The following is a 121,896-nucleotide window of genomic DNA, read 5'->3' on the forward strand; positions in this document are numbered from 1 at the left end:
TTGATGGAGCCGTCCCCAGCATCGGTCACCATGAACTGGCCCTGAGGGGCACAGGCCACCCCTAGGGGCCACCTCAGGCCCTCAGACACCAGGCAGATGGGTGCTCCGGCCCGAGGAAACAGTGTCACATGGCGCCGGTGCTCGTTGGCCACGATCACGCTGCCCTCGGCGTCAGTGCACAGGCCCGCCGGGGTGCCGAAAGCGTGCCCGGTCAGCGCCCCGAGGGAGCCCAGGGGCTGGCAGGCGCTGCCGAACAGCCACACATCCCCAGGCTCCCCGCTCAGGGCCAGGCCTCCATCGGCCCAGGGCCCACCCAGCAGGCGCCGTCCACAGCCTGCAGGCGCCCGGCGCACGGCTCCAGGGCAGGGCCCAGTGCGAGGCAGTGTACGGCCCTGGGCGCACGTAGTCTGTCACCAGGAGGCTGCTGGCCGCATCCACAGCCAGCCCCCGCTCAGAAGGGGCCCCCACTGTGGGCTCAGAAGGCGCCCACAGTGACCCAGCGGCCCTGGGGGGCGGCAGCAGTGTGCCAAAGCACGCGGACAGCCCCGTGGATGAGGTCGCTGACCACTACGAGCTTGGCAGCAATCACGGCCACATCCTCGGGCACGAAGGCCCCGGCCCCCGGCAGGCGGCAGGACACGCGGCAGACGTGTCGGCCCTCGAGGTCCAGCACGTGGACGCAGGACACAGCCCCCGCTGTCAGGAAGAGCAGGCTGTCCGGGGAGCAATGCAGGCCCGGGGGGTCCCCCTCTCGCCCCCGCGGGCACCGGGATCCGCCCAAGCAGCCGGGGCGCCAAGGGCCAGTGAGGGGCTCACACCCTCCCAGAAGGAGGACGCCCAGCAGGGTCTCCGGGTGGGTCCAGCGCGAAGGGCAGACCCTGGGGGGCAGCCTGCCAGCTGGTCAGGGGGCCCGGAGGCCAGGGGACACACGGCCGGGTGGTGACAGATCCCAGTCCCAGGTCCCCTGGGCGAGGTCCTGTGGCCCGACCCGGCGTGCGACTGCAAGAGAAATTATGGGCACTTTGGGGGGAGCGCTGGCCCCCTCACCCCCTGGCACCCCCCCTGCCCCCCGGCCCGCTCCCACCCGGCGGTGCTGCTGTCCTCTGGCTTCACCAGGAGGCCTCGGTCATGGGGGGGTGGGTGGGGCCTGAGTGCAGCCTGCAAGCCCAGCAAGTAGCGGGGGGGGGGGGGGGGGGGGGGGGGGTGCTAGGCCCCATTTCCCAGGCGCGGTCCTGGGAACATTCCTGGGACACACGGGACGTGGGACGTGTAGAGCTGGCTGTGGGTCCCGCTGTGAGGCCTGCGTGGGCTCGGGCCTTGGGAGGTCCCGAGGTGAAGGGTCCGGGGCGGGCCTGGGGGGCCCGGTGACACATGGGCCGCCTTTCTCAGGCTCACCTGCCCAGGGAGCCCTTCCTTCTTCCAGGCAAGGAAATGAGCCTTCCTGGGGGGCAGCCCCAGGCTCCGCCCTTTGCAACTTCCAGCCCCTGAGGGGTTGCATGGGGGGGTTCCTAGGCCCCCTGCCCCCCCCACTCAGAGGCAGGGGGCTGGGGTCTCCTACCTGGGGCTGGCCTCTGCGCTCCAGCAGCTGTAGCCTCTGTTGTTAGAAACCAGAGCCTGGGGGGGAGGGGCCGGGACCCGGTGGGAGGGGCGGGTGGCCGGGGACCCTCAGCTGCCCTCCCGGGGCTGCCCAGCGCTGCCGCATTCCCGCCTGGGGCCTTTGCACTGGCCTCTGGGACGTGATTCCCATGGCTCCCGCGAGGCCCCCACATCCTCCCAGACCCCAAAGCCCACCCCCAGCGAAGTAACTCCCACGCTGGTGGCCTGATCCCGCAGCTGTGCAACTGGGCCTGGTAGGGGCGCCGCAGAGGCGAGAAGCCGGTCCCTGGGACCCCACCCCCACCCCCACCCCCAGCACCCCAGTCAGCTGCTGCCCAGCCCCCGCTCGCCCCACCCCAGGGACTTGGCCTGTCACTGCCCCGCGGTGGGGAGCCGCCCGGTGCGATTAATGGGGCTGCCGTGGGTCCTGCTCCGACTGGCCTGGCCCGGCTGCTCCAGGGCGGGGAGCCGCATGCAGGCAGGAGCCGCCCTCCCTGGGGCCACTCATGGTGGGCACAGAGGTCTGGCCAGCTCCCGGCGACAGACGCGATTAGCAGCAGCACCCCTCCCCATGTGCCCCCGCCTGCGGGGAGGGACGCAGTGAGCTGTGAAGGCCGCCGATGCCTATCGTGGCCGCAGGGGCTGGCGGGGGGCCAGCGAAGGGCACGCTGGGCCCCATGGCAGCAGAGGGAGCCGCCTCCGTGGGGGCACAGGGGGCCGCCCTGGGGTCCCCGTCCACCCCCAGTTCCCCGACCCACACGCCTGCCCGCCCAGCTCTGGCTGCTGCGCTCCCCATTCTGTTCCCAGATCCCGGCCCCCCGGAGGGCCCAGTCCGCACAAGGTGGGGCCGGGTCTGAAGGAGGACGCCCAGCAGGGTAGCCGGGGACACTGCCCATGTCCAGGGCCGTTTCCACGGTGGGGAGCGTCCCAGGGCTGATGCAGGCCCGGCCGGCGAAGAAGGAGGCCCAGATAGGGTGTGTGAACACTGTTTCTATTTTAATGTCCACAACTGTGATCAATAAGTAGCTGGGACCCTCTGTGTCCCTTGTGGCCCAGAGAGAGGCCACACCATGGCGCGGAGGTCCATCCATGGGCATGCTGGACAGGCTCTGGGCCGCGCCCCCGGGGCTGGGGCAGGTGGGGGCCAGGCAGCGGACATGGGCTTAGAGGACCCCGCCGTGTGAGGGCGGATGAGCCAGCAAAGCTGTGTGAGCTCAGACCTTGGCACCAGGGGGGCTTGGGAGGCCAGGGAGTGCATCGGGGGGCCAGGAGCTATGGGCACCCCAGCTGCTGCCAGGAATGATAGGGTCCTCAGGGGCCTGAAGGGACAGCCCTGGGGGCGGGACGCTGGAGTCAGCCTCGCACTTGGTGGTGTGGCCAGGGAAAGGCTCAGCGGCTGTGGGACCCAGCAAGCTGGGGGGCTCAGGGGTCCCTGGGGCCCGCGCAGGGCCCAGCTCCAGCGGCCCCCAGCCCCCCCCAGGCCCCTTGGTGGGCACCCGCTTCACAGAGAGGTCGAGGGGTGCGTCCAGGGGCCGCACAGCCCGCTCCAGTGCCTGGTGGATGGTGAGCAGCTCCTGGCGGATCTTGCCCAGCTGCTCCCGCAGAGGCCGAGGGGCCAGGCCCCCGACGGGCATCAGCTGCCCCAGGCGCCGCTCCACCCTGGCATAGTCGCCCAGGGCCTGGGTCAGGTCCTCACCCACGTGCCCGGGGCCGCCCGGCATCAGGCCCAGGGGCTGCTGGGGCAGGGGGGCCGCGGGGCCCGGGGTCTCAGGGTGGCCTTGCTCCTTGTCCTCGGGCCACAGCATCACGGACGGGCCGGGCCGCAGGCTGGGGGGCAGAAGCTGGTCAAAAGGCTGCACTGTCCCCCCCACCCCCCAGGCCCCCGCTTTCCCCTCTGCAGCCCGAAGAAGGGGGGCCTGGCCGCCCTGGCCAGCTCGCCTCCCAGCACCCCCCACGCCCCTGGCCGGGACCCCGACACCCACCTGCTCTGGGAGCTGAGCTTCAGCGTGCCGCAGGGGGCCTTCAGGGGCTCCGACCGGCTGCCGGGGGGCAGCTTCCTGTCCAGCTCCCCCTCCTGCCCCGGGGCTCTGGGGGCGCCGCGGGGCCAGGGCCTGCCCAGCCCGGGAACAGGCGTCTTCAGGAGCCCGGGGGCCAGCGTCCCGGGGGGCGCCTTCGGGGGGGCCAGGGGCTTGGCCAGGGCGGCCTTGCCCGTGGGGAGCCCCAGGGCGTGCTCCAGGAGCAGGGGGTAGTAGAGGCGGGGCAGCAGGGCCGGGCGGTCGGGGCTCTGCGGGGACGGGAAGGCAGAAGCGGGGGGCAGCAGAGGGCCGGCCGAGGCCAGGAGGGGCACGTGGGCCGCGGCGGCCAGGGAGGGCCCCAGGTAGGAGAAGAGGCCGGGCCCCAGTGGGCAGTTGACGCCCAGCAGGGACAGGTGGAGGCCCTGGGCCTCGGGCAGCTCCGCAGGGGCGGGCGGCGGGTAGCAGGGGACGCCGCTGTCCGGGGGGCCCGGCTTCCAGGGCTTGGCCCACAGCCCCCCATGGCCCCCGTCCTTCTGGGCCTCCCGGGCCACAGGGGAGGGTGCCCCCGGGGACCCCTCAGCCCCCAGCTTGGGGCCCCCAGCGAGGCGGCGCGGGGCCAGGACGGCGGAGGCCGGGTCAGCTGTGGGGGCCCAGGTCTGGCTGCCCGCAGCGTCAGAGGGGCCAGGGGGCCGGTTGGGGGAGGGCGCGCGGGCCCGGGGTGCGGGGGGGGCGCGGCGGCAGGCCCAGTCAGGGGAGTCGAGCAGCAGCGACAGGGAGTCCTTGCAGAGGCTGTACTTCATGTGGTTGTACAGGTGCGACTTCTCCAGGCAGGTGAATGGGCACTGGAAGCACTTGTAGTTGTAGGGCTTGCCCCATGGCCGGGGGATGTAGTGCGGCTTCTTGGGCTTCCGCGCCCGCGCCCGCGCCCCAGGGCCCAGGCGGCAGGAGCCCATCTCTCGGGACATGGCTGGCGGCTAGCAGGCCCGGCCTGGCCCCATGGCCACCTGCACACAGGGGGCCGGGGTCAGCGCCGCCCCCCGACAGCCTCTGCGCCCCCTCCCCTGGCTCCGGGGGCGCTGGGGCCCGGGCTGAGTCTTGGGCGCCCTGCTGCGCCCCGGGTCCACCCCGCCCCCCCCCCCCCCCCCCCCCCCCCGCCCCCGGCCGCCCCGGTGCTGCACCAGGCTCAGCCCAGGAAGGTAAGACACGGGCACGTTGTAGCCACTGCTGGGGACCCCGGCAAAGCCTGCTCTTCCGCTGACATCTAAGGTTTCCCCGGCGTCCTGTGCCCTGTGTGGGGCCCCGCGTGTGCCCAGCACTCCCGGCCCCTAGCCCCCAGCAGGCCCATTCCCTGTCCCCGCTGTGGGCATCCGGGCGGCGACCCCACGCCGGGCCACCCTCCGCCGCTTGCCTCCCCTCAGAGCCTGCGCGGTGCCCAGAAACCAGCTCTGTGTCTCTCGGACGCGCGCCTGCGTGTTCTTGCGCAGCGGGGTGCTGGGTGGGCACTGGAGGTCTCGGCGGGGGTCAGCCTCACACGGGGCCAGGCCAGGCTGGGGGGCGTGCACATCACAGCTCGTCCCCCCAGCACAGCCACCTGCTCAGCCTGGCTCCATCTGGGTGGCTCCAGGCAGGTCAGCGGCCGAGCCTGCAGCGGCCGAGCTCAGCCAAGACCCTCCTCTCCCCACACCCCCCACGCTCGCTCGGAAGCCTCTCCACACTCCATCTGGGCCGCCACCTGGGCCTCCACCGCCCCAGTGTGCGCCTGAGTGGGGCGCGCCGTCAGCATGTGCACACCGGCTGCGGGTGCGTGCACACCCACGTTACGAGGCTCCAGATGAGCCCCTACCTGCCCCGGTGCTGCAGGGGCGGCCTCTGCGTGGCTGGGCCGACTCGGTGGGGCTCAGCGCACACACACACACTCACACTCGTACACCACACAGTGGACACACCGGCTCTGCATGTGAAAGCACTCAGCATGGCCGGGGGTGTGGGTAGGCACCTGGGCACGATCGGGGCAGTGTGTACACACACGGGTGGACGCACCTGGAACCTACGTGGTAAAGGGGGGCACAGGTGGGGTGCACACATGCTCGCCTGTTCCCTGGGGCTCAGGAGTGGCCGGCGGGCTGAGCAAAGCAGGGCTGGGGCAGCTGCCCCACCACGGGCACACGCTGTGCTCCCCATCGGCCTTTGCTCCCCCAGACACTGGGTGGGCACCCAGCGGGGCCTGTCAGGGGGGCTCAGCAGGGCAAGCACGGGGCCGGAGGCTGCAGCAGAGCATGCAGGGGCTGGCCGGCTTGTGGGTACCCGTGCCTTGGAGGGGACGTGCTGGGAGAAGGCTGCAGGGGCTGGGAGGAGGCGGGGGGCCCTGGGGCTCCCCAAGGGGCAGCAGACCCCCTTGGACTCAGTGGTGGGAGCAGAGGTGGGTCCCATCCCTGTCTCCTGAACCCTCCCCGAGATGCAGATGACAAATGGGCATGTGCGCCTGGGAGACGGAGGCGGCTGTACTGGGGCCATCGATCACCCAGCCCTGGGAGCCACGCAGCTGTGCCGCCTGGTGCCACCACCCATCCCACCTCCCAGTCATGCCCCTGGACTCAGGAGCTGGCTGGCTTGTCCTGCACTCACTCTTCAGATCCATCACCTGGGGGCTTGTTCAGGAGTCGACCCTGTGGGGACCCGGAGAACGCCTGGCTCCCCCCCCCCCCCCCCCCCCCCCCGCTAGCTTGTGCACAAGCAGAAGACACCCCCAGACACCAGCATGCACCCATCGCCCCCCCCAAAGCACATTTATTTGCACATGTGTCCCAACGCGCGACTGGGTGCCTGCTGCGGGGCAGCCTGCCCTCCGGTGTGCGGGCCAGACCCCGGAGCCTGCTCCCCTGTCCCCACAGAGGCGCTGCTGTCAGGGCGGTAGCAGGAGGCCCCTCCCCACGGTGGGAGAGGGGCCCCCAGCTTGGACCCAGCACCAGCAGGGGGTGGGGGCCCTGCTCACCCCCCACCCCTGGGACCTGGCCAGCTCCCACGGCTCGGGAGAGCGGGGTGGAGGGGCCACGGCTTCTCCTTGCCGGTGGAGACCGCAAGTGCCTCCCCCTGCAAGGCCTGCAAGGACCTCACTGCTGCACCCGGGCCCTGTGCAGATGCGGGTGGTGGGGGCTGGGCACGCTGGACACTCCCTGGGCCCCCACTTCCCAGCCCCCTCCCCATGCCCCAAGCCTGGGCACCCCGGCCCCCACTCCCCACCACCCCTCCCCGCCCCACCGCCCCCAGCCCGGACACCCCAGGCAGCCCCTACTCCCCGGCCCCCCCTCCTCGCGCCCCAGCCCAGCCGCCATGGTCCCCACTCCCCACCCCTGGTCCCCGTGCCCCCAGCCCGGCTGCCCCGGCCCCCCTCTCCGCCCTGCCACCCGCCCGCTGGAGCCCAGCCCGCGGCGCCCGCAAAGTCTGCGCGCAAACTTCCCGCTGCAGCTGCGCCCGGTGCCAGCCGCCACCCGGGCCCCGCGGGACAGCGACATGGAGCCCCGCAGGGGAAACTGAGGCCCAGCGCTGGGCGTGCCCCGCCCCCGCACCCCACAGTCACTCACTTGGCTGGAGTCTCCCGGAGCCGCCGCCGCCTGCGGTCCCCCCGACGCCGACTCGCACCCACCGAAGTTGGCAGCCTGACTGCCGCGCGTGCGCCGGGTGGGGGCTGGGGGTGCGGCGACCTCCGACCCGGTCCGGGGGAGGGGCGGGCAGCGGGTGGCGGTGTCCCAGTCCCCCGTCCCCCATCCCCACTCTCCCGTCCCCCGTCTCCCGGCTCCCCGCCCCCACCCCCGCCCGCCGCCCTCCTCCCCGCGCACTCACCTGTGCGCCCGCACCGCTCGCTCAGCCCTGTTGGCAGTGCCGGCCGCTCCGGGGACACGGTGGCTGGGGACACCGTGGCAGCGCCAAGCCGGCAGGGAGGCCGCCGAGTGCGGGCGCAGGTGTGCGGCCGGAGTGGGGAGCCGGCACCATCCCCGCCCCCGTTGCCTGCAGGCTGCCGCGGGGGTGCACACGGCCGGCCAGGTCTCCCGGGGTCCCCGCAGCGGTGTGACGGGCGTCAGCGGCCGGGGGCGCGGGGACAGGCGCCGTCAGCACTCATCCGTCAGGGCAGGGCTCTGGCCCCTGACAGCCGCGCTCCCGAGCCAAGGCCTGGGGCTGCGCCCTGGGACCAGGAGCTGCGGGTGCCCCGCCAGCTCGGCGGGGGTGCAGTGGGACCACCCCCCGCGGAGCCCGGCCCGGGAGGGGGGCCACAGCCTGGGGCACGGGCGGGGGAGCAAGTCTCCTGGCTGCGCCCGCCCTCCCAGCCGAGCCTGGGCTCCTTCCCGAGCCGGTTCCTCTCTGGTGAACAGGAGGCTGCGGGGATCTGCGCACCCTGGGGCCCTGCCCACGGGGGGCCGGGCGCACGGGACTGGGGCTCAGCACCGGCTCACCGCCCCCTTTCCGCCCTGATGGGTGCCCAGGCCCCGCGGCCAAGTACCCGCTATTTGCAGATGGGCCGGGCCATGGCCTCCTGAGGAGGAGCGGGGGGGGGGGGGGGGGGGGGGGGGAGCGGGGGGGGGGGTCGCAGGGTCCAGGACCCTCCCTGGAGCACCCTGCAGGCCACCCCCCAGTTCTGCCCAGCTGCACGCTGCCCCCCAAACCTGTGCTGGGATCCCAGCTGCAGCCACTGCAGGCAGACGCGGTGACGGGGCGCTGCCGCACAGCCAGCCCTGCCCAGGGACAGGCCGGCTCCGGGGGGGCATGGCTGGCCACGGGAGGATGTCCTGGAGCCTCCCCGCAGCCTCAGGTCCGGGCTTATGGGGTACTCTCCTGCAAAGGCCGGGGAGCGCAGGAGCTGGGGGAAGGAGGGAGTGTCCTCTGGGGGCCAGGACTAGTGCTTGCCCCTGGTGGGGCGGCCAGAGGAGGGCACCGCGCCTGCCAGAGCCTCCCTACCCCGAGCCTGGCCTGGGCTTCCCCTGGTGGGCGGGAGGGTGGCGGACGACAGCTCAGAGTGTGGCCGGGCCTCCAGAGGCTCAGGTCACCCCCCGGGGCTCTGGGTACGCCCAGCACACACGCTGCACGCTGCTCTGAGGGCGCCTCCTGTCCGCCCCGCCGCGGCCTCCCCCGACACGACCTGAGTGCATCCACGTCTCCCTGGCAGGTGCGCAGGGTAGGGCCGGGGGCCACGGTGGGGTGGCACGGCCGCCAGCCTCCCCCCTCCGCCAGCCTGGCCTGGCCCAGCTGACCAGCTGACCATGCAGGCTGCCCTAGGCCGGGAGACAGCTTGGGCGGCCGTCACGCCAGCAGCCCTGTGGAGAGTGGAGGCTGGGAGGCCTGTGCCTTCTGCACACGGACCCCTGGACGTGCTTGGCCGTGAGGGGTCCGCGCCGCAGGCCCTGTCCTCGGGGGGCAAGGGGCGCGGGTCACCTGGAGGCAGTGTGGGTCCGGGGAGTCCTGGTCCCCTGGGCCGGGTGAGCCTGCCCGCGCCTCACTGGCTGAGCCCTCAGGGGGCCCGGGAGTGGCTGCGGCTGCCAGCACAGGGTCTGGGCCGCGGGGGGCCGCTCCAGTCCTGCAGAGGAAGGGAGGTCACGGCCGTGGAAGTCCCCACCGCAGGGAGCCCTGCGTCCCGGTACAGACGACGCAGGGGAAGCCCAGTGACCAAGGAGCCCAGAGAGGGGGGATGAGGCCAGGACAGCAAGGAGAGCCCCGGGCCCGTGCGCCTGAGCGCTGCCCACAGAGGACACCCCACGCGTGGGCCCTTCCAGAACTTAGAGAAGGACTCCAGGTGGCAGCACCTGCAGGGGGACTCAGCGCTGAGGGACGGGACGTTTGTGCGTTTCTGAGCTTCCAGGGGTGTCTGTGCCCGGGGGTGGGGGACTGAGAGCCCAACCAGGCAGCTGCAGCCCAGTGGCCTCTGCGCAGGGGTGTGAGCGAGGCCAGCCTGCCAGGTGCACAGCCCCTTGCACCCCGCGCTCTCTGCCCCCCCCCAGCTGGCACATCTTTGTGTCCGGGGCTCGTCCCGCTTTCCACACAGGAGTGGGGTGTACAGGGGGGTCATGACTCTCCCACTACTGGACCTACTGCACCCACTTGGGCCTGGAGAGGTGGCCCCTGTCCTCCGAAGCAGGGACAGGTATCCCCATGACTTGAGGCTGGGGCACCCACGTGGCTCTGAGCCCTGAGACCCCTGCCTCATTTCCCTCATTGGCAGAGGGGGTGGAGGAGACTCGGCACTGGTGGGGTCCTGGGAGCAGGGACTGTCCCCTGTCCCGGTGCAGGGGGCATGGGGAGCTGTGCTGCCTCCCTCTGCCCCTGCCACAGCCTCGTGTTGGCCTTTAACCTCTGCCACCTGGCTGGCCCACGGCTGTCCGCCTGTCACCTCCATTAGCGCTGGTACCTGCACGCAGGGGCGAGTGCTCAGGACGGATGCAAGGCCAGGGGAGGCAGGGGGCAGGGGGGCAGCGCCCGCAGCAGCCTGTCTCCCTCCCTCAGCGTCCCACACGGGCCTCAGCAGGACAGGTGCAGGGCCAGGGACCCAGAGGACAGGTGTGGGGCCGGGCACCCTCGCCCAGAGGAGAGGTGCAAGGTTGGGTCCCCAGAGGACAGGTGTGGGGCTGGGCACCCAGAGGACAGGTGCGGGGCTGGGCAACCTCGCCCAAAGGACAGGTACGGGGCCAGGGACCCAAAGGACAGGTGCAGGGCCAGGGACCCAGAGGACAGGTGTGGGGCCGGGCACCCTCGCCCAGAGGAGAGGTGCAAGGTTGGGTCCCCAGAGGACAGGTGTGGGGCTGGGCACCCAGAGGACAGGTGCGGGGCTGGGCAACCTCGCCCAAAGGACAGGTACGGGGCCAGGGACCCAGAGGACAGGTGCAGGGCCAGGGACCCAGAGGACAGGTGCGGGGCCGGGGACCCTTTCCCAGAGGAGAGGTGCAAGGTTGGGTGCCCAGAGGACAAGTGTGGGGCTGGGCGCCCAGAGGACAGGTGCGGGGCCGGGCGCCCAGAGGACAGGTGCGGGGCTGGGCACCCAGAGGACAGGTGCGGGGCCGGGCGCCCAGAGGACAGGTGCGGGGCCGGGCACACACCAGGAGGGTCTAGGAGCCCCTTGGGCCAGAACGAGCGACATCGTCGGTACTTCTTCCTGTTGCCGACTCTGACGTGGCCTTGGGACTCGTGGCTGGAAGGGGTGCGCTCAGGGCTTGGCCAGCGGGGGCAGGGTCACCCGGGCGTCTGGATGCCAGCCACAGGCTGCTGACCCTGGGAGCAGTGCTGGGGCCCAGGACAGTGATGGAGGGCGTGGGGGGCGGCAGGGCTGGCCGGAGTGTGGCCCGCGGCCAGGGGCATATGCACAGCCTGGGGAGCCCTGGGGGGGTTGCGAGGGGACCCGGGAGTGGCCCTGGTGCTGCAGCTCCCCTGGGGTGACGCCTCAGTCCCACTGTCCGCTGCCCCCCCACCACCACGCGTGGTCCAACCCAACCTGGGAGGTCATCCCCCCGGGGAGGGAAGGGGTGGGGAGGAGGATTCGGGATGCTCCGCGGGGGCAGGGGCAGCAGGGGGGAGCCCCTGTCACCAAGGCCGGTGGGCGGGGTGAGCGGCCCCCTGTGCCCCCCCCTGCGCCCCCTCGCCCGTGGCCGACAGCAGCCATATGCTGGGCGAGGAGCTGCGCGCCCGCCGCGGCCCTGGGGGCCCGGCCTTCCTGGGCCTGTCACAGCCTATTTTCCCTGCCTGAGTGGCAGGCGGCTGCGGCCGCTGCGGGGGTGCAGAGGGGGCGCCCGCCCTGGGTCCCCCCATGGCGTGGGCCGCGGACCCGGGGGAGCTGTGGGCGCTGACCCGTGCCGGCCGCACCCCTGCGCCCCACCCCCCACCGCCCCGTCAAGGTCGAGCGGGTGGGAAGCTCGGCGCGTGGGCGGGCGGGGAGCCCCGGAGCCTTGGCCCTGTCTGCCCGGCGCCCGCAGCGCGGAGGGAGGCGAGGCCGCGGCTAATTTGTACACTAAGTGCTTCTGACAGGCCGCCTCCCGGTGCCACACACCAGCGCCGTGCACCGCGTGGCTCCCGACACCGGGACGGGCCTGCCATCGGCCGCTTGGGCAGCAGCCAGGCACTGGGCTTGGCTGGTGTGTCCCTGCCCCGGCCACGGCCCTGGTCCCTAGCCCGACCCCAAACACCTGGCCCCGGCCCTTGGCCCCACCCCTGTCCTTCTCCACGCTGCTCCCCAGCCCCTGTGCCCTGCCCCTGTCCCTGTCCCCCGCCACGCTGCTCCCCAGCCGCCTACCAGGGCCTCCTGACCAGGCCAAGCCCCCACCTCAGCCCCGCGAGCATCTCCCGTAAGCCCCCCAGTCATAACAGCACTGGGACGAGGAGCCCCCCTGACTCCTCCGTGAACACCGGGCCCCTTTCCACTACACTCTCCCCGCTCCCCACTGGAAGCCCCCAACACCCCTGCTGGCTGGACACAAGGACCTGGGGCACCCGCGGTCCCCCTCTCCCTTCCTGGGCCAGGCCGCCGGGACACCCTGGGGGGACAGGGCCAGGTGTGTGCCAACCCCATGCCACCCCCCCCCCCCGGGACAGAGCCCGCGTGGCCAACGCAGCCGCGGAGGTGCAGCGCGCTCGGGAGATGTGCTGTGGCAGCTGCCCCGCTGCCCGAGGCCCGCCCGGAGCGAACACTGCTGGTGTCTTTAATTGGTTTCACATTCGGTAGGCTGGCCTGTGACAGGCCTCTTCCATGGCGCCGGCCCCGCAACCCACCTGCAGCCTCCGTGGGCGGCTGCTGGGGAGCCCGCCACCCAGGACGTGGGGCTGGGGCCTCGTGGGGTGCACGGGAGGGCACGGAGAGGGCACGGGGCGGCTGGCACCTGGGCCTGACACTGCTCCACTGCCCCCCCACCAACTGGCAGATGCGGACAGGCCCCCCCGACAGCAGATGTCCCATGGGGAAAAGCTACACACGCGGGGACAAGGCTGCCGACCGCCGCAGGGTCTGGCGCAAGCCTCTGTCCTGCCCGGACACTCAGTCCTTCAGAGGTGCCAGTGACAGGATGCCCCTGAGCACCCCCTCCCCGTGGACAGCAGGGTGGCAGCGGGGGGCCTGGGACAGGCAGCACACAGACCGGGAGGCACTCTTAGAAAACAAAACATTTTTATTTGGTCCATTGGAGCCTGAGTGTGGAAACCCCCGTGAAGAACCATCCTACAGGGACGGGGACTGCAAGTGATAAAATAGTCTCTGTTGGAAGAGCTGGCCGTATATACAGGGTTAAAAATATTCACAGCTCAGAGTAAAAGGAAGGGCTATAAAGGAGGCCCCAGGGAGGGCCGTGCTGCCCCAAGTGTCTCCTGGTGTAGGAGGGCCCGGGGCTTCCCACGGCTCACGGGGCCGGGCACCGAGACCAGGGGCCCAGGAAGCTGGCCTCAGAGGTCTCTGGCAGACGCTGGACACCGGCCTGACGGCGCTGCGGGGGAGAACGGCGGGGGGCCATGGGCCACTCCGGGGTCTGAGGTGGGGGAGGAGCCGGAGGGGCTGCCGGCCCCGGTCCTCCCGGCAGAGGTCAGGCGGCGCTGCACGCACCACCTTGCCACGCAGCAGGGCTGGGCCTGGTGGGACCCTGACCCACAGCCCCTGGGACATGGCTTCTTGGGTCCTGGCAGGGGCTCCAGGAATTGCATAGTGTCGCCAGAGGGGCCACGGGCCCTTCCCCATCCCGGTCCCAAGCCCACGGTCGCCAGGCACCCGCCTCCTGGGACGCGCAGCTGGGAGTCCAGGGGCCTCGCTTGCCCTGCGGGGGCCAGGGGCAGGCAATGTGCTCTGGGGGCAAGCTGGGGACAGACGGCTCCTGGTCTCAGGGCCCACAGACAGGGTGGTCCCTGCTCGCCCTGGGGTCCCAGCCTCTGATCTGTCATAGAGGAGATGATCTCTTCACCCTGGGTCCCAACCCGACCCCTACAAGGGAGGGACCCCTGCTCTTGCTCTGGGGTCGTGGCCTCCCACCTGCCCCGATGGTTCTAGAAGCAGGGCTTTTGGCTGCCTCGGGGAACGGGAAGCCTCATTGGAGCCTGGCGGTTGAAGCCGGCCTTGAGGCGGCTGGGCAGAGGGTCTGGTGTCCAGGCCCCGCTGCAGGCGGGTTCGAGGTATTGTGCTGGGAGCCCTGGGCAGGAGGGAGAGCAGGGGCAAGGCCGAGGGGAAGCTACTGCAGCTAGTGGCTCCCTGGGCAGGGTCCTGAGATTCTGGTTCAAGCGTCCTCTGTTGGGGTCTCCCTCGTAAAGTGCGCATGGGGGCTGGGAAGGTGGTGTGGTCACAGAGGCCGGGGGCCGTGCAGGCCGGCGACTTCGGGTGTGAGCGGGGGGCTATGGGTGCCCCTGGAGGCTGTCCAGTCACTGAGGAAGGCCTGGGCAGCCTTGCGGTGCGCCAGGCGGTGTGTGATGGAGAAGCCCGCGTTGCCCTCCAGCTGGGACAGGATCACCAGGACCTGCCTGGGGTAGGGGGCCAGTGAGGGCCTGTGGCAGCCTGTGCAGGCTGGGGCCAGGGGGTGTGGGGGCGGGGCGGGGCGCACCTGTGCAGGGGGGGCACGCTGTCCTGGGTGCGCAGGCTGCCCCGGGTGGACACCACGTTGAAGCTGTCGGAGCAGTCGCACTGCACGTGCAGGTAGGACTTGGGATGCCGGTTCTCCACCACCACGATGAGCCCCGCCCAGCCGTGCGTCAGGTAGTAGCAGGTCATGCCCTCGCGGCCCTGGCCAAGGACGGGGCGTGGGTGGGCGGAGGTTCCGGGCGGGGTTCCCGGGCCGCGCCCTCCCGCCCCCCTGCCCAGCCCCCTGCCCACCCGACCGGCCCACCTCGTGGCGCTCGCCCCGGCTCTCGGTGAGCAGGATGATGGCGTCGGCCAGCGTGGTCGGCTGGGCCTCCACGGGCTCCACCATGACCAGCCTGGAGCTGTACACGGCCAGCACGTGGCCCAGCGGCTGCAGGGAGCAGCGCGGGGCCCCCGCCGAGGGGCTGGAGGCTGCAGGGGGGCGGGAGGGCAAGTGAGCGGGGCTCAGGGGGTGGGGGACCGGGGTCAGGGGGACGGGGGCGGGGCGCGTACCCTGAGCGCTGGCCGGGGGTCCGGGCGCCGCGGGGCTCCAGTGGTTGAAGGCACAGCACACCACGGCGTACTCGCCGGGCTCCAGCATCACGTCGCAGTTGACGAACTTCTTGACCGCACGCTTGCTGTGGGCCAGCAGGCGGCCCAGGCTCAGGCGGCCCCCGCTGCCGAAGGACGCGCGGAACACCAGGACGCACAGGTCCAGGAGGTGGCTGTCCACCGAGTCCGCGCGCCTGTGGCCACCGACCCCGCAGTCAGCGGGCCCACCGCCCCGCCCCCGCGCCGCCCCACCCACAGCACGGGTCGCCCCCACCCCAGCCGCTCCATCCCAGCACATAGCCCCGCCCCCAGCTCGGGGCCCCGCCCACCTGCTGCCCTCCTGGAAGAGCGCGAACTCCAGGGACGCGCGCTCCAGCACCGTGAGAGCAGTCACCCCCACGGGGCCGCTGGCAGAGCTGGGAAAGCAGCCCTGCACACGCGCCTCCTGCCAGTCCGAGTGCACCTTGCAGATGTCCACGGAGTCGAAGTACCTAGACGCGAGGGCAGCCCCACCCAGCAGCTTTCACCCGGGCTCAGGCACAGGAGCTTCCCCCGCCCCCTCCACCCTCTGCCCCAGGGCACCCTTGGCGTCTCCAGGAAGCAGGGTCTGGGAAGCCTGTGGACACCAGCAGGGGGCGCCGGGGAGGGCTGCAGCCCGAGCTGCCCGGCATTCTAGCATTGCCCAGGGCCTGAGATGTTGGGCGGGACACGTGGGTGACACAGGAGGTGAGCCCAGGGGAAGGCAGCTGGAGCCTGGGGACTGCCACAGGGGAGGCACGGTCCAGGTACCTGATGAAGTCGCTGTACTCCATCCAGAAGACACCCTCGCTGCTGCCGTGTGGCATGAGCTCGCCACGCAGGTGCCCCGGCCAGTGCGGCCACTCATCTGACCAACTGCCATTCCAGGAGAAGCGGCCCCATGGGTTCCGGAGGCGCAGGAGCCTGTGGACCATAGGGCTGAGGGCCAGGACCACGCCTGCCACTGCTTCCACCACACATCCACCCGGCCCCTACCTGCAGCCCTGGACGTCGCGGACATCCAGGACGGAGTAGGCATGGCGGGGACGCAGACCCAGGCTCTCATAGGCAGCGTCGTCCACCTTCATGTTGCCCCCCCCACAGGAGGCACCCATGAGGAACCTGTGTGGGCAGAGCAGCCTCAATGACCGGGAGCCCCTTTGTTCCCAGGGGCCTCTGCTGGCCCTGCCCCCCAGCAGGGAGGTGCTGCACAGGGGCAGGGGGATGGGTGGTGAGCACCGGAGGGTGGGGGGGTTCCTTCCTGTCTGTGGGGGCCCAGGGAGCCACAGGAAGTGCCGGCCCAGCCCCCTCCAGTGTTTCCAGAGCTCGGAGGCCTTGGGCTAGGGATTGGGTGGGCCCGGTCCTGCCAGCGCAGGGCTGCAGCTCTCCGATGGTGGCGATACTGCCCCGTACCAGCTGAAAGCACAGGGTCTTGATACGAGGGAGCCACCTCTCCCAGGCTAAAGGTTCTGGGCCCTTCCCACAGACATGCCGGCCAGCATGTGCCAGCTCTTAGAAGGCAAACCCCGCTCCCACCAGCTGCCTCTGTGGGGCTCCCTCCACACGGCTCCAAGCAGGTGCTGACGGTCATCACAGGCCCAGGTCAGAATGAGGCCTTCCAGGTACAGGCCAGCAGGCAGCATCCTGCCTGCTCCCCACACCAGCCAGGCAGTGGGGGATGTTGGCAACGCTGGAGATGCAGGCTGTGGGTCAGAGGGCACTTGCCCTGCTCATCCCACCGCTCCAGGCCCCGGCCTGGCTGTCCCCTCGTCTCGCCTCTCCTCCCAACGCTGCTGACCACCACAGCGCCCGCCCCTCTTACCCAGCCTCCTTAGAACTCAGCATTTTGGCCCAGATGAGGTCAGTGTCAACGGGCTCCTCTCGGGGGTTAGTGGAGCTGACCTGCAGCGCCAGGCTCTCACAAGGGGCACCGGTGAGCGTGGCCAGGCCTTCGATGGCGCGCCCTGCCTGGAGGGCAAAGTAGGAGCCGTGCAGCTTGGCCAGCGCCTTCTCGATGAGGGCCACCCACAGCTGCTTCCGCTGAGCCTATGGGGAGGAGCTGGAGTCGCGAGGCCTGACGCCTGCCAACACCCGCGATGTCCCTCCCGTGCCCACCCACCCCGCCACCTGGGAGAAGAGGAGGAAGCCGGCCTCGTCACAGGGCAGCATGTCGTCCACAAGCACTGTTGTCCACGTGCCGTCCTTGCAGAGCCGCACCTGGTACGCACCCTCGGCGCACAGGCTGCGTGTGACCATCACCCGCTCAACCAGGTCAGGCCGCTCGGCCAGCACGGCCAGCGCGCTCAGGAACCTGCACAGAGCCGGGGCCTCACCACGAGCACTGCCACACTGTCCGATGCCCAGCCCCTCTGTGGGCGCCCAGCTCACCAGCAGTTCCCCAGCAGCCCCTGCAGGATGTCCGAGGGCCGGAGAGTGTGGAACACAGACCACGAGGTGCTATGGTCCCTGGAGATGGAGCAGTTGATCTCGTGGGGCCGCAACCACTGCCGCACGCGCTGCTGGACGCTGTCACCCGCGGGGAAGCCCACAGACTCGGGCCCCGGGGGGAAGCTGTCATCCACGAAGTTCACACTGTTCTGTAGGGGCATGGCCTCACACTCAGACTCCACCTGGTTGAGGCCCACCACCCGGAACACCCTGAAAATGCTCCAGAAGGAAAAGGGTGTGTGTGTGGCCACCCTGACTGATGTGGAGGGTTAGGCCAGGGCTTGAGTGAGCCACACCACCCAGTGTGGGCACGGGGGACTGCAGCCCACCGGGACACTGCACACCCCTGGGGGCTCCAGCCCCCACCCTAGAGGCCACAGGGTGCAGGGAACCTGGGAGGCTCCCCTGCCATGCCGAAGGCCCCAATAAGAGACGTGGGAGCTTGGCTGGGACGTGGAAGCCAGGACACACGCCCCCAGACAGGCTGTCAGGATAGGCGGCTGGCAGTGATGGGGTGGCAACCCGAGGGGAGACAGACAGCCCCTCCCAGTGACTCTGGGGGTCGTGCTGCACTGGCTTCAGGCTTCCCACACCTCCAAGGGCAGAAGAGCACGAGGGAGAGTCCCAATCCTGTTCCAGCAGGGTCTCCACGGCCAGGGGAAGCACGGGGCCCGCCTGCTGGCACAAAGCCTCCCCCTGCATCCCCCCCTCCTGGTGGCTTCACCATGTACGGGAAATCACAACTGAGGAGGGCCAGGAGCACAGGCCATGGAATCACGGACCCTCGTGGGTATAGGGGAAGAAGGGGCACGATGTGGGGACAGGGAGTGGGCTGGAGCTCAGAGCTCGCGGGAGGGGGTGCTGCCAGAGAACAGACAGCAGGGAAGCACAGAGGAGCAACGGCCTTGATCGGGGGTGGGGGAGAGCCAGCCGTCCGAGGGCGCTCACCTCCCGGCAGAAGGCCACGATGTTTTCCCAGAGGGCCTTGGCCTCACCCTCGTCTGTCTGCCGCCGCTTCTCCACGTGCATGCTCTCCCTGCGCCTCAGGGGCGTGACGCCCCGGCGCTGGGCCACCAGGAGCTGGGGCGTGTGACAGGCGGCACAGTGCTTGGCCCGGGGCGCGTTGAGCAGAGTGCAGGCAGGGCAGGCCCACTGGTTCGGGCGCTCGGGCAGCGCCACGGGGAATGGGCAGCTGGCTTTGTGGGCTGAGCAGGGCCCAGGCCTGTCGGCGCCACAGTCTGGGCAGCGGGTGGGGTGCTCACCGTGCTCCTGGAAGCCATGCAGCTTGGAGCAGCCACAGGCCGTACACCGGGGGGCCGCCGTGGGGTTCTTGAGCGTGCACTTGGCGCACGACCAGGTGGTGAAGTCGGGGCTGGAGGGGCTGGCTGGCTTATAGCGCACAGTGTCTCCAGCCAGGTCGATGACATCGCTGCCTGGCGCGGCACCGCAGGCCTCACAGCGCGCAGGGCTCGAGGGCCCGGGCGCGGAGCAGGAGCCGCAGCGGTGCGGTGCCGGGCTGCCCTCAGCCTCCTCCTCCAGCATGCCCAGTCGCTTGCTCGACAACAGCTCTGCCAGGCGGGACGCCCCGGCTGCAGTCCGCCCCGGGCCCTGAGAGGGCCCCTTGGAGCTGGCAGAGGGTGAAGGCTGGGAAGCCTCAGGCACCAGTGGCTGCACCTGTGGGGGCACCTCGCGGCGGCTGCGAGGCACAGGGTTGTTCTGCAGGGTGGGCGAGAAGGGGCTGAAGGATGGCGCCCGGGGCGGCTCCTGGTCGGTGGCAGGGGGAGGGTCAGCCTCGGTGCCTTCCCCGGGCTGGGGTGGGGCCGGAATGACGTGGAAGCCAGCAGGGGCAACGACCTCAGGGACTACCAGGGCCTCGGGGGGTATTCTGGGCAGCGAGAGTTTCCGGGGGCCCCCGCAGGCAGAGCAGGAGCTGGCCACCGGCGTGTTGTGCAGCGTGCAGCGCTGGCAGGCCCAGCCACTCCTGGGCTCCGCCGCCCTTTGCTGCTCCTCCTCCACGGCCTCCTCCTCCTCATCGGGCCGCCCACGAGGTGGCTCTGCAGGCACCAGCCCCCCCGTCCGCACGGGACCCGTGTCTTCCTTGCCCCTGGGCTCTGCCAGGACTCCATTGATGACCGGCAGCAGGGAGGCGCCAGGCACGGGCTCTGGGGCAAAGCCACACACCTCACAAGTCTCCTTGCCCAGGAAGTTTCGGAAGGTGCAGCGGGCGCAGGGCCATTTCTGCTCCTCCACGCTGAGCCTGAGGATGTGGTCGAGGTCGGGCTTGTGCCGGGGGGCCTCGCAGATGGAGCACTGGCGCTGGCCGGCCGGGTTCAGGAAGGTGCAGCGCGCACAGGACCACTCCCCGACCGTGGCCATGGACCCAGGCGAGTGCGTGTGGCTGTAAGGGAAGGTCCCGATCAGTGCAGGCCCAGGGCAACAGTGTCCACCGGGACAAAGGGGTCGAGCCACAACGGTAGGCCCCAGAGCGCAGCCCATGTGGGGCTCCAGGACTCTGAGGGCTCAGTAGGCCCCAAGGGACCTCACCGGTGTGTCCCGAGATCCCTCTGGAGGGGCGGGCCTGGGGAGACGCCAGGACGGGGCAGAGCCACACCACCCTGGAGGCCACGGAACCTGCTGGGGAGGGCAACTTCGATCAGTTCCAGGAGCGTACAAATGAGCTTCCTCGACAGGCTAGATAGAGGGCCTCCTCAAAAGCAGGCACAAGGCGCACATCCCAGCGGTGACATGCTGCGGGCTGTCCCCCTGAGACCCGGGGCTCAGCACCGTACTGCAGTCCCAACCAGAGCAACGAGGCAGCCAAAGAGCTAAGAGGCATCCAAGTGGGGAGGAAGAGGTAAAGCCACCTGTGCTTACAGAGGGCACGATCCTACACATAGAAACCCCAAGAATCCACCAAAACCACCACTAGGGCTAACGGATGAACCCAGCAACACTGGAGGGCACGAGACTGACACACAGCCATAAGCCATGTTGCTGTGCCAGCCAGAACAGAAGGGAAGGTGGAAGAATGGTCTTATCTAGAATTACACCAACACCTAGGGACACATCTTAAGAAGAAGAACCCTTGTACTCTGAGCGCTACAATGCTCTACTGGAAGAAACCACAGAAGACACCAACGAGCAGACACTCACCCTGGGCTCAGAGCAAAGACCATACAGCTGACGTGACGGTCACACCCAAAGTGACCTACAGATTCACAGGCGGAATGCGATCCCCACCAACTTCCCAGTGGCCAACCCCCCCAGGAACGGAAAAAGTGGATTTTGAAATTCATGTCAAACTGCAAGGACTCCCCCAAGGAGCCAAAGCAATCCTCAAAGAGGGAGTATCAGGACGGGTGGCACTACCACAGGGACACACCCAAGTCCCCACACGGTCCGTGCGGCCAGGACGGCAGGGCTGAAGGACCCGGAGACATGCCCTCGCACGTCTGGTCAAGTCATTCCTTATTTTTCTTTTCTTTTCAGTGGGTACCATGCCCAATGTGGGGCCTGAACTCACAGCCTCGAGATTAAGATTATGAGGCCCTACTGAGCCAACCGGCCGCCTTGGATGAAATCATGTTAGGCAGTGGTGCCGAGACCACTCCGTGGGGAAAGGGCAGTTTTCAACGAATGGTGCTGGGAGGGCAGGATCTAAGCACTAAGGAAGGAAGATGGGCCCTTTCTTCACACCATATTCAAAAATTAACTCAAAATGGATCAATAATTGAAATGTAGGAGTGAAAGTCACAAAATTTGTATAAAAAAAACCTAAGTAATTTCTGACCTTGAAGGGCACGTTGCTGGGTCCTTTGGGCTCTGGGCTCAGCAGGGAGTCTGCTTGAGGTTCTCTGCCCCGCCGCCCCTCCCCTGCTCGCACGTGTGCTCTCTCAAAATACATAAAATCTTAAAAATTTTTTTGTGATCTTGATTTTCACAATGGATTATTACACGTGGCACAAAAAGCACAAGCAAATAAAGGAAAAAAATTATACTTCAGGAAGATGAGTAACTTCCGTGCTTCAAAGAGCACAGCCAAGAGAGCGATGAGAACTCATAAAATGAGAGAAAATATTTGCAAATCGTGTCTGAAAAGGGTCTTGTATCCAGGAAACAAAGAGCTCTTACAACTGAACAACAGACAATAAAAACTCTTTTCAGAAACAGGCCTGGAACCGTCATTTCTCCAGAGGACACATGAGCGACCACGGCGTGCGTGGAGAGATGCTCACATCACCTGCCTCAGGAAAGAGCAAAGCAAACCCCGGAGATGGTTCAGGGCTCCCGGGGCGTGCAGGGTGGGGACGGCCCAGCGCCCCCGCGGCCTCTGCGACTTGGCACCGGCCCCGCACACACTCCCCCGGGGAACCGAGGAGCGGAACCCTAGCAAACCCACGGGCAGATCCACTCACAACAGTCGGGCGGTGGAAACAAACCCCGTCAGGGAACGGAGGACACGTTCGTGTGGTACAGGCTACGACACGCACGTGCCCGACCAGACGCCGGTGGGGGAAGCCGGACACAAAGGCGACAGGCTGTGGAGTCGTTTGCACCAAAGCTTTGGGCAGGAGATGCAAAGGCGGCCGGAAGCCGGGGGGGGGGGGGGGGGGGGGGAATGGTGCCACTGGGTACCAGCGGGTCACGGCCTCTGAAATGCTTACTTTATGTAAATTTCATCTCAAAAAAAAAAAAAAAAGAGCTGGGGGGTCAGGGCACGAGTGGGTGATGACCACCCGGACTAGGGCAGCTGCCTCCGGTCTTCCCGGGCCCCTGGGCACGCACCTGACCGTGAGGCCATCCCGCAGTGCTGAGGCCCGCCTGCCAGCACACGGCTGAGCCCGGGCACGCGTGGCTCACGGGAGGGACGGGCCGTAGCCCAAGGGGCAGGCCCGTCCACTCCCCAGCCCACTGCCAACCCAGGCCGCCGCTCGTGCACCCTGCCCAGTCCCGCTGGCACCCAGCAGCCCTGTGGGGCGGTAGCGGAGTGCCGCCCAGCCCCGTGAAGTCACCAGGCAGGTGGGGCACAAGGTGCCCAAGGTCAAAGCGGGACAAACGGAGGAGCCTGTGTGTAGCAGCTGCTCTAGCAGCCTGTCCCCAAGTGCCTCCTCCCCTGGCTGCAGCCCCCGTCCCAGGTCACACCTATGGCTCAGGGGCAAGGCCGAGGCTCGGGCCCCGGCCCCGGAGGAGGGGCCGCAGGGACAGCCAGGCACCCCATGAGGCTGGGCGTGGGCAGTGCCTGGCACAGCCGAGGGCAATGCATGTGGGGCGCTCGGGTGCTTCGGCGGGAGCTGGGTCAATGTCCGGGGGCGCGGCTGGCCCCTCGACCTGCTTCTTGAGAGCTAGTCTGGGTGTGAGGGGCATCTACACAGCTTGACCCGGTCCCTACGCTGACTGCAGATGCTCTGCCCGGGAGAAAAATCAATTGTTCTGTTCAAGGCACGAAGCCTAGGCTTCTGACGCTGTGTTTCTGCCAAACCCTTTTGGTTCAGGAAGAAAGAAAACTTGCTTCTTCAAAAAATCGAAAAACCTCCCTGAGCAACAGGATGGTTTCCCAGGGCCTGGGGCCAACTGAGAGGCCACCTTCCAGCCTGCATGCTGTGGCTCACGGGCTCCCACGGCCTTGCAAGGCGGGGCCGTAGGGCAAGCGGGTGCGGCGGTGCCAGGCTGGGCTCAACACAGGGCCCTCGGCACCAGCAGAGCGGGGCAGCTCAGCTTCGCCCTGGCTTCTGTGCTACGAAAGCCTTGGAAACCTTCCTGGAGACCGCCGGGGCCCCCATGCCACTCCCAACTCAGGGAAGGGCCTGCAGTCCAGGTGTGGGTCACAGCTTGTGCCTACGGACACACATGCATGTGTTCAGCCCTGGGCCGCCTGCACCCCAGTTCCAGGCTCAGGGGCCGGCCTCTCACCCTGCACCTCACCTGGCTTGGTCCCGGGGGCCAGCAGAGCTAGTCTGACACTTTGCAGACCCTCTGCCCCAGAAGGGGTCTCCAGAGAGAAGACTCAGCCCCTGTCCCCATGTGGGAGCCCCATGCAGGAGGTGGATGAGCCCTGCTAGGACACCTGCCCTCAGCCCCAGGGCTCAGAGAGGTCCCAGATGCAAGGTGAGGACAGCCTGGGAACGGAGGGGGCTCAACTCCTGCTGACCCTCCTAACCCGCTAGCTGGCCAGTCCGTAACCCGGGCCCAGCTGACCACAAGGCCTGGTGTCCGCTGGTCCTGGCCAGCGCCAGGTGGGACACGGCAGGTTTCACAGCCATGGTGGTGGATAAAGCACGTCACAAAGACTGTATCTGGGGTTCAGAGAGCTTTAAATGGAGACAGTGCCTAAAACTTAAGTTTAGCCCTGGGGACCCAGAGGATAAGCAGTGGCACAGGGGCCCCCGCACAGCTGGCGGGGACAGCACTCTGCTCCCTCTCTGACCCCCAAGCCCACATCTTGGTGTCACTGGGCAGGCTGAGGCTAAGTGGTTCCGGGGTCAGCGGCTGGGTGCCTGGAGGAGCCCGTGATCGGGCCCCTGCCTTCATGTCCCTGGGCCCCCCTCCTCTGACGCCCCAACCCTGAGATCACCCCAACCTGATGCGGGGCCTGGGCAGGAGCCGAGGGCTCAGGAGACACTGAGAGGCCAGGGCACCCAACCAGCCCGGGAGGAAGCCCGCCATAAGGAGCCCGGATCCACAGCAGACTCCACGGCATCATGTACTCCAGGGCATGGACTGGGTCATGTCTGGGGGGCACCAGCTGCCTTGGAAAGAAAGGCCAAGTCAACTGGAAATTGAGGCAACTGTCCAGAGAACCCCCACCCCAAGTACCTGTGGTGCCCTCCGAATCTGGGGACTGCCAGCACCACATTCCTATCCAAGAGGGGGGAGTGGGGCTGTGCTGGGGCACACAGCAAAGTCCCCCAGTTGGCAGGACACACGTCAGCAGGACGTGGACGCTCCCGGTCCCCACTGGGGGATGCCTCTCCCCCCCAGACACGGCGGCTGACACGTGGCATCCCCACACACAAGGCAACAGCTGTGGCCGCCTGACCTCTGACCCCGAGGCTTGGAGGCGTGCCCGGGCGCCTTCCTCTGGGGTCACCCTCCTGCTCTGCGTCTCCCTGGCAGTGGAGACAGGGACAAGCCCGCACTTGGCTCTCCCGGCCGTAGCAGGGCAATCGGGTGGCTCCGGCCCAGGAGGTAGCGGGCCCAGGCGTTGCAGGTGTTCTGGTTTCCTCAGGGCCCCTTAGTCCCCCGGGGCAGGCCGCGCCTCCACCCGGTGGCAGAGCAGCACATGTGTGCATCCGAGTGTCCACGTGTACAGGGGTGTTGGGGGCAGGGTGCCTGTCGGGGTGGTTGTGTGGCCACCTGCCTGTCCCTCTTCCTGCCATCTGCCTGCCCCTGCTCCCCAAGCCAGGGCGTCTGTGACTCCCTCGAGGCGGCCCACGGCATTTCCTCCTGCCTGGCCTGCTGCTCCCAGGGGTGCACAGTGACTGCCCTGGGTCTGGCTGGCTATGGTGGGCGGTGGGAAAGAGCCACTGTGCCCCCGGGGTGAGGAGGCCGGCAGGAGGCCAGGGGAACGAGAAGGTTCGACTTGGTGCGGCAGCGGCGCCAGGATCCAAAGTGATGCAGACGCGTGCCCTTCTGCACGCTCAGGCACGGCGCGAGGCCGCTGCCTGGCCAGCCCCACAGGGTCTACCCGGCCTGCTGCTCGTGGGGCCGGCCCTCCAGACCCAGGAATCCTACTCCCAGCAGTTTAGCCTAAGGAAGTAAATGGGAATTTCTAAGAAGCATGCGGACAGATGAAGGGAAGATGCCCCGCATCCTCAGTCAGGGAGATGCCGATCAAACCATGTGGGGACAGCGCCCCACACCCACCGGCATGTCTAGAACCAGATGGTCATAAGCGTAGGCCAGGCTGGGCCAGAGGGGAACCAGCACCCTCCCCTACACCGCTGGTGGCAAACAGCCTGGTAGTTTCTTAGAGTTAAGCCGAGTCCAGTAACCGTCAGCCGTCACATCCAGGGTCCCCACCCAAGGGAGAACGTGTCGGCGTGGGAGCTGGCACGTGGATGCTCACAGCGGCACGGTTCATAAAAACCAAGTGGAAATACCCAAATGTTCGTTAACTGCAGGCTGGCTACAACGGGATGGGGTCCATCCGTACAATGGGGTATTCATTATTCGGCCAGAAGGAACAAAGCTCTGGCACCTGCTACCATGTGGCCAGACCCCTAGGGTGTCACACTTGGTGAAAGAAACCAGGCACAAAAGATATAGGATTCCACTTGTAGAACATCTCCAGAAAAGGCACGTCCATGGGCAGGAGACAGGGTGGCCAAGGGCGGGGTGCCCGGGGGCCATGTGGGTGAGCAACTCCAAACCCTGCAGCCGCACCTTGTGGGTGTGAGGTTAGAGGGCAAGAAGGCTGCCGCAGAAAGACACACGCGTCCGTGAGCGCGTCCCCTATACCGTAACACCCGCACAGCAAGCTCCCGACGATCCGACACTGGCTCTGGTCACCTGAGGACTGTGCCAGCTGCCCCTCTGGTGGGGGCGTGGGCCTCCAGTCTAACAGCACCCCAGAAGGGACACCCATCAGGACGCTGCCTGTCCCACCGGCCCCAGCGAGCTGCATCCACGGATGTGATGGCCAAGGCGGCAGGGCAGGCGCCCAAGAGGGAGAGCGCCTTACCAAGGCCTCCGCCCGAAGCCGGAGGAGCCTGAGCACCTGCCGAGCAGCGGGTGCCCCTGTCCAGTGGGGCCACGGGGTGGGCTAAAGGCAGGAGGGGGACGTCGGGGCCCAGCAGCCCCAGACCCAAGCAGTGGGCAGTGCCCGTCACCCCAGAACCTCGGAGCCAGGCGCCCCGGGGGGCTGAGGCAGCGTAGGCTGGACCCCGGGTGGAGCGGGGCCGCGGCTACAGGCGGCCCACACGGGAAGGTGTACAGCACAGCGGCACCGCACGCACGCACCCGGGCCTCCCCTGCACCCCACCCCGAGCAACAGGCTCCCGAGCGGCTTCGGCAGGAGTAGCTGACTGAGCAGCCAGAGCCCCGCAGGCAGGCCACCCCGTCCCTGTCACAGGTGCAGCAGCCAGCCAGGCCCAGAGCCACGCTGCCCAGAGCCCCGGGCTTCCCCTGCAGCTCCGTCTGGGGCCCCATCCCTGCAAACCCTGTCCTCGGGCCACCCGTCCCCACCTTCTTACCTTCGGGCCCGGGGCCTCGGGGGCTGGTGCTGCCGGGTGACCAGGGCACCGCCCCAGACGGGGCCCCCTGGGCCGCTCCTACACCAGCCGGCTGCTGCAGGGGGCCCAGGGTACGGCGCCCCGGGGAAGCCGTGGTCCGACTCGGTCTCGGTGGCCAGCGAGGAGGCGGAGCTCCCCATGGCCCCCGCGGTGGCGGCCGCGCCGAGACCTGGGCCTGGTCACACGCGGCCGGCAGGGGGCGAGATGGAGCATGGAGGGAGGCCGACGCCCACGCGGCAGACAGGGCCCGGCTGCTTGGTCACACAACACAGATACACAGAGAGAATAAAGAGAAACAGGAGAAACAGCATGACTCACAGGAAAGAAGCCCCCCAAAGCCCGGGGCGCCCCAGCACACGAGGGCCTTGGGCACTCGGCCCCACACGGGAACCCCGCGGGGCTGAGACCCGCCAGCCAGCAGTGCCCTGCTCCACTGGAGCCCACCCCCAACCCCATAGCCGCCCGGGGCGCCCGCATCCATCCGCTCGCTGGTCTTTAAAGGGAGCCTCCCCCTCGTGAGAAACAGACCCCACGGTCACACTTCATCATAGAAAAGAGGATTGAGGGGCATTTGGCCAAGGGAAAAGGAAGACCGAGCAAGTGTGCACGGCGGGGCGGGGCAGAGGCCCCAAGCGCCCGAGCAGCTGGCGGGGCCTCTGGCAGGGACGGCCTGTACCGGGGACACCGTCCGAGCCCCACAGCTGAGCGCAAGGCCTCGGGGCTTAATCTGAACAAGGCCCGTGGCTGCGAGGTTTGGGGCCCAGGAGGGCGTGCGCTTGGCTCCGGCTGCACAGCACCCGGCAGCCCGGCTTGCCCCCTCCCCAGCCCCCCCAGCCCCCCAGGTGCTCGGACAGGGTAGGTGGGCAGGGGGCCAGGCGACACACGGAGGAGCTCTGGGCCCCCAACCCGTTCGAGCTCCAGCCAGGCCGGCCGAATCCTCTGTGCAGCAAGAGAATTTGTCAGGTGGCCTTTCCTCGGAGGCACAGGGTGGACAGCAGCGGCCACCCTCACTGCCCGGTGGCCCTGCAAGTCTCCTGGCCCCGAGGCCCCCTCCGGGCTGCCCAGAGGAGGCGAGGCCCCCGGGCCTGCAAAACCCACACCATCCCACCCCCTCTGTGCAGGAACATCCGCTGCGGCCGACCCATGGGAGCCCCAGATGCCCTGTCCAGTCATCCAGCAGCCATGTGAAGGTCAGACAGACAGACAGGAATCTGGAAAACGCCTTACGTAACCCGCACATCCAAGCTATCTCGGTATCAGCATGAAATCTAGGTACAAGCACGCGTGAGCTACAGGATGCTGTTCTTAGCCAGGACCCCTGGGTGCTCCTGCGGTCACACTCCCCCCGAGTCAGCAGCCGTGCGTGCCGGGGGCTTGCACATGGGCAGCGCCCAGATCCCCATCTGCCAGGGTCACCGCAGACACCTGCATCTCCCATGGTTATACCAGACCCCGCAGCCCCTGGAACCCCTGGGCTCCATCCACGCGGGAGCCTCTCCTACAAAGAGCCTGAGCCTCTCTCATGCTCCTTTCGTAGCAAAATCCCGGGCAGATAGAGGGTGCAGAGGGTGCGGAGGGCCGAGGAGGCCTGAGGTGCAGCCACGCCCGCTGGGGGTGCTTGGCTGTAGGGCTGGGTGGCCCTGACAAGGAGCTCTGCCCGTGTGCCCCGTGAGGGCGGAGGGCAGGGTGGGGTGGCCGGCGCCCAGGGGAAGCAGCCCTGAGGCCGAGTGACGATGCGGCCCAGGCTGCCCAGGGGTCCGGCTCTGCCGGAGGACACAGCACCAAGGTCCTGCCCAGGCTGGGCTGCCCGACGCGCACCAACGGCGCTGATGTGCGGGGTCTGCAGCGGCAGGGAGCGCTCCACCCGCCACAGAGCCGCCCCTGAGCCCCTCAGCGGCTGCAGCAGCTGCACCGGCTTCCTGGCACCCCCAGTGACCCCTGACCCTGCAGGCCCCGCCGGGCAGGTGGGCGGCCTCCAAGGTGGGCTACAGGCTGGCAGCCCGGGTCCATCTCCCTGACGGCTGGAAGGGCTCTCCCCAAGAGCCACTGGCTCAGGAGGGCCGGTCTCCGGGTCTTCAGGGATGACGGCGCCCTGACGTCTGGGGGTGGGGAGAGGACCTGGGAGTAGGAGCCCCTGGTGGAGCACCCTGGCTGAGCAGCCCCACGCCAGTCCCTGGCTCTCGTCTCGTCTCCATGTCGCCATAACGCGGCACTGGGGGCGTTCACACAGCCTGCTCCCCAGGCCTCAAAACCTGAGACGAAGCTCAGGCGAGGACCTCCTGAAGGGCAGAGGAAACCCCGATTCCAGGTGACAAGTGTCCCACTGCCCTTCCCCCACGGGGCCTGCTGGGCAGGCAAAGCAACCCGCACCGCCTCCCTCTCCGGGCGGGGGCACGGGCGCAGGCACGGGCGCGGGCCAGGCCGGCAGGTGCTGGGCGCAGCACCCACCCCCTGCACACCTCCGCCCGCCTGGGAAACAGCCCGGCGTCCAGCGCGTACCAGGTGACCAACGACGTTTGCAGGCTGCCCCTCAGGGTGCCCGTCCGGCTGCTGTGCCTTGAAGGATGAAGCGGAGCGCATCTCTCTGGGCAGAAGCCGGAGCGCACGCCGCGGAGACGCCAGCCTCCCGCATGCTGCATCATGCGGACGGGCGGGTGCTCCGCGACAGGGTGCCGCACTGGTCCTCCCTGCTCTCGTTCAGGAGTCCCTGCCCTACATTTAAACAGGGCAGTGGCCTAGATCTGGCCTCAGGCAGCCATGGAGGTGGGGCCGCCGTCCTGCCCCCCGCCCTGGGGTGGGGCACGTGCCTAGCACAGCACCCCAAAAGGACAACCCCTCTTTACGACCCCGTGCGGGGAGCACCTGCTTCGGTCACGGCAGGACCTGCCACCCGAGCCCACCTGCTCCCCCCTGCCCCTGCGGGCCCCAGCACGGGGTGGGGGGGGGGAGTAGGGGCGGGGTGCCACGGTGCAGGGACGCAGGTGAGCTGCTTCTGCCCAGCGAGACTTTGCCAGGGCAAGGACCGGGGCAAAGCGATGGCCAGCAGGAATCAGCAGCCTGCGAGCAAGTAAGGCCGTGGAGGGGACCAGGGGCCGAGCAGGGGTGTTTATGTCCCGCTCTTCCCATGCCCTGGGGCCCCAGAGTTCAATGGTCCGAGCTCTGCACCGATGCGTGCTGCTTAGTGATGCCTCTTCCGGGCGACCCCCACAACCACATCCCAGTGCGTGCACTCCCCACACCGTGCTATGGCTCCTGGGGGAGGCAATGAACATGGTGTCCCAAGTCCGCGACTTGGGGCCCAGGACAAGCCTCCTTAAATCTCCCCGTCCTCACGAACTGCAGCAACCCCCAGGTCAGCCCCAGGGCAGGGGCACGGGGAAGGGATGGCGGACAGCGGCCTGCTGGGGGGCACCCCAGAACACGGCTGCTCCCTGCACCTGGCGGCCACCCCCCAGAAGGCCAGCCACGAGCCCGAGGACAGGCGGGGCCGGCCAGAGTGAAGCCAGGCTGACCCAGTCTGGGGAGGGCCAGACTTCGACCTCCCTGCCTCCCCCAGCCCCACTTGCCCCCCAGACAGGCAGGGTGCGACGGGGATGGGCCATCAGGCCTGCGCGGGTGCTTCGGGGGAAGAAACACCAAAGGCGCGGCAGACGCACCTGCTCCGCAGCCCGTCCCGCACAGACAGGACCGCAGGCTCGGGCCCCACACTCAAGGAGGCCCGAGGGCACCAGCCGTTGTCGGGGATGCCCACGCTGCGCTCGAGCCCTGCCACCCCACGAGCGGCCTGGTCACACCGCAGCACTTGGGAAGGGGCCCTCCCCTGGCAGAAGGCGACTCGGCGACAGCAGCTTAGCCAAGGGCACACCCACCGGGAGGGCACTCCCCTGCCCAGAAGATTCTGGACTCTGGCCCTGCAGACCCACCCTCAGGCTTATCAGCACGAACCTAGGGTCCACCGGAGCGTGCCAACCAGGCACTCGGTCTGGGCTCTGCCTCCACCCCCAGCCCAGGGCCACATGGGTCACCCCACCTCCGGACACGTGGGCCTGGACAAGGGACGACCCTCGGGCACCTGGGAGTGTCCCCGTGGCAGGTGGCCCTTCAGAAGCTGCATCTGTGCCTTACCCAGAGGAGGCTGGTGGCTTCGGAGAAGCCGGGAGGCTGAGCCAGCACCTCGCTGCCTAGTTTGGAACCCTGACCTCCCCAGCCGGGCTGCCGCACAGCAGGGGACTGTTGATGATCTGGGGCCCAGGGGCCGGGGCCTCCGCCAGCACAGCTCTGCCCACCTTCCCCAGAGGTACCAAGTGGGCCAGGCTCCAGGCAAGCAGCCAGGCTGCTAGTGAGTCACCTGGACTCAGATCCAGGCGTCACTGGCCGCTCCCCTCAAGGAGGCACCGCTGCCCCCAGCCCCACAGCTTTGTCCTCAGCACACCAGCACCTGGAGGGCACGGGCCCTACGCTCCTTCGGCTCAGAACAGGGCCCTGGGCTCCGCGGTGCAGGGACTGCCTCAACCGGCTCACCGGGGACCTCAGGCAACACTGAGGCCAAAGACCCCAGCCGCGCGCCTGGAGCCAGCCAGGCCTGGGAGCAAAGCTGCGGGCGCAGACGGGTCACTAGCTCCTCCTGGGAGGAGCTGTGCTCCGTCCACACCCCCGCCCTCCTGATCAGGAGCCGCTGCCCGAGCGCACTGCGGGTGCTGGCCACTCTTCTCAGTATTTCTGGACTCTCCCCCGTGCCAGGGACCGACGTCCTCACAGGTCCGGGCAGCCAGTGCCAGGACAGCAGTTGGGGCTCCTCGCTGTGCAGCTGGGCACCTGGGGGCGCCTCCGGACACCTCCTGATGCAGCTGGGAAACAACCAGCAGGGGATGGGCAGGGTCTGCAGTACATTCCGAGGCACCTGCTTCCCGGGGCAGGGGGGGGGGGGGTACGAGCCCCTGAACCGGATGCACACTAGGGGCCCAGGCTGCCCACATGGGAGGGGGCCGGGTCGCTGCGTGTCCTTATGCGTCTGCAGAGTCATGTGTCACTTTGTGCACCACACAGAAAATTAATATTCTCCAAAACAGCATTTGAGGAGGAACAGGGACATTCTCTGGATTTCGGTTTCTGACTTCACGAATTTGATACTGTTTAATGTCACATAATATCTTCTACGGAGAAACAATAGGTGCCAGATGCGTTCTCACGTCGAGCACTTCTGTGTTTGCCAGTGGCAGATGCAGCCTCGGCCTGGGCAGCCTGGCGACCTCCGGCCTCAGCAGCAGTACAGCCTCAGGGGGGCAGGGGCCTCCGAGCCTTCAGCTCACACCAAGGAAGGAAGGCGGCGGCTGGGAAGCCGTGCGGCCCGGGCCCTGGGACTCAGGCCTCTGCAGCCACGTCTCCGGGATGGCAGGGCTGCAACACGCGCCACCCCTCCTGTTAAATGGACGCAGGGCAGGCGGCCCTGGGCTTCCAAGATGAATCTGATTCCAAAGGGCGACTTGTAGGGGAAGCTGGGATGCCGGGGGCCGCCGGCGTGTGAGGAGGAAGTCCGGCCTCAGGTTTGGGCCACGGTGGCGTGGGAGCAGGAAGCTGTGGCCAACGCCTGGCACACACGCCTCGCAGACACACTCTCCTCCTGCCCTGCAGCGCCGTCCACGCCCGTCCCGTGGCCTGGCCGCTGGGAGGTGCGGACGAAGCCCACTCCATTGCAGGAGAGCTGCCCAAGTGTGACAGCGGGACCGGGACGCAGCACCTGCACGTCCACCCCGGTGCCCAGGCCAGGCCTCGCGGGAGGGATGGTGTCGCCGACGTCCCCGGGGATCCTCCTGGGCATGTGCGTGGGCCAGGACACTGCTCTGCCCTCCTGCAGCCCCGGGCCCTGCCCCTGCCCCGTCGGCCCTGACCCGGCTGTCTGACCCTTCCCTGGGCTGCTGTCAGGGCGCACGGGCCAGGGTAGGGCCAGGGTAGGGCCGGGCAGGCCGGACCCAGCTGGAGGCAGCCCGGCCTCACCCCGCAACCTCCTCCCAGCTCGGTCAGGGGCTGGAAGCCAGCAGGCCCGTGCTCGGCCGACCGGGGCCCAGGCTGCTGGGGAGCCCGCTGGAGCCAGGGGCGCCTGCCGTGACCTGGGGCTCTGACCCGGGCCCTGAGCCTCGCGCGGGCGCCCCCAGGCCCCGCCGCAGCTGCAGCAGCGACCCCGCAGCCCGGGCTGCCCCTCCGCGCCTCTGCCCGCCAGGCGCCCTCCGTGGAGGCAGCAGGCGGCCCCCGTCCCCTCGTCCCCCGGTGCCCCAACGGCCGCAGAGCCGAGGCCCAGCCGGTCGGCGCGGAGGCCGCTCGGGGCTGCACACGCGGCGGGGACGGGGCCCGGGTCCGAGGGGGGTAGTCGGGAGCGCGGCACAGCGGCCGCGGGGCCTGCCCGGGGCTCGGGGCGCCCGGGGCCGGGGTGCCCGAAGCCCGCAGCGCCCCCGCGCAGCCCAACCGCCCAGACTCACCTCCGCGGCCTGGCGGCGCCGCCTCGTCCCCGCGGCCCGGCCCGCTCGCCTGCGCCGGCCCAGCCGCAACTTGTGCCGCCGACCTCCCGCGCCGAGTGGCGGAGCCGCCCCGCTCGCCCCGCCCGCCGCGCGCCCTGCGCCGCCTCCGTAGCGTAGCGCCCGGTCGGGGCCCCGCGGCTACGGCGCGCCCGGGGCGCACTGGGCGCTGTGAATCGCGCGCGCGGACTACCGCTCCCAGAGGGCCGCGCGGCGCCGCCAGGCCGGAAGCTCGGGGCGGTGCCCGGCGCGCGGTGCGAACCGGGAGTCGTAGTCCTCGGCGGCGGGCCGACGGGCGCCCGCCGACTTCTCGGGCCGCCCCGCCCGCCAGCACCGCGGGACGTGACCGAGCTCCGCGCTCCGGACGGCACGGCGTGTCCAGTCCCTCTCGGACTGGCGGAAGGGAAGCTCCCGGAAGGGACTGGGACTACGACTCCCAGAATGCCGCGCGCGGGGAAGGGGCGGGGCTCCCGCACGGCCCCGCCCCTGCGCTTCCGGCTGCGCCTTGCCGGCGGCGGGCGGCTGCGGTCGCCTGCACGGGTACCCTCCCGGGTCGCCGACCCCCGCCTCCCCCCGCTAGCGCCCCGGGCTCGGGGGCCGACCTGGGCGGACACCCGGCCTCGGCCCTTGCTGCGTGACCCGGTCACGTGACCCCGTGGCCTCGGCTTCCCGGAAAGGAAGGGGCCGCGACGCGGGGGCGCAGGGGCGGAGCGTCGGACGCGGCTCGGCGTGATGCCGGGGCCCGCCCCCCCGCCCCCGCCCCCCCGCCCCCGCCCCCGCCCCCGCCCCCGCCCCCGCCCCCGCCTGTACTCTCCTAGCTCAAATACTTAAGTGAATATTTAAAAGAAAAAAAAAAGACACCGAGAGCCCTAGCTCTGTCTTTATTTAAAACATGCTTTTCAAAAAAAAAAAAAAAGCTTTTTTTCTTTTTTTAAAACACGAGCGCGGAGCCCGGGGCCCAGCGGGAGGCCACGCCCCGGGCAGCGGCCTTGCCGGGGTGTCGCCGCGCGGCGGCCCCGGAGCCCCCCCAGGCCCTCCACGTCCGGCCAGTCCCGCCAAGCATCCTCGGGCGGCGCGGGGGCAGAGCCCAGGGCGGGGGAGCGGGGGAGCGGGGGAGCCGGGGCACTGGTCGTGCGGGAGCCCCTGTGCCTGCAGGCCGGGGGTGCCGGAGGTGGGACACGGGGCTGCGGCCGAGGGCCCAGGAAGGCCGCCGCCCGGAGCGCCCCTGGCTGCCTCCCCCTCCCCGCTGCCTGTGGCTGCGGCACCCCACGAGGGCACGGTCGAGGGCCTTCCCGGGGGTGCTCAGGGACTGCACTCCCCTTCCCGACACTGGCTGGGGCGGCTGTGTGCACCGGCGCCCACAGGCACGTGGCCCCCCACAGAAGCTGCTGACCCTGAACCAGGCCTCTCGCAGTGTTTCAGAGACGGGGAGCCCAGCCAGCACGGAGGCGGTCTCCGGCGAGCTGCTCCGCGACCCTGTCCGAGGCCGGGAGCTGGGGGCACAGCCGCGTGGCTGCTGGAAGCATCGGGCGAGTGCCCCTGTGCGAATCCTGTGGGTGCCTGTGCTGCTACAGGCGTTGACACGCAACGGTGAGCGAGACACCCCAAGGGCCTCACGCAGTGGAGATTCTGGTGGCATCTGGGCACAGGGACCCTCCGCAGTGGGACACGCATGCTGAGCCACGGGAGGCCGGTGCAGGACACTGTGCTGAGGTGCGTGACCTGTTCTCGGGCCAGCTTTCAGGCGACCCCTCAGTGCCCACTCTGCAAAGCGCCCACGGCCAGTGACCAGGAAGGGCCCTTCCTGGGGCCTGCAGCTCCCGGCCTCTGAACTGCCAGCAGGTGGAGGGGCAGTGCTGGGGCAGCCAGGCTGGGAACACGCGGGGCGCCCTCCCTTCAGCACTAACGGACGGCTGGAGGACCCAGGACGTCAAACACCCACACGCCAAGAGCCAAGACCTGGAAGGTCAAGCGGTTCCCTACCAACAAGGGGTGATCTGAGACAGACTGGGGCACTTCAGGGTTAGGGTAGAGGGCGGGGGGCTTCCTGGCTGGCAGTGGGCACTGCTGTTTGCATTTCCGGTGGAGTTCCACCAAGTGTTCTGCGGCCCCACCCTGTCCCCGGGGTCCGGGGAGGCTGGGAAGCCCAGGGCAGGGGCCAGGCCTGGGCGGCCAGGAGGCCAGAGGCCAGACCGTGCACAGGCCCCTATGGGTTTAAGAGCATAAACAAAACACCTGATGGAGCCAGGCGTCCTCCCCGCTTCCAGCTTCTCCATCTGCGGGCTCCAGACGCACAGGGTAGGCAGAGGGCCGGGGTCACCCAGGGCGTCAGGCTGGGGACAGGGCTCTCCTGGACCCCCACCGACCTGATCCTGGGGTTGGGGCCTGCAGCCAAGGCCTCAACAGTGCCATCTGTCCCCAGCCCCCAGTTCTGCTGGGCCACCTGTGGGCACCAGGGCACAAGTCCCACTGACCGGCTTGGCAATGGGAGCCCGTCGCACCGCCTGCATAGGGAACTGTCCGCTCTGGGCACTAGGACCACCGGTGGGACCTGCAGTAGCACTCACCCCAGACCCTGGAAAACTAGCAGGGAAGTGGCTCTGGGCAGGGTCTTGGCCTTGGACGTGTCCACACCCCAACAGCCCCCCAGGTTCCCCCTCACTGCCACCCCACAGAGCATCCAGGTCTCCCAGGCCTGACCTTGGGGACCCTCTGGAGTCCTGGGATCCCTGCTCACCGCCAGCCAGGCTGTGTCTATTCACCACTGCTCTCAGGTCGTTGACCTGTGGCCAGCACACCTGGGCTCAAGCCCCTTCAGGGCCCTGCTGGGTTGGGGGTGGGGTCTTCGGCCTCCCCCAGGCCTCCGTTGGTCCATCTGTGTCCAACACACAGGTAGCTCAGCGTGAGCAAGGTGGTAAATGCACGCTGGCCGCTTCTGTGGATGCCTGGGCCTCGGGCTAACAACTCCCACTTCCAATCAGCCTTGCCTACTCACCCCCAGAACCTTCTCATCGTCTTCCCTGTGATGACGGTGGTACCTGGGCTCACCTCCCCAGCCTGGCCGCCCAGCCTACCTTCCTGATCCTGGAGCCAAATCCTGTTGGGGTGCATGGTTCTGGTGGGGGTGATCTGCATGACCCACAGGCCCTGATCCCTGGTTACACGTCCCGGCCTGTGATGCGCCCCCACGGCCCCCACACCCCAGGAGGGCCCCTCAGCTGAGCTCTGCCGGTGTGCAGCCTGGAGGTGGCACCCTGGGGCTTCCAGGAGGGCTCTCCTGCAGCCAGAGCGCCTCGCACCCCTCCCTGGGGGGCCATCGGACCTCTGTGCACAGGCAGCTCTAATCCTCAGGAGACTATCATGGCCTTGCCCCCGAGCACACAGACCACCACTGCTCTGCCTCAAGAGTCCTTCCCCCCGGGGAAGGAGACAGGGTCACTGTGCAAGGGGAGGCCGGGGCTTCTGTGCAGAACACCTCCCGGCAACTCTGCTTTACGGTTACGGTTACAGTTATGGTTACGGGGCCGCTGAGTGACAGACAGAAACAGACCGGCGTTGGCGTCCACGGGACAGGGCTGGGCACGGAAAGCAGAGTTCCAGTATTTATTATCATACATATATATATTTTATGTGTATACACAGATAGTTTTCTCTCTTGGAAGTATTAAAAAATTGATCAACCTTCAATCTATAAAAAATACCTACTCTACATGATAGAAAAATCTCTCCTGCAAGTTTACACTGATTTACACCCAAGGCTTTCCCCAAAATGTACAATACGAGGCAACGTCTTAAATCTTAGTGTAGAATGTGGGCCACAGGGAGGATGGAGGATGCAGGGGGCACACACGCCCACACACGCGCACACACACGCACACACGCCTCACACACGCCCTCGCACACAGCATGGCCAGCCTGTGTGCAGGGTCTTGACCCACCCGGGAGCACTCAGGGGCTCCTGGCCCGCGCTCAGGCTCAGGGTGGGGGCAGGCCCAGCAGCCCCCACGGTGGGCAGAGCCTGGCAGGGGTGAACCAGGGCCAGGCAACAGCTTCCTCGAAGGAAGCCCCACGTTGCCGGGGGGGCTGTTCTCTGCTTCTGACAACCTGTACCACCCGGCCTCCCACAGAACATGGCTCGGGGAAGGACGGCCACATCAGTGGCTTCCAACTCCCAGAGGAAGCTGCTTCCAGACACTGGGCCTCTGGCCTGGGGATCGGGACCTCACCCGGGGTGGCCACGGCCACGGCCACGGGGGCGCCGTTTCTCACCAAGACACACTCCACCCACACCTCACCCCGTGTCCCGAGAGCACACTCCACATGGAGCGACTCGCAAGTCCTGACTCAGAGCGGAGGTTCCTGCCCCGGCCCCCAGGGGGGTTAGTGCAGCAGGGGTCTGGGCCGTGGGAATAGCTGCGTGGCCTGGAGGTCCCTGGGTCTGAAGCTGGACCACAGTGCCCCTGGCAGCTCGTGGCCTGAGCAGCTGACGGGTCCTGCGGCTCCTAGCGGACCCTGGTGCGCACTGCCTCACCCGCCTGTACTCCCCACAGCACTGCCTGTGGGGAGAGGGTCCTGGGGCCCCTGTGACGTCCAGGTGAGGCACAGGGCAGCGCACCGCGGGGACGTAGCCTTCCTCTCCTCCCTGATGGGCAGGGCGGCAGGGAGTCTCCACATGGGCGGGAGCTCGCAGAAGGGCTCGCCTGAGCCTGAGATGTGGTGTCTGCATCTCTGCGGACAGTAGGCCCATTCCCCCCCTCTCCTGCGTGGGCCCCGATCCCAGGGCTCCCACTGTTCTCTCTCTGCAGACCTGTCAATGCACCCCAGCCCAGCCGCTGGTCTCAGCTGTGCACACACTGTGGCCATCTCTTGGGTGCGGATGGGGTGCTGGGCCCACCGGCTGGGCCTTCCTGCCTCTATTTAACCTCCAGGATGGATGGGTTGGTCTCCATGATGGCCACGATGATGCGGTCAATGTAGTCCTGCAGGCGGAAGTTTATCTCCTCCTGCTTCTGAATTGCGTCCATGAGCTACGGGAAGAGCAGTGGTCAGTGCCGGGCCGGTGCACAGAATGTGGCGCATCGGGGTGCTGAGCCTGCACGGGCCTTACCTCATCTCGGGAGACAGAGCTGATCTCCGCAGCCAGGGACTCCGAGAAGGACGTGGAGAAGAGGTTCTTGGCGCCCTGGATGCTCAGGTTGATGATCTGCCCGTTGAGCTCATCATTCTGCTCCTTCAGGTTCCGGTTGTCCTGGGTCAGGGACAGGACAGCAGCGTCATTCCTGGCTGAGCCCGCACAGCACTGGTCCTGGCAGCGGCTTGTGGCTCCAGACCCGCCCCCGCACGCCCCCGCCCCTCCTGCAGGGGTGCAGGGTGAGTCTGCCCACACCTGCTTTAGCCTGCGGACCTCCTGCTCCAGCTCACTCTCACGGGTGCGGCTGTTGTACTCCTGCAGGCCCACGCTGCTGCCCCGGCCCCTCCTCTGCTCGGCCTCCAGCTTGAAAAGCTGCAGGTGCTCCAGCTGCCTGCGCAGGTCCTCAATCAGCTGTGGACAACCACGGGGTGAGCAGGGCTCCCGGCACCCCGCCCTCGGCTTCCAGGCCAGTCCCAAGCAGATGACAAGCCCACCCTCCCTAAACACCTCACGCCCAGCACCCCTGCCCAGCACGACGCAGTTACCAGCCTCAGGTCTCAGGACATGGGTGCACCATGCTCACCTCCTGGGTGGCCTCCTTGTCCCTCTGGAACTGGTGCCTCTCGTGACTCAACCTGTCCCCCAGTTTCCTCCTGTTCTCTTGCTCATCACTGAGCCGCAGGGACAACTCTTCAATCTCATCCAGCAACTTCTGCTTCTCCTGTGAAAGTAGGGTACTGGCTGCCAACATGCCTGCCTGCTGCCCTGTCCACGGAGCTTTCCTGAGCGGGCTCAGGCCATGCAGGGTGCGTGCGAGCCACCCCATCATGGCTGAGGTGCACACAGCAAGCACACAGGTGGGCCTGGGGAGCTCTTGGTGTAGAGTGGCTGCACAGGCCACAGGGGCAGCTTCTCAGGGGAGGCAGGGCAGGGACGACCCACGCAAGACCAGGATCTGACCCATGGTCACTGCGCAGAAACTGTGCATGGGAGCCAGAGCCCATGTGGTCTTGGATGTCCTGGCAGGGAGGGGAGGCTGGGGGAGCAAGGCCTCTCGAGTGAACACCTGCAGGACAGGGCACGAGGGTCCAGCTAAAGTCGGGCCCTCAAGGCCATCAGCCTGGAATCGGACTGCAGGTTCCTCTCAGCTGAATCTCTGCACCCACGGGTCCCGTGTCCGTGGGAAAGATGGGACACCAAGCAGGGACCAACACCTTCCAGCAAAGTGACGGCCAGGCCCAGGCTGTGCCTGTCCCCGCCAGCGTCATCAGCTTGCTCTACGGAGCAGCACATCCTCTGGGCCTGTGGTCATAGCTCTGGCTGAGGGGCTGCCCTGCAGCTGGCCCGGCTGACCTCAGGCCGCGTGCTGGGCGCTGGGCCCCGTGTGCACAGTGCTCCCAGCTGACTGCTCACCTCCTCCAGGCGCTCGATGTTAGCCTTCAGGCAGGGCGTGCAGGACCTCAGCTCCCCGTTCTCCTCGTCCAGCTGCTGCAACCTGAGACACAACAGCGAGGCTGCGACCTCACACCCAAGAAACGTGTCTCCTTGAGGGTGGGAGCCCACGGTCTCAGCAGCCCTGCTGGGAGCCACTGGGAACACAGACAGGCTCCCCAACACGCCCCAGCCCTTATGCACCACTCGGGCACCCGAGGGCCCAGCTCTTCCGTAAGCCAGGACGGTGATTAAACATACTCTGGGCATGGGGATACTTCTGGGTTTATAAAACCGTAAACACAACCCCAGCCCCTTACAGCTTCCCGCATGGCACGTGCTCATCGCCGCAGTGCCCTCGCCATAGCCCTCGGCCACCCCAGGACATACTAGTCACCACACCATAGTCTCCCTTTATTTCCCATCCCAGGGCCCCCCAGGGCCACACTGCCCTCAGCCGCCTGGTCTCCTGCGCCCCCTGGTCGCTGGCGGTCTGCAGGACTCCCCTGGCTTTTCAGGACCCTGACGGTTTGATCAGTTCTGGTCCCGTATTTGGTATGACGCCCCTCACCCCGGGCGTGTCTGGTGTGTCTCGTGACGGGACGGTCACAGAGGGGAGGTGCCCTTGTCACCAGATCGGGCGCCTGGGTCCACACCACTCCACGGGTGATGCCGAGCTGGGTCACCCGGTGAGGTGCGTCTGCAGGTGTCTCCTCCCGGCAGGTCACTGGGCCCAGCGTGCGCCTGGGTCATCATCTGGGATTCCTCTGTAGGAAGACCTTGTGCGCTCCCTCCGCTTCTTCCTCAGTCCTCACCTTTCCTTACACGTCGGGTTATGGTCCAACAGTATTATCATCAGTGCGATACTCCAAGTGTCCCGGCTTTGACCACCAGGAGCCCTGGGAGCAGCCCATCACCGTGTGGTTATGTTTGAGCACTTCCCCTATGTTCTGACGCTAGGACATGCTGCAGGCTCCGCTGGCTTCTCTCCTGCGCCAGCCACAGACTCAGCCTCTCTCCTTTCCAGTCCTCACCATCGTGGTGCCTCCTGCAGCCCCCTGTACTGACCACCGTGGGCTGAGGCCACACCGGAGCTGCCTCTGGGCTGGGCTGATCTCAGGGCCCTGATCTGCCCCCCTCCAGCCTCTAGGAAGTGCAGGAGGCTGACCGGACCCAGGCGCAGTAGGCGGCAGGACTGCTCTGAAGCAGTGACACAGAGTCCTGCCTGGTTCCCCCAGGGTGTCAGGACACCCAGTCTACGTCACACCTGGCAGGTGCTATCCTGTGCAGAGCCCCAGGGGAGGAACACTGAACCACACCGCCGAGGCCCAGGAACAAGGTCAGCCAGCTGCCCAGGCCTCGCTGGCCCCGAGCAGCACCCCACTCCGTCTGCAGGCAAGGAAGGCTGCACGGCTCCACGTGCAGCCCCTTCCACGGCCGCACTCTGCAAAATGCACCGAGCTCTTCTCTGGTAATGACAACGTGCCCCAGCCCCAGGAGCTGGAGAGGGCTGGAGCCACAAGACTTGGAGTCCTCTCACAAGTTCTGAAAGCGGCTCTGGCTCAGCGCACAAGCCCTATGAAATGCCCCCCCCTCCCCGAGGAGCTCTGGGGGGCTCTCAGGTGGGCTCTCAGGAGCCTCTTCACCTGTCTGCCAACACATGCAGGTTCTCTCTCAGCAACACTCTCAGAGCTCTACTCGCTGGCCCCGCTGTACACAGGTGCCGTCCCTCCAGCCTGGACCCCGCGTGGGGGCTGCCCTTGCTCTCGACTTTTACTGATGTCGTGTGCAGGCCTGATGTCGTGTGCAGGCCGTGCATCCCCCTTCCTGACTTTTCAAAGGCTTAACTCCAGAGGAGCAGGAAGGCACTTCCGTCAAGTCCCAGAAAGGGCTGGTGCTCTGGCCAGGAGGACGGCAGCCCGGGGTCTGAGCACTCGCATCTGGAGTGGTGTGACAGCTTTCCTCAGGGGGCTTTCCCCTCCCCTTTCCCCTAACCCTGCTCCATCCCCCGCAGCCCTCAGCCAGGCCAGCCGTGGGAGAGGGGAGGGGGGAGCGCCCCACCTGGCCTGTAGGCTCTCCACCTCAATGCTCCGCTCCCGTTCCATCTTGCACACCAGTTCTCGGTGCCTCCGCGCCTCCTCGAGCGCCATCTCACAGGCTCGCAGCTCCTGCTCCTTCAGCTGCTCCTCAAGGGCATTGGCTCTGTGAAGGTGAAGGGGGGGTAAGAGGCCTTCTGCTCTGCCTGCCTGTGCCCACCTGGAGGCGGGGCGGCAGAGCCGGGGAGACTCCCACCCACAGCTGTGGTCGGGGATGTTCTGAAACAGAGCGTGTGCCCCCCAGACGGCCCCTGCTTCCCATACCCGCACCCAGGGCCTCAGAACCCTGGCAATGTCCCGACAGCGGGGACGGTCTCCATCGCTCTCAGGCAGTTCACCCCCGTCCCAGTGCGTGGACAGGAGCGCTCCCAGGTGCCCACCCCCGGTAGCACCTTGCACCGACACTGCAGGCTGAGCAGCCAGGTCACCACAGCAGAGGCGAGGGCAGGAGTTTGCAAGAACATGAGGACAGAGGAAATGTTCACACTGGGGCCCTGCCCCTGCCCACCACGCCCAGCTGTGGGACACAAGGGCTGACCATCCCGAAGACAAGGACTCCAGGCCCTGCCCACGGAGCCCACGCCCTGGCCCCAAGCTGCGCGCGCACATAAGGCTTCCCAACCTCTTTTTGGTGCGTCACACCTGAGAGCGAACGGAGCTCCATGGGAAGCGTGTTGACGCAATGCAGCCAAAGCAAACACAGAGGAGGACCTCGTGGAGGAGAAAGGCCTTGCAATTCACAGCTCAGTGGATACCACTCCAGGCAACAGGAGCAACACATCAGGAGGACATTTAGAAACTAATTCTTAGAAATTGACAATTTGAGAAGAAAAAAATTTTAAGTTCAGTAGGAGAGTTGAAGGAGAAAACAGAGGATATTATATTTTTAAAAAGAGAAACATGGGGTGCCTGGGCAGCTCCGGGATTCAGCGTCCGACTCTTGAGCTAAGCTCGGATTCTGAGATCAAGCTCCATGACCACCTTAAAGAACGGGGAAGTAATGAAAAGGAAAAGAAAGTCCCAGAAGGTCTAACACATTTGATGAACAAAAGTTCAGACAAATAAGGAAATAAAGCAAAATAAAGTATAGAGAAATCATTCTGAAAACCTTCCCCTGGGTGCCTGGGTGGCCCAGTGTTTGAGCATCTGCCGTGGACTCAGGGCGTGACCCGGGGTCCCAGGATCGAGTCCCGCATCCGTCCCCTGCACAGAGCCTGCTTCTCCCTCTGCCTGTGTCTCTGCCTCTCTCTGTGTGTCTCTCATGAATAAATAAATAAAACTTAAAATAGATTAACAAAAAACAAAAACCTTCCTGAAGCTGAGGGATATCTTTGAGATGAAAACATTGGAACCCACGTGCCAGCACAGGAAACGAGATCCTCCGGCGTCCAGGGGAGAACTCAGACCCCACAGAGGGCAGCAGAGCCCGGCTGCCAGGTTCCTGGGAGCCCTGCTTCCGGCTATAGTTCCAGACCCGGCCACACGATCACTGCACAACACGCCCCAGGCACACAAGGCCTCAAGAGCCTGCTCCTGTGCACCCCCCAACCCCCCGCAACCATCCAGGATGTCCTCTGCAGACAACCAATGAGCACGAGAAGAAGAAAACATGGGATCCAGAAAGCAAGAAACCAAGCATGAGGGAAACCTGGGTGGCTCAGCTGGTTGTGTCCACCCTTAGTTTTGGCTCAGGTCATGATCCCAGCCAGGGTCATGAGATCAGGGCCCATAGTGGGCTCCCTGCTCTGTGAGGAGTCTGCTTGAGATTCTCTCTCTGCCCCCCCAACTCACACATGTGTACACATGTTCTCGTTCTCTCTCTGAAATAAATTTTTAAAAAGATTTTATTTCTTTATTTGAAAGAGAGTGTGCACGCACGTGCAGAGGGGAGGGTCAAAGGGAAGGGGAGAAGCAGAGCAGGGAGCCTGACTTGCGGCTCAATCCCAGGACCTGGAGATCATGACCTGAGCTGAAGGCAGACACTTAACCTACTGAGCCATTGGGCGCCCCATAAGTAAATCTTAAAAAAAAAAAAAGCCAAGCACGAGAGCCTGCATGGGATCTGGGGTGCGGGGAGAGGGGCAGCAGCCATGCAGCAGGCTGGCAACAATGTGAAAACCAGGAACTGTCAAGAAGCAGCAGAACCTGCTGTCCTTAGGAGAGCTCAGGACACAGCCTGAGCCACGCACGCCCTGGGCCGGAGAGCGTGGACTTCCCAGTCCATACATGGGTAACTGGTGTGTGCCATCAGACAGACGGTGCCTCCCCAGGCAGCGGGAGAAACGACAGGGCGGCCCATCCAGGTTTCCCTGGATGTGGACACAGAGGGAGAGCGAACGTCTCTGGAGATGTGGCATAGCCTAGGTGCAGCGCCACAGCCCAGCCACAGAGTAGCCAGCCGTGCTGTGAGAGCCCAGATGGGGGCAGCCGGCTGGCCCAGGCTCCGGACGGCACAGAGGACCTGCTCCTACCGTGCAAGTGACACCCGGGTGGCACCTCGTGACGACTTGTTCTACTCTGCATCCAGAGAGCAGCCTGCCTGCCCCACACTGGAGGCCGGGTCGGGAAGGTCAGTGGCACCCGGGATGCAAGCATCCCCTGCAGGAGCCATGCGAGGGCATCACGGCCTGTGTCCACCTGCCAAGTCAGGGCTGAGCGAGCGCACGGAGGCTGCGGGGGGGCGGGCCTTTCCCTGAGGTCACAGTGTCTGGCGGGGCCTCCTTCATGCCCCTGTGGGCGTCACCACCATCCTGGCCCCAGAAGACTGTCCCCCTGGCACCTAGGCCCCGCTGGGCCCGCCCAGAGAACACGCTCCTGAGCCAGGCTCATAGGCTGCATGGCACAACTGGTTACACAACACAAAGTCCCGGCGGGGGAGGTCACACCACTGCCTCCGTGATGCGCTGTCCACCTCAGTGCGTGCTGCCCCACCGGCCCACACGGTGCGTCCTCTCCGTCAGCGCTTCCCGGTCTCCTCACCTCCGCTAAGTACCTGCGAGAACCTGCCTGCTCCCAGGGGGGTCCAGCCCCCAGTTCACCCGGGCCTCGGTGCCCTCGCCTGCAAGCTGGGGGCAGCAGGGGCATCTGCCTCCCAGGACACATGGGAGGGGATGGGGATGATGCGGGTGACTCGAGCACAGCAGTCGTCCAGAGTAACAAGACTGCCTCCAGCACAGGGTCAGGAAGGCTTCTCAGAATCGGGGACACAAGCAGGCCTCCCCACGTGGCCTCTGCCTCCATCGAAGGCCAGCCTCTACCTGGCGCTTGGTGTGGGTGGCAGGGGTGCTGGCCCCACCGCTCCTGAGAAGGGAGGTAGTGCCTCCCCTCGCGCCTTCCTCCGGGGCCTGACAGGTGCCAGGAGAGAGTGCAACGTGCGGGAACCCTGCTCAGGAGGCCCCGGGCACTGGCCCCTGACCTGGCTCCCAGCAGCTGATGAGGAGACCACTCCAGAGCAGTGGCCGAGGCTGCGAGGTGGGGCCTCACCGACAGGCAACCAGGACCAGAGCCCCCCTCACCTGTGCACCAGCTGCAGGTTCTCCTGCCTCAGGCGGCTGTGCTGCTCCCCGTTGGCAGCTGTGTCCTTCTCCAGCTCCGACACCCGCTTCTCCAGGAACACAACCTTGGGAGTGACACAGGGGTGTCAAAACCGGGAGGCAAGACAGCCTGCATCCCCAGCCAACTGTTCAGGAGGCCGTGTCCACTGCGCTGGAGCAGGCCCATCTCAATCACGGAGGAGGAGCATGTGGGGGGACAGAGGGAAGGAGGAGGAGTGCTGGGGGGACAGGAGGGACGAGAGGGAGCACGTGGGGGGGATGGGAGGGATGGCAAGAGGAGCTTGTGCGGGGAACAAGAGGCAGGAGGAGCACGTGGTGGGGATGAGATGGATGGTAGGAGAAGCATGTGGGGGGAACGGGAGTCAAGAGGAGCATGTGGGGGGGATGAGAGGCAGGAGGAGCACGAGGGGGGGACGGGAGGGATGGGAGGAGGAGCACATGGGGGGACGGAAGGAGGTGGCTGTGTGCTGTCACACCCCTTCCACAGCAAGGCTGCCAGGGGAACCCAGCCCCACTGGCTCTGTGGTCAGCACCCTGAACCCAGAGCACCCTCACATCCTGCCTCCAGGGCCAGGGCACTGATGGGCCCACAGACGAACACGGGGTATGAGCGACCTCTCCCCTTGCACCCCCAGCCCCGGGGCCCTGAGGACACCTGCTGGACGACGTGAGGGCTGGTGAAGAATGTAATCAGCTTCTGGTGGCAGCACCACCCCCATCAGCCCTGCAGCCAGCCCTGTCCCCCGTCCCCCAGGCCACAGCCCAGGCTCTACCTTGTCAGCAATGTCCTCCTCCATCCCCTCCACGGGGTCTGGGGCAGGGTCCTGCAGGGACTCCATGGTCAGGGCCCCCGAATGGTGCAAGTGCCTGTGGAGAAGACACAACAGGACAGTCCAGACGAGGCCCTTAAGCAGTACACAAAGGGGAAGGGTCAGGGGTTCTGTCAACATGAGCGTTTCCAGTTTGCAGGCTGATGTGAGAACCAGACCCGGGCAGCCCCGGGCCCCAGCCTCCACCAAACGGTCCCGGCAGGACACTGTGACCCAAGTGCCACAGAGAACCCCGCTGCTCTTTGGAACCTGACCCCCTGGACTCCCTCCCTGGCAGTTAATGGGTGAGGGTACTTTGTCCTTGGGTCATAAAACACGACGTCACTCCTTGCTCCGATGTGAAATTATCTCACCTTCCACCATGGGCCCCGGAAACAGGACTTCAGGACCATGACCTGCACACACAGCGTTCCCAAATGTGCTCTTGCTACTTCATTTGTGGCAGCCACAGGGAGGGAGTGGGGGTGTCCCCTGGGGTGGAGCTCGGGGAGGGGCAGAGACAGCACGCTCCCCTGTGGCAGCAGGCTCCAGGGGCAGCGCTGGGGGCCGGGCCAGGGGCTGTGCAGCCCAGGCACCCCGGGGGCCTGTGTGGACCCCCGCACCCTCAGAACTCCTGCCCTCGCTCCTCAGCCACCGGCACCCTGGCAGGTGCTCAGCAAACACGTTTGCAGTCACTCTAAGGACAGTCCTGTTGGCTGCTGAGACAGTGTATCAGCTCTAATGTCCCTGCACGTAAACACCTCAGGGCGTTTGCAGAGTGCCTGCGGCGCGTCCCCTGTGCCGACCGGGCCCTGAACTCGGCAGCCTGACGTTCAGAGCTGTGTGGCTTTGAGAAAGCCACCGACCCTCCCTGAGCCTCACTCGCCTATGAAGTGGGGATCACAAGCCACAATGAGCTGTAAGCGAGGACGTGTGTGAACAGCTCCCGTCAAGGTCGAAACGCAGGCTAAGAATTCAATGAGATGCTATTAGACGTTATACCGAACGTCTCCATGTTATCACCACACAAGTTCTCTCTCCTTTTCGGTGTTCACTGACATTGTGCGTTTCTTAAGTTTTTCTGAGAATTGTTTGAAGGGCATCTTTGCCCCTGGGATCCCAAGTCCCCTGACATGTCCTGGGTGCGACAGAGCACCCTCCTGTGGATGTCCTCGGACTCCCTGAGGGACACAGAGCCCAAAGGTCATCCTGTTCTGTCCAGCACTGCTTTTCAACGCCTGTGACTTTGGCCCCAACAAGAGCTCCTGATGTCACTGCTGGGGCAGGAAACGGCCCAGCCCAGCCCCAGAGACCAGCCTGCAGAGAAGCCACAGCCTGGAGTCACCCGTCCTGAGCTCCCAGAAGGCAGATGGCAGCACGTTAGGCACATGCTGGGGAGGTGTTTGTGCAAATCCACCCTGATACACCCCAAGGGGGGCCTCCTGTGCTGTGCCCGGGCAGCTGCCCCGTGGAGGTCCTGCTGGCGCTTCCCTGTCCTGAGGCCGGCTCTGTGCTGGCACCTCCAGGTCCTCATGCGCACACTGACCCCAGAGCCACTTGCACCTGGGTCACGCCCCCAGCCCGGTCGCAGAGGCCAGAGCTGGTGGGTCCAAACCCCACGATGTGGCGACAGGGCTGCAGGCAAAGGTCTGAGACACTGAGACATGGAAGCACCAGCTGTTTTGAGTTTCCCTAGAACTCTAGTGCTGGTTTTAAGGACAAAGAGGCAGCAAACAACTGCGTGCAGAGTGCAGAACAGGCTGTTTGTGGACAGGGACTACAAACACCTGCGGACGGGGCTTTCCTACCAGGTGTCTGCGAAGGGAAGATCACGCTCTCAGAGGGGGTTTCAAAGGAGCGGGCAGGCAGAGCCCGAGCTGAGGCAGCGCAGGCCAGGGGGCGGCGGGAGAGCACTCCCTTCCTTGGTTTCAGCCCCTGTAGCCATCTGGGGTGGAACACGGCAGGCAGAGGGAGGACTGGTGATCTGTGTGTGGTTGAAACAAACGCCCTGTTCCTAGGAGTCTGGGAGCCCCGCTATCCAGGGGAGGGCGAGGACAAGTGCACAGGGGGGCTGGTGGCCTTCACCTCTGCTTCTGCTGGCTCCTAAGCCCTAGGACTCTATACAGAAAGAGCAACACAGGAGGTCCACACGCCCGCAACAGAGAGGAGGCATCGGGGAGGGGTGGCAGGGCTGTGGCTGACCCCTGCCTGGGACCACAGAGTGGCTGTGAAAAAGGCAGAGGTCTGGGAGGGGTGTATGGCTGGGGGTGACAGCAGGGAGGGATGGCTGGAGAGGGACACCTGGGGGGGGACGGCGGATGAGGGACAGCTGGAGGGGATAGCGGGGGAGGGACAGCTGGGGGAGGATGGCTGGTGGACAGGAGAACAGCAGGGGAGGGACGGCTGGTGGGGGATGGTGTGGGGAGGACGGGCAGTGGATGGGGGGATGGCAGGGGAGGGAAAGCCTGGGGGTGACGGTAGGGAGGGATGGCTGGGGAAGGATGGCCGGTGGATGGGGGATGGCAAGGAGGGATGGCTGGCGGGGATAGCTGGTGGACAGGGGGATGGCAGGGGAGAGCCAGCCGGGGGGGATGGCCGGCAAGCGGGGGCACAGCCAGGAGGGGAGGGATGGCTGGGGAAAGACGGCCAAGGAGGAACGGCCGGCGGGGGGATAGTTGGCGGGGGCAAGCAGCAGTACTGCAGCCATCCGACTCTAGAAGCAGAGGCCTGAGAAACGAGAGCGCACTGTGTGGCGTCCCATGGGGGGCACTGGCACCGCGGCCCGTGTGACCTGTGCTGAGCCAGCCAGGCAGGGGCAGGGAACGCGGCCATGCCGCCACCTCCCACCGCACGGACGGCCACCAAAGTGTGTCCTTCATGTCTCTGCCATCTTCTCCTTGCTGTGGTGCCGGTGGGGTGGGCAAGCCAGAACCCATATCCGGGCCTCGCCGAGACCCTCGCTCACGCTGCCATGGGCTCATCGACAGCCGCACATGGGGACGCTGCCGTGCCCTCCCGGACCTCGCAGCACAGGCCTGGTGAGCTGGGAGATTCCAGCACAAACCTCCCCGCACGAGGCACGGTCTGCCCACGGCAGCGGTCACTCTTGTCACAACCCACCCCCAAGAATTATTTTCAGTCCCAGAGCACGAGAAGTGACTTGCACAGGTTTACAACAATACCTTGGAGAAGAGTATTTTCCAAACATGTTTCTATAAAGCTATGATCAGTGACCCGTTTCAAGAGAACGTCTCAAAGCAGCCAGGGGTCTCCTACCTTGCCACCTTCCTGCTGGAGAGCCGCTTCGCTGGACTGTGTAAAATCAAAATAAACAGGAAAATCGTGTCAGAACAGACAGGGAGGAACGGGAGGAAACAGGAAGCAGGCTGGAGAGATACGGGCTGGGGGCTCTCCCAGTAGGCCCAAGGTCGGCCGCGTGAGCTGAGCGCCAGCCCCGGGGCTCCCAGGGCCTTGGCCAGGCCTCTCCCACAGAAGCCCCAGATGGAGCCGCGACCGGATCGCAGCCCAGGTCCAGCGGCTGCCAGGGCCCAACGCCTCCCCGCCATGGCTGGCCATCAGATGCCCCACGGACCAGAGGTACAGGCCTGCTGGCGACGGGAGGTCTCATCATCAGCCATAACGTAGGCACTGGACCAACAGGGTCCAGGACCCCGCCCCGGCCGTGACTCGGAAGCCCGTTCTGCGGCCACTTTGGCGCAATAAATACGGTCAATCACATGTCATCCAGCTGATGGAAGCGTCAGCAATGGCAAGAAAGGCCAAACTTACCTTGATTTATTTCTGAACTCAACTGCTAAGCTACGGGCCTCGGCCCGAGAAGACATGAGCCCGTCCAGCACTGGAAGCAGGCCCCTCATGTCCCTTACCGCGACGGGCCTCCACTCCCCCGGCCCGAGCCCGGAGGGCTACCCCGGAGGAACGCGCTGCCTCAGTTACCCATTCAGGTCGCCCCACCTCCAGGCGCGTCCCTCCTACTTGTTCCCTGGAATCGGATGTAGGCCCCCTCCCGATCTCTCTTGCGTGCTCTCCGGGTACAAGGGGGCCACAGGGACCCCGTGTCCACGGGCCCTCAGCTACATGTGGGCCCTCTCACTCCAGACCCTCTCCCTCTCCCGCCCCTGCCCAGCGGCAGCAGCGGCGCCCTCAGGGCTCTGCGAGCCTTGGGCTACGGGTGCCTCTGGGACACCCCTCCTGGGGGGCCTCCTGCAGCCAGAGAGCAGACTGCCTCAGGGTCTGGAGGGGAGGCGCCCACCAAGCCCCGCTGGTGGGGTGCCGAGGGGCGTCCGTGGCAGGCCTGCCCTGAGTGCCGGCGGTGGGCTGCTCCCTGAAGCTGCTGTTGTCGCGAGCTCCCTCCACTGAGCGGACCGCGCCTCATCGCTTGGTCCCCGGTTCAAACTGCTGTGTGCTCCCCTCTCCTGGCAGGACCCTGAGCGACACCACACCGTGCATCCTAGCATCCCGGGACTCCTGGCCCTACCAGGACAGGACAGACTCGGGGTGCACGTCGGCCCCGTGCGGACGGCCCAGCCAGGCCACCTCGGGGGCTTATAATTTGAAAACAGACCTATTACTCTTCATTTCTTAATAATCTTGTTAATTTCTACAAAACAACTTGTATTCCTGGAGGCTCCCGGGTCCCTGGAAAGCAGGATCCCTACAGGCACGCTCTGAGGTTCACTGGGAGAAGATAGATTTAACATCAAAACTTCCAGATACAGGTGGGACTGAATCACCTTTTGCCATCCACAAATTATGACCCAATACATCTATTCTGTGGCAACTCCAAGGGAACCAACTAGCAAGACCTAGCGTCTGGGACAAATTTCCTGACAGCTGTGTCGTGATTACAGCAAATGTTAACGGCACAGGAGCCCATGTCGACAGGGTCCTCCTTGGAGCAAGGCTGGGGCTGGACTTCCAGCCACACTGAGCTGTGCCCCAGGCTCCCCTCAAAAGGCCCAGCAGAGGCGACTGAGGCCGTCCTGCAGCAGGCTGTCAACACAGCAAAAGATCACTTCTAAAGTGTCCAGGAATGAGGGACCCCTGGGGAGCTCAGCGGTGGAGCATCTGCCTTCAGCTCAGGGTGTGACCCCGGGGTCCTGGGATCGAGTCCCGCGTGGGGCTCCCTGCATGGAACCTGCTTCTCCCTCTGCCTGTGTCTCTGCCTCTCTCTGTGTCTCAGGAATACATAAATAATGAGAGATGAGATACGTGTCTCCATGCTTACTGTCAAATACAGAGATGGCACTCCTGGCCTGGAACCCACGGAGGCAGGACAGCAGCCTCTGCACGGGGAGCACAGGTGACCCCCAGCCAGGTGGAGGGACTTTCCTGGAGCTCTGGGCACCAGCTACGCACACAGGATGAAAGGCTGGTTTTCCCTGTGACAGAGGCCAGCAGCTGTTGGGAGTCAGTAAAGGCCACATTTCCCCCCAGTCTCCCTAGAAGGCTAGGTTCTCGGCAGAACTGCAGGGACCTACCCCCAGACCCTGCTCTGAAGCGTCCGACTGGCCACAAAGATCCCTCTGCACTCGACCGGGCATTTGCTGGATTCCAGTCTGTGCGGTGGGTGCTGCACAGAACATAAGAAAACGGGTTGGGGGCGCCTGGGGGGCCCTGTCGGTGAAGTGCCTTCAGCTGGGGTCACAGTCTCAGAGTCACGATCGAGCCCCACTGGGCTCCTGCTCCCTCGACCTCTGCCCCCTCCCCTGTTCGTGCTCTTTTGCTTGCTCTCTTACTCTCAAATAAAATCTTAAAAAAAAAAAAAAAGTAAAAAGAGAAAGGTTGAAGATACTGAATGTGATGCGTTGGACCCAGAGGCAGGTGAGCAGTCCAACAGGGCTGCCAGCCATGGGGACCCACTGGGAGGGCCTGGCTTGGCCAGGCAGCAGTTTCTAGAGGACTACTCCTGCAAGCTTGCCGACCAGGATGGCTTCCTTCCCACCACGACTCACGTTACCTCCCAGCAGCAGCAGCCCGAGGCCCCTTCTTTCAAGAGCTCACCGCAGACAGCCGTCCTGGGGCCCACAGCACCCCTTCCCGCCCAGTCCACTGGGCGGGTGCTGCTGTGGGAAACCACCAACGGCCCCCAGGGGCTTACCTGCACTACAAGCTTCATTAACCACGTGCTCAGTGGACATGCCCATAGGCACAAGCTACTCAAGCACGTTTTCTTCAACTGTCAAGTCGTGGGGAGCCAGCAAAAGGGCTGTCTCCTCCCCGAGCTCTGGCCTGAGCAGGCTGGTGCAGGGGACGGAGAGGGAGGCAAACACGGACGCACACAGGAACCGAGGGACAGGACGGGGACCAAGGCCAGGGGTGGCGGGCACATGCTAGGCCCCAGGGTAGTAAAGGTGGGCATCGTGGTAACAGGGTCTGAAGCGGCCTCACAGAACTGGGTGCGGGGACACCTGGCCGACTCAGTCGGTGGAGCACAGGACTCTTGATCTCGGGGTTGTGGATCTGAGCCCCATGTTGGGGACAGAGGATACTTAGAAATAAAAAAAAAATCTTAAAAAAAAAAGGTCCAAGGGAAGGCTCACCTGATTTAAACAGACTCCTGGAAGCTCTTTACAAATGTGTGGGGTTTTTTTGTTTTTTGTTTTTGTTTTTTAGAGCAAGAGATCATGAGGAGGGGGTGTGGAGGGATCCCAAGCAGAGTCCACGCCAAGTGTGGAGCCTGACGTGGGGCTTGATCCCACAACCCTGAGGTCACGACCTGAACCAAAATCAGCAGTCAGAGGCCCAAGGGACAGAGCCACACAGATGCCCCTCCAGATCTGTTTTTAAAGACGAAGCTTACTTTTACATTTCACAAAGCCCTCTCATGTGACTCCTTTAGTAAAATGAGGAAGGCTGCTCTTTCTAGGCGCAGACTTTGCCTCACATGGACTTCCCCATGCAGGACCCACAGCGTGTGAAGGCTGTTTCCACCCGGGGTCGGCGGCAGTGGCTCAGACGGAGGCATGCACACAGCAGGGGCAGAGGGCACCCGACACAGGCTTGGCGCATGCGGGGCAGGGGGTGAGCGTCCCTCCCGCTGGACGAACAGCAAGGCCAGGCACTAGCCAGTTACCTATTCTTTTCAAGGTCATTCAGACGAGCGGAAAGATCCTCGAGGCGGTTGATTTGTTTGTGGCACTGGCTACAGTAAAACTCAAAAGCCTCATCAGTGAGGATGCTGTGCAGCTTTGCAGCAAGCGGGTCGGTGCTAGAGAGACGAGAAGCGTCAGTTCAGGAGACAGTGAGGACCCACCAGGTGATCTGCGACCCCGTGGATGGGCCCTGGCTACGGGAGACGCTGGCTCTTCCTCTGGACCACTGGGAGCCCACCTCCCTCAGCACCACCTCAGGACTGGCTGGAGCAGTGGGGGACGTGGCCACACACCTGTTCCTTCCTGCTCAGGTGCTCGGAGGAAATAGGTGCAGCCCATTGGCTCCATTCTAAAACAAAACCCCTTCCTTAGCAGGACGTGAGAGACTGGACACGCTGCTTTCCCCTTTGTCGAAAACACGTCAGTGTGGGACAGCAAAGCACTGGCAGGGTTCTACTTGCCGTACTGTAGCTCCGAAAGCCCACCCCTGCTGAACTAAGTGTGCACGAGGAGTCACCAAGAATTAGGCCATCTTGAAGGCCTTCGTTAAAAACTCAGGATTCAGGACACCCAGGTGGCTCAGTGGTTGAGCATCTTGTCTTCAGCTCAGCACCTGATCCTGGGGTCCTGGGATCGAGTCCCACGTCTGGTTCCCTGCATGGCGCCTGCTTCTCCATCTGCCTCTCCCTGTGTGTCTCTCATGAATAAATAAATAAAATCTTAAAAAAACAAAACAAAACAAAACTCAGGATTCTCTTTGCCTCCCTGTGATCTAATCTCAGTGGACTTTCAGGGCACTGGCAGGGCACCTGCTGAGGGAAGATGAAGCAGAGAGGGAGCTGTATCCCTGGGGCATTGGGGCCTGCTGGCTTCTGGAAGCCTGCTTGGAAGTTCCATGTAAAGGTAGGTGGAAGGGAAACATCGGGGGGGAGGGGGGAGGCATACACCTGAGAGAGCCTACGCAGACAAGAAAGGTTCCCAAGCTGGACAGACACGTATTTAGCAGCGCCCAGTCCTCACCTCGGCGTCAACACCACCACAAGTGTGCGTGAGGAGAGGAAAGCTGCTAAAAGCACCTGCACGCCTCACTCACACCAACTCCCAGGCACTTGCCACAGAGGCCCTTCCCCAGGCCGGTAGGTCCTCTGGGCCAGGGCAACAGCCTGGGCAACACAAGGGCCTTGCTGTTGCGGAGTCAGAGATATGTGGCTTCAGGTGTCAGCAAAGAGAGAGGGTCTCAAGAACTGGCCGTAGAGGGGAGAGGCGATGGACGCGGACCAGTTGTGGGGCCAGGCAGGTCCTCAGAGTGCCAGTCACCAGCCTAAGGCTGCCAGGTCCTCGTCTAGACACAAGTGAGGCCCTAAGAGGAAGGCGAGCCGGGGAGGACCCAGCTCCTGGAGTGAAGGTCCACCGTTTAGACCTAGCACTTCAGCTGACTGAGCAACAACTTCCCACACAGTTGGGGGATGTCTGATAATTATAAGGAAATGAATCCAGAGTCATCCCCGATGTTAAAGCCTCCCGCAGAGGTTGATCAAAGGGTTCAAACTTGCGACTACAAGAGGAATAAGGTCTGAGGACTGAATATAAAACATGGTAACGACACTACTACATAACTGAAATTGCTGAGAGCAGACCTTACATCCTCTCTCCCCCTCCCTGCCCTCCCTCTCTCTCTCTCTCTCTCTCTCTCACACACACACACACACACACACACACACACACACATCCCAGCAGAGCAGGGCCGTATTACCTGGGGGTAGGGAAAGCGGGGTCCCCGCAGCCATGCTCCCCACTGCAGAGGGTCTCCAGGGACAGCTCTGCCTCACTGCCCTCGCCATAGTCCTCAAAATGCTCCTCACCACCTATCACGGTGACAACGGACTGGCTGTGCAGGTGGGATCTGCAAAAGCAAAACCAAAGGGACTCGCTGTGACTCGTGGCCCTAGAACCAAAGGGGTGATGGCACCTTCCAGCACAACATGCCCGAGCCACATGTCTGAGTTCCAATGTCCTAGCAACCATGTTAGAAAGGAGTAAATGAATCGGTGAAAGTGACTTTAACAATATATTTTAACTTATTCCAACGTTCCAAAATATCTTTTCAGAAGCAGTATTTTATATTCTTTATTTTGTAAAACGTCTTTGAGATCTGGGGTTTGCTGTGAACGTCCAGCACACCCCACTTCTCTCAGCATCTCCACATCAGGCATTCAGCTGCGGACACAGGCCCACGTCTCCTGCAGACAGACCCCGGGCCTCTTCCAGGTGCTGCTGTCTTCATACGACCGCTGGCCAGCATGGGGGCACACTTCTGCTGCGACGTAAAATTCAGAATAACAGACTCCAACGTGGGAAAATAAAGGGCTTGCTAGCACCTGTCCTCCTCCTAAGGAGAGCACTCCTCCACACCCACCCTCCAGAGTACAAGGTCATGGGGCCGGGTAGGTGCTTGGGCACACCTGGAGGCTGGCAGGGGCTGGGCCAATGCTTGGAAACCCAGGGCTTCACCACGGGCAGAGAACAGCTGTGGAGTCCTCAGAGCCTCCACCACGGCTGGATTTAGCTCATCGCCACTAATCCATGCAAAAACCTGAGAGCTGCCCCTTTCAGTAGAGGAAAGGGAGCCTCAAGGAGCCGTGACTGCCCTGCAGGCAGAGTGAGGGACAGAACTGGGTCCCTGTGCACGTGCCCCAGACCCACGCGGCTGCTCAACATTCAGAACTGGTTCCAACTTCCCACCCACAAATGCACACACCCCTGGAGCAGTCCTGAAGCCACGACAGACAAATCCCATGGTCTTACACCTGCTTTCAGTTACAATGAAATCCAAGTGAACTGAAATGGGGGTGATCTTAGCACTTCATACCATCCTCTGAAGCATATCTGTAAATATGATTTCATACATATAAATGAGGGCACCTGGGCGATGGAGTTGGCTAAGTGTCTGACTCCTGGTCTCAGCTCAGGTCATGATCTCAGGGTCATGGGATCGAGTCCCGTGTCGAGCTCTGCGCTCAGTGTGGAGCCTGCTTGAGATTCTCTCTCCCCCTCTCCCCTCCTCCCCCACTCCCTCCCAAATAAATAAATAAATAAATAAATAAATAAAACAAATACATGAAGCAAAAATCTTTGTTCAAACACTAGAAGACCTGATATTATGAAGATGTTGATTCTCCCCAAATTAATCGGTATCAATACAACCCTAACCATAATCCCTGCAGATGCCTTTCTCCAGAAGCCAACAGCTGACTCTAAAGCCCACAGTGGGGCAGCCCAGGTGGCTCACTGGGGACACCCCAGGTGGCTCAGTGGTTTAGCACCACCTTTAGCCCCGAGCATGATTCTGGAGACCTGGGATCCCTGCATGGGGCCTGCTTCTCCCTCTGCCTGTGTCTCTGCCTCTTTCTCTGTGTCTCTCATGAATAAATAAATAAAATCTTTAAAAAAAAAAAAAAGCCCACAGTGTGGGATGCCCGGGTGGGTCAGTGGTGGAGCATCTGCCTTTGGCTCAGGTCATGACCCTGAGGTCCCAGGATCGAGTCCCACATCGGGCTCCCTGCATGGAGCCTGCTTCTCCCTCTGCCTGGCCTCTGCCTCTCTCTGTGTCTCTCATGAATAAAAAAATCTTAAAAAATCATAAATATAATTAAAATAATTTAAAAATTAAAAAGCCCACAGGGAAAGGCAAAAGGCCAATGGCACCAACACAGCGTGTCAGGAACCAGGCTAGAGGACTGACAATTCAATCCACAACATGCTCGAGTACAAAGACTGTGCTGATCCGAGAATGGACAGAAAGCACAGCGTGCGTGCTCCCGACCCAGCCACACACACTCAGCCACAGGACCAAGGTGATACCAGACAGCAAAGAAAGGAGGAATCTTTTCAAAACTGAGGCTGAGTCGACTGGATAATCATTTGGGAAATGACCCCTACCTCACACCCCAACAAAAAAATCAGTCACAGAGAAATTGCAGATCTGAATATAGAAATGAAAAAATAAAGCTTTTAAAGGAAAACAAATGTGAACATCATAGTGACGTAAAGTAAGCAAAGATTTCTACAACTATACAAAGGTGATAACCAGAAAAGAAGAATGGCTAAACCAGGCCATAGGAGAATTAAAAGCATCTGTTCCTCAAAGACACCTGCAGGAAAGTGAAAAGGTGACCTATGGAGCAGGAAACACATCCCTGTAATTCACAACCCAGAGAGAAGACCCACATCCAAAATATATAAAAAGCTCCTACAAATCAGTAAGAAAAAGATAACCCAACAGATCAGGAAAAGTCCAATCCCACCGTGGCCTGTTTTTGTAAGGTCAGAGTGGGACACAGCCATGAGCCATACCACTTGCACTTCACCAGGAAAGCCTGTGTAGTAGCCACTGAGACCATACAGCCTGCAAGCCAGAGAAATACTTATTATCTGACTTTTTGTAGAAGTCTGGAGACCCCGGCAATAAACAAATGGGTAAAAGACTTGAACACGCGCTTCACAAAAAAGAATCTCGAAATGGGCAATAAATGCAAAAAAAAAGGCACTCAGTCAGGAAATGCAAGTAAGAACCATCCCACAGCAACACCACACTCCACACCCTCCAGAAAAGGAGCTCGAGGGACCCCTGGGTGGCGCAGCAGTTTGGCGCCTGCCTTTGGCCCAGGGCGCGATCCTGGAGACCGGGGATCGAATCCCATGTCGGGCTCCCGGTGCATGGAGCCTGCTTCTCCCTCTGCCTGTATCTCTGCACCCCCCCCTCCGTGACTATCATAAATTTTAAAAAAAAATTTAAATAAAAAAAGAAAGAAAAGGAACTCAAAAAAGTAGCACAGAGCAGGCGGTTGAGGAAAGGGAGTGACCAGAACCCCACCGGCAGCTGGCAGGTAAGCACCTGCGAGAAGCCGGCCTGTACCTTTCCCACAACCCAACAAGCATGCTGCAGACGCAGCACCACCCCCCTCCCAGGGACAGACAGGCCACCAAGACACGAGGTGCTTGCAGCAGCTTTGTGCAGAAAGCCAGAGTGAACCACCCAGATGGCCACCAGCAATGAATTAAAAAGCTGCAGCCCACCTCATACAACAGAATAATAGTAAAACAAATGATGGACAGCCATGCACAAATACTGGGACAGACCTCAACAGCCACGACATTAAGGGAAAGCAGTCGGGTGTAAAAAGGCTACACAGTGCGGGGGATCCCTGGGCGGCTCAGCGGTTTAGTACCTGCCTTCAGCCCAGGGCGTGATCCTGTTGTCCGGGATCGAGTCCCACGTCGGGCTCCTAGCATGGAGCCTGCTTCTCCCTCTGCCTGTGTCTCTGCCTCTCTCTCTCTCTCTCTCTCTCTGTCTCTCATGAATAAATAAATAAGATCTTAAAAAAAAAAAAAAACTGGTACGCTTGAAATTCCCTAACTCATCAGTGAGGATTGCCTCTTAAGTGATTTATTTATTTTTTAAAAGATTTTATTTATTTATCCATAGACACAGAGAGAGAGAGAGAGGCAGAGACACAGGCAGAGGGAGAAGCAGGTTCCACGCAGGGAGCCCGATGTGGGACTCGATCCCAGGTCTCCAGGATCACACCCCAAGCTGCAGGTGGCGCCAAACCGCTGCGCCACCGGGGCTGCCCTCTAAAGTGATTTATTAGGCAAATGCTCAGTGCTGTGTGGTCACTCCACCGGAGGCGCAACCCGGGCCGGGCAGCGCGGTCCTGAGGGGCCAGGGCGCCTGCGAGGCTGCGGGCCTGTCCCACACCGGCTGCACTCACGTGTCACCATGTGATACTGCCGTTAATGAAAAAAACACAAAAACTCTGTGAGGGCCGAACAAGAAAGGAAATCAAATAAAATAAGCAAAACGAAATAAAATCAAACCACTTGCAGGGCTGTGAGGCATGACGGCTTCCCACACAGCACAAGGGAAACTGCCGGCTCTCATCCCAGGGCCACGCAGGCCACCCGGCACCTGTCGGACCCCGCCCTCTCCCTTCGCAGGTGTTCAAACACCCGGGGACCTGGGGAGCAGGGGCAGGAAGAAGACCTGGGGAGGGATGCGGTCCGGATAAGCAGGTTCCAAGATCCTGCTGGGAGACGTGCCCTGAATATGGTGTCCTGCCCTGGTTTCTAAGAACTTCAGTGAGAAACCCAGAACCCAGCTTCTCCCTATAGCCAAGGAAGCTGTGCCATGCGTACAAGCAGGGTATCTGTCGCCAGGAGGAGCACCTCTCAACACAGAGGTCCGCTGTGGCTGAAAGCAGGCTCGGGGCAGTGGGCGTGCGCTCATACCAGCATGACAGGCCACGCTGCAGGGCCTCCATCCTCCCCAGGTCCCCCAGGGACTCTGCACCACTGACTCCAAGCCCTCCACAAACCCAATGTGCCCACGGGACACATCCCCTCAGTGTCTTACGAACAATACTCGTGCCATGCCCACACCCAGCCTACAGACCTGCCCGGGAGCAGCAGCAGAGCACCGTGGCTGGGATCCTCCATGGTGTCCAAGCACTCAGGCTGCAGCTCAGGGTGCACCAGGGTGCTCGTGTCCTCGTCGGTGAAGGTCTCACACTCGCTGTAGGTGCTCTCAGACCCCATGTATGCACTGTCTGTCACCTCATTGGCCTAGGAGAAGAATGCTGAGAGTCAGCACCACGCTCTAAAGTGGCCAGGTGTCAGTAAGCCGCCATGCCCCACACCATGCCCTACTGCAGGCACCTTAGAGACCACGTGGTGGGGCAGCCTAGGCAGGCTCCCAACCACACCTGGGAGCAGAAACATTAGCCTATAAAAGAATCCAATATGTTTAAATACTGAAACACAGGCACATGTTCCAAAGCAGAAAAGCTACGAGAGCAATTCTGAAAGTTGGTTACATAGATTTACCTAAAACAGAGAGAAGACCTGCAACAGCACATGATAAATCCCAGTGAGTCCGCCCATGTTGTCACCACCAGCACCGCAGTTAGTTCTCTCCAAAGACCAGGAGAAGAACATGCTCATTAAAAAGTCACCATCAATATGTGTTATGTATGCTCAGGCTACTGCTTGGAAACTTAATCACGGGGTCTCACCACAACACACTAGCTCATCGATTATTTAGCCAATGCATTTCGTTCACTGGTTAAAGGTCCACCTTCCACAAAACCGATCTTTGTTTTCACTCTCTGGATCCTGTGCCCAGCACAGGGCCAGGCACGCAGCACAGTGCAAATGGCTCAAACCCAAAGAATCAAGCCATTTTCAATTTATTGTCTCAGCTTTAATTACAATGCAGTTGCGCTCGTTATGGAAAGAGGCCAACAGTTCAGGCTCAAAAGTTTGAAGTTGGGATCCCTGGGTGGCTCAGTGGTTTAGCGCCGCCTTCAGCCCAGGGCGCGATCCTGGAGTCTCGGGATGGAGTCCCACGTTGGGCTCCCAGCATGGAGCCTGCTTCTCCCTCTGCCTGTGTCTCTGCCTCTCTCTCTCTCCCTCTCTCTCTCTCTCTGTCTCTCATGATTAAACAAATAAAATCTTAAAAAAAATAAAGTCTGGGATCCCTGGGTGGCGCAGTGGTTTGGCGCCTGCCTTTGGCTCAGGGCACGATCCAGGAGACCCGGGATCGAATCCCACGTCGGGCTCCCGGTGCATGGAGCCTGCTTCTCCCTCTGCCTGTGTCTCTGCCTCTCTCTCTCTCTGTGTGACTATCATAAATAAATAAATAAATAAATAAATAAATAAAAAAAATAAAGTCTGAGGTTAACAACATGAAAACAGGTAAGAAGGACACCTGGGTAGCTCAGCGGTGGAATGTCTGCCTTCAGCCCAGGTCGTGACCCTGGGGTCCTGGATCGAGTCCTGCACCGGGCTCCCTGCATGGAGCCTGCTTCTCCCTCTGCCTGGGTCTCTGCCTCCCTCTGTGTCTCATGAATAAGTAAATAAAACCGAACACACACACAAAAACCCAGGTAAGATTCCAGAAAAGCAGCTGGAGAAGAGTGCATTGTGTCCTGTCATCCTGAGGTAACTGCTCCTCCCCTAACTCTGCGGGCCTCTCCCGGCTGCAGCCCCGTGGCTCCTCGCCTCACCAGGGGGCGTGAAGGCCCAGGCCAGGCTGGTGGGATCCTAGCGTGACAATGACAGCCCAGGGTCCATCCTCCATCCACTGCCAGCCCTGTGACCCCACACTGGGTCCCCACCGCTCCAAGCCCTGTTGCCTCATCTATAAAACGGGAGTGGGATCGAGAGACAGGGAGGTACGGAGAGAAACGTGGAAGACCGTGGGCTCACGGCCCCAGCTGTGTGCAGCCAGGATGAAATGAATGACGAGAGGCGGTGCAGATGTTCAGTGGTGTTACCTGTCTCCACGGGAAGACCCCGTCTTCCTTGGACTCTAAGGCAACTGAGGAACCCCTCAAAACCACTCACTTCAAAATCTGAAGCCAGGAAATCCCTTACAGAGCCTCAACATCACCGAGCAGGTGTCACCTGCTGCCAGGCAGTGTGAGGCAGGCACTGGGATGTCAGGGGCAGGGCCCGCAGAAGCAGCACAACAGGACAGGAACTAAACCCCCCCGCCAGTCCCTGATGTCTGCTGGGGACGGCTGCTGGCTCGCTGGGCACATCGGGTGCCGCCTTGAATCGCCCAAGGATGGAGAGGACGCCCACCCCACGGCCCACTGCCTGCAGGACAGCCCAGGGCAGCCCTCGCTCCTCAACTGCTCAGCCCCACACCCCCCAATCCTCACCCAGCAGGCCCATCAGGGACCCTGAGATGATTTCCTGGGGAAGAGAACTTAAGTCTTGAGGTCAGCCTCTGAAAGGCTCATCAACCAGTGCCTCGGAAGAGCACAATGCTCCCCCACCCGGCGGTGTGGACCCTGGGCCCGCGACCCACAGCCCAGGGTGTGAGGCAGGTTAGGCCAACGCAGCCCAGAACCGAGGCCTGGCCCCGGGGCCTTCTGACCTCACGGCAAGGGGCGCACCTGCATCACACAGCTGGGGCCGGGCTGCAGTGCACGCCAGACAGCTCAGGTGCAGTAACTCTCTGCTGAAGGACCAGTGACACAGCTGCAGCACGCGTTCCCTTCTGGGCAACTCACTGGCCTTGGACAGCTCAGCGGGGTGGTGCTCCCCCGCCTCCTCACCCCTGAAGCAAAGCCGCTGCTGCACACAGAGGAATAGATGAGCGCTGCTCCCGCCTCACCAAGGAGTCAGGTTTGCACTAACCCTTAGTTGGCCCCAAATTACAGAGCGGTCCCCCCCCCACCCCGCGCCACTGCTCCCACACCCGCCCCCCGGGGAGCTGAGTGGTGGGAGCCCGAGGGCGCAGGGTCCGGCTCGGGAGCCGCTGGCGGCACGAGTGCTGCCCCCCTGCCCGGCACTGCTCCACCGACACCGGGCCGCCCTGCACAAACGCCAGCAGCCAGGCAGTTTCGCAGAGCAGCTGGCTAACATCTGCCTTTCAAGAGTGGCCGAGGTGGCCTCGACACCCGGCCCGACGCACCAGCCCGCACCCGCCACCACACAGGACACGGCTCTGCCCTGAAGTCAGTCTGTGCTGTCAACTTTAAAATTATTTACAAATTACATACGTTAGGATGAACTCCCTGGAAAACCAAAGCACACACGGAGCACTGCTGCCCCGCGCGAACGTGACCTTCCGGGCTTACCAAGGGCGTGCTGGTGGGCGAGGCGGCGGCCCGGGCCATGGCAGCAGCCCACCCGGCCGGGCCCTTGGGAAGCTCTGCTCCCTGCCCTCGGCGCTGCGCCCCACGCTCCGGCAACTGCTGGACACGCCGTCCAGCCTGGCCACCAGCCACCACCAGCCACCAGCTTCTGCGGCCAGCCACACAGCCTATCTGCCAGTTTGCTGGCGTTTAGGCAAAACCAGCACGTTCACCTGAAGGCCCATCACAGCCTTGGAGAAAGTTTAACCTGCTCCCAGACATGCTCCATTAAACCTGCTGCACGGACGGGGCGGGGGGCAAAGTTCAGGAAGTGTCCTCGTCAGCTCCAAAACAGACCTCAGAGCAGGGGCTTACGCTGTGACTGCCAAAGCTCTGCTGTGACAGTCTGCACACAAGACGCAGGCCCCGTCCCCAGGCCCCGTCCCTGCACCGAGGCGGCCCTTTGCTCTGGAGGCCTCGGGTGAGGAGGAGGAGGAGGAGGAGGAGGAGGAGGAGGAGGGGTCGAGAAGGCACAGCGGGACGGTGCTGATCGTCTCTGCCAGTACTATTCTCCGTGACCCTCCCGATGCCCATCAGCAACCCTGAGACGTGGGCTGGGCCCTGCACCTGTCAGTACCTCCCAGCAGGTGTCCCTCCAAGGAGCCACCAGGAAGCAGGAGGACCCAGGAGCCCCCAGCCGCAGAAGGCAAGGGTCCACTGACCCACACTGTTGTGTGTTCTCCCAGGGAGTCAATACGGGCTCACGTAGGTCTGAAGATCCCCGCCGCAGGGTCCCCAGACGGGAGACGTGGGTGTAACGCACGTGCTCCCCACCCATATTTTTACTGAACTTTCAAGATAACATGATGCGTAAACTTCTCTAAAGGACCCTCTCTCTCTGAGTTTCACAGTACCTGGTTCCAATCCCCTCAAAGTCACAGGTGAAGATCCTAAAAAGCATAAAAAGACAAGGAAGAGGACAGCCCGGGTGGCTCAGCGGTTTAGCGCCGCCTTCAGCCCAGGGCCTGATCCTGGAGACCCGGGATCAAGTCCTGCCATCAGGCTCCCTGCATGGAGCCTGCTTCTCCCTCTGCCTGTGTCCCTGCTTCTCTCTCTCTCTCTACCTCATGAATAAATAAATAAAATCTTAAAAAAAAAAAAAAAAGACAAGGAAGAGCCTTCAGTGCACATGACGAAGCAACAGAAGCCAATCAGCAAAGGCCGCTCACAGGCTTCCGACTCTGCGACATTCTGGAAGAGGCAAAACTACAGCCAAAGACCAGCCACTGCAGGTGCTGGCAGTGAGGGAGGGATGAGCGCAGGAGCAGGTGTCGAATGGAGGCTTCCCTGCGCGACACCACATGATGAACACGTGAGCTTGTACACTCGTTAAAGCCCACGGAATGCATGGGGCGCCCAGGTGGCTCGGCCAGTGCAGTGTCCGCCCCCAGCTCCGGTCATGACCTTGGGGTCCTGGGATCGAGCCCCGCGTCAAGCCCCACGTGGGGGCCCTGCTCAGCGGGGAGTCTGCTTCGCCCTCTCCATCTGGCCCCTCCCACCTGTCTGTGTGTGTGCACACTCTTGCTAAAATACATAAAAAATAAAATATTTTAAAAAATTATAATAAAAACCCCCACAGAAAAAAAAAACCCACAGAATGCACAACACCAAGAGGGAGCCCTAATGTAAACTACAGGCTTGGGGGTCCCTGGATAGCTAGCACCGCCTTCAGCCCAGGTCGTGATCCCGGGATCCTGGGATCGAGTCCCACGTCAGCCTCCCTGCATGGAGCCTGCTTCTCCCTCTGCCTGTGTCTCTGCCACTCTCCATGTCTCTCATGAATAAATAAATTAATTAAAAACTAAACTACAGGCTTTCGTTAACAACAATGTATCGATCCTGGATCAGCAGTTATAACTAATGCACCACACTAATTAATGCAAGACGCTCATGATGGAGAGAACCGTGATATGTGTGTCAGGGCAGCGAGGAGAGTGAGAACTCTCCATACTGTATGCTCCATTTTCTGAGAAGGTAAAACAGCTCAAATATAAAGTATTAATTATTTTTCAAAAGTAACAACAAAAACTTAGAAAATATTTTCTCCTTTCTGAAAAAGAACAGAAGTATCCCTTTTGCATTCTCTGAAACACTGACTTCCTAGTGTGCTTTCTGGAAGTGGCAGGTGACAAGATCAAGGTGGGAGCTGGCCCCTGGAGGGCACCAGAGGTGGGAGGGCCACAGCCTTGTGGCCTCAGGGCTCAGTCTGCACAGAGGACAGGAGGGGCTAGAGTCTGAATCTCCCTAAATCCGCTGCCCCAAGGTGACCCCAACAGTGGGGACAGTGTGTGCACCCAGGTCCACCCGGTTTCGAAGCCTCAGGGCCCCCATCCCCAGAGACAGTGTCTGGGTCAGGAACTCTGACTGGAGGTCCTGGCATCACACACGCACACACGAGGGCTCTGGAGACAACCCCGTGCCTGCCTCCTCTACGCACCTGCTCTCATACCTGCAGGTTGTTTCATCATCATCGTTAGTGAGTATTTACCGTACGTTTCCCGTGTGCAATGCCAGGGTTTACACACCGGAGGAAATGGGGCCCGCGGCCAGCCTGGGCTGCTGCCAGGACGCCGCAACGGGGCGTGGGCACCCCTCCTTGCGCTAGCACAGATGCTGGCCTGGGCGTCTGCTCCGGGTGTGCACACAGGACCCCCTTTGCCCAAGGCTGGCCACCAGAGCTCCAGGTGGCCGCAGGCATGGTTCCACCGAGGTGCACGCAGCTGCCCCTGCATGCAGGTGGACGTCAGTGTCGCCGTGGAAGGGATAGGCCCCGAGTCAGTGTTCAGTGCTGCTGCAACGGGGGACGGCAGCTGGGGTTTACGACCATAGAGGTTTATCCTCTCAGAGCTGCTGAGGCCACGAGGCCGAGGCCACAGTGTCGGCAGACCCTTCCAGGGGCCCTCTCCTGCCTGGTGCGGCTGCTGGTGGCCCCGGGCAGCCCTCCGCTGCTCTGTCGCAGGGCTCCCGCGTGTCTCCTCCTCTCTCCTGTCATTGCATTCAGGGCCCAGACTCCTACCAGCATGATCTCGTCCTGACGTCCTTGATGACATTTGCAAGGACCCTTTCTTCAAGTAAGGTCATGTTCACAGGTTCCGAGGGATCCTATCTTTTGGGAGACTACCATTCAGCGACACCCACCTCCACATAACGTGTGAAAAACTGATACAATGCCCTAGCAGAAACCTGAGCAAGGGAGGGAGCGGAAGATGGTGCTGCAGATGCTCAGGCCCAGCTCTGCGGGGAAGGGAGACAAAGGTCCAATGCTCACTAAACAAGTGTCTGCACGGAGTGTCTCGACCTCCCAGGTACTCCGATCAAGGAAAGGAGGATTCCCCTGACCTAACTTGCATTCCTGGAAAATGCAAGGTGTGTCACGCTGCACACACTTCCCCACCTTGCCCTCCTCTGCTCAGGGCGGCAGCCTCCCTCCATCAGGGTCTGGCAGTTCATCTCACAGGTGACACACCAGAGTCCTGCACACACCAGCCGCCATCCAGCCACACGTGCCCCGGTCAGCACCGTGCCTCCAACGCCAGGACAGGGCCTGGCACCCTCAGGTCACACACACACAATGAATACACCATCCTCGCTCAACAGGATGCCTTGGGGAGCTGAGGCCTGGCCTGTGCTTTGGGACAAAGCTGTGAGTGCTGAAGGCTCCCCAGCGGCCCCGACATCCGTGCCACCAGAAAGGACAGTCAGGAGGTGAATCCACGTTATCTGAGCTGACTGCTACGTGGAGCAGCCCCCTCAGTGGGGACACTAGACCCCAGAGGGAGGCAGTGAACGGCTGTGGACTTTGAGAAGCTGCTCTAGGCAACCCAACCCTTGTCCCTCCAAGGTGCTAAGGCTCACAGCCACTATGCCAAGCCCAGCTCTGTTCCCTGGGCAACAGCTTCTGAGGTGCTCCGGAGTTTCTCATGTGTATTTTTTTTTAAGATTTTTATTTATTTATCTATGAGAGACAAACAGAAAGAGAGAGAGGCAGAGACACAGGAGGAGGGAAAAGCAGGCTCCATGCCGGAAGCCCAACGTGGGACTCCATCCTGGGACTCCAGGATCACGCCCTAGGCCAAAGGCAGGCACTAAACCGCTGAGCCACCCAGGGATCCCCTAATGTGTATTTTTAATAAGTAAAAATTCCAGGTCCACCCACATGGGCTATCTTGGCACCTGCCCACCCCTCCAACTGGTGGGACACAACGGTGTGGTCTGTCCTCATGGCTGTGCTCACAGACCTCCTCCTTGCCGTGCAGACAACAAAAAGCCCACAATTCTAGGTGACACCATGTAGTCATAGCAACTGTGGGGGCAGGTGGCAAAGAAGCATGAGGTGTTAGAAGTCCCTAAACTCAGAAAATGATTTAAAATTTGGTAAAACAAAAACTTCACAGCACGTCCCTAGCTCTGGCTTTGCTTGGCAGAGAAGGTGACAGCAACACCACTGGAGAGCCCTCAGACCCCCGCCCATCCCTGTGCTGACAAGAGGCCTCAGATGGGCAGCAGTGGAGCCCCCAGAGCTCCCAGTGGTATGCACGAGCTGCACAGGGAGCCCTGCCCTGCCCTCCCTGCCACTTCCTGCAGAAACGGCCGGGGCATGACTAAGTGGCCATACAGAAAGATAGTCCCATCAAACTCCCTTTCGGCCCCTCGGTAAGTACCACTTGCCTCAAAGGTAACGAAGTCGTCGAACTCATCGGGGCAGGCGGGCGGCTCCTCGTCCTGGGCAGGTGCGACCCCGCACAGTTGGCCATCGGACTCTGCAGGAGAGAAGACCCGTACTGAGCAGGGAACCCAGAGCACCCCCAGAGGCCAAGGGGGGAGGCGCCGGGGTGGTAAACGCTAGCGGGGGCTCTGGCCGGCCCCCGAGAAGCCTGGAGGAGGCAGCGGCACAGTTAGGACAGGAGGGCAGGCCCCGCCTCCAGAGCAGGTGTACAGGCCCTATGGTAAAGTGTTTGTTTCTTTAAAAGCCCTGACAGCACTGGGGCGCCCGGGAGGCTCAGTCAGGTAAGCATCCGATGTGGTTTCAGCTCAGGTCATGATCCCAGGGCCCTGGATTCGAGCCCCGTGTCAGGCCCCACTCTCAGCGAGGAGTCTGCTTGGGAGGCTCTCTCCCTCTGCCCCTCCCCCCACCAATCTCTGTAAAATAAATAAATATTTTAAGTAATTAATTAAGTCCCCAACAGCATTGTAAAGAGAGGGAGCAGGATCTCAAATCTGTAACATGTTCATGGACTTTAAAAAGTATTAGGTACCCAGACTTAAATTTTTTAAAACTTTGTGTTTGGGGAGATGTGGGTATTAAACAAACCAACATAGCGTCTCGTCCTGGTGCTGGACTCGCTGGCAGCTTTTACATCCTTTGTTTTTGTTTAACTTTATTTTCTGCGATCAACATTTCATATAAGGAAAGCCCTTCACAACGGGCAGACTTCAAGTGTGACGTGAGCAACACACACATCAGTTCTCGGGCACGATCAGTCCTCAGAGCCGCAGGCCTGTAGGAGAAGCCACTTCCACCGTGTGTGGGTGCTGTCCGGGCGCAGCCCATGCCGGAGAGCAGGGGAGCAACAGACGCTGCCTGTTTCCCGATGTTGTGTCACGGGGCTGCCGCCCCAGGAGGAGAAGTGTTTTTGTGCTCCCCGTCCCGCCTCCTGGGAAGTTCCTGAGGGTCAGGGCTGCCAGGGAGCGGAACAAGCCCCTTGCCGCCTTACCTGGGTTCACACCAACCACGTGACTCTTGGAGCTTGTGGGGTGGTGGCCAGGGGACCCAACATGGAATCAGAAGGCTGCACACCCCGCCCACCACCAGGGGCCTGGTCAACCACAGGGCCTGCACAGAAACCCGATGTGCAGGGGTTTGGGAGCCTCAGGCGGGAACACATGGAGGTGCCGGGAGGGTGGTGCAACCTGAACTCCACAGGAGCAGAAGCCCCTGTGTTCCAGACACTTCCAGACCTCACCCAGTGAGACCTCCTCTGGCTATGCATCTGTAACCTTTGTGGGTTTTTTTGTTTGTTTTAATTTTATTTATTTATTAGAGATACAGAGAGAGAAAGAGGCAGAGACACAGGCAGAGGGAGAAGCAGGCTCCATGCAGGGAGCCCGACGTGGGACTCGATCCCAGGTCTCCAGGATCCCGCCCTGGACCAAAGGCGGCGCCAAACCGCTGAGCCACCCGGGCTGCCCTCATCTGTAACCTTTGAAACAAACTGCTAAAGGTAAGTAAAGTGTTTCCCTGGGTTCCATGAGCCATGACAGCAAATGATCAAGCCTAAGGAGGGGCCCTGGGAGCCCTGGATCCACTACCAAGTCGGACAGAAGTGTGGGTGGCCTCAGCACCTGAAGTGGGGTCTTCCCTAACCCCCCACAACTGGGGTCACAGCAGATTACATCGTGGGACCCTAACTGGTGTCCCCAGAAAACTGGACAACTGCTTGGTGCTGAAAACCCACACACTGGGTGTCAGTGTTGGCAGCCGAACACAGGCCACGGAGCAACTACTTTCTCAGAATACACCACTTACTTACCTAACGTACGTCATGTAGCCAGCAGTCCCTTGCTTGACTCCTCCTAAGTACGCCCTGTGCCCGCCCCACATCAAGAGCTGCGCCCTATCCTGACTGAGCCAGAGGACGTTCTTGTCTGGCGGCTGCAGCAGGTGGGAAAACACTGCTGACTGCCCTCAGGAGCCCCACCGGGCTCTCCGGGCACCAAGAGCCGGGAGACTGGGGGAGGGACCTTCGCCACCAAGCAGTGGCAGGACACATGGCTCCTCCGCCTGTTTCTAAAGGACTCAACTTGAACAGAGTACCAACCCTTTCCTTTGACGACTGTGTAAATCCAAACACTGACGTCCTCGGCAACTGTGAGATGCCTCAGCAGCTCCAAACCACGCTGCGGCAGTGACTACAGCCCTTATGCCAAACCCCGATGTGGCCTTTGCTCTAAGAACCACAGGTACTTGTCCCGGTGGAACCGTTCTCCCCAGGAGCGTGGCTAGGCGCCCGAGTGGGACCCACGCAGCAGGCGAGAAGCAGCCTGCAAGCTGGTGGGCCGCCGTCCCTGCACCAGAGCTCGGGGCAAGGAGCTGGACCGCCGTCCCTGCGCCAGAGCGCGGGGCGAGGAGCTGGAGAGCACCGACTGCGCCGGTGCAGTTCGAGATTGCACGCGTGGCTGCTAAGAAGACCGACAGTCTTTGGCCTATTTTTCCCTCTCGAATGTTAACGGTCTTCCTTGCCCTTCAAAAACCCGAGGCAGAGAATCAAAGGTCTCAAAACACAGCCGACCATGTTCGCTGCGCTGGACGTGTGCTCAGCCTCGAAGGGAACAAGGGGCCGAGGGGTCTTGTCCCACACCGTGAACAGGGGCACGTGGTCATCACAGCAGCTTTGCCCTCCCAGTGGGAACTGAACAGGATTCTCCTGTTAGCTTGCTCTATCTGAACGAAAACAATTCTTGGTGAAGCGGACATTTTTAATGTGCAAGTATCTTATTCTTCCAGAGTGTGGGGGTGGCCAGCTCGCTGGCCTATTTGTAGCAATCCTCCCCCACCAACTTATTCTATTCCTGAAATAAGGCCTGTGGTATGACAGCGAAAATCTCCCCGCGCTTCGCTGCCAACTGGGTCAACACGCCACGGCCCTTGCTGTGTCGCTCCTGGGTGTGGAGCAAGCGTGCCCGCACCGGAGGAGGACCCCAAGCGAGCTCCAGCGGAGCTCCAGTCTCCCAAATGCTATCAAACACCAATTTCAACATCACCATCTGACTTGCTCTTATTTTAGTTTTTTTTCCACTCTCCTTTCCTGGCCAAAGTAAATGATGAAATCAAACTACAGAAAATAAGAAAAACAAAGCCTGAAGCCCCGAGCCCACCTGGCAGCATGTCCAAGACCAGCGGGGAGGCCCCAGCAGCACGGCCTGCCCCACCTGGAGGCCCAGCCCCTCGTGCCCACTCCAGGCTATGGTCCTGAGCCCAGGGGCCACTCACCCACCCTGTGGAGAAACCCAAGTCTTCCCTCGCTGCCCACAGCCTGCTGTGACCCCAGTACCCTCACCTATACCTTCTGACCCCAGAGACCTAACCTGGACACAATGGCCTCCCTGCAGCCCCCAAACATGCCAGGGTGCACGCCCAGGCACCCCCACCACTGCTTCACCCTCCTCCCAAGCTCCTGTCACCTCCTGTAGGGGGCCCTGCCTCATTGTCTGTGGGCTCTCCTCCACTAGAAAGCCAGCTGCTGAGGGCATGGGATGCCGTGCTGTGTCCCTGGAACACTCTGGCTCTGCAGTGTCTGTGCCCACAGTCCTCACGGGCCACATCTGGGCCCTCCCTCCGCTGTGGCCCTCATCCACTCTGCTCCAAGCTCTCAGTACTGCAACCCCTGAGCCGAGCCACTGGACAGAGCCCCCCTGTCATGCACCCCAGCAGCAGACTGTCACTCAGGGTCCAGGGCCTGCCACCCCACTTCAGGAGCGGGGGTCTGCCCCACACAGACTAAATTCAAGGGAGGGGACACCACCTGCAATGTGGCATCACGAGGAGACCAAACCTCACCCTCCAGGGACATGTCTATTCCAAAATGTTCTTGCCACAGAAAAAAACACAGCATTTCCATCTTGTCATTTTGTCCAGAGAAGAATAGATGAACAAGAAAACAGAGGCACTTGGGGGCTCCGTGGCTGAGCGTCTGCCTTCGGCTCAGGGTATGATCTGGGGTCCCGGGATTGAGTTCCACCTTGGGCTTCCTGCATGGAGCCTGCTTCTCCCTCTGCCTGTGTCTCTGCCTCTCTGTGTCTCTCATGAATAAATACGTAAAATATTTTTAAAAAACAAACCTTAAAAAAAAACAAACAAGAGAACAAAACACTAAAACAGCAACAACGACCCCAGAGAAATATACACCAAACAAATCAGAAGAGATTATAAACTGGAAAAAAAGGAGAGAGAGAGAATATAACCAGACAGGAGAACAGAACAGAGCAATACACCAGATCCTGGGTGTACTTTTGGTCTATTTGTTACAAGAAACTAGATTCCAAAACTGTAAAGAAAGGAAAACTTATATAGATACAAAAATAAAATTAAATAGGGGCACCTGGGGGGGGATCAGCAGGTGAGTACCTGCCTTCGGCCCAGGGCGTGATCCTTGAGTCCCGGGATCGAGTCCCATATCAGGCTCCCTGCATGGAGCCTGCTTCTCCCTCTGCCTGTGTCTCTGCCTCTCTTTGTGTGTGTCAAGAATAAATAAATAGGGGCAGCCCCAGTGGCGCAGCGGTTTGGCGCCGCCTGCGGCCTGGGGTGTGATCCTGGAGACCCGGGATCGAGTCCCACATCAGGCTACTTGCATGGAGCCTGCTTCTCCCTCTGCCTGTGTCTCTGCTTCTCTCTGTGTGTCTATGAATGAATAAATAAAAAAATCTTAAAAATAAATAAATAAAATCTTTAACAAAAAATAAATAAAATAAAATAATAAAATAAAGGGGAGAGCAGGCCAGAGCAAGCTCTGGATGGAGAGAAAGAGCCCTGGGAGCTCCTCTCAGGCACCGCCCAGGACCTCTCCCAGGGCCTCGCCTTGTGGCTCCCCTCTGCCAACCCCTGGAACGGAGAGAAGGGGGAATGACCCACACAAGGCAAGGAGGAGGGAGGAGGAGTGGTGGGTGTAAATGGAGGTTGGGGGGGGTGCCTGGGTGTGGCACCCTGGCAGGTTTGGGGGCTGCAGAGAGGCCCGTGAGTCTCAGTGAGTTAGGGTGAGATGAGGACTCAAGGAGACAGCCTGTCCTCTCACCAGACTGATGTTCCTTAAGTCACTCAACTTCAGGACACATGTGACCCACAAGACAGCCACGTAGAGTGACAGCCAGCAGCCCACAGATAAGAACCAGCCTCAGCAGGCATCCAAGGCCAGAGAGTGTCATACAGCAGTGGGCCCCAAGCCGTCCAGGAGCACCTGCAGACTCCCAGGTCATGACCACCTGGGGACCCCACAGTTGAGCTTCAGTGTGCATGAACTACGCTACTGTGGAACAGACTTGCCACCAGCCTGCCAATAGGACTGTGGACTTCGGGGGAGAAGGCCTCAGAGCCACATGATGGCACCAGCTGTCTAGCTGGCCACCACCCTGGGCTCTTTCCTGCCCACGCCCCCAGGACCAGCTGCCACTGCTGCTCCCAGCCATGACCCTTCAGAGGAATCTGGATTCCTCAACCCCCTCAACCCGGGGAAGCCCAGTCTCACCCTCTGGCTCCGTGGTTTCAGACCCAGAGACACAGATGCTGCTGACCTACCGGTAATGCTGTGCACAAGCCACCTGCCTGACAGGCAAGGCCAGGGCTCTGTGGCCAGCAGGTCACTAGTTCTGTTTCTGTGGTCACCCAGGGAAATGGGTTCCTGTTGGTAATGAGCAGTCATGACAAACCCAGGGGGCACCCGTCATCCCTCCCGTAGCTGGAGAGTGAACCAGTGCTGACAGGCTGAGAGCAGCAAGAGGCAGTCCTCGCACCCTTAGCCAGTCGTCCTCGTCCTTCTAAGGACTGTTTCTAAGTAGTTCCCGTTAGTTTCTGGATTCTAGATTTTTCTACTGGCAACCTGGTATAGTACCTGAGATTTCAGCATACCCTTCCCCACTTTCCCTCCCCCAACCTTCCAAAATAGCTAAGTCTAATCTTTGGTTACATAAATATTCAATTTGTTTAATTATAATGCCTACATAAAATAGCACTCCTTACCAGCCACGGTGTATTCTAGAAGGACATTTTCCCTCTTTTTCAGCATCTTGTTTCTCCTGGCAATAGTAATTGCTTTCTGGTATCTTAGGCTTGGCCTCTATGCATCTGTCACCTTCCCATCCCTAGCCTGTCAAGCAGAGCTGTGAAGGCTTCTCTGATGCCCCCCCCCCCCCAGTTCAGGGGGGTCTCCAGGTTCCATCACCATCGACCTAGAAGCCTCCACCTGGCTGGTCAGTCATGTGAGCATGAAGGTGAAATAAAGCTGTAGAAAAGTAATGATGCCATCGCCTTTGTGGAGACGTGTCTCCCCCGTGACTGAGGTCACACAGACAAATGTGGTGAGGCTCGAGGTGTGCACGTAAGAGCCCGTGTACCGGGGATCCCTGGGTGGCTCAGTGGTTTAGCGCCTGCCTTTGGCCCAGGGCGCAATCCTGGAGTCCCGGGATCGAGTCGGGCTCCTGGCATGGAGCCTGCTTCTCCCTCCTCCTGTGTCTCTGCCTCTCTCTCTCTATGTCTATCATAAATAATAAATAAATAAATATTAAAAAAAAAAAAAAGAGCCCGTGTACCTCCACTAGCGGGTAGGTAAGCACTGTTAGGCACGCTCACTGCACGTGTAAAATCTGGCCGTGCCGCAGACCACAAAACAAACTCAACAAACACCAGAGAATGAACACAGAGATTCCATTCTCTATCACACACAATGAGGCTTTAAATTAATGACAAAGCTTTAAAAAACATTTAGAAATTAAAAGAACTTGTGAACAACGGAAGAGTCAGAAATCACAATGGATTTTAAAACTAAGAGAAAACAGTGTATGCTGAGTTTCGCACACGTTAACTGACAGAAGTTGCTGGGGAACAAAGCCATCCCAAGGGTCCTGGGCACAGGTGCCATAGCCGAGGGAGGTCCTGAGGATGTGCTCCATTTAGGAAGCCACCAAAGGCACTGGAGATTGAGCAGAGGCCAAAACTTGCATGAAGCCGCCAGGGAAATCTTCTGCAAAAGCATGAAGGCTTAAATAACTTTATAACCTCCGAAAATCACCTAAAGATTACAACGTATCAGCCACAAGGATACAGACACAGGAATGGGACTCTAAGCCTCAAACCTCAGAGGTCATCCAAAGGCTCTCTTCCTCATCCCCATGCCCACATGGCATTACCCACATCACCCATCCCCTGCCAGTACCACCTCCCAGAGGGTCTCCTGCCCCACCCACTCTACAGGTCTCTCCCCAGGCCCCACCTGCCCAGCAGGTGGTGGCGCCCTCACCATAGCCTCTCCATCCTCAGGCTCAGCCATGCTCATCATGCTGGCCTCAGGACAGCTCCACCACTTGGACCAGACCTCAGTCCAGCCCGCCTCACAGGGGGCTCCTCCCTGGAGCTGGTCTACAGGGTTCTATGGCACAGCCCCCACCCGGCACACTGATAGTCCTTCCTTTGATGGGAGCTCTGCACCCACAGGTCCCTCAGGTCGCCGGGCTATGCTGGTACTCACATATGTGTGGGCCCACTGGGTGAAGAACAAAGGGTCACATGGGTCAGGAAACAGAGTGCACCTCAGGCACCTGGGCTCAGTGTTTTAGGAAACCCAGCCCCTCTGGGACACTGCTGGGCAACACAGCAGACAGACAGGGAACAGATGAAATAGGGACTCTACCAACAAGTGCTGATATGACTGCAGATCCAAGGGCATCCCTGACCCGGCCACTGCAGGTCCTGGCCAGGTCCTCCAGCTCTGACAAAGGCAGGAAGAAGGGAAGAGCGTGCAACCAGTGCCTTTCTGCCACTATCAGCCCCAACACCCCGGGCTGGAACTGGAGCATGAGGAAAAGGGGGCTCTCCAGAGCTCCAGAATTCGAAGTGAAGAGGCAGTGGACAGGCACCAGGGAGAGTGTAAGAGTGTAAGATACTAAGCTTACACCCACAAAACCAGCCATCCCAACCTGTGTACAGGCCCCAAAGATATGAAAACATGTGTCCACACAAAGACAGATGTCACCAGCTTTATTCGTAACAGCCCCAAACTGGAAACACATGAGCCCCCAAACAAGAGGCTACCCCCTGGGCAACAGATAAACAAAATGTGGTACAAACATACATTGGAACAGTGCTCTGCGTCAAAAAGCAGACTCTGGTCCATGCAACATGGATGAATCTCAAAAACACCACCCACAGGGAGAAGCTGAGTGTAAGAGCCCATACCAATGACGCCCTTTGTGTGAAAGAAGCCCACGAGAGGCAAAACTGATCTCGGGTGATGAAAATCAGCCAAGATGGTGTAGAGTGAAGGGAGGGGCCACGTGAAGGCCGTGAGGGAATGGTCTGTGGTGATGCTGACACTTGGCAGGCATTTCCGTTACTAGGCACTAAGAATTTGACAAAATTCACAGAATGACTTACGATTTACTTAAGATTTGTGCATTTAACATACGTAAATTTTTACTCAAAGTAAAACCACAAATATTAAACTCTAGGTAATGACTGGCACACATGCTAAACCATTTATGGTAAAGTGTATGGGAGTTCATGATTTGAAATGCAAACCATTAAAACCATTAAAAAAAAAAAAAAGGTCACCTTCCCATCCCTAGCCTGTCAAGCAGAGCTTTGTTGTTCAGGCGGAGTGTGGACAGGTCTGCAAGAACGTAATGCAGCTGCATATGGCCTGCAGAACACCAACAGCAGTGCTCGTGCAGGTGCTCATGTGTAACCCTTTCAGTACCCTGGCATGTCCGTCAAAGGGGCAGCAGCTTTCTAACATCATGGGCAACAGGCTGAGTTAGTTCTGGGAGATAGGGTGTGTGAGGAGCAAACAGGGAGAGTGCACCTGAAACCAGGGTGGGTGCTTTAGGGGCTTGGAGGTGAAGGGAAGACGTTAAGCCCAACCAAAGGAGCCTGAGGAGGAAGGGGCTTCCTAAGGGTGGCTGAGGGCACAGCGAGGCGAGGGCTCGAACAAAGGATGCCAGGAGAAGGAAGCACACGATGGCGGGACTGACCTCCGTTCCTGATGGCAGCGATCCCTCGGTAGAAGTCCTCAAAACTGATCACACCAAGCCCGCCGGGGTCCAAGTATTTTGTTAAGTCCTTCACCTGCAATTGTCAAGCAAGAATGTTATTCGAGCCTTAAAACATCAGAGGGGGGTGCACTTTGTACTTGACCCTCTTGCCACATCCAGGCGAGCAGCCCACTTGCAAGGTGTAATGCTGAGAATACGAGCCGCCAACAGCTCCAGCCACAGACAGGAGGCCTCCCAGGAGAAAGCTGCCAACAGCACCCAGGACCATGAATGACGGAATAAGATCCTACTCTCAAAGGTCAACGTCATACTTCCTGAGGAAGAAGATCAGAAGCGTGAAGTTTGAGGGATTATTCTAGCTAGTATCTGGACTATTATTAACACAGCATAGACCCGCTCATCCATTCCAACAGGCCTTCCTGGATGTGCAAAATCCTTAGTAAAAATAACTTAGGCAAGTAGACTCTGGATATCAAAAAAATCATAAAAAGTAAGATGATTCACACAAGGATGTTACACAGAATGAAATTCTTCAGAAAGAAGATACATTTATATTTTCAAGTCTAGACTAGGTTTCATCAAAATTTAACATTTTTGTACTTCAAAAGACACCATTAGTAAAAACCAAAAGACAAGATACAGTCTGGAAGAAGATATTCGCAAATCACATATCTCATAAAAGACTTGTATCCAGAATATATAAAGAACACTTATAATTCAACAAGATAAACACCACTATTTTTCTTTAACGGGCAAAACATTTATTTTATTTTTTTTTTTTTTTAACGGGCAAAACATTTAAACAGACATTTTGCCAAATAAGATAGAAAGTAAGCACATGAAAAGATGCTTGAGATTATGAGTCGTTAGACAAATGCAAATTAAACCATGATATCACTTACTAGGAACAGCTGTATTCAAAACAATGACGACAATAACAAGAGTCGACGAGGATGTGGAGAAGCTAGAACCTCATACGTTGCCAGGAGGAATGTAAAATGGTCGGGCCAATGTGGAAAACCATTTGGCAGTTTCTTAAAAAGTTAAACATAAGCTCAGCAGACAACACAGCAACTCGGCTCTTAGGTACCCACCCCAAGAGGGAGGAGAGGGAGGAAAACACATGTCCAACAAAGGTGTGCATGCGAACGTTCACAGCACAACAGCAAGAGTGGAAGGAACCCAACTGTCCATCAAAGGAGGAATAGGTAGGTACACACAGCGTGGTCTATCCATATGGCAGACTATCCAGCCCTAAAAAGGAATGAAATACTGACACACACAACACAGATGGAACCTCAAACATTCCACTAAATAAAAAAGCCAGACACAAAAGACTACAAATCATATTCTTTCATATATAGAACATTTTCATAAAAGACAATTTACAGAGATGAAAAGTAGATCAGGGGTTGCCTGGAGCTGTGTGGTGCACAGGGACTGACTGCAGACCGTACAAGGGACCCTTCGAGGGGTGGAGATGTTGCATGACTACAACATGTGCAACACGACTGTGGTGGCTGCACAATTCTACAAACTTTTTTTTTTTTAAGATTTTATTTATTCATGACAGACACACAGAAAGAGAGGCAGAGACACAGGCAGAGGGAGAAGCAGGCTCCACGCAGGGAGCCCAACATGGGACTCGATCCTGGGACTCCAGGACCACACCCTGGGCCGAAGGCGGTGCCAAACGCTGAGCCACCCGGGCTGCCCAATTCTACAAACTTATTAAAATTCGTTAAACTGTATACTTACGATGAGTGACTTTTATGGCACATAAATTATACATCAACAAAGTTCTTAAAAATAAATGAATACAGAGGGGCACCTGGGTGGCTCCATTGGTGAAGTGTCTGCCTTCAGCTCAGGTCATGACCTCAGGGTCCTGGGATCGAGTCCCAAGTCGGGCTCCCTGCATGGAGCCTGCTTCTCCCTCTGCCTGTGTCGTTGCTTCTCTCTCTGTTTGTGTCTCTCATGAATAAATAAATAAAATCTTTAAAAACAACAACAAGTTTTCCATGCGTGTTGAAAAACTACAATGGATACTGAGTACCAACTCTCGACTCCAGAAGACCTATCCAGGACTTGCTCTGGTGAATTTCCTGGACTTTATTTATTTATTTACTTTTAAAGATTTTATTTATTCATGAGAGACAGAGAGAGAGAGAGGCAGAGACACAGGCAGAGGGAGAAGCAGGCTCCATGCAGGGAGCCAGACGTGGGACTCAATCCTTTCCTGGATTTTAAAAGAAAAAACCCTCTATGCAAACTTCAAGTGACTTTATAAGGGAAAATATGATGATCATTAAACTGTTGAGCAGTAACACCAAGTAATAAGGAATGTTCGATTCCGTCGTCTGAAGTGTTGTTCAGGACAGGCGCCCTCATGCAATTGAAAAAGAAGAGAAAGATATCAGAGCGAAGGCATGAAGCAAACACGACATAATCCTGAATTTAAGTATCATTATGGGGCATCACTCATGATGTATTAAATAAAACAAAGACTGTCTAACGCTGTCCAACTAACTTAGCATCCAGGCTATGATACTGAAACCCCACTTCTCATGGATAGAGACACGTGACGAAGTGTGCAAGCAGAGCCTGGACTCCCCTATCCCATCTGAAAGCAAAGACGCCGGCAAAGACTCACTGGGCCGCTCCCCATACCTCAGGAGCCAACATCGGAGGCCTCACAGCCCCACATGGTCACGTGGGCACTGATCAGACTAACTCAGGGACTGAAACACATCAAACATGTTTTAATCCATGAAGGTGTGATTATGGTAAAAAATAATAATAATAAGGGGATCCCTGGGTGGCTCAGCGGTTTAGCACCACCTGCAGCCCAGGGCATGATCCTGGAGTCCCGGGATCGAGTCCCACGTCAGGCTCCCGGGATGAAGCCTGCTTGTCCCTCCTTCTGTGTCTCTGCCTCTCTCTCTCTCTCTGTGTGTGTGTCTATCATAAATAAATAAATCTTAAAAAAAAAAAAGAAAGAAAAATAAGTGGTCATCATTGGAGGACCCTAGGGAACCAGCTGATTCTTGTGAAACTAACAAATGAAGGGAAAGAGTCAAGGCGTTAGCCTGCCTTTCCTCTACAATCAGTCAGGGAAGTGATAGCAGATGAAGGCAAGTCTCTCTTTAGAGAGCATCCCAGCTAATGAATGGGGGGGCGGGGTGGGGGGCAAAGGTCCAAGTGCCCGGCCTGCAATCCTCCATGAAGTAACGGACAGAATCAACGACCCTCCGCACCTCCGGACGCCACAAAGACTACCAGACACCACGTGTGTCCTGAGGGAAGCTCACAGCACCAATCAAACCTCAATCTAACTACCAATTTAGAAGAAATATGGTGATCAAAGCAATATTTTTCAACAATATCACATGGATGTAACCAGTGAACCCACGGTGAACCCACTGAATGAGGACCCTGAGAGAGAGAAGCGAACTCCTGTTTTCAAGGGAAAAGATGGAGAGGAAGCCCTCGCTCAGAAACACAGAAGACGTACCCATCTGTGACCATGTAAGGGCTTTCTGGATCCTGATTCAAACAAACTTGTTTTAAATCATATTTATAAGATAATAAGAAACTTGAATATGGATCCTACATACTGAATACTATTTGATATTAAGACGTCTAATTTTTGTAGGTGTGACAATGATATTTTAGTGATTCTTCTAGTGATTCTTCAAAGGGCCTTCCTTCTTTGATATACTTATTGAAATATGTAGAGATACTTCAAACATCAGGGGATGAGGCACATACATGGTTACATACATGGAACCAATTGGCCATGACTGACAATTGCTGAGGCTGGGGATAGGGTGCTGGGGAGGCATCACACTACTCTATCTACTTTTATATAGGCTTGGACTTTTTCTTAAGATTTTATTTATTTATTTGAGAGAGAGAGAGAGCATGCACATAAGCAGGGGGAGCAGCAGGCAGAGGCAGAAGGAGCAGCAGACTCCTCGCTGAGCAGGGAGTCTGACATGGGGCTCAATCCCAGGACCACGACCTGAGCCAGAGGCAGACGCTTCACCGACAGAGCCACCCCAGGCATCCCTAGGCTTGGACTTTTCTATAATGAAAACTTTAAAGAGAGAGAGAAAACAAAACTGAGAAAAAAAAAAAAAGAGCAAAGAAAGCAAGAGAGGATCGACGTTGGAGAAGGCAGTGAGGAAAAAAGGATGAGGCAGTGGGCCAGGAAGAGACCTCACCTCTGACTACAAAAGGGGGGCAGGGCCAGCCAGGAAGACCAGGGGATAGGAGGGTAGGGACATGTGAATACCTGGCGTTGGGATGTAGACAAGGTATTTCAAAGGTAGACAACCAAGGCTAAGGCTGAGGCCAAAACCATTACTCTACACCACCCACAAAGGTTTCACTGGGCCTCCCTGCGGTGGGCAGGCCGGCAGGCTGCCGTGTTCACCCTCTCCCCACTAGCGGGTAGCATAAAGCCAGACTAGACCAGCTCAAGCTGACTGACCCTAGAGGTCTAGGGCTCCCCGCCAGAGACCAGGTCTCCCCCTTTTCCCTCCTCTACGGGGAGAAGGTGGTGGCCACCACCCCTCCATCCCTGGGCCCCGAGTGCTTCTGAGATACTGGGCTTGGAAGTCCATTCATCTGCTGACTTCTTTATTTTTTTTTTAATTTATTTATTCATGAGAGAGAGAGAGAGAGAGAGAGGCACAGGCACAGGAAGAGGGAGAAGCAGGCTCTATGCAGGGAGCCTGACGTGGGACTGGATCCCAGGACCCCAGGATCAGGCCTTGGACCGAAGGTGGCACTAAACCGCTGAGCCACCCGGGCTGCCCCCATCTGCTGACTTCTTGAGATAACTGAATCAGAATTACTTGTAAAACACCTCCTTCCTTATCTTACAAAAGCCTTCATTCCTAAAGCACATGATGTCTAGTGAGATACCTGCACGGCTACATAACCTGGAATCCATACTGGCCAATCTGTTCGTAAGATGTCTAAGAATTTTGAGGCACCCGTCTGGCTCAATCAGTAGAGCATGTGACTCTTGATGTCAGAGTCATGAGTTCAAGCCCCATGTTAGGCATATAGCTTACTTAAAAAAAAAAAAAAAAAAAGAGGATTTCTAAGAATTTCAACAACAAAGCTACTAACCGAACACAAAGTACCAAGTTGTTCATTCTGAAACATTAACCCTATGCCTTTTAAACAAATCATTAACTAGGAGTAGGCCCTTTTACATGTTACCATGTTAGAAGATGAATCAAAGTATACACTTTTTAAAGTCCACTTTAATTACACTTTCTTTGCAGTTTGGAGAATACATCAATTTCCACGTAGCTGATGACTGGGCATGATATTTTAATTCTCTAAGCCCAAAGGACTCCATTTAAAGGTTTTTAGAAAAAACAAGGAGACTGTGAAAAATGAGAACCTGGCTCTTCTTCACAATCCAACAGAGCCAGAAGGACCAAGTCAAGGGACACACAATGGAATGTCAAAGCCAGCTAGTCCCCTCTCCCGGGTGCGGATCCCTTACGTTACAGAAACACCAAACTGCTAGCAGCTGCAGACGGACAGAGCTGGCTCATTTTACTAACAACTTATATTGTTTCTGCTACAGATATGGAGACATGATGTGGAAGAGAAGAAACGAGAGAAAGTTTGCTAACCGTATTTAAGGCCAATTGAAGACGCACTTCTAAAAATCAAGCTGAAAGCGCAGCTCTTCACAAGGAGAAACTAACCCCATTTTGCAATTCCTGTACCTGAACTGTAATATTTTCAGGGGTCATGGTGATACCATCAAGCACCTCAAACTCACAAGTAAAGAACACCCCACCCTGGGGATCCCTGGGTGGCGCAGCGGTTTAGCGCCTGCCTTTGGCCCAGGGCGCGATCCTAGAGACCTGGGATCGAATCCCACGTCGGGCTCCTGGTGCATGGAGCCTGCTTCTCCCTCTGCCTGTGTCTCTGTCTCTGTGTGTGTGTGTGTGTGTGTGTGTGTGTGTGTGACTATCATAAATAAATAAATAAATAAATAAATAAATAAATAAATAAATATTCATTATTTAAAAAAAAAAAAGAACACCCCACCCAACCGAAGTAGGGGACACATTCCTCTCAAGTTGCACACGTGCATTTACTAAGAGACCACATTCTGGATCAGAAAACAAGTTTGGATTCGAGTCAGTATCATCATTAGGGAAACACCAATTAAAGCTTCAACGAAGGGTGTATCTGTTTGAATGGCTGAAGTTAAAAAGCCTGGCCATACCATGTACCCCAGGGGTCTGGAGGGAGACAGGGAATGCAAACTCTCAGGCACTGTTGTTGCGAATGTAAACTTGCACAACCGCTCGGCAGGTTAACCACATACCCACCATATGATCCAGTCACTTCACTCCTACCTGTTTACCCCAAAGAAACGGAAGCATTTGTCCAAAGACTTGTGCTGAATGATCACAGAAGCTGTAACGGCCCAAAGAAATGTCAACCACCTAAACGCCCATCAACATACGAACGCGTGAACAAAGTGCGGTATTTCAGGGGTGGGAGCAGAAAAGAAGCCATGATGATAATAACCAAAATGTTTGGGGGATCCCTGTAGCTATTTACAAACTTCACGTCAGATGTGCAGGTGGGTGCGAGCGGGCAGGCAAAGAAGCAACTCTCAAAAGCCTGATTACCGATCATTTCTGCTGCTTGCCTACAGTATGGCATCTGCACTTCTTTCTACAAAGCATATATACGTCGAGTTTTTCCTGCTGCTTTGCAGAAGTCCTCTGTCCTGAGATGCACCAGCTGGTGACACCCCCCCCCCCCCCCCCCCGGCCAATGGCTGCCACTCAATGGCGCCCCCAAGGGAACGGCCAGTGCCGGAGGGAGGCATCCAGAGCTCATTGGCACAGATGCTTCCACTGGCCTCTGCAGCCAGAGGTGGACACCCCACCAGCACCAGCACTCAAGATGCCATTTCCAACTTTGCTTACTTTGATTTCACAGCTGAGCAAAAACTAAGTTGTTTTGATAAAGTTAGAAAACACTAAATGTCATATAATTTTCAAAGTTTATAAACAGGGATACAGAAAGGATGTCTATGTTTTGCTTCTTTACTGACATCTCTGGAAATAAGCCTGGCATGTTTTATTTTTTTCAAAGACTTTACCTATTTATTCCATGCGAGGGATCCCTCCTGGCGTGTATAAATAAAGACAGAGCTTGGGATCCCTGGGTGGCTCAGCAGTTGGGCGTCTGCCTTTGGCCCAGGGCGTGATCCTGGAGACCCGGGATCGGGTCCCGCGTCGGGCTCCCTGCATGGAGCCTGCTTCTCCCTCTGTCTGTGTCTCTGCCTCTCTCTCTCATCGTGTCTCTCATGAACATGAGGATTCTCAGTATAAGTTTTTCTGTTTTATTTTTTTTAAGATTTATTTATTTACTTACTTGAGCTAGAAGAGCACAAGCAGGAGGAGGGCAGAGGCAGAGGGAGAAGCAGGCTCCCTGCTGAGCAGGGACCCTGATGCAGGACTTGACTCCAGGACCCCGAGATCACCACCCGAGCAGAAAGCCAACACTTCACCAGCTTCACCACCCAGGCGCCTCCTCTCAGTGTAAGTTTAAGGCTGTGGCTCTTCTGGGGAGAGAGAGGTGAGGACGGAAAAGAGGTGCACGAGGCTATGGCCACATCTGTAGTGTGCTACTTCTTATAAAAAAAAAAAAAAAAACAACGTGGTGAGGTGTTAGCATCTATTGCCTTTGGATGGTGCTGACAAAAGAGCTGGTAACATTAAGGAACTATTTTATATTACTTTTTACTTTTTTAGGTAAACTCCACCCCCAACATGGGGCTTGAACGCAAGACTCTGAGATCAAGAGTTGCTTGCTCCACTAACTGAACCAGCCAGGCACCCCAAGGGATTAATTTTTTTTAAGATTTTATTTATTCATTCATTAGAGACAGAGAGAGAGACAGAGACACAGGCAGAGGGAGAAGCAGGCTCCATGCAGGAAGCCCGACATGGGACTCGATCCCAGGACTCCAGGATCACGCCCTGGGCTGAAGACGGCGCTAAACCGCTGAGCCATCCGGGCTGCCCTGTCTTTCTAATAAATAAATCTTAATACATACAGCCTTTCGATTATCCTAGAGTTCCAGATCTACGTTACTTTGAGGTCTCCTCTCCCTTCGTGTAAGTGTCAGCTTTTCAGCAGAGTTAAAACGTCATCCAAGGAGGGAAACCACCTCTGATGGGCATAAAAACCTTTTATTGGGCAGCACCGGTGGCCTAGCGGTTTAGCGCCGGCCTTCGGCCTGGGGTGTGATCCTGGAGACCTGGGATCGAGTCCCACATCAGGCTCCCTGCATGGAGTCTGCTTCTCCCTCTGCCTGTGTCTCTGCCTCTCTCTCTCTCTCTCTCTCTCTGTGCCTGTCATGAATAAATATCTAAAATTAATTAATTAATTAATTAATTCGGGGGGTGGGGCAGCAGTGATGATAGAACCCTGTTCCAGCCTCCAACCAACCCCCACCATCTTGCCAGACTCACCTCACCACGCACCCCGGGCCCTGAGAGAGGTCAGTCGTCAAACGGACGCACAGCACAGCCAGGCCTGGGATGGGCTCACCCCAGCCCTGCTTCCAGAGGCCTGCTGTCTGCCCTCCAGCTTTGGGTGGTTTGGGATGGACCACTACGTCCTGGCCTAACTCATGTGGTCCCGGTGCTGTTTCTGGCTTTTCCAACCTGCATCCTGCGTGTGGGCCTCCTCGCATGGGCCTCCTCGGGGGAAGTAGGCGAAGTGAGCGCTGCCGCTCCCCGGGGCGCCGAGGCCGTCCACAGCGCTTACGCACCAACTACACAACCACGTGTAAACCACGGGAACACCTTTCTCACAGAAGTTTCTGGACTTAGCAATTCCCTTGCTTTCTGGCGCCTTTATTTTCTGTGTCCCTGCTGCTCCATGGAGCCCTCAGCAGGATGGCACACCCCCTTCACCATATGAGTCTGAGGCCCCCCCACGGTGGCCCCTCCTGCCTCTGCCGCCCCCACCCTGCATCCTTTCTCAGAGAAGCCAGAGTCCAATCCTGAGAGCCTTCCTGACTGGGACGCCCCCCTCCACGCTGCCCTGACAGGCCCGTCACACCCGTCCCGGAGCTCTGTGGGGCGTGCTCTCTGCCCGCTGCCTGTTTGCTGTGGGTACTCCCCTCACTGCTCCGAGCCCAGGAAGGGGCCTCTCCGCCAGAGACCCTGTGCTCAGGCTCTGCAGGTCTTCCTGAAAGAGCCTTTGACACCCCCTCGGGCCCCTCCCTGACACATCCGTCAGGTGCTATGCCTCGCTAAACCTGTACTTGCCTTATCTTTGGTCTCCTAGTCTCGATCTTTTCCATAACTTTCTGGGGAGGAGCACCTGGCTGCTTCAGTCCAAAGAGCCTCTTGATCTTAGGGGTCATGAGTAGGAGCCCCAAGCTGGGGGTAGAGGTTACTTAAATAAATAAACTTTAAGGGGAAAAAAAAAAGAACTCTCTAGGATATATTCTTGACTTGATCTGTCAACCTTTCAACTGGACGCTTTTATTTTTTAACTTGTGAGGGTGCATTTCAGTTCTCTAAATCAAGTTTTATTTCCCAAGGTCTCTCCTGCTCTCTGCAATGACTCTGTGCCCTTCAGATGCCCTCTGCTTTCCTTTTTGTTTTTGGTTATGGTCTCTCCCTTTCTTCTTGGAGGCTTTCCTCAAAGATCTGAGGACCCTGACCGCCCTTCCTATTTAAAAGTGGTCAATATAGGGATCCCTGGGTGGCGCAGCGGTTTGGCGCCTGCCTTTGGCCCAGGGCGCGATCCTGGAGATCCGGGATCGAATCCCACGTCGGGCTCCCGATGCATGGAGCCTGCTTCTCCCTCTGCCTGTGTCTCTGCCTCTCTCTCTTTCTCTCTCTGTGACTATCATAAATAAATAAAAAAATTAAAAAAAAAAAAAGTGGTCAATATAAAGCTGATTAAAAGCTTAATCTGGTCTGCATGGTGGGCTCGTTGATGGAGGCCTTACCAGGTGATCCTGGCAGCACCCTGGCTCCGGTGTTGTCAGCTGCTCCAGGACTGGACACTCTGGGGGTAGGACCCTGACAGAGCTGTGTAGGCTGCTGGGGTGAGCCAATACTTTGTGCATACATCAGTTGTGGCAGACAGCTGGCCAAGAAGTGGGCGTGGTGGAGTGTGACAGGGCCAGGCACAGGTGGCTGGACCTGAGAGGGTCCACTAGGACTCAAGGGCTGTTGCCTGCTAACGAGCAGCAAGAAAACAGAGATCTCGGCCCCATGACCACAAGGAACGAATTCTGGCAACCACCCGGATGAGTGCGCTGGAGAACCTTAGCTCCAGGTAGAAAAGGGCCGGGAGACAGCCTGGGCACAAGAGGTGTGGGCCGTATCCCAGGCAGAGGGCACGGCCGGGGGGAAGGTGTGAGGAAGAGGGGTGCTGATGGTTTCCAGAGACCAACCCTCAAGGAGTCTGGCTGACTGGAGCAGAACGGGCGTGAGGTCAGCAGTGGGAGGGGGGTCAGAGCACCCCGGGAAAGCCCTGAGTGCAGACGCTCTGGGATTAGCCTTGACGCTGTTGCTCAGCTGCCTGCTAAGAAAAAGCTGGAGGGAGTGCTGGTGGCAGCGAGAGCCTGAGGAGAGAGCAGCCATTAGCAGGGGCTGATGGTGGTTCACATCACGAGTTTACAGGGCAGGCCTGAGAAGCAGAGGGATGCTGGGTGTGTTCTGAGGTAGGGCCAAGAACGGCCCAATGGGTCAGATGGCAGGTGAGAGGAAGAGGCCCTGTCATTGCCTCTGGAGGGCGGGGCCTCTGTTCACTGAGATGGGGAGCGGTGGTGCTCGAAGCCTCAGCCCTGTGAGCCCGGGGGTGGGGGGGAGGCTCTGAGCCTCTGCGACATCCCAGGGTGAGCCCAGAGTTGAGGAGCAGCCCCGGCTAGACGTGGGGAGTCGGGGGCCATGTGCACACAGGACATCTCTGAAGCAAGCCTGGGAGTGAGGACCCAGGACAGAACAGAAGACAAACCCAGGGCCAGTGGGGGACGATTCAGCAGGTCGCAAGCACCATGGTGACACTCCCAAGTTGGATGCACCAGGATAGGCGTGGTGACGGGGTAAAGCCTGCACAGGAGCGAGCCCGCAGCTCTGCACACATCTAAGCTAGAACTCGAGTTCTTCGTTGACAGATGCACTTTCTGAAGATTTTTAATGCCTTGAGCTACCTTATCTTCAGAAAGGCCAGGACAGTGTACCTTTAAGGTTTTGAACTGTGTGGGGCACCTGGCCGGCTCAGTCAGGACGTGGGACTCTTGATTTGGAGGTTCTGGGGTCAAGCCCCACACTGCGTGTACAGATTGCTTAAAAATAAAATCTGAAAAATGTTTTTAAAGTGTTTTAGTTGGGGGATCCCTGGGTGGCGCGGCGGTTTGGCGCTTGCCTTTGGCCCAGGGCGCGATCCTGGAGACCTGGGATCGAATCCCACGTCGGGCTCCCGGTGCGTGGAGCCTGCTTCTCCCTCTGCCTATGTCTCTGCCTCTCTCTCTCTGTGTGTGACTATCATAAATAAATAAAATTTAAAAAATAAAAAAAAATAAAAAAAAATAAAGTGTTTTAGTTGTGCTGAAAGGCGCGTGGGGGGGACCCCTGCCGGTGTGTGGGTGCGTGGCTCAGGGGCATCAGCACCATCCCACTGGGTGGGAGCGGGACCGCCGTGGTCCACGGGGCTCCCCCACGGTCCCGACCTGGAGCTCTGCACCCCCCCGGATCCCCCCACGGCCCTCCTGTCTCCAGGGACCTGTCGGCTCCCAGTCAGGCTGCGCACGAGTCACTGCAGGACGGACCGCGCTTTGTCCTCCCCTACCAGGGGACACTGGGGCTGCTCCAGCTCCTGGCCGCGGGAGCGGCGCTGCTGGGAGCGCGGGGGGCGCTGGGTAAAAGGTATACTTTGACGGAAGAAAGCCACCTACAAGCAGCATGAGTATAACACAGTAGATCTCATCACCCGGCTTCTCAAAGGTGTCTCCGAGCAGTGACAGCAGCTCCCTCCCATCGCCAACCCTGCACACAGCCGGCGGCCCAGCCCTGACCCCGCGGGTCACTCTCCCTACCACAGTTGCAGTCCGGCCTGTAACAAACTATTGCCACCTTAGCAGCCGGAATCGCCAGAAACGTGCCCCCCAGAGCACCAAGGTCAGAGTGCGAAATGAGTCTTAGAGGCGAGAGTGGAGGAGTGGGCAGCACTGCTTCCTTCCACGGCTGCAGGGGCGGCCCAGCCCCCAGCTCCCCGTCCCGCCTGCCGGCACCCCCTCCACTTGCAGCAGGCATATCCCAGTCTCTGTTTCGGTCTCCACATCGCCACCTCCTCTTCTGCACTCAAATGGCCCTCTGCCTCCCTCTCAGAAGGACTACTATCACCGAGAAGGTCCATCAAGAAAACCCGTCTCAAGACCCTTAATTTAACGACACCAGCAAAGTCCCTTTTGTCATATAAGGTCACTCTCACCACTTCCAGGAATTAGAACCTGGATCTCTTTGGGGGGGCGACCATCAACGCACCACACCCATCTTACACTTTTCTTCAAATAACCATGTTTGGGTTTTTAAGATTTTATTTATTGGGACACCTGGGTGGCTCGGTTTAGCATCTCCCTTCACCCCAGGGCATGATCCCGAGCTCCCAGGATCGAGTCCCACGTCGTGCTCCCCACAGGGAGCCTGCTTCTCCTTCTGCCTGTGTCTCAGTGTCTCTCATGAATAGATAAGTAAAATCTTTTAAAAACATAAATAAGGGACGCCTGGGTGGCTCAGCGGTTGGGCGTCCGCCTGTGGCTCAGGGCGGAATTCTAGGATCTGGCATCGAGTGCCACGTCGGGCTCCCTTCATGGAGCCTGCTTCTCCCTCTGCCTGTGTCTCTGCCTCTATTTCTCATGAATAAATAAATAAATAAATTGTAAAAAAATAAAAAATAAAAACATAAATAAATAAATAGAAATGTATACTTTTTCCTGCAGCTAATCTTCACGTAAAGATTTTTTTCTAGAATGTTTCTGAAAATATAATGGAATAAATGGGGGGAAATGTTCCTTTAGGAACGTATCTGTTGTGTCACTAAACACTTTTGCACTCTATGGATACACTGCATCTAAAACAATGAGGAGGGGATCCCCGGGTGGCTCAGCCATTTAGCACCTGCCTTTGGCCCAGGGCGTGATCCTGGAGTCCCGGAATCGAGTCCCACGTCGGGCTCCCTGCATGGAGCCTGCTTCTCCCTCTGCCTGTGTCTCTGCCTCTCTCTCTCTCTTTTTCATAAATAAATAAATCTTTAAATAAATAAATAAATAAACAAACAAACAAATAAATAAATAAAACGAGGAAAATCCCAGGGTTCTGGTCTACTTTGTTCACAGCTGCACCCTAGGGCAAGAGCAGCAGTACCTGGCCTGGCCCACAACAGGTGCCCAATAAACATTCACTCAGGAAAAAGAGGAATCCATTACAGCAACGAGAAGCTGGAAGCAACAGGGGGAAGCTCATCATGGGATCGAGTCAGTTTATCACCCCTGGAACTGACTGTGTCCAGTACAAAACATGCTCCATAGGAACATCCCTTCCGTCCTGGAGTGGGGGGCTGCCCAGAGTCGACCTTATGTCTCCCTTGTATGGCAACAGACCCTCACCTCCCCAAGGGAGAGCCCAATGCCACCCTGAGTCCCACGCTCTGCATTAAGGAAAGGCCTCTCTCTCCCTTGGAAGAACAGGAATCCCAGAGCCACCCTGCAGGGCAGCCTGCCTAAGAAAGACGCAAATCACAAAAGTCCGGACACATAACAGTACCTCCCTGGTGCAGAATGTGTGCAACAGGGCCTAACACGTCCCGACTGGTCCACTTACTTCCGAGTAGAAGTAAGCTCTTTTTTTTTCTTTTTAAAGATTTTATGTGGGATCCCTGGGTGGCGCAGCGGTTTGGCGCCTGCCTTTGGCCCAGGGCGCGATCCTGGAGACCCGGGATCGAATCCCACGTCGGGCTCCTGGTGCATGGAGCCTGCTTCTCCCTCTGCCTGTGTCTCTGCCTCTCTCTCTATCTTTCTGTGACTATCATAAATAAATAAAAAATTTAAAAAAAATTAAAAATAAATAAAAATAAATAAAGATTTTATGTGTTTGTTCATGAGAGACAGAGAGAGAGAGAGAGAGAGAGAGAGAGAGGCAGAGACACAGGCAGAGGGAGAAACAGGCTCCATGCAGGGAGCCTGACATGGGACTTGATCCCGGGACTCCAGGACCACACCCTGGGCCAAGGCAGGTGTCAAACCATTGAGCAACCCGGGCGTCCCGAAGTAAGCTCTTAAACGACTACAATCGGGACATAGTACAAATAATTGCTTTGTTTCCTAGGAAGGTACCTACAACCAGAGAAAAGAACTGGGACAACAGGCACACACCTCAGGGACCCCGGGCACACAGCACAGCCTGCGATGGGAGGATGCTTATTTTACTAGACAAGAACAGACACAGCTACAGGTCATCTGAAACAGGTAAAATCCCTATTTTAAGGCAGCCAACCACCCACAGCCTCAACACTGGCCCCTGTGTGTGTGGCAGGTGTTTACAACCCGAGGTGTCGACGGAAGTGGGTGAGTGCCTAGAAGACAGTCTTTCCCGGGGCTCCCTGGAGGGGCCCAGCACACGAGCCAACAGCTGCCTGGACTCAGGCCCCCACAGTCCAGCCACATGAGTGGGGACAGCACCCCTCAGCTCCCATTCCCAACACCAGACCAGATCAAAGTGATTCCTGTGTAGTTTATGGGTGGTTTCTGTTTTAGGTTTTTTGAGATTTGGTTTAAATCTCAAAGTGACAGTTCCTAGACTGGAATAGTATCTAGGATCCAATCTTGAAAAGAATAAAAAATCTGGGATCCCTGGGTGGCGCAGTGGTTTGGCACCTGCCTTTGGCCCAGGGCACGATCCTGGAGACCCGGGATCGAATCCCACGTCGGGCTCCCGGTGCATGGAGCCTGCTTCTCCCTCTGCCTATGTCTTTGCCTCTCTTTCTCTCTCTGTGTGACTATCATAAATAAATAAATAAAAAATTTTTAAAAATCTCAGAGGCTCTAAATGCTGAGCGTGAACCCTGGAGTGTCAGACCACCACTGCCAAAGTTAACTGTAGAACAGACCCAACGCCTAGGAAAATGTTTTGTTGTTTATTTTTTTAATTACCAGGAGATACTCGACAGTGGGAAAAACGTTTAAGTGAGTACAAAATGAACGGTCTTTGGGTTCTCATACTGCTCAACATCATGCTGTTTTCCTCTGCCTTCAGCTTCTGCATGCTGCTCTATAAAAGCAAACTGTTAAACCAAAATAAAGTCAATATTTATTCCCTAATGACACAGATCAACGGCCTATTTCTGAAACTTATAAAAAACAGTAACACAGTAGTAAGGAACTCTACAGAAACTTGTAGTATTTTTTAATTTTTCTCCCTAAGATTTTAGAGGGTGCCTGAGCTGACCCCCATATCACAGGTGAAGAAGTGAAGGCTGCAGGCCAGCCAACACCATACGATGACACAGAAGACACATGTGCACAGAAATACTTGTTCACTAACACTTTAGAGGAACATCAGTTCAAATACAGTCACAAGAGAAATGCAAATTAAAACACTGATACACCATTCCCCGTCATCAGGTTGGCAATACTTTCCTAAAGAGCAGTTTGGTCACAAAAGAAAGAAAACAACTTTTTAAAATCTGTTCCCCCAGCAATTCCATTTTTAAGACTTCAACCTAAGGAAATCATAAAAACTGTGCTAGAAGATTCATCTATGTGAAAGCTTATAATGTAGAAAAGTGAAAATTTAACATACCAAATTTAACAGAATTAATCAAATTCCAGCACATTTGATCATATGATGGAAAACTAGTCACTAAAATCATGTTGTAGACACACGGTTATTAAGAGATGCTGACCATATACTGATTTAGAGTAGGTTAAAACTGTAAGTTAATCAGGACTCTGGTTTCGTTCCTCTCTCATATAAATAATAATTTAAAGGGCGCCTGCGTGGCTCCGTCGGGGAAGCATTTGCCCTCAGCTCAGGTTGTGATCTCCGGATCCTGGGATCGAGCCCCACATCGAGCCCCACATCAGGTTCCCTTCTCAGCGGTGAGTCTGCTTGTCCCTCTCTGCCTGCCCCTCCCCACTGCTTGTACTCCCTTTCAAATAAGTGAATAAAATCTTTAAAAATAGTAATAACAATAACAATTTAGGAGTCTAGAAGTTTGAAGATTTAGTGTTAAGTGAGATTTGTTTTCTCACTTATTTGCATGTTTTTATTTAAATGAACATTATCTACCATATTTTTTCTTTTCAGGTTTCTTATTATTGCTTTAAAGGTAATACCGAACAGTGAGAACAGGTTCTTTTTTTTTTAAGGTTTTATTTATTTAAGTAATCTCTACACCCAACACAGGGCTCAAACTTAAAACCGTGAGATCAAGAGTTGTGTTCTCTTCCAACTGAGCCAGCGAGGAGCCCACAATGAGAACATCACAAATACTGAGATTCCTCCTACTACAAAGTTCTTTAGTAAAACAGAACGCCAAATGGTCTCTGGGTGTGTAAAGCCTCACTAACTGGTACGTCCTGTGAAATGCATAAGGCAGGCTCCTTGAAGGGGGTTTTTTAAAGTAAAATCACCACAAGATAAGTGAAGGGTTTTTGTGTTTTTTTTTTTTAAGAGTTCATTTATTTATTCTTGAGAGACACACACAGAGAGAGAGGCAGAGACACAGGCAGAGGAGAAGCAGCCTCCATGCAGGAGCCCGATGCAGGACTCCATCCCGGGACCCCGGGATCACGCCCTGGGCCGAAGGTGGCGCCAAATCACTGAGCCACCCAGGGATCCCCAGTGAAGCAGTTTTTTGTTATAGTTTTTAAGTTATTCATGAGAGACACAGAGAGAGAGGCAGAGAGGCAGGCAGGCCGAGGGAGAAGCAGGCTCCCAGAGGAGAACCCAACGATCCGATCCGGGGCTCCAGGATCAGGCCCTGGGGCAAAGGCAGACGCTCAGGCCCTGGGCCCTCAGGGTCTCTTGAAGGAGGTTTTTAAAAATAAAATCACCAAGAGGAAAGTGTCTGGGACTCGCCTTTCTCTGTCACCAGCCAGAGTGAATCACCTTGATAAGGAAGAGTTCTCACAAAAGGACTTTTTGTTTCCCCACAGCCAAAAAATTCAGCCATGTTTTCCCTGGGTTAGTAAAGTAACTCACACACCCCGTGCTAGAATGACAGGACACTCTGTAAACGAGTATACGGGGGCAGTGAGGGGCGCCCGGGGGGCTCAGGGGTTGGCACTGCCTTCAGCCCAGCGCGTGACCCCGGGGTCCCAGGATGGAGTCCCACGTCGGGCTCCTGCACGGAGCCTGCTTCTCCCTCTGCCAAAGTCTCTGCCTCTCTCTGTGTCTGTCATGAATAAATAAAATATTTTTTAAAAATGAATAAATAATCTTTAAAAAAAAAAAAGGAGGACGGTGAGAACAGGAGGGCACCCCCTTGCACTGCTCACTCTCAGAATCGCAGCCAACAAGACAGACCGTCCACCTGTCCCTTTGTCCAGAGAGCCACCCACCAAGGCAGCCGGGCGGAACCGGCTCTGGTCCACGGCGGGTCACTCACGGAGCTGCCCTTGAAACCCAAGCACAGGTGCAAAACACCTTCTGCCACTCACATGTCTGCTTTCCAGCAGCTCAGCAAAAAGGACTGCTCCAGAAGTAGAAACCACGACAGCATCCAAACACCTCGGGGTGCCAGAGCTGAGCAAAAGGATGGCAGCTCCCGGACATGGGCCAGCCTTGTGGACAATTATCAAAGGCAAAGCACGTGCACCCGCACCCACGCTGTCCCCTACTCCCCCGAGTACCCTTCACACTGACTTGGGCCCAGCGAGGCACCCTCCCCAGAGATGGGTCCAGGTTCAAATCCAGCCTGTCTCACCAACTCCCTCTGGCCTCCTCACAGCCGTCTGGCAAACAAGCCTCCCGGTCTGAGGCTGCAGTCCTCACCCGCAGAGCAGCATTCACCCAGACCCACAAACCAGCGGCACCCACCGTGCTCCAAGCTCAAGTGCTCCCACCTGCTTGGGAAGGACAGGTTGTCCTTCACAGCAAAGTAGTCAGGCTCACAGAGGGGAGGCTCTGAGCTCTCCTCCTGGCCTCGCCCCGAGGCAGCACGTCTGTGGCACAGCGGGACCTCTCAGTCTGTAGCATTGTGGCCACTCTGTGCGCAACAGACGTTGAGAACCTGGAAGTGGCCCAGCGGCACTGCCGGGGGTCCCACCCCACACAGGGCTAGCCGAGAAGGGACTGCTGGCCAGCCCCAGCCCTGGCTTCCACCAGCACTCCGGGGATGCAACGCCTCGGCAGCTCCAGGGCCTCCAATGCAGAGAGGGGCAGAGACCCCAGCCCGGGGGGCCCTGTGGGAGGAGACAGGGCACAGGGCTAAAGAAGCCACACACCTGGTTCACTTTATAACCTCCACTATTGTCCCCACACTGCCCCCCAAGGCACAGGCCAGCAGGAACATAAGCCCACGTCACACACAGAACCTCCGATTCAGACTCTGACCTGGAGCCTGGGTTCTTTCCTCCTTAGCACACAAGTCAAAACCACGTTGCCTGATCACCACACTCCCAGACGGTGTTGGCCATCACAGGAAGAGGGGGTGGGAAGAGGGGGTGGGGCCTGGGTGCAGGGAGACAAGGGCAGGGCATGTCTGCCCAGGGGCAGGGCACAGCGCTCCAGCCTGGCTCCAGCCTGGGTGACAGTCGCAACGACCCTGCACGTCCCAGCTCACATCACAGTTCACGTGTGTGAGATCAATTTGTAGTGGAAGCTACAGTGTCGGGAATAAGGGATTATTTTTATTACTACTACAGGATATTTCACACATGTAATTTATTCTGTCTCCTGTCTACATACGGGCCTTTAATCAGCAGCGCTTGACTGGGCGGTGGACATGTAGAGAGCTAGATCCGTCCCAAGGGAGAACACATCCTCGCTGCCCACTGAGACTGGGGAAGGCGTCCTGTCCTGCGATAAACATTTCTGGAACATTTGTTTTCTTAATAATGGACAAATAAATATGACGTTAGCTATGAGGAGTACTGACCCAAGATAATCTTTCTCTGTTCTAAAGGAGGTTGGGTGAGGAAGAGGCAACGGGTATGGATAGAGTGCCTGCCTTGCCTTTCACCCTCCAGCTGTGCCACCAAGGAACCCAGGGAGCCTCCTCTCCCATCAACAGACGGCCTCTCCTGATGTGGCTGCTCTCAGGCCCTGACATCCCCAGATTCAGCACTACACCTTTTTTCAGAAGACAGGCTTTCCTCCCCTAGAAGAAAAAAAAGGTCTCACTGTGTCTTCTGAAAGTCTTTACGAGGAAGGCTCACTTCCATCCCGAGAGACGACAGGCAGGATGCTGGAGGCAGAGCAAGATGCTCTCTTTCAGCAGAAAACATTCTCTGGAATAAAGAGATGGCTGGGCCTACAGAGAAGAGCCACATTATGTGGTCCTCGGGGAGGAAGAAGGGAGGAGGAGGGAGGGAGGAGGGAGGGAGGGAGGGAGGGAGGGAGGGAGGAAGGAAGGAGAAGGGAGAGAGGAAGGAAGGAGGAAGAGGGCAGAAGGAAGGAGGAGAGGTAGAAGGAAGGAAAGAGGAGGAGGTAGGGAGGAAGAGGGAAGAAGAAGGGAAGAGGAAGGGAGGAGAAGGAAGGGGGAGGTGGCGAAGGGAGGAGAAAGAAGAAGGGAAGAGGAGGAAGGAGGGAAAAGGAGGAAGGAGGGAGGAAGGAGAAGGAAACTACAAGCTCACCGTGTCATGTAATATGTACGAGTAACGCAACATAATGATACAACACAACACAAAACAGAGCAAATGCACCATGTTTTACAGCTTGCCTATTTAGGCAATGAGAGGATAACACTGAAAATCCTACTCACACCTACAGAAACAGGTATACGAGATTCCTAGGAGGAAGAATAAATGTTTTTCACACAATAAAAATTAAATAGAAATCAACAAAAGGAAAATGGGGTCTGATCATTTCAGAGGGCCCAGCAGACACGGCAAAAACAAACACGCAGACAAGAAACTACAGAAAAGAAACAGAGCCCCCACACACACTTTTAAAACTTAGAAGTTGGGCATCTGGTGGCTCAGCAGTTGAGCATCTGCCTTTAACTCAGGAAATAAATAAATTAATTAAGTCTTTTAAAAATAAAATCTTAAAATCTTAAAAAAAAAAATGCTGGGATCCCTGGGTGGCGCAGCGGTTTGGCGCCTGCCTTTGGCCCAGGGCGCGATCCTGGAGACCCGGGATCGAATCCCACGTCAGGCTCCCGGTGCATGGAGCCTGCTTCTCCCTCTGCCTGTGTCTCTGCCTCTCTCCCTCTCTCTCTGTGTGACTATCATAAATAAAGAAAAATTTAAAAATATATATTAAAAAAAATGTTAGAAAAAAAAAATGTTAGAAGTATTTACTACTCCTATCTCAATTCAAACAGCCTCTAAGCCATTAACTCCTAGGAGGTAAGAAATCCATTTTCCTACTTTCTTTTGGCAACTCCCATAAAAAGCCAATGCAGAGCTTAGTACACAGTGGGCCACTGGCAGTACACACGGCTTCAGGTAACCCCACAACACCCTAGGGTCAAGTTCTTGAGTCATGAGCCACAAACATACATGCAGTTTATTCTAAAATTCCCCTCAGATGTCCCAAAGGGAATTAAAGTTCAAAGAACATGGTTTTGCACACTGAGGCCGCATTGACTTATCCTTTTTTTTTTTTTTTAAGATTTTACTTTATTCAGGGGAATCCCTGCGTGGCTCAGCAGTTCGACACCTGGCCTTTGGCTGGGGTGTGATCCTGGAGTCCCAGGATAGAGTTCTGCACTGGGCTCCTTGGGTGGAGCCTGCTTCTTCCTCTGCCTGTGTCTCTGCCTCTCTCTCTCATGAATAAATAGATAAATCTTAAAAAAAAAAAAAATTTTTTTATTTTATTCACGAGAGATGCAGAGACACAGGCAGAGGGAGAATCAGGCTCTCTGCAGGAGCACGATGCAGGACTCGATCCCAGGACCCCGGGGTCACACCCTGAGCCCAGGGCAATCAACCACGGAGCCACCCAGGCATCCCATGCTGACTTATTCTTTAAAAAGCACCCCTGAAAAAAAAAAAAAAAAAAAAAAAAAAAAAGCACCCCTGAAGGGGTGCCTGGCTGGCCCAGTCGGAAGAGTATAGGACTCTTTTTTTTGTTTCCATTTAATTCTTTTTTTAAAGAATTTTATTTATTTATTCATGAGAGACACAGAGAGAGAGAGAGAGAGAGAGAGAGAGGAAGAGACACAGGCAGAGGGAGAAGCAGGCTCCACGCAGGGAGCCCGATGTGGGACTTGATCCCGGGATCCCAGGATCACGACCTGAGCTGAAGGCAGCGCCAAACCACTGAGCCACCCGGGCTGCCCCGAGTATAGGACTCCTGATCTTGGGATTATGACTTCGAGCCCCATGTGGGGTGTAGAGATCTGTAGATATGTGTATGAATACAGTAAGTAAATGCACAGCACTCCCCAGATGTCAGCAAGAGTCTAAAGTGCTCTACCTGCCTGTTCATTGCTCAAAACCTCCTGGGAATTAGGTCTCATTTAGAGAGAGGCCTAGAGCAGCAGAGACCTGCCAGGGCCCTCGCCTACCTTAAAATAACTGGTACCCTCTGTCCCTCAGCCTCCCCCTCGTTCTCCTCCGCACATCCCGCACCTCCCACTGGACACTGTCACTGGTTTTCCCAAGGTCTCCACTGGTGTCCTGCATGGGCAGCACTGGTCACTGCGGGCTGGTTCCCGACACCACTCTCCACTTTTTCCTTGCCAGCAGACCTCAATCCTTCCTTTAATCGTTTAATTCAGCCGACCTCTAGGAGCGCTGCTCAGGCCCGGCCCGCTGGGCGCCTTCATGGCACATGGAAGGAATGGACACAACAGAGATGACAAATAAGAGAGTAAGTACAATACGGAATCTCCTACATGGTGTTAAGTGCTAAGAAAAACAGTAAAATCGGGAAAAGGGAACTGAGAGTGCTGGAATCGAGGGGAGGCTGGCGCAGGGAAGGGTGCCTGTCCTCACCCGCAGGCGAATGCTCATCCTAACAGCCCCTGGGCGATGTTGCTGCAGGTCCAAGGCTGAAGCACGCTCACCCCCGGCCCCCACGCACACACACGGAGGGACCTGCCTGGAGAGTCTCTGTGAACCAACACGGCTACTAATAGGCCTGGGAAACTACAGACGGGTTTCTTCATCAGAGACACAGGGGAAAGGTCCTGTTTCTGCCTGGGGACACAGCTGCCACCGCCACGACCACGATGATAACGGGCAGCATGCTTAGTGGATCAGACGGGGCCAGACCTGAACGATGCTATCAGAACCCAGCCCTGGAGCTCGTCCTGTGTGGGATAATACACATCCTTCATTCCTGGAGCAGGGACTGTCAGCTTTCTGCTCCCTGTCACTGCTGAACTCAGACGGTACCCCGAGCCCCAGGCCCAGAAAGTACTGCCCTTCCCGTGGTCCAGAAACAGGGCTCACACCTGCCCACTGCCTCCTGTCCCCACACACCCCTCCCACACCCACAGACAGCCCAGGAGTCACCCCAGAGCTTGCATCCAAGCAGGGGCCCCTGCCCAAAGCCTGCGCTGGCCCCTGTGCTGGCCTCCTCCTCTCTCTCCCCCATCCGCTCCTGCCCACTCCAAGCTGAGCCTGCTTTCTAAACAACTGATCCTGTCACCTACCCCTCTCTACTTAACCCCTTTAATCCCTTCCAGAGACTCTGGGATTGCAGGCCTGTGCCCTCCAACGTGCCCTCCTTCTTCACTCCAGACTCTTCCCACTGCACCTCCACCTGCCTTCCCTCATCTCCCACCTTCTGCTTCACTAATTCTACTCAGCTTCAGAATGTCAGCCTAAAAGTTACCTTAAAAAAAAAAAAAAGGTGACTTCCCCAAGGGAAACTTACTAACTAGGTCGGATTCTCCATTACACAACCTCAAATAATCTCTGCTTTTCTTGCACAGCATTTGCATCAGCTTGCAGTGCTGGCAATTACCTCTTTAATATCTTAAGAAAGGGCAGGAAATGTGTCACTCTTGCTTATCATTCGTCCCCAGCACCTATGACACTGGCCAGTATGGGGAAGATACTCAATAAACGCCGCCACACACATTCGCCGTGGGAATAGAGGGACAAGTGCTGAGCCAGAAATGAAGGCCAGGCACGTCTGACTCCAAGGCTTCCCCTCGGCTGTTTCCTTGGACGTAGGCAGCATCCCGCTGAGGGGTGGCCACAGAGCCCCAACATGACTGACCACGAAGAGCACTGGTGACAGCTAACCCGGCCAGCATGCCCACAGCACCTTGCCCCTCAAAGAGCAGCACCACGCGTGGCCCCTGCAGGTCACAGGAGCAGGACATGCAGGGGGCCCTGCAGCCTCTCAAGTTACTGTCTCAGGAGCTCTATTCTACAGGAGGAGCAGGAAGCCTCTGCTCAAACAGGTGAGGGATCTCCAGAAGCACTGCCTTGTCCTTCTCTCTATTATCTACTTCAGATGCCAAAGAAAAGCTCCAAAATGCTAAGAAAGTCTGACTAAACCCCTTCCAGATACCTACAATTCCAAAGCCCAAGACAATAATCCCAATTTTCCCAGCACAAAAATGAAGTCTCATTTTAAGTCAGGTATGTGAAAAGTAATCTGTATGACTGGAGATGTAGTGGCACTACTCCGAGGAGAGAAAAACAAAAATAAATGCCTAGTCCATCAACATTATGGAATATTCTAGGGTCACAAAAACCTAATTTCATGTATGTGGACTTTGTGAAAATATGAAAACTTACACAGAATGCAAGATAGGGCAAGCTAAACCCAATTGTTTCCCACAGACAACATTCAGGGGAGAAGGGAAGGGGGCACCGGTCTGTGTCCCAGAACTGTCTCCAGCTGTGTGATGCCAACAAGTCCCGCTGTCCTCACAACACAGGACAATGGAGAGGCCAATGAGAGAAGCACTAGGTCTGTTCTGAAGGATGGCAGGCTGTGGAGGACAGAGAGGGGCTTAGCCAGAGTTCAACGGGCTGAAGACAGAAGCTTCTCCCCACGCTCTCCTCCAAGTCCACTGGAAAAACACTGTTCTGCTCCAGGAGAGAGGCCCTGAGCTTCCAGAAGATGTACACAGGTGGTCATCTAAGTTCCCATTTAGAAGAACACAGTAATGGAACGGCCACAGACGGAATGCCAGATGATCAAGCAAAGCACAGGAAGTGAAAAGGGCATCAGGGGTCGTCCCTGAAAAGAAAAGCCTGGGTGAGTATCTGACATGGAACCTCATGTAGGAGGCCAAGTCAGGACAGCAGAGCAGAAGTGCTCCAAAAGCAGGACACCAGCCCGGCCGTGGGGAGGTGAGCCTCAGCGTGAGAACAGGGGCCAGGACACCACGGTGGAAGGCCAGGAGCTCATACTCAATGGTGAGATCCCCAGCAGACACCACAGAAGGCTGAACAAGTGAAAATGTATAGTGATTCTAGGAAAAGCCAGAGGTTGCATTAAAGAGGAAAGGTCATCACTGCATCCTCCACGGGTTTGCAATCAAGACAAACATAAAATGCCTACTTAACCCACATCAGGGTTAATTATACCGAAGAACAGAAGAGACGAAAGAAAATTATGTGGGTTTACTTTCCACAAGGGAAGGTCCATAGAAACCATCTAAAACTGGAGAAAAGAACAGGACAAGGAAAGAGCCAGGGTGCCGGAGGGCCTGCAGACCTCCTGTTCTGCGGCGTGCAGTACACTACTTGACTGTTTCAACTACACACGTGATAAAAAGTTAAGATTAAGCTGAAATATAAAATTAAAATAAGTACCAAAAAACAGGGTAGCACGCTGAGGCTACAGAGTAGGAGGGATGTGTCGGGAGGAAGAGGCCACTGTACGCAGACCCCTCAGGCTGGGTCCTGGCTTCTGGGCTTCTCTACCAGACAACAGCAGTGAGGGCAGAGGGCAGCCCCCGAGGCCACCTGCGGGGCCAGCAGGGGGGCCCCAAGTAAGCCTGTGCGAAGTTAAGGTCAGCATAAATACAGCAGGGGGAGGGAGGGTGATGCAGAGACGTGAGATGCAAACATTTTCAAAACTCTCAAAGAATAGGAGCTCCTCGCCACGACCCCAAGACAAGGAACAGCAGCATCACCAGGAACCGGCTACAAACATACTTCTAAGCAGACCCCACTCAGACAACACACACCCTCTGGGGCGGGTCCCACAATCAGCCTTAGTTAGCAGGGTCTCAGTGACTCTCACGTGTGCAAGCAGCTGAGAGCAGTCAACAACCCAGTCCCCTCGGCAGGTAAGGTAGCTGTCCTCAACCAGTTTTGGTCAGGGGCGCCGGGGACCCTGACGCCCGGGTGCTCCGCGAGACCACGTGAGGTTCATGACGTTCCCAGGATCCTCTGCTTCCCTTCCTTTCACTCTCATGGATGCATGGTGGACTCTGCACAGGCTGCAGGACACAGTAATAGATGGCTCACAGCGCAGATGTAAGAATCGTTTTCCTCCCTTAAGTCAGACACCTAAGAGACTTGCCTCTCTTCTGTTTCAGAAAGTAGTATTTTTCATTTAAAAATGTCATTAGGAAAAAAATAAATAAATAAAAATGTCATTAGGGATCCCTGGGTGGCGCAGCGGTTTGGAGCCTGCCTTTGGCCCAGGGCGCGATCCTGGGGACCTGGGATCGAATCCCACGTCAGGCTCCCGGTGCATGGAGCCTGCTTCTCCCTCTGCCTGTGTCTCTGCCTCTCTCTCTCTCTCTCTCTCTCTCTGTGTGACTATCATAAAAAAAAAAAAAAAAAAAAAAAAAAAAAATTTAAAAAAAAAAAGCCTGTTAAAAATGTCATTAATGTCAACATGTAAGGGATTACTTTTTTTTTTTTTAAGATTTTATTTATTTATTCATAGAGACATAGAGAGGCAGAGGGAGAAGCAGGCTCCATGCAAGGAGCCCGACATGGGACTCGATCCGGGGTCTCCAGGATCACACCCTGGGCTTCAGGGGGCACTAAACCGCTGCGCCACGGGGGTTGCCCAAAGGGATTACTTTTTAGTCAATAAAAACATGTTTCAGATTTTTTTAACTTCACTTTATAAAAGAATCAAGATCGACAGATAGAACTAACATTAACACAAGCTCTTTATGTGTCCCAAGAACATTTAAGCATGGGTAGCGTCTAAGGCAGAGTTTACGAATCAGTAGTCTGGGGCTTCAACACGCTCAGCGGGGACTGACCTACCACCACTGGAGGGTCACAGTCCATATGTAACCATATGTAAATGCTTCCTACTTCAGTGGCAGTGAAAACAGGCCCAGTCACAGATAGGAAATTAATTTTTAGGCACCCTAAGTATTCCTAAGCTTTACATATTTATTCAAATATTTATCCGTTTGAATACACTCAATAGAGAAGGGAAAAGAGAGTTCTTTCTCAATTTCCTTTTGAGGGAATCTGTACACTGAACAAGACACTTGAATCCCTTGGGGGAGTACCACCCCCTGATAAATAAGATGGTTTCAGCATACAGCTATTCTTTTTTTTTTTTTTTTTTTTTTTAATTTTTATTTATTTATGATAGTCACACAGAGAGAGAGAGAGAGGCAGAGACAAAGGCAGAGGGAGAAGCAGGCTCCATGCACCGGGAGCCCGACGTGGGATTCGATCCCGGGTCTCCAGGATCGCGCCCTGGGCCTAAGGCAGGCGCCAAACCGCTGCGCCACCCAGGGATCCCTTTTTTTTTTTTTTTTTTTTTAAAGATTTTATTTATTTATTCATGAGAGACAGAGAGAGGCAGAAACACAGGCAGAGGGAGAAGCAGCCTCCACGCAGGGAGCCCGACGTGGGACTCGATCCCAGGTCTCCAGACTCACACCCTGGGCTGAAAGCGGCACTAAACTGCTGAGCCATCCGGGCTGCCCCCATCTTAGAGCTATTCTTAACTTCACATTTCAACCCCTTTGTCAACAGGAAGGGTAGTTTCATACCCTGTGCAATCTATGAATCAACAAATGCTACCATGGGTGCTGAGATACTAACCAGCACCTGTGTCCATGTGTAACATTCCTTTTATTTAAGAACAAAGGGTTTGGAGTTTTTGTTGGTTATTTTTAAGACCCATAAAAGCCACACAATGTAACATTTAAGACAAAATATAGATTACCATCAATAAACTTCCCATATCATATTATTCCTTTTTATTCTGAAACATGTTAAACGCACTGTAAAGTTTAAGTAATACAAAGAACACCTGATAACCCTCCTCTACATCCACCAATTACTAATGTCCTTCAACATTTGCTTCATATCTCTTCCAAATACCTGTACTTTTGTTGTGGAACTATTTAAGCTGCAGAGGGGTGCCTGGCTGGCTCAGTCAGTAGAGCATGCAACACTCAATCTCCGGGTCATGAGTTCAAGCCCCACGCTGTGTATAGAGATCACTTAAAAATACAATCTTTAAAAAAAAAAATCAGTAAGTTTTGGACATCATGATGCCTCCCTAAACTTCCAGCATATATTTATTTCCTAGGAACAAGGACCGTCCTACTACACAATACCATTATGACAACAGTGATATCAAGTATTCCTCTGTATTCAATTTTTCCCAATCATCCCAATAATGGCCTTCACAGTTGTTTTGTTTCCTTTTAATCCAGTTTCAAACCCAGAACCAGGCCTTACTTGTCACAGTTCTTTCAGCTCTTCAGTCTGGAAGGGTGCCCAACCCTTTCTACAGCACCTATTTTCAAGTGTCCAGGCAACTGTAGAGTGCCCTACAGTCTAGGCTGTCTGGTTATTTCTCATTATTTCACTCAGGTTAAACATTTTTGGCAAGAATGTTAACCATCCCACGACATCCCATCAAGGGACACATCATCTCCATTGGTGGGAAGTCGGAGCTTTATCACCTAGTCAAGGTGGAGTCGGACAGGTTTCTCCAATGTAAAGTTCTCTCTCTCCCTCCGGATCAACCATCTGTGGAATGACACTTCAGGACATGGGGCTCCTGCATCCTCTCCCTCTCAGATGTTTACACCATGGTTTGTTTCATTTTTTTTTAATATATTTTATTTATTTATTCATGAGAGACACAGAGAGAGAGAGAGAGACAGAGACATAGGCAGAGGGAGAAGCAGGCTCCATGTGGGGAGCCCGATGTGGGACTCGATCCCGGGACTCCAGGATCACACCCTGAGCCAAAGGCAGACACTCATCCGCTGAGCCAGCCAGGCATCCCTCATTTTTTTAAAGATTTTATTTATTTATTCATGAGAGACCCAGAGAGAAAGGCAGAGACACAGGCAGAGGGAGAAGCAGGCTCCATGCAGGGAGCCCGACGTGGGACTCGATCCAGGGACCCCAGGAGCACGCCCTGAGTTGAAGGCGGCGCTAAACCGCTCAGCCACATGGGCTGTCCTACACCATGGTTTTTGACAACCACTGATGACCTGACTTGAATCAATTATTACGTTGGTTGTCACAAAACACTGATTCACAAAAAAACAGTAACACAGGGATCTCTCAATCTGTCATTTCTACTTTGAAAGGCATCTGTCTATGAGGAACCCTGCACCTCCTTTGGGGTGTCACTAGGACTGGCTCTTACTCACTGTGTGCCACAGACTTTTTAAATTTAATATACCCTTTATCATCACTACTCTTTTTTGACACTCCAAATGCCCCGATTTGCCCACTGGGAACCCATTCAAGCTGCTCCATTTTTGACTTGTCCTCATCAATTTTTGAACACCTCTTTGCTTTCCAGTCCAAGATAATCCAGGCTCGCAGTGAATTTTGCCCACCTCAAGCCTGAAATAAGGCACTTCTCCGAGGATCCCTGGTTCCTTTACGGGAAATGTGGTTTCCAACCTCGATCTGGGGCCAGGTGTGCTCGCTACTCTTAGACTCTCTCCAAGGACACTGCAAGACATCATTTTTTAAGTCATGTCTTCATACTTCAGTTTGAGTCTCAAGACAACAGGGCTCTCCCTGACCTTCTACCATGGTTTCCTCTCCTTGCTCCCAGAGAAGCCTGGTTCCCAGCACCAGAATTCCCATTTGCTCTGCCCGACATACACCCCAAGTGATCTCAGACCTACCGCGTTGATCGACAACGAACCTACTCTATAGTGAGTTTCTTTGCAGCTCTATTTTTCTTTTGAATATAACCCACTAACGGTACGAAGTACTGTATTTATGGTACTTGAATCAATCTCTCCTATGTGGTTATGTTATTAATTCCATACACTTCTAGGTTTATTCATTTCTATTTGAATTCAATTTGGTTTTCTATCATTGCTATTTTGTTTGTACTTATGTAGAATATCTGGATGGCTCAGAAGTCAAAGATATAAAGGCAGGCTCAGGGGATCCCTGGGTGACTCAGCAGTTTAGCGCCTGCCTTTGGCCCAGGGTGCAGTCCTGGAGTCCCGGGATCGAATCCCACATCGGGCTCCCGGCATGGAGCCGGCTTCTCCCTCCTCCTGTGTCTCCGCCTCTGTCTATCATAAATAAATAAATAAATAAATAAACAAACAAACAAACAAACAAATAAATAAATAAATAAATCTTTAAAAATAAATAAAAGGCAGGCTCAGGCCAGTTTCACTCCCACCCCTATACCTTACACCCTGTCCCCACCCACTTCAGTAAATCATTTTAGCTCCTTGTCTATCCTTCCTGTGTTTCTTTTTGCAAAAAGAGACAAATTATATACATATTATTTCCTCTCCTTTCTTGTTTTGCATTCTTTCTTTCCTCTCCCAGTAACTCTCACCTCCTTACAGCAGGATCCTACTGGCCCCAGCCTGTTCTGGAGCCCGTGAATATAAAAACCCCAGATGGGCTGAGGATCCTCAATACCAAACCAGGACAAGTAAGGAGAAAAGGCCTGGTTTGGGGGTCATAAGGTGTGGTTTCTTTCTTTTCTTTTTTAAAGTTTATGTATTTTTAGTAATCTTTACATCCAACATGGGACTCAAACACGACCCAGAGATCAAGAGTTGCACACTCTTCTGAACGGAGCCAGCCAGTGTGGTTTCTACTATTTTTTTTTTTTTAGATTTACTTATTCATGAGACAGAAGCAGAGACATAAGCAGATGGAGAAGCAGGCTCCCCATGGGGAGCCTGATGTGGGACTTAATCCCAGGACCCCAGGATCACCACCTGAGCAGAAGGTAGACACTCAACCACTGAGCCACCCAGGCGCCCCAAGGTGTGGTTTCTTATTACTACCTGTCAATTCCTCTTCCTTTGTCTATCGTTTACGGCTCTGCACCTCACATCCCTCATCTTTTCTCCTCTTTAAAAAAAATCGTGATAAATTAAGAATACAACTGTAGGGGGCACTTGGGTGCTCCATCCTCCCCAACTCAAACTCTCCCCATTAAACACTACTCCCCTCCAGCCTTCCCCTTGCCTCCCTTCTCCTTCCTAACTCTATGGTGGGACTCCTGTAGGAGCCTCCCAGCAAAGAGATCACACAACACCCAGTCTTTCTTAACACAAACTTTGCACACTATTTTGTACTTTCTTTCCACTTACTGCATCTTGGAAATCACTCCCCACCAGGGCATATGAATCTTCCGCCTTTATCTCTGATTTTAATTTGCATTTATCTTTCTCATCATGAGTGAGGGTGAGAATATTTTCACACAGTGGCCATTTGTGATCTTCCTGTGGGATGTCTTCCTTTTATCCATTTTTCTACTAGTCTTTTCTACATTATCTTTTTCCCTTTGATTTTTAAGAGTTTTTACATCAGTCTTTTATCTGTGACTTAAGGGTTTGTTTTTTTTTTACAGATATTTATTTGAGAAAGAGAGATCGAGAAAGCATGAGCATGTGGAGGCACAGAGGGAGAGGGAGAAGCAGACTCCTCACTAAGCCAGGGAGCCCGACTCAGGGCTCAAACCCAGGACCCTGAGATCATGACCTGAGCCAAAGGCAGATGCATAACCGACTGAACCACCTGGGCACCCCTTATATGCTTTTTAAAAATCTTACTGAGGAGTGCCTGGCTGGCTCAGTTACGTGTCCAACTCTTGGTTTTGACTGGGGTCACGATCTCAGGGTAGAGAGATTAAGCCCTATGTCAAGCTCTACGCTCAGTGGAGTCTTCTTGAGATTTTCTCTCCCTCTACCTGCTGCTCCCCCTACTTATGCTCTTTTACCCTCAAATAAAATCTTTTAAGTAAATAAACAGTTCATTAGAAAACCTGAGTTTTGGGGATCCCTGGGTGGCTCAGCAGTTTGGTACCTGCCTTCGGTCCAGGATGTGATCCTAGAGTCCCGGGATCGAGTCCCATGTCAGGCTCCCCACATGGAGCCTGCTTTTCCCTCTTCCTGTGTCCCTGCCCGCCAACCACCACCCCCCGCCCCCCCCCCCCGGCTTCTCAAGAATAAATAAAACCTAAAAAAAAAAAAAAAAGATTTTATTTATTTGAGAGAGAGAGAGAAAGAGAGTGATAGAGAGCACAAGCAGGGAGGAGAGGGAGAAGCGGGCTCCCTGCTGAGCAGGGAGCCCAAGGTGGGAGGCCTGATCCCAGGACTTGGGGATGATGACCCGAGCTGAAGGCAGGGGCTTCCCTAACTGAGCCATCCAGGTGCTCCAGTATCTTATCTTTAGAGTGTAGTTTTTTTTATTTATAAAGATTAAAACAGGGGATCCCTGGGTGGCGCAGCCGTTTAGCACCTGTCTTTGGCCCAGGGCGCGATCCTGGAGACCCGGGATGGAATCCCACGTCAGGGATCCCTGGGTGGCGCAGCGGTTTGGCGCCTTCCTTTGGCCCAGGGCGCGATCCTGGAGATCCGGGATCGAATCCCACGTCGGGCTCCCTGCAGGGAGCCTGCTTCTCCCTCTGCCTGTGTCTCTGCCTCTCTCTCTCTCTCTCTCTCTCTGTGACTATCATAAATAAATAAAAATTAAAAAAAAAAAAAAAAAGGAATCCCACGTCAGGCTCCCGGTGCATGGAGCCTACTTCTCCCTCTGCCTGTGTCTCTGCCTCTCTCTCTCTCTGTGTGACTATCATAAATAAATAAAAATTAAAAAAATACATTTAAAAGATTACAACAGAATTTTTTTTAAAGATTTTATTTATTTATTCATAAGAGACACAAAGAGAGAGGCAGAGACACAGGCAGAGGGAGAAGCAGGCTCCCTGCGCGGAGCCTGATGTGGGACTCAATCCTGGGACTCCGGAATCACACCCTGAGTCGAAGGCAGATGCTAAACCACGGAGCCACCCAGACATCCCTACAATAGAATTTTTTTTACTAGATTTCCTTTATATACTGTTTGAAATTTGTGATACATGTACAGGCACTACTTTCCAAAACAAAATCAGTAACATCACAGAAAATTTGACCAGTACTTCAAATGAAACCAACTCCATTGCCATCATACACCACCCTATAAATGTACCTTTTTTTTTTTTTTTTTAAGATTTACTTATTTATTTATTCATGATAGACACAGAGAGGGAGAGACAGAGACACAGGAGGAGGGAGAAGCAGGCTCCAAGCCGGGAGCCCGACGTGGGACTTGGATCTCAGGACTCCAGGATAGCACCCTGGGCCAAAGGCAGGCGCCAAACCACTGAGCCACCCAGGGATCCCCTATAAATGTACCTTCTTAATACACACATACATACACAGCTAAAACTAATTTTTAGTATCTCCCTCAAGACTCTTCCACATGGATAATTCTTACATAGTTATAATCAAGGTATAGGTACTATTCACTTGTATCAGAAGCACTAACATAAAGTACTTCTGACACCCTATAATTATCACCTCTAAGGGCCACATAATACTCTTCAATGGATGCCTTTTTTTTTTTTTTTACATTTTATTTATTTATTCATGAGAGAGAGAGAGAGACAGAGACACAGGCAGAGGGAGAAGCAGGCTCCATGCAGGGAGCCTGACATGGGACTCGATCCTGGGTCTCCAGAATCACGCCCTGGGCCGAAGGCAGGCGCCAAACTGCTGAGCCACCTAGGGATCCCCGGATGCCTAACTCTTGTCTGATATTTCAATCATAACTAATGTTTAGACCCGTTTCCCAAATTTAAACAAAGTTAAATGTTTGTAAGATAAGCACTTCATCAGCTTGGTGCCTTTCACAACCTCATCTGTGTGGTCTACACAGAATTAAATTCTTCCTGTATGTCAGATCCTATGCTTGAATAATCCCTAATAATTCTGAATTTTCCTGGAAACAAGTAAACCTTAGGCTTCCATTAGATAACGGGTATCAGAGATCTTTAATTTCAAAATACAGATCAAAAAGTGGGTTCAGAACAAGAAACATGGGAATTGTACCATTGCTGTGTAATGGAAGCATTTATTACATACATCTTAATTTACGCTTTAAATATTTAGTAGTTATACCTGGGAGGTGATTTTTATTTTTCTCATTTTGCTTACTTATATTATTCAGTTTCATTTTTTTGAACAATGAATTTTTTTTTTTTTTTAAGATTTTATTTATTTATTCATGAGAGACACAGGCAAAGGGAGAAGAAGCAGGCTCCATGCAGGGAGCCTGACGTGGGAGTCGATCCCAGGACCCTGGGATCATGCCCTGGGCTGAAGGCAAGTGCTAAACTGCTGAGCCACCCAGGGATCCCCAAAACAATGAACATCTGTAAAAATAATTTAGCTTTTATCCAGTATGATCTCAATTGTTTTTTTCTTTTTTTTTAATTTTTTTTAAATTTTTATTTATTTATGATAGTCAAAGAGAGAGAGAGAGAGAGAGAGAGAGAGAGAGAGGCAGAGACACAGGCAGAGGGAGAAGCAGGCTCCATGCACCGGGAGCCCGATGTGGGATTCGATCCCGGGTCTCCAGGATTGCGCCCCGGGCCAAAGGCAGGCGCCAAACCGCTGCGCCACCCAGGGATCCCCCAGTATGATCTCAATTGTATACAAAACTGTGTGTATGTGTACAATAAAGTCTGGAAGAAGATGCACTAAAATGCTAATGGTGTTTTTCTCAGCATAGTGGGATTATTGTTTTGTTTTTTTTGTTAATATTTCTTTTATTCATTCATGAGAGACACAGGCAGAGGGAGAAGCAGGCTCCACACAAGGAGCCTGACGTGGGACTCGATCCTCGGTCTCCAGGATCACGCCCCGGGCCAAAGGCAGCGCTAAACCACTGAGCCACCTAGGCTGCCCTGGTCAGATTTTGTTTTGTTTATATCACTCTGTATTTTCAAAATTTTTAATAAGCATGTGTTACTTTTATAATATGAATAAAACACTTTTAAGACACTAACAAAGTTGCTTGTGATCCAAGCCCAGAAAGGAACTTCATTGGCCTTTCAGCGATTCACCCAACACAAACACCTAAAGGTGTGTGTGTAGACACCCCACACCAGCTCGCACATGCACCTGCTCACACAGCTGAGTTCATTCTCTCTCACACTCAAATTCAAGGTCAGGAAAGAAGACAGGGAGGACCCTGAAACAAATGAAAGGTGTAGCCACAGGGCTTCCAACTCCTCAGCAGGAGGGATCCCAGATGAGGAGCAGGGAGGCCTGAGCACCAACAGTTCCCTCAGCAGCCTCCTCACACAAGCACTGAAGAGGACAGTGCCTACAAGGTCACTGAAGAGCACTCAGTGTTTCAATGTGCAGGTTTTCTCTGGAAAGGAAACGCTTAAGTGTGTATAATCATAAAATGTGGAGATAGGGATCCCTGGGTGGCGCAGCGGTTTGGCGCCTGCCTTTGGCCCAGGGCGCGATCCCGGAGACCCGGGATCGAATCCCACATAGGGCTCCCGGTGCATGGAGCCTGCTTCTCCCTCTGCCTGTGTCTCTGCCTCTCTCTCCCTCTCTGTGTGACTATCATAAATAAATAAAAAAAAAAAAAAATTTAAAAAAAAAAAAAAAAAATGTGGAGATAATCTTGATAATTATAATGAAAGGCCAAAAAAAAACCCAGTCTTTTCTTACAATACTCTTAGAATTTATTTTTGCAAATTCCATTTTAGGATGAGTTGGTAATGGTTACAAAAGCATCAGCCCTGGAGGGGAATGGGTGACGGGCACTGAGGCGGACACTTGACGGGATGAGCACTGGGTGTTTTTCTGTATGTTGGTAAATTGAACACCAATAAAAATTAATTAAAAAAAAAAAAAAAGCATCAGCCCTCTCAGTATGAGGAGTCATGTTGATGAAGAATCTTCAGCAGTGGTCAAAGCCTTAAAAATAACCTATTCCAGGGGCAGCCCTGCTGGCTCAGCGGTTTAGTGCCGCCCTCAGCCCAGGGCCTGATCCTGGAGACCTGGGATCGAGTCCCAGGTCGGGCTCCCTGCATGGAGCCTGCTTCTCCCTCTGCCTGTGTCTCTGCCTCTCTCTGTGTGTCTCTCATAAATAAATAAAATCTTCAAAATAAAAAAACAAACAAACAAACAAACCTATTCCAACTTGACAAGTAGCACCTGGATGGACAGGACTATCAATTCCTGTTTCAATAATATACAAGCAGAAAACTCCACCGCAGTCCTTTTTCTCCTTCCCTTTGCTGACTGATTACTGCCAGCCCTGTGTTAGCTTACACCACACCTGATCTAGCACCAGATGATGTAAGGAGACCCAAACACACCATGACATTGCTAAAGAAAGAGGGACACAAAAGCCATCTGTATTATAAATAGGAGCTGTTTCCATGAAAAATTCAGATAATCAGCTTAAATAATTTAAAATGCTTCCTTCATAAACAGATTACTCAACATGCTACCTTTGACAACTTGACAATCATTAAGATAATCTAGTTGCTATCATCAAAGACAGCTATGGGACTAGCCTAAGAGTCTCATAAACTCAGTATTTTGAAATCTCAAGGTGGAAAGTACACAAACTTGTGGTCATTATCACTGTTATCTACCTTATCTCTTCCTAGGGCTTTTTAAAAATCACAAATGTTTAAAGAAGAATGCTTATCTTCTAGAGATACATACTGATACATATGATGAGAGGTTACGTCTGCATGCACTTCCTACACAGCATGAAAGGGGGATCTACAGGGCGCCTAGGGGGCTCCATGGGTAAAGCGGCTGCCTTTGGCTCAGGCCATCATCATCCCAGGGTCCTGTGCCTGGGGCTCCTGCTAAGTGAGGAGTCAGCTTCTGCCTTCCTGTGCTCCTCCCCCTCCAATCATGCTCTAGCTCTTGCCTTCTCCCTCTCAAATAAATAAAATATTGAAGAAAAAAAAAAAAAACACAGTGGGGATCTACAGACAAACCAAGACTGCTGAAACTGAGCAGCAGTTTGGGAGGTCTCACTAAGCGATTCTCTCTACTTTTGTGTATGTTCGGACTTTTCATCTTAAAAGTTTAAAAATACTCATCATGGGGTGGAATTCCTTGGTTTTCTTTAGACTACTTCCCTATCAGGGTGCCTAGGTGGCTCAGCTGGTTAAGCCTCTAACTTTGGGGATCCCTGGGTGGCGCAGCGGTTCGGCGCCTGCCTTTGGCCCAGGGCGCGATCCTGGAGACCCGGGATCGAATCCCACATCGGGCTCCTGGTGCATGGAGCCTGCTTCTCCCTCCCTATGTCTTTGCCTCTCTCTCTCTCTGTGACTATCATAAATAAATAATAAAAAAAAAAAAAAATTAAAAAAAAAAAAGCCTCTAACTTTGGCTCAGGTCATGATCTCAGCAGTCCTGGGACTGAGCCCTGCAGGGAGCCTGTTTCTCCCTCTCCCTCTGCCACTACCCCCCTCGTTATGTTCTCATCTCTCTCTCTCTCAAATAAGTAACTAAAATCTTTGAAAATAAACTACTTCACTATCAAAGTATTTTTTCTTTGTTCCTCTATAATGCATTCTGACATCAAACTTGGAAAAAACAATCCTGAGTCACAATAAAGTCTAGCAAAGTTTATACGGACACAAGTATCAACCTTTCATTAGTCTGTAAATCATCCACTCCAACACAAGAGCTCTTCTCCACCATCCCAGGAAACTTGTCCAAGTCCAGGTACTAAGATGACCACACTCAGCACTGCTTCTTTCCAGTGCAGTCTCGGCCAGCAGACAGAAGGAGCAACGTCACAGTAGATATCACTACACTCGTCTATTCCACCAAACCCAAGTCATCTGGGCTTTGCCCCCAAACTTAAAATTCCATCAGGAGAGGGCACCTGGGTGGCTCAGTTGGTTGAGCATCCAACTCTTGGTTTTGTCTCGGGTCATGATCTCAGGGTCTCGGGATGGAGGGACATTGGGCTCTGCGCCCTCCCTCTGCTTCTCCCCCTCATCGTGTCCGTGCTTGCTCTTGTGCGTGCTCTCTCTCTACAAAAAGTTAATAAATAATATCTTAAAATTCCATCAGGAGCTATCAAAGAATTTTTTTAATACTTTATGTATTTATTCATAGAGAGAGAGAGAGAGGCAGACACAGGCAGAGGGAGAAGCAGGCTCCATGCAGGGAGCCTGATGTGGGACTAGATTCTGGGACTCCAGGATCACGCCCTGGGCCAAAGGCAGGTGCTCAACTGCTGAGCCACCCAGGGATCCCCAAAGAATTTTTTTAGAAAAAAGATTTTATTCACTTGACAATGCACAAGTGCACAAGCAGGGGGAGCTGCAGGCAGACTGAGAGGGAGAAGCAGACTCCCCGCTGAGCAAGGAACCCTAAGCAGGGTTGGATCACAGAACCCTGAGATCATGACCTTAACTGAGGGCAGATGCTTCACTGATGGAGCCACCCAAGTGCCCCCAAAGCAAAGAATTTTGGCTCATTTCTACTTTGTGATTACAAGAAAGCTCTGCCCCAAATATCCAAAGTTTTTTCCACTATGATCCATAAGGACAGTTACCAAAGGTGTTTCCCAAGTGAAAAACATTTAATGGAAGTAATAAAATCTTATATTTGTAGAAATATTTTGAGCGACCAAATCTAGTAAGTTGAGAGCCCAAAGACTTGGTGCTCCCCCCTGCTCAAGCACCAACAACTCTGTGAGGTCTCGGGAAAGTTATTCAGCCTTCCCGGCCTTCCAGTTCCTTACCTGTAGAGTGAGAAGGAAAACACCTGCACACCACTGCCTCAGAAAAAGATGGTCCAGTGAAAGCGTACAAGAGCCTCCCGGGAGGCAGAGCCAGGGCACGATACAGAACCCCCTCGCAGTGTTCCCCTCTGATGGGACCCAGGAAGGGCACGCAGGAGGGGAGACACACGGCATTCGTAGAAAACAAGGCGCTCTCCAGCCCAGGGGCATGAAGGAAAAGCAGGAAAAATCGCATCCACACTGTCCACGTAGGACACGGTCAGTCACATATTTCTGTGTGCCTGTTAGACTAGGAGGGGAACCGGGCTGCAGCAGCGCCTTCCTACACTGCTCAGTAAGAGCAGCACGCGGACCCCGACCGTCAGGACAGCCGCAGAGACACCACACCTTCCCAGGCTGAAAGCTCCGCACAGGGAGCCCTGATTCAGGAGGACCCAGAGCTTTACATGGACGCTCCAGGGACACAGCGGGTCCTGCAGTCCTTACGAGGCTGTGGATAACCCATGTTATAACCCTAACCCACACCCTAAACAGCAAGGCATCGATTTTACCCCTTTTCTTAAAGGCCTCTAGGCTTAAACACACTGTGCACTTCAACACCCACCTAACAAATGTCTGCACATACCAGAAGCCCGTAAAACACAAAAAACCAGGAATTCAGCGTGTTTCGGACTTCCTACCATTTGGTAAGAGGTTGGAGAGCGAACAGCAGGAGCCGGCTGGCCGGTGTCTCTGTCTAGATAAACTTGCCTGAGTGCCAGGTGCAAAGTCAGAAGCCCAGGACAGAGCCCGAGGTACCTTGCGCCATCACCAGTCTGTCACCCGTCTACGCGGAGTGGGCCCTGACAGAGCCCTCCCTCCCTCCGGGCTGCTGCACCACCAGCTCAGTCTCCCAAACGGCCACACGACCCGAGGCAGAGTGCCCGCCAACCACACACGGAAAGTGCCCGGAACAGGTGTGAGCAGGGCCCTTGCGGGAAGGCCAGGCTGGACTGGCCCCGGGGAGGTGAGGGCCCACAGTGGGAGCGCACAGTGGGGGGTCTGCGGTACACCCCTCCAGGCCGGGAACACGGGAGGGCAGGAGGAAGGAGTCCGATGGACACCCCTCCAGGCCCGAGGGCACGGCGGGGGGGGACAGTCTCCAGGACACCCCTCCAGGCCTGGGGACACGGGGGGGGGGGGCCGAGCAGTCCCCCGACATCCCTCCAGGCCGGGGACACCGGGGACGGGGGGTGCAGTCCCTGGACACCCCTCCAGGCGGGGACACGGGGGGCGAGCAGTCCCCAGACACCCCTCCAGGCCGGGACACGGGGCGGGGGATGCAGTCCCCGGACACCCCTCCAGGCCCGCGGGCTGGGACTCACCTGGTCCGCCCCGTACACCGTGGCGAACTGGACGAAATCCTCGATGCGGACCAAGCCGTCCCCGTCGCCGTCCAGGGCGTCGAACACCGCGCGGAGGCGGGGGCCGTCCTCCGGGCACGCGGCGGGCTCGGTCGCGAGCGGGCAGGGGTCGCCGAAGTCCGGGGGCCGCCCCGGTGCCGCGGGGCCCACGTCCAGGGCCAGCTCGCCCCCCGCGGGCGCCGGGAAGCCGGGGAACAGGCCCACGTCGCCGCCCGCGAGCGGACCGTGACCGAGAGCCCGTCCGCGAAGAGGGGCGGCGTCGGGGCAAGGCGGGGGACAGACGCCGTCGGGCTCCGCGGCGCAGGGCGGGCCGGGGCCGGGGCCGGGGTCGGCGGCCCCGCGGGCGTCCGCGCAGGCTCCGGGCTCCGGGGCGCCGAGTGTCCGACGCTGGGCGGGCGCGGCTGCCGGCCGGTGGGGCCCGCCGGGTTCGGGCTCGGGCTCGGGCTCGGGGTCGGGGCCCGGGCGCGCGCCGCCCGCGGGGGAGGCCGGCCGGCCCGGCTCCATCTTCATGGGCGCGCCCCCGGCCGCGGCGCAGGCCCGCGAGGCCAGTGGTGCGGCGGGCGGCGCGGGCGGCAGACAAAGGCGCTCAGGGCGCGGCGGCGGGCGCGGGCATCCCCGCGGCGGCGCGGGCGGGTGCGCGCGGGGCGCCCGGGCTGGTCCGGCTGGCGCTCGGGCCCTGCTCCGCCCTCGCCCATCTTCGCGCGGCGCCTCAGCTGCCCTCGGCCCGGCGGCGCGGCGGGCGCGGGCCCATGGCGGCGGCGCGGCGGCGGCGGCGGCGGCGGCGGCGGCGGGCTGGGGGCCCGCGGAAGCTCCCGACGGAGGAGGACGAGGGGGCCGCGGCGCGGGAGGCTGAGGAGCCCGCGGCTGCCGAGCGAGCGAACAACGCCGCCGCCGCCACCGCCGCGCGGGCCCCGCCTTCCGTCCTCCGTCGGGCCTGACGTCAGCGCGTCGTGGCGGCGCCGACCCCGCCCCCGCCCGCCCCAGCCAGGCCCCGCCCCCCGCCGGCCTTCCTTAAAAGGCGGGCGCCGCGGGCGCCGCGGGCGCCGAGCGTGGGGGGTGGTCCGTCCGCGTGCGGGCAGCTCGGGCCCGGGAGTTGCGGCCGCTGCCGGGGGCGGGGTGAGCGGCGCCGAGGAGCGTGACATGCCGCTCCGGGATGCGGGTCGCGGAGGGCCGGCCGCCCTCCCGCGGGGACGCCGAGAAGTGCCCGCGCACCGAGGCCCCGGGGACGCGCCCGAGCCTCCCGCACCCGCACGACGGAGGAGAGCTGCTGTCGCCGGAGGGCCCGGCCTCCCCAGCCGTGTGTGCGACACCGACCGCTGGCCCTGCGGTCACCACCGTCACGGGGACACGTGGAGACGGGCTGGCGGGCAGGTGACGCGGGCCCGGGCCGGGTGCGAGATGCAGCGCACAGGGAAAGGGATGGGGGAAAGTCTCAACTGCTGTTCCTACAGGCCGTGGGCACCAGCAACAGATAGGTTTCATAAGCAGCTTTGGCAAGAACCGGGGGAACCTGAAGCTCTGTTTCCAAGTGTACAGTGAGGAGCAGTGTGGGAATTAACTGAGTCATCCGTGTGACAAAACCCCAGGGCGTTGGGAAGAGGGAGGCAAGGGATCCTCCTCCCCAAACCTGTCACTTCCTTATGGGAGCTGTATGCTTTCACGAGGAAGATCTTCTGTTCAAAGAGGGAAAAAAAAAAAAAAAAAAACCTACAGTTTTGGCAAGAATCTGAAACGGAGTCGATGCATCTGGCCAGACGTGATTTTGAGAGGTACTTAGAGTGATGTGTCAACCCCGCTAAATAGGACTGTTCGTGTGGGCACAGTTAAGACAACAGGAGTCCAGAGGTAGCAGGAAAACTCCGCCTCCCCTGGGCGGCTGATGTAGCCAAATGGAACCCCGGCATGGAAAGCGCATCCCCTTCCTGCTTGGAGCCCTTCCAGACTCTGCTCGCGAGACGTTGAAAGTGACAAGTTCCCCGGGTGCCGGGGTGTCCCCGTCCATAGAGCATCTGAGTCTTGATCTTGAGGACGCAAGTTGGAGCCCCGTGTTGTGTGCAGAGATTACTTAAATGCGCACACACACACAAAACTGGCGAGTCCCTGACCAGTCAGTCCAGTGTCTTCTAGCATCCCCTCTGTGGCCTGTGAACATTTTTGGTGAGTAGCATTCCAGATGAAATGAATTAGCTGGTTAGAAGCAGCCCCTGCTGCCACTTCCATGTGCTCCTCCACACCTACCCTATCCGTATTTTTTAAAGATTTATTTGTTTATCTGATGCGGGGGATGGGGGAGGAGGGGCAGAGGGAGAGAGAATCTTTAAGCAGACTCGGCACTGATCCTGGAGCCCCACACAGGACCCGATCTCACCACCCTGAGATCACAACCTGAGCCAAAGCTAAGAGCCAGATGCTTAACCAACTGCCACCCAGCTGCCTCACTTTACACATTTCAACTTGTTAACAGTTACACAAGAGGAAGGGAGGGTGGGGTTCAGCTCACATCTGTTGGATCTGGGGTCTGGGTGAATGTCTGTGAACACCTCCCCCTGACTCTCCTTTTCTTTCTTTTTTTAAGATTTTATTTATTTATTCATGATAGACATAGAGAAAGAGAGAGAGAGAGGCAGAGACAGAGGGAGAAGCAGGCTCCATGCCAGGAGCCCGATGCGGGACTCGATCCCAGGACTCCAGGATCACGACCTAGGCCAAAGGCAGGCGCTGAACCACTGAGCCACCCAGGGATCCCCTGACTCTCCTTTTCAAAAGTACTCGAATAACCACGTAACTTTGGAATTCTTCAAGCAGGTGGATTTCATTCACCTGTCTTCCCTGGTGACCTTTGGCTTGTAGGGAGAGATGTGAAGACAAAGACCAGCAAGGTGACTCAGCACAGCCCTGGCATGGCCCTGTTGCACCTGCCAGGGGAGCTGAGGGAAAGGGGTTAAGAAACCTCACGTGGAAGGTAAGCTTGTCTTTCCTGGGGTAAGGTTCCTCCATCATCTGGATGAGATCTGGCCGTTGACATCCAATGTTCAATTTGATCACAAATCTACTTAAAAAAAAAAAAAAAGATTTTATTAAGTAATCTCTACACCCAAAAGGGGGATCGAACTCATGACAAGAGTCACATACTCCTCTGACTGAATCACGTGGGCGCCCCACAAATCTACTTTTTTCATGCATGTTTTTAAAAAAACCTTGAGGAAATACACCAAAATCATAGTGGACAGTACATATGATTTCCCCTATCCATGCTAGTCCTTCGAATTTAAAATGGCATCTTGGATGCCTGGGTGGCTCTGTCAGTTAAGCATCCCACTCTTGATCTTGGCTCAGGTCATGACCTCCACTTAGGTAATGATCTCAGGGTGATGGGATCAAACTCCACATTGGGCTCCACATTCAGTGGCGAGTCTGTTGAGATTCTCTCTCTCCTCTCCCTCTGCTCCCCTACCTGCTCGTGTGCTCATTTGCTCTCTCTTAAATAAATGAATAAAATAGTGTCGTGTCTTGTTTGAATTTAACTGTCATGGCGGTAGAGTGAGGGTTTTTTTTTTTTTTTTAAGTGTACTTTTTTTTTTTTTTTTTTTTTTAGATTTTAATTATTTATGATAGTCACACAGAGAGAGAGAGAGGCAGAGACATAGGCAGAGGGAGAAGCAGGCTCCATGCACCGGGAGCCCAACGTGGGACTTGATCCCGGGTCCCCAGGATCGCGCCCTGGGCCAAAGGCAGGCGCTAAACCGCTGCGCCACCCAGGGATCCCTAGAGTGAGGTTTTTTAAAGACCTGACTTATTTATTTGAGAGAGAGATAGAGCACAAGCACGGGGAGTGGCCGAGGGAGGGGGAGAAGCAGGCTCCCTAGAACCCTAGAAGTAGATCTGCTGAAGGCAGATGCTCAACAGAGCCCCCATGTGCCCCTGGTTGAGGGTTTCTTGCTCTGTCTACTGACCAGCTGGGATCCCAAATATGTGAACTGTCCAGTCATAGCACTTGCTTATTTTTCCATTGGATTATCTGACTTGTTCTGTAGACAAAATTAGTTTTTGTTTTATTTTGTTTTGTTTTACAAAATTAGTTTTTAACATTGCAGATATCTTCTCCCCTGCCTGGGGGTGACGGCCTTAAATCAAGAATGGGCCGGGGGCACAGTTTACTCCATAGCAACTTGAAAGAAACACAACAGCTGTAACTGATGGGATTCATTTCCAGAAAACTCCCTAAAAAAACCAGAACAGGGAAGCCCGGTGGCTTAGTGCCTTAGCGCCACCTTCAGCCCAGAGTCTGATCCTGGAGACCTGGGATCGAGTCCCATGTAGGGCTCCCTGCATGGGGCCTGCTTCTCCCTCTGCCTGTGTCTCTGCCTCTCTCTCTCTCTCTCTCTCTCTCTCTCTCTCTGTGTGTGTGTGTGTGTGTGTGTGTGTGTCTCATGAATAAATAAATAAAATCTTAAAAAAAAAAAAAAGCCCTGCAACTCAGCTTGTCAGATTTAAAAAAACGACAAAAAAAAAAAAAAAAAAAAAAAAAACCAAAAACGGAAGAACAGAAACCTAGGAGGAAAGTGAGCAATGAGAGTAAGCGGTTCCAGAAGAAGAAACTCAAAGTAGCCCTATGCACGTACAAAAGATGCTCAGCCCCTTTGGTGATCAAGGGACTGAGTGAAGATACCATTTGACACCACTGGAGTCCATGTCAGGCATGAGGCCAGCAGGACGGGGACTCAGCAGACCGCACAGACGGGCCCGCCGAGGCAGGGACGGGGTGTTTGGTGCAGCCCTGCCAGTGCAGTTCCCCAGAGGGACTGCGGAGCGGTGAGGCGCGGTCTCACTATGTGTGCAGCAGGTGCAGCAGAGGCCTGTGACCCCCGCTCGCAAAGGCTGGACACGCGGTCAGTGACGTATGTTGCTTCAACCCCATTCGTGTGTAGTGAAAACAACAAACGAGAGTGGGAATTACATCAAGGGACCAGAAGAGGGAGGGCGGCAGCGAAGCTTAGCTACAGCGCACCACGTGGGTCTCAGCGGGCCGCGCGGCGGAGCCCAGGCAGAGCAGTGTCAGCACCTGGCACGTGTAGGGCAGGCATACCTGCATGTCTCTGGCTACTTTCCGGGCTTGCCCACGTGTTTTCAGAATTTCATGAACACTTTTAAAATTAAGGAAATAAGTCTTGTACCCAAGGTCTCAAAGATTTCTGCCTCTAGGGGCGGCTGGCCGGCCCAGCTGATAGAGCACGCACCTCCTGATCTCAGGATGACGACTCTGAGCCCTGTAATGGGTGTAGAGATTACTTTAAGGGCAGCCCGGGTGGCTAAAAAAAAAACCAAACAAAACAAAGACTTTTATTTTTTAAAGTCTTTAAAAGATCTTCTTTACTTATTTGAGAGAGAGAGAGAGAGAGCATGAGCAGAGCAGAGGAAGGGCCGAGGCAGAGGGAGAAGCAGACCCGCCGCGGAGCAGGGAGCCCGCCATTGTCGTGGGGCTCAATCCCAGGACCCTGAGATCACGACCTGAGCCAAAATCAAGAGTCAGATGCTTGGCCCACTGAGCCACCCAGGCGCCCCAGGCCAAACATTTTTAATCTACAATTTTGGAAACGAGATGAACATTCTGTATTTAGGAAGCATACTTAGAGGAAGTCAATTTTAAGGCAGGTCACACTCTCGCCAGCAGCCCCCAGCAGTCAAGAGCACACAGCCAGCCACACTCGTGTTTACTGATACTTTATTCAGTGGGGAAGGATTTTTTGTCACCTTCAAATTTAGTAAAGTACATTTCTTAAGAGTAAA

General features: G+C 57.8%; 4 protein-coding genes across 9 annotated transcripts in view; all 4 read right to left on the reverse strand.

Moving 5' to 3' along the window:
- The window catches only part of NHLRC4 (NHL repeat containing 4), a gene marked incomplete at its 5' end in the record, with an annotated part of 630 nt that extends 179 nt beyond the window's left edge, over positions 1-451 (reverse strand). Inside the window, 2 exon segments of the mRNA XM_072751304.1 lie at positions 1-298; positions 301-451. The exon segment at positions 1-298 is cut by the window's left edge and continues 179 nt beyond it. Coding sequence (XP_072607405.1) covers positions 1-298; positions 301-451 — 449 coding nt within the window.
- A 2,145-nt stretch (positions 452-2,596) lies between these two features.
- On the reverse strand, positions 2,597-8,182 carry PRR35 (proline rich 35). Its single transcript, XM_025984703.2, has 3 exons — positions 7,452-8,182; positions 3,579-4,615; positions 2,597-3,423 (listed from the first exon to the last, which is right to left on the reverse strand). Exons 2-3 carry the CDS (start codon positions 4,574-4,576, stop codon positions 2,811-2,813), a joined length of 1,611 nt encoding a protein of 536 aa, XP_025840488.1. The 5' UTR covers positions 4,577-4,615; positions 7,452-8,182; the 3' UTR covers positions 2,597-2,810.
- Positions 8,183-12,727: 4,545 nt separating this feature from the next.
- On the reverse strand, positions 12,728-33,068 carry CAPN15 (calpain 15). Of its 4 annotated transcripts, none has more exons than XM_072754255.1 (13): positions 32,894-33,037; positions 26,382-26,674; positions 18,139-19,588; positions 17,131-17,339; positions 16,870-17,053; positions 16,565-16,788; positions 15,739-15,864; positions 15,514-15,666; positions 15,054-15,215; positions 14,686-14,918; positions 14,438-14,604; positions 14,156-14,334; positions 12,728-14,075 (listed from the first exon to the last, which is right to left on the reverse strand). In XM_072754255.1, exons 2-13 carry the CDS (start codon positions 26,558-26,560, stop codon positions 13,898-13,900), a joined length of 3,444 nt encoding a protein of 1,147 aa, XP_072610356.1. In that variant the 5' UTR covers positions 26,561-26,674; positions 32,894-33,037; the 3' UTR covers positions 12,728-13,897. The 4 variants fall into 4 exon arrangements, with proteins under 4 accessions (XP_072610356.1, XP_072610355.1, XP_072610358.1 ...); XM_072754254.1 differs by having other exon boundaries at positions 15,054-15,211; positions 15,510-15,666; positions 26,382-26,671; positions 32,894-33,021; XM_072754256.1 differs by having other exon boundaries at positions 13,790-14,071; positions 15,054-15,211; positions 15,510-15,666; positions 26,382-26,671; positions 32,894-33,021.
- A 3,450-nt stretch (positions 33,069-36,518) lies between these two features.
- RAB11FIP3 (RAB11 family interacting protein 3) lies at positions 36,519-117,019 on the reverse strand. 3 transcript variants are annotated; one of them, XM_072754258.1, is made up of 15 exons: positions 116,071-117,019; positions 76,504-76,597; positions 67,438-67,529; positions 59,517-59,686; positions 54,819-54,968; positions 53,047-53,181; positions 49,227-49,262; positions 45,915-46,008; positions 45,103-45,206; positions 41,553-41,693; positions 39,474-39,555; positions 38,644-38,781; positions 38,316-38,471; positions 38,037-38,177; positions 36,519-37,956 (listed from the first exon to the last, which is right to left on the reverse strand). In XM_072754258.1, the coding sequence occupies exons 1-15, from the start codon at positions 116,617-116,619 to the stop codon at positions 37,843-37,845; spliced, it is 2,196 nt and encodes a 731-aa protein (XP_072610359.1). In that variant the 5' UTR covers positions 116,620-117,019; the 3' UTR covers positions 36,519-37,842. The 3 variants fall into 3 exon arrangements, with proteins under 3 accessions (XP_072610359.1, XP_025840729.2, XP_072610360.1); XM_025984944.2 differs by lacking the exon at positions 53,047-53,181 and having other exon boundaries at positions 116,071-116,760; XM_072754259.1 differs by lacking the exons at positions 53,047-53,181; positions 67,438-67,529; positions 76,504-76,597; positions 116,071-117,019 and adding an exon at positions 62,713-62,926.
- Between the last annotated feature and the right edge of the window lie 4,877 nt (positions 117,020-121,896).

This window comes from Vulpes vulpes, chromosome 3 (genome assembly GCF_048418805.1).
Source record: "Vulpes vulpes isolate BD-2025 chromosome 3, VulVul3, whole genome shotgun sequence".
Classification (NCBI taxonomy): Eukaryota; Metazoa; Chordata; class Mammalia; order Carnivora; family Canidae; genus Vulpes; species Vulpes vulpes.

Coding starts and splice junctions, on each gene's coding strand:
- RAB11FIP3 (XM_072754258.1), bottom strand. CDS start 116,619: ATGAAGATGGAGCCGGGCCGGCCGGCCTCCCCCGCGGGCGGCGCGCGC. Junction 54,969..59,516: donor CTGCTGCTGCTCCCGGGCAG/GTCTGTAGGCTG, acceptor TTGCTTTTGCAG/ATCCCACCTGCACAGCCAGT. Junction 37,957..38,036: donor GCTCTGTCTCCCGAGATGAG/GTAAGGCCCGTG, acceptor CTCTTCCCGTAG/CTCATGGACGCAATTCAGAA.
- CAPN15 (XM_072754255.1), bottom strand. CDS start 26,560: ATGGGGAGCTCCGCCTCCTCGCTGGCCACCGAGACCGAGTCGGACCAC. Junction 19,589..26,381: donor CCGAGGCCCCGGGCCCGAAG/GTAAGAAGGTGG, acceptor CTTCCCTTACAG/CCACACGCACTCGCCTGGGT. Junction 15,216..15,513: donor GAGTACAGCGACTTCATCAG/GTACCTGGACCG, acceptor CCTCGCGTCTAG/GTACTTCGACTCCGTGGACA.
- PRR35 (XM_025984703.2), bottom strand. CDS start 4,576: ATGTCCCGAGAGATGGGCTCCTGCCGCCTGGGCCCTGGGGCGCGGGCG. Junction 3,424..3,578: donor AAGCTCAGCTCCCAGAGCAG/GTGGGTGTCGGG, acceptor TCTGCCCCCCAG/CCTGCGGCCCGGCCCGTCCG.